Here is a 144,179-nt window from a genome sequence, read left to right as displayed (position 1 = left end):
ATAGTCTCATGATTTAGACATTAATACATATGTAATGAACGATATCTTTGAATGATATTCCTATGCCATTGCTAAATTGGCAAGGTTGCTGTAAGTGGAAAATATATGAAATGCGTCGGAGAAAAGGAACAAGATCAAACAAGAAGCGGATAATGCTTACTTTAAAAGTTTATGCTTTTCTTGGTTAAGGTTCCACCACTCTTGATTTAGAAATTTCTGTACTTAATACTTTTTTAAATAATCTGATATTTTTAAAGCGAATGCCTTTTTTGTGATAAAGTTTACATATTTTACGATTGTGATGTAATCATTTGTAAATTTGTAAACTATAACATCGTTGCTAGATGAATTAAATTGATGAAATTCAATCCACTCCAAACCACACTGAGTCAATTCATTTTGAGTGGGTACAGTCTGTATAAAAAAAGTAATTAGTGGGTTTCGAGCCACTAAAGTAATGATCCTCATACGACTTCTTGGCTCAGGACATGATTTCCAATTCGATGCTTTTGTAGAATGCTGTTTACAAATCCCTTCAAGTCAACACAAATAATACCTGAGTCCACATGACATCCACGGCCAAATACTACTGTTATTTGTTTAGTCCCGTCTATACTTTACTCCTGTACGGTTTCCCAATCGAGGTTAAGTTTCTCAGCATATTTGCTCACGGATGTATCTTTGTGAAGGAAGACTCTCAAAACAAATCCCTCAATGAAAATGGAAAGTGGTCCTTTTTGCTAAAAGAAACATTTGCATAAAGGTAATCAGAGAATCTGCAGGTGAATCGAAATGGTAGTGGCTCTTTATTTACAAATTACAACAAGGAAATTACCCTCTCTAAATGAAATGATTTTTCAAAGTATTTATTTTTTAAATTTTAGTTTACGGTCCACCATTCCATTCGTAATGATTTGTATCAGTGGCGTACCTAGGATTTTCCACAGGGGGGGCAAAACCGTCCGCCAAAAAATTTGACAAGCAAAAAAAAAAGGTCTTCAATCACAAATGAAGGATTTCGTACCAGAAAAAAAAATTGACAAGCAAAAAAAAAAAAAAAAAAAAAAAAAGAGCTTCAAGCTCGTCAGGGGGGCAATAAAGGTCTTCAAGCTCGTCAGGGGGGCAAAAAAGGTCTTTCAAGCTCGTCGGGGGGGGGGGGGGCAAGGATACGTCCTTTGCATGGGTTGTGGCTCGTCAGGGGGGGGGCAGACTGCCCCCTCTGCCCCCCCCCCCCCGTAGGTACGCTAGTGATTTGTATGTCTGAATGGTAGCCTTCTCCAGTTTGAAAATACAACAACAACAATAACAACAAAGATTTTTTTTACGAGGAACATGTTTTTTTTCTTTCCCTTTTTCGGGACATCTCTCATTTTACGTTTAATATACAGCGATGATTCACGCTTGAATGGGGGTAATAAAGAAAACGCGGCCTGATAGATAATGACCCCAAATTTCTCAATGAGAATATTCATGTAGCAAAGATTTATTAGGATGAATCTATTCAATGTAAAAAAAAATGGGGAAAGGCATGGATGTGCTTTGTTGATGTAGAATATGGGATGGAATGAACGAGTCGTCTTGGCTAAATGATGACGTCACTCACGATTATACAGATGATAATACCGACATGGATTTTATGGAATAATTTATGTAAAGCCAAGGGCGGTGTTCGGATACTGTCGGGTGTATGATTTATATCATTTTGTTTTCTCTTAAGGAATCTGCCCTGTTAGGTTTCCGCCTAAGCCGTTCCTTTCACTCTCGAACTTTCAAACAACACACCCACACACGCACTCCCTCACACACCCATCCTGGCAACCTGTTTATCTTTCAAGTAGGATATTTTCTTCTCTAATTCTAGGTAGTGCTGTTACCGAGTGAAACATCATCAAACGATTTTCAGAGTCAAGAAAGGTAGATATTCTTAGATTTTTTCGGTAGTTTCCAACTGAATCAAAACGATTGAAAAAAATATGGAAAATAAATAGCCATTTCATTAGTATAGAGATGTAAAATGTGAAATTTTATATTTTTTTGGGAAGGGTTTTTCCCCTCTAGGCACTTGATATATACGGTTAAACGGTTGTCAAATAGGTAATGTTTATGAGTTTGAACGGCGTTTAAACGTTTCGAATCAGACCTTCGTGTATATATCGGTATTTGCCTTTTCTCCATTTCTTTTCTGAATGTTCCTCTCTCGTTCACACACACACTCTCTCTAAAAAAAAAACACATGTACAAAATTTCACGCACACTCCACATATGCTATAGAGACATTGCCCTTGTAAACAGCCATCCCTTGTTCATAGCTTGTAAGAAAAAGGTATATTGTCCATTCGTAGTCTTGATATGCATACAGGCCGAGTTACATCGTCATGCCAGTGACCTGAGAAAAATCGAAGCAGGTCTTCGATTTGTTTTGTGGATATTTACCTCATGGTTAAGGACAGGTGGATTCGAACTGCATATTATGAGAAGTATGACCTCAACAATTTTCCCGCTATAGCAAACAACATATTGAACTAATTCAATATAGCATAATATAAAGTTGAAATATAATATAAGTTGAAAAGAAAACTACCCCTGTATATTGATATTAAGTTTTTGTTTAAAAGGTCATCATTATTGATAATGGTGACTTTTTTTTCCTGATTTAATTTTCTGTATATCTTCAATGATTTTATGGCCTCAAGTAAAATCAAAATCTTCAGTAATATACATCCTTTTGTTTAATGACATTAATTACAATTTTATAAATGTATTACTTTTATAAACGTGTGCTTCTATACGCACATAATCCACGCGTGTTGCCTTACTATCGTATTTTCGTGAATGTATTTTATGAGGCAGCCTGCAGGTCAGTCGTCATCCAGTTTGTACACGTTTCTTGATCAATCTCCTAATCGAGGGAGATACGACCGTCATCGTTTAATATGTAGCGTCAACGAAGCATGGAGGATGATAACACGCAAGCATATTGATGGATGAATGATGATGCCGATAATGATGATGATGATGATGACGATGATGATGATGATGATGACGGTAATGAGTGCATCAAAGACTCGAGCGTCCGGATTTGAATCGCCCTTGGACTTTAAAATTCTTCCCTTTTAAAGTAATTTTTGTAGAAAAGGGCTTAACAATGATGCCAATCTAAATATTGCAGCTCCATTCATGTTCAGACTTTGATATTAGCTTAAATTTGGATATCCAAGTTCTCAATTGTATCGATAAAGTGATATGATTAATGGTTTATTTGTTGTAACGTAGTAAAACAAAAGCAGAGTGAATTACCATGAAATACCGAACTAAAGAGTGAATATTTTAATATCAAAATATCCTAAATGAATGTGAGAGGGAATGTAGAGACTTTGGGGATGTAAACGTTTTGAAAGGACTCAATGGCACATTAAAAAATAGCGTTATTCGTGTTCAATTGTTTAGACATTTTTTAAGGGTATAGGAAAGATACTAGTATATTGTACTGTCCTTGAATAGTGTGCAGAAAAAATATATCCATATTTATTTGCTCAACCCTGGGCACACCTGTCCGCTAAAACGATGGTAAAATATGATTATGATTGCGAGAAATTTGTCTCTCCCATTCCATGGTTCTTTGTACTTTAATGAAGGTCACATTCAGCTGTGATAACCATGGATATACAAAGGAATAGATATTGATTTTAGTCAAAGAACACTCGGCGAGGCGCCATTATGTTGGGTGTGAAATAAAAAAAGCCGTGGAATATGTCACCGTTGCCATGGATTGGAGTCGTTGCGTGGTTTTAGCTAGAGATTTGTTAGGGGTATTATTGCTCATAGTTTCTGTACTTCTAAACAGTGTTTAGACAGTTTAGACATTTTCTTTCGCATGATTATAGGAGCTTGGAATTTCTCTATAGTGATTTTTTGTCCAGATTTCTGATGTTATTTACATAAAGACATATAAAAACATAATGGTGGATAGCATTATTTATAAATCACTGGGGAGTTAAGAATATAGTAGAGACCTTTAAGTATAGTATCGTGAGCGCAGAAGAAAAATAATGAGCAACCCGCATTGAATGCGTGTCATGTTTGGCATTGGGCCTACTGCCTTTTAATCTCTAGAATAAAACTGGGCACAATACAATACAGTAAAATCTCATACCAAAACCGCATGCATAATTAATAGAATAGAAATATATATTTTTCATATTGCATCGTGCCCTTGGCCTTTAAAGCAATATTTGCATTGCGTTGTCTGCGATAGTGATCAAAAGGGTTTTTCTAGTGTATGGAAAACATCCCTTTTGTGTAGGGATGAAGGAATCGACTGCGTTTGCCTGTTGATTATTAGAAGAGCATTACTTCTCTGTGAAATGATACGAATCAACGCTGTAAGATTTCAGTTGAATTAAATCATGCTAAAATTCCCGGGGAAACTATAGAAATGATAAGATACACTAGCAATACATCATGAATATTAAGTGAATCCTTTCAACTGAAATCTACAATCTCGAATCAATGTGGATTAGGGTGGGATTACGACCGATCCCAAACCGTAAACATGTTTGACATTACACTCACAATTCACACAAGCACAAGAAACTAAGGTGTGCCATTGGTTGTGGTTTTAATCTCATACATAATACATTATGTGAATAGGCTTCATAATCTTGACGATTACGACATGAATAACTTGGTTGTAGGATGATTTTATACTAACATAATTTGAATACATAATATTACGATTCTTAAATCTGTAGATCTCCATCCTAAGTTCAATTCAATTCAATTCAATTCAAGTTCAATGTTATAACTTCATAAAATGGGTATACCACTTAAAGAGGACGGCTTCAGCATAACTACTTGGAAGGACCCGGGTATATTTTATCCGATAATTCAATCACAATTTACTAAAGCGTCCGCCCCGCGTCCGCACATATATATCCCTACCCGGGGTGCATAATGACGCCAACAATATTATTCTCTCTCTGCATAGGGTGCCCACCTCTACAGACGAGGAAACATTCAAAGGGCACAACATTAATAAACACTGCCCGAACAAAATCCCTCTCCACATGATAGGGTGTGAACCTATATGGACGAGGAAACAATCAAGGGCACAACATGAAATAAATGGGCATAATTAAGACGCAATGGCCAATACATCCGATCTCAAATAATTGAAAACAATACACCTTCCTACTGAGCTTTACATGCTGAAGCCGGCCAAAGTTACGTAAGATAGGCACAGGGGCTCAAAAATTGTACAATTTACCTAACGAAAGATGTGCAATGTATGTTCAGATAGAACAGACATACCAACATCATAAACCAACTGCTGAAATCATTCTAGCAATATATATATAAGTTTACATTAAGTGTATAAGTTTACATGATATAACTATATCCGTGGGATCGATGGTCCCCTTGAACTTGAACACGTACCCTAAATGACCGGGCAGGGGCAATATAAATGCACCCCCTGCTCGAGTGCAAAGTGCTGCGAACCTCAGGTAAGGGTGAAAACCTCCATGGTCGAAGGAGGAGAAAAGCCCCTTACTGCCAAGCAAAGCTTCGACAACTAAACAATACTAACACAGTCTGAGGCACCAGCAAATTGCACAGGCATGATAGCTTATTTGAATGTTCTCCATGGGTACTCAATTTGAGGGCGTAGCGCCCTTAAGACTAAAAATAAATCTACAGACAATATCAATTTTCCGCCAATTCACTACCGGACCCGTGATTATGTAATTTAATTATGATAACATATGACAGGTGGTCTAAGAGGGGAGGAGGAGGGAATTAAAATTGGGATGATTCACACATAACAAGTGTTCTCAACGAAACCACAACTCAAAATGATTATATTCTCTCGGTATACTCATGCTGAATGCAAGTAAAGGCTTCTTTCCCACGCCTCTGATGCGCGGTAACTTCCCGAGGAATTCTGTTTTGTAAACATCGCGGCAGTACAAACAGGCGGCCACTTTATATGGAGCGCCGCCATGTGAGCGGTTTCGTTTGATCTAGGTGACCGCAAGTACCACAGCCGCAATAAGAACTGCCGCTCCGCGCAACTACCGCGCGACGAATTGTGCAAATTGCGACTGTAAATCATTTGAGCGATTAAACACCGCTAAAATTTATTACACTCACAATTCACACAAGCACAAGAAACTAAGGTGTGCCATTGGTTGTGGTTTTAATCTCATACATAATACATTATGTGAATAGGCTTCATAATCTTGACGATTACGACATGAATAACTTGGTTGTAGGATGATTTTATACTAACATAATTTGAATACATAATATTACGATTCTTAAATCTGTAGATCTCCATCCTAAGTTCAATTCAATTCAATTCAATTCAAGTTCAATGTTATAACTTCATAAAATGGGTATACCACTTAAAGAGGACGGCTTCAGCATAACTACTTGGAAGGACCCGGGTATATTTTATCCGATAATTCAATCACAATTTACTAAAGCGTCCGCCCCGCGTCCGCACATATATATCCCTACCCGGGGTGCATAATGACGCCAACAATATTATTCTCTCTCTGCATAGGGTGCCCACCTCTACAGACGAGGAAACATTCAAAGGGCACAACATTAATAAACACTGCCCGAACAAAATCCCTCTCCACATGATAGGGTGTGAACCTATATGGACGAGGAAACAATCAAGGGCACAACATGAAATAAATGGGCATAATTAAGACGCAATGGCCAATACATCCGATCTCAAATAATTGAAAACAATACACCTTCCTACTGAGCTTTACATGCTGAAGCCGGCCAAAGTTACGTAAGATAGGCACAGGGGCTCAAAAATTGTACAATTTACCGCCACACGGGCAATGCCCGCCGCCACTGTGCATATCGCTTCGTCACTCACGTATTATTGTCTGCGAATCCCGTGAAGCTCGTTATTTCCCAAGCCAGATGAAATGGGCTTCAGTATGTTTCTACCATATATATACAGAATGAAAGAAAGGAATAAACCTTTCGTGTATTGAAGACGAATACCTGGTTGAGACGCAGTAAGACAAGCCTAAGGATCTACCAACTAACATCTTAGCTGGATACAAACAACATTCATTATGTGTGCGAGAGAAAATTCGCATAACTGAATAAACAGATCCAACAAAATATCATGATGAAAGTGGGAAGAATTATTCATAGTTCCTTCACTAGCATTGAGAGAAAGAAAAGAAAATAAGTATATTTAATCTATGTATGTTTTTATAATAAATGATAAAAATATATAACAATCAAATAACGACACATGTAGCATTAAGAAAAACAACTAAACCAGAATAACCCTTAAACGTTGATTAAATAATAACGTCCATAAGGACATTACGTACGTAGGCTAATTGGCTTAACCATGCAGGCGTATCGTATGCTTAATTACGACAATTTCAACTCTTTAAAAGTAACTTTACATTGTAACATAAGGAATTAGAAGTACCGTTTTTTTTTTTTTTTTTTTTTTTTTTTTTTTTTTTTTTTATAGTCGCATCTCATTCTACGGTTTTTAAACAAAACTATAGCTCAATGTTCAACCCTTGGCATCGATATTAGAAACAAAACTAATCAATAATAAACGTAAATATTACGAATGGTAAAAATAATAAAGGCCAAGAGCCTATACAAGGATGTCCCGGAAACGATACGCTTAGCTTTCCAACCCAATTTGGGGAAAAGGCTAGCAATATTCAGCTTAACTGCCACTGTGTCGTTCCGACGTGTCCAATAATAATCCGGACCTTCCGCTGGAGAACGCGAACGATAATTTGCGACGTAAGTTGATTTTGGAAAAAGACTTTAGGGCCCGTCGTCGTGGTCGTAAAACTCTGACCTTTCCTGAGGTGTGCGAAAGGTGGCAAATATCCGTCTAAAAGGGCGTCAGTAGCTGAAAGATCTACCCAAACCATGGATTTAGTTCACTCAGTTATAGATCGTTGCATAGAAACATAACAAAGTGTAGTTGTTGAACCTTCTGAGCTGCAGCATGGTATCGAACCACCATTTCCAATCGATGAGGGTCTTTTGACAATTAAGGGACAGCCCCTTATATCGATAGTATCGCCAAGGTATATGCCAGAGCTTGGGAAGGGGCGATGATCCGTCAAATATACGCCGTGGGTGTTACTTAATATCATTCTTCTTACATTGCTGCACCTCGTTCGTCCTCAGGTCATTGAAATAGGCCGTTTTCGCCATCGACAAACCGCCCAATCACTGGCATGGCAGCTGGCAAACCTTCAACTCGATGGACCATTCCGCTGAACCGGGCAACCACCTCAGCCTGCATAATGTGCTCTTCTCCGCTTGCCGGGTATGTTTCATTGAATCCCGGTGAATCAGACAGTAAAGGCTGCAAAAATAAAAAGAAGCTTTTGGCAGAATCTTGCATCCATTACAGGAACACGTAAATCCTAATCACCACAGACATATCGCAATGCATAAAATTTGAGTAATGAATATCTGCCTCCATTGAAAAAGACTTAATGTACAACTTACAAGTTGTGTTTTCCCAATATTCTGAGATAGTAATCCTGTAAATATTCATACTAGCCTATTCGGAATATGAAATCATCCAGAAGAAGCAATAATTGAAAGATTTCCCGTATTAGCAAAACAAACGTGCCCGAAGGGACCTCTTGAGCTACGTACTGTCAACTCACCAAAATGAATGAAAACAATTTACAGCCATTTCACTACTTTCCACTTTTCAATAGAGGGCGCTATTTATTAAGCTAATTTTCACCGATGCGTAAGAAAAACATTAGAATAATGGGGGATGATACCATAAGCAAACCCTGAAAATATGAGACCAAATTGAATGAAAAAGAGGAATTAAGTATGGCAAGTTTGTATTTTGCAACTTTTCAATAGAAGGCGCTATTCATTAAGGTGATGGTCACTGATGCGAAAAACCCGTTTGAAATGTGAGGGATGATACCCTAGGCAAACCCTGATAATACGAGACCAAAATAATTAACAACAAGTTATGGCTATTTTACTATTTTCAACTTTTCAATAGAGGGCACTCTTTTTAAAGATAATGGTCACTGATGCGTAACAAACCAGTGAATTATGAAGGATGTAGTCATAATTAGTAAGCTCTAAAAATATGAGACCAAAATGGATGCAAACGAGGAAGTTATGGCAAGTTCACATTTGCCCTTTTTCAATAGAGGGTGCTATTTAGTAAGGTATTGGTCACTGATGCGTAAAAACCGTTCGATTTATGATGGATGATACCATAGGCAAACTCTGCAAATATGAGACCGGAATAATTGAAAACAAGGAAGTTATGGCCACTTTAGTATTTTCGACTTTTAAATCGAGGGTGCTAGATCTTAACTTAATGATCACTGATGCGTGCTAGAATGTTGAGAGATGGCATGATTAGTAAACCCTGAAAATATAAAACGAAGATGCAAACAAACTTAAGGAAGTTATGGCCATTTTACAAATTTAATATTTAGCATCTTTATAAATATGAATTTTTTGAACGTATGCTATATTCGATTTGAATTTCGGTGAAGAAGACGGCATTTTGAAGGGCAAGTCATATTTTATTTTTTATTTTTTATTTTTTTTTGAAAGAGCAACTCGACAGCAGTTATTAGAAGTCTGAAGTATGCAGGATAATCTATACATTTTCAGACAACGGACTGAGGCGCTGCTCTGGGCGGCGGTATATCGGCGGTCAACCTAAAATATATGAAAATACATGTAGATCCAACTCAATACCATACTCACAGGATGCTTGCATATCCTAGCCTTGGTCTCTCGTGGATCTACCAAGGAACCATGGTCTACTGCATTCGAGGGTCCGTTAAAGATCAACTCCGTCAGTCAAGCTCATTAACGACTAAAAACCCTCTAGTCATGAACATCACTTGGACAAAAGAAGTTACATTTTCAGGTCTAATTGCCAACCGACTGCAATTGTATGAACTCCACGCACAAACTGCAATCAAGTTCTGCGGCCCCGACTTTTTCCACGAATACCGACTCGCCACCTTCATTCCTTTATAACCACATGGAGCATGCCAAATATTTCCTATAGTATCTGGCCAGTATTGTTTGTTGTTAGGTAGGAATCTTTTGTCTATAATCTGCGAGGCAAAACTAATGAAGAAGAAGAATGAACATATCTCATCCTTGCGGCATCAACTGTAGCTTTAAAGTAGGATGCTCTCCACCTCGATATCCTTGCTTAGTCGGTCACCAGTTCGTATAAATCCACCAAGTACATCATAAATACGAGAAATTTGGATTTCTCCTTGGTTTCCACTAAACAGCTCAAATCAGGCTCCCCAACGAGAATTGCTGAAACCAGATCATTTACGAAATTTCAACTTGAGACCCAGAAGCAGGTTAAACCGCGATGTAACATATGCAAAAGGTTTGAAATTCAATTTGATTTGAATCGAAGCAGGGGCCGCTGCGATACTATTAATCCTATCGCTGTTGATATTAGTTCCAATATCGAGTCCTAGATGGAATTAAAATTGGGATGATTCACACATAACAAGTGTTCTCAACGAAACCACAACTCAAAATGATTATATTCTCTCGGTATACTCATGCTGAATGCAAGTAAAGGCTTCTTTCCCACGCCTCTGATGCGCGGTAACTTCCCGAGGAATTCTGTTTTGTAAACATCGCGGCAGTACAAACAGGCGGCCACTTTATATGGAGCGCCGCCATGTGAGCGGTTTCGTTTGATCTAGGTGACCGCAAGTACCACAGCCGCAATAAGAACTGCCGCTCCGCGCAACTACCGCGCGACGAATTGTGCAAATTGCGACTGTAAATCATTTGAGCGATTAAACACCGCTAAAATTTATTGTTTCTCATCACGGATTTACATGGATTTATTCCTTGATCCTTATTATGTACCGACCTCAACTGTCATAATTATTATCAATACAGTTCTTGTAATGATGGGTAATAAGGATTCACAATGCTCATCAGGCAATAAGTAATGGAAGGAGCGGAAAGGATGTGTATGTTTATATTTAAATATTTTTTTAAAACTAGAATTAGACTTCACTTTAAAGGTAATTTCTTGAAATGTGTGGAACCCACAAATGTACCACTTATTCCCCCCATCACCTGAATTTCACCCCTGCACTCATAGTCCCAATATACTTCATTCTCTATCTATCATCTTCCTTTTCTACTTGAACACTAACTAATTTATGTTTATGTTTTATGTGGCGATCCTTTCTGGCGGGTTTATACCCCTATCATAAAGCATGAATATTTGGTGGCAAAGGCATCCCGCGAACCGTCCAATCATTACACGTGTGAAACACTACAGCCTTCATTAGCCAGGGACCAATTAGGAAACTCCACCTTATCGATTGAATATGTGGGGGAACAATTAAAATCATGCTTCACTTGTGTGGAATATTGGTTTTACATTGCGGAGAAAACGACAATATGAGATATAGATATATCATAACGAACGAAATAGTGTAACTCTGGAATAGGCGTATGTATGACATTGCATGGGCGCACTCCCTCCAAGGTTTTGTTAAAAAAAAAAGTGTTATGCAAAGAATGAATGAAAACGAGGGGAAATTAACATTGGATAAAAAAATTAAACAAAATGGTTTGTGGTGAATGCTCCATGAGACAAAACAGTGATACATGAATACAATTGAAATAAGATGAAAGGAAGAAAATTGAAAAGGAGGGAGAAGGCTTCAATGTACATGGACTAAGGACAGGGGTTGCAACAAAACAAAGCAATCAGTAAGATATTATAATAAAGTATACAAAAAAAGGCCCTCTCCTCTACACTAACATATTCTAGCAATTTTTTTTTTCCAAATCAGTCATAGCGGTAAATATGATGAATAAAACATTTCTTTTTAACAAGAGAAAGGTTGAATTTGAGGAAAACCTGATCGAGACTTGAATGTGTGTTACGGCGTTTTTTGGTCAATATGGTCTTGGATAGATCAGTATGGTTATATCGTATAAAACCCATTTTTCAGTGAAGCGTCTCCAAAATTGACTTATCCTGTGATCATGTGCGGAAAAGCATATCGCAATATATGACGTCAAAAGGTTAAATCTCTTTAATTAGCGTCCAGCCCTAATCTTGGACAGTCGGCAGGAATAAAAACATCTGTCTGATATTGGCCCTTCGTCAGCAAAGAGATATGTTCCATCTGGGGTATGCCTGGCGTCTTCCGAATGAAAGTGGGGATGGGGTCGCGAAAATATTTCAATTCGAAAGTATGTACGGTGAGGTTGGACCGCATTTGCCGAGATTTTTTTTTTCAATAAGAGAATATCCATAAAAGTAATTCAGAATGTGTTTAGGTATATATCTTTCAGGTGTTTTACGGGGCGGGGGAGAGGACGGCGGCTCGCCAATATGACATGCCTGGTCTTACATGATTGGATAATGGAGAAGGCACACAACGCCAGGTTAATAAAGCAGTTTTGATGACCGATTGCCAAATGTTTCGGTTATACTTCCTTACACTTCTTTATTAAGTCGTCATAGTTGACTTACAAGCATGACATGTAGATGATGCTTTATATATCTGTTTGATGAATAAAGACTAAACAGAGTTATGTTGGATGATTTAATGAATTGGATAAACTGACTTACTTTGTGTGTACAATGATAGGGCTATAAGGTGGTGTTAATTCGTGTACGGTACTACATTTCATAAAAAAATATTCACGTCAACTAAACCATCAGATCACGCTGTCAGCATTTATTCGTTTGGCATGTATTAATGCACATTAAATGAAAGGAGTAGAAATTCATGCAGTGTTTGTTTGCATACTCTCGGATTTAAGTAGAAAATGCGTACTCTGTTGACATGAAGATTAACTGAAATGGTATTAGCTAAACTACATTTAAACTTAAAGCATGTAACAGTTAATGACGGCGGAATCTTCCCAGATGGTTCATTGACTGAAATTAAGTGACCATGAGCTTGATGAATGATCACGATAATAATTTTCTCGACAAACCACGCATTATCGGATTGGTATTGAACCCTCATGCAGTGTGTTGGATCTATCTGGCTTAGATGTGGACTTGTTATATAATAGTTTTACTTTCTCTCTTTTAACCCCTGTCCGAAGCTTATAGACCCATGGTACCTTCATGAACGAATCACTTACGAACGTGAGAAACACAAGTAACTCAGACAAGCATAACATGTTACACAAAGAGGGTGCGCATTTGCATGGCACATGGGCCGCGGAAACGGGGGGGGGGGGGGGGGCGCGGGGGCATTTTTTTCGAAAACCGTATACAAAAACGTAAATATGACCATCTGATTATTGTTTTTTCATGGTCAGCCCCCCATGCACTTTCAAAACCATTCCGCGTCCCCTGTGGCAGCCGCAGAAATGAATATTTTATGCTGATTTCTAAAGTGGCCCTCTGTCATGTTTTTTATCAAGTCAAGATTTTGGCTTGTGAGTTGAGTTGTTACTGCTTGATTCATATGGATATCATTTCACTCATAATATGATATCATAATCATCATTATTAAACAATAATTCTTTAAACTTTGATTTTTGTGTGATTTCTTCAATGAAAAGTGCAATTATTGCAATAAGTCATGAATTCTGACTGTGCTCTCGCACTAGTTTTTCAAAGATTTGTTTTTCTTCCAAAGCCAATTAAATTATTATAATGCAATCCCAATTTAAACGGTTAGAATTTTGCTTTACCAAATGGTATCATGCAAAAGCAAGCAACATTTGCTTTTATTGTTGAAACTTCAAAACACCTTTAGAATCGTCCAGACAGTGTTTCTATTTGCCTTGTATAAAGGAACCCATGAGGGACTATTGAACGGCTTCATTGTGATGCCAGCAGACGGTACGCACACCACCTTGCTATCGATTACCAATGATCGTGAGGACGATCAATTGTTTCGATGTTGACTCAAAACCAGCGTGACATGAATTTAGCCTCAGTTCAGGCAACGACGACTTTTGAAATGTTTCATTATTTGGAACACATTTCTAAATTGTGGCTAGATGTCTTGGCATGGGTATTGTCATATCACCTTATTAGCTGCTTATTTAATTCTGTGTGTGTAGCATATGAAGTAAGGGCATTCGGGGAGGAAATTCAAAGTGTTGAATTACATTTATTAAATGAAGGAAATAACGACTTGAAATGAGAATCAGTCTAAGTAATTATCGACTCGATGGTCTCCTAGAAGTGCATGAACTTTAAAAAGGTCGCGTTGGTTAGAGGAAAATGGAGTTTCTCGAGTAATGTCCAGTAATATCAAGAGCCCTCATTTGATGTCAATATTTTCTTAATTGATTTGAATTTTTAAGTACCATTAAGTCTCCATATTGACATGATCTCGGAAGTGTCCTACAATTCATATTTTCTTGTATCCTAATTGGACCGAATGCGCTCTAAAAGAAGAGTTTTAATGCATAAAGTGGTACCGCAGAAATACTATCTTTGTGTTAATGATCAGACAAAAGCTCATAATAAGATTCATGCAACCGGACTGTGAAAATAGAAAGTGAATAAGTTTCAGAACATGTATTTGGAAGGCCAAAATTTACTTATCCATATGTGAAGGCTCCAAATTCAAATATGACTTTTGCATGTGAAGTCCTTTTTCTCGGCAGAACTAATGCTACATGGCGTTTGAGATATATGATCAAGGATAGGGTTAAGTGATGTGGGTGTGGGTTAAGGGTTTTGCTCGGGTGAGGTTCAACAGAAAGTGCGGATACTTAAGGGTTGAATGAAAATCGAATTATCTTAGAGTCCAGCAATGGCGGATTCTGATGACTTGCTGAAGGGCATGGCATTGGCTATCAAATGACAACTGGGCGGGAGGGGGAAAGCATTGAAGTTTGTTGCATGGTGCTTTACCGCCCGGGAGACAACTTGTCCCCATTTGCCCCCTGGATGCGCCCATGTGAGTACACCATTAATAAAGCGATCCCTAGGCGGCTGGCCTCTGCGCCCCTTGCAGGCGTGTGTGGAATGCCATGGCACGTCTCTTGCCCCTATTTGGATGTAACCAACTCTCCCTCTCTCTGTCTCATGCCCAGAGCTGTCACACTCAATGTGCTCTCCTCTTTAGTCTCTTTCTCCATGTCTTTATCTCTCTCTTTCCTTTCGTCCTTGCCCCTCTCTTTTTATCTTTCTCTGTCTCTTTCTCTCTATCAATATCCAGATGTATTTATCCATCCGTCTGTACAAAATAAAAATATACGTATCATTTACTTCTCACCGTCAAAAATTCTATATCTTTACCCCTCCCCTCCCCCTAACTCTCTCGCCCTTTCTCTTCATTTATCTCTCATGTCTGTCTCTGATCCATTTCTATTCTTATAACAAAACTTTCTTCTTCCTCTTTGATATATTTTTCCCCTGCAAACGACCCATTTTTCTCACAGTTCTGTTATGTCTTCGTAGGCGTTGCTGTCTAGCCATCAAAAACAGTTTATATGCATTACTATTTTCTAATTTATTCCACACAGACCTGTTTATGAATAGAGGAAGAGATGTTAATACTGTTTTCAGAGTATATACGAGTTCTTTAACTTCTCATTTGGATCTAAAAAAAGAGGGAAGCTTTAAAACTTCCCAATTTTATCGTTCTCAATCACAAGATCTCACCAGGTGAGGAACCACTCATGCACTTCACTGAAGATCATGCAACCACTAATCCAATAGACAATGATTTCATTAATTGTATTCTTTTCCATATTTTCCAGACAGTACCTATATATTGTTTCCAACCTGTGACGATATCAATCAAAGCATTGCTACTGAAATTATTGAAAATAGTCGCGACCGATTGTTATCTCGCAATCAGGTCGGGTTAGAAGACACCAGAGACAGAAATAGAGACTCTCTTATTATGTTGTCGAGTCGCTACCCTAACATGTCAAGCGACTGTTTCATGTGTTGTAATAAAGTGACATGAAAGTTTCTACTCCAGTGATTTTTCATTCGACTATAAGCCGATTTTGCCAAGCCCTTATAGCAAGCCTTACTTCCGCAGTTGGCACCACACGACACAGCTGCATGCACACATTCAATAACGCGCATGGGACTTTGGGCTCTTTTCTCAGTATTTTGTAGATCCTTGGGTGGGGGTACTTTACAAACTAAACTGGTTTGTTCATCACATGGGCTGTTAGAGAAGTAAACCAATTAAGTCCTTTTCGTTTGGGATGATTTTCCTGTGGTTGGCTGAAGATTTAATGACTATTATGGAAAAGCATCGGTGCAAAACCTGATAAGAATGGGTTAGAATGACTTTGTACACGCTCTATATGTTTTATAATACCTACAGAAAAAGCATACCAGTTCCTGATATGATCCCAATAATATATTTGTAAAATTCTATGAAAGTACTGACAGAGCTATGATACAGTTTGACATACATAATTGGTGGAATTCCGGTCCACCGTCTAAGTCGCCTTCGACACACAGTCCTGTCGGTTAGGCCCAAGTATTTAGCATGATCAGTAGCTATTATTATGTCCCATCTAATTTGTGAATTAAATTATTTCACTTTTACTTTCCTGTTGTAGGCCTACTTACTGAAAATATGTCATTTAACATGGTCGCGTATGTGCTAATCTGTAGACCCTAGCCGTAGACGGAGTATTGGCGATATCTGATGTAAGGAAGTTAGGTATTTTATGAAAGGTAGCTTTTGGTAACTGCCAAAAGAAATTTTAGAACAAATGCTTTTTTTCATATCCGTGGTAACAGAGTCGGACTAAAAAGGGGAGCCCACCATTACCATTATTACCTTTGCTAAGTCGATTATGGAAAGAAAAGCCATTCTGGTGGGTGTTTCATAAAGCTGTTCGTAAGTTAAGAGCGACTTTAAGAACGACTGGTGATCCTTTCTTGTGGAAAATGGCTTATTCATTGGCGATGGTTAAACGCATAAGAAAGGTTAACCAGTCGTTCTTAAAGTCGCTCTTAACTTACGAACAGCTTTATGAAACCGCCCCCAGGTCTTTAAGTCGCCTTGCTATTTGAAAAACTTTGATGACAGCTTATATAACTCCGACCTTCATTATTTGAACCATTAGTTATGAATCCAGGGACACCTGATTGTTTGACAACCTATTTAGGTTTAAGCCCGTCTTACACTATGCGATTCGTTGCGATCCGAATTTCAAATTAATTTTGATAATATTTGATATGGATAATCCAACTTATAAAATATTACGGATCAGAGTTCAGAATAGTGGTAGGACTACTGAAATCGAAATTCAGTCCAGTTAGAGCCTCCCTGAATGAATAAAAACAGATTCAATTAGAAATCGTAATGACGTCATCATCAGCTGCGACTTAAGCCGATTTGGACTTTATTCCGACCATAGGGCTTGTCGCAAAGTAAAAATATGATTTCATTTTTCCTAACAATATGCCAAACTTTAAATGAAATAATTTTACATCTTGGAACTTTCATATTTAATGCAAATTGCGATTTCTTGAAAAATCAGGTCGTACCTGATCACATATTGTGAGACAGGCTTTATAGATCTTCCGATATGCGCATTATATTGCTGGACATTAATTTCTAGACGTGTAATAATTCATTTCGAGTAACTTGTGTAAGCTATTAAGATGGTGCAATTTGATTGAGAGCATATTTTTTTACACATAATTAAATGGCATTAAAACGAACAACATGTTTTGTGAAACAGGACCCTGTCCCTGTACCAACCAATGACGACTGGAACTCACCAATGATTCTTAACATCGTTTTCGAGCTTCTCTGCTCATGTTCTTCTACATGACAATTCTACATGACCGTCATGTATGGGAGCACGTGGTTCCATGCAATGTATGATGGGAAAAGAGATGATAACGCTTCAATGCTTGAGCTGGCTCCCATTTCAGAGTTGAACAAACTTTACAAAGGACCCACTCATTTTGAAGCTTCTGTCTACCTTAATCGATAATCACTCGAGTTCATCGGGAAAGGTTAAAGGAGACCGTAGTTTACTCTGCATTGGCTATTGGGAAAGCCATGTCCTAAATGAAGTCAGTGAATCTCGTTTCGTTATGTGACACATTCTAGGTTAACAATGACTATTCCACAACTATTTGCATCTATACTAAATGCTGAAACATACTACTTGATTATTTATTTAAAAAGAAATCTGAAAAGGGAGCAGAATCTGGTCTTTGACGAAGTCTTATAGTTATAAGAGTACCAGATCCTACAGATGTAGAAAAAAAAGAGTAACAATCTGACACAACCTTAGTGAATATACAATAATTCCCGTAAGATGAAATCTTACAATCAAAATCTTGTAGCCTTCTTCTGAATTGTGTCGATTTGGCATTTCCGAGTTGAGGTAGGTTCGAGTCTCAAGGCCTACATACGCCCTTTATTTGACGTATTTCGACTCAAAATACTCTATATTTAGATCTGTTTGGAGTAGACGATAGATGGAGTGACATGAATGTCGGATAAACATACAGTATTTTGATCACTGTATGTTTATCTCTGATTGATATCACACCTATATGGAAAGCGAAAGTGATAAAGCCCGATATCTAAGTTAGATGGTAACTTATCGATTCTATTACATAACCACGCCCGTTTACATTCATAAACCATCTCTTTCTCTCTTTCACCATTTTACTCTCTCTTTCTCTCTCATACTAGTTTTTTAACACACTCGCACACACACACACACCTTCCTATAGACCCATACACAACAATAATAAAAGCAGGAACAACACAAACATGCATGTCTCTTTGATTCTCCAGATATTATTCATGCCTCGCCTATTATATGAAGTGAACATTACTTGCAATTATAATTTTCATGACTGTGGAATTTTGTGCGATAAATATCCAAGGGTGAATTTAATTTCGGATCTCGGGAAACCTAGAAATGAAGTGGAACAGACGGTATATTAATCCACCTTCTTTCCAAACAGCCTCCCATCGTTAAGCTCTGTCTAATTCACTTGTTTACCTCGATGAAGAAAGGAATTATGGTGTTAAAATCGGGCATAATCCGATAAACGACATTAAAAGGGGGTTATCACATTGTGGCTCGAAAAATGGCGGAAAATATGTTCCATCTTCTCCATTGCTGATCTGTCTACATAATTTCACCTTTTCGCAAAGTGTGGTGTTAATTTTTCCGTCACGAGTTTGTGTATAGGGTACCGGATTCGGAATTGGAGGCCGGCCCCTTAACCCCAATCATTGCTAAACCTGGCTATTGATTGCTTTATAAGTACCATTATGTTTATTGCTTTTCCAGTTCATCTATCTAATTATTGTATTGACTTTCCTTGTAGTCAATGTGGGCTCAATGCAGTTGAATTAAGCCTGGCAGCAATTAAAAAAGAGAGTCAATTTTCATCACCCAATTTTGAAAGGTTGTTGTTGCCTGCAAGTGGAAACCATGCGTGGAATCGTTATATTGGAATACAATGATGGTATTGAACTAGTACTAGACTGCTAGCAGTCCATTTCATCCACTTCACATATTGATTGAAATACATAATAGCTTGATCAACATGACCCAAACCCAGTCCCACCGCTTTGTTTTCATGTTTGTCACATGCCTCCGGTCAATTGATTTTGAGGCAAAGAGATTAATAGATTAATACTGCTTTGCTTTTTGTCTTCTTTGCTGCTTTTACATGGCTAATATATATTGGGCTGATTCAAGTTGAAACACGTTTTAAATTTATAACTATAACACTTGAAAATAACTTTTACCTTAGCTCTACATTTACCTTCGTTTTCAGTCTGCTTTGGCCCACTCCTGTGGGCTTTCTAAAGGGAATTTTGAATTCTAAGTAATATTTATTGTAAAATACGTAACACCTTTTAGTATAGATTTTCATCTTATGCCACGTGTTGGTCTAAGATATTAATCTGTACCTCGTTAGTATTTTGTGCTCCATATCGTTCAGCGCCGCTCAAAATAAACTGATGATAAGCCAGGCCTGTTTTATAGTCAATTTGAAATGCTTTTGCTCATTTTCATTTAAACATCATCAACGATGAACCCACCAGTTCAACTGCAACGATAAAAGAAAACCTCTAAACTTAACCGATCTTCAAAATGTAAATACAAACATGTATGATGTATTCCAGATCTGTGTGAGTGGACTTGAAGGTTTGTAAACATGCTTGGCAGTAAAACCATGGGATTGGAAGCCAATTATGAGAACAAACCAGTCACGTGACTTACCATTTCAATGGGGAATGGTATTGCAAAATTGAGATAATACACCATGGATTATGACTCATGCGTGTCACGCTGTATGGCGAACAATGTCAATGGTATGTTGCTATTTTCACATGCATATTGACGCTGGTATAATGTATTTCTGTTTCTTAGCCATACATGAAAACATGAATAGTATAGATTCTTTTCATTCGAAAATGCTATTTAGATAGAATAATTCGCTTAGAAATAGAGGAGGGTTGGGTTGTTTCTTTTGATATTATTAGCCTAAGACATGCACCGAAGAAGAATATATTAACTCCGCAAAAAAGCCTTATGTTGTCGAAACCAAAATTAGATTCATATTTCGTAGGTCTTTAAGAAGCGATAATACGAATAGGTTCAATACAATTCATTATACACGAAATATTCACGAGCATCCAATAAAATAAAATAAAACTGTTTATTTCTTTAGACTGACATTCATGTATCAATACATTTAAATTGGCTCTGGATAGGGCATTTAAACATGTTAAATGTTTAGGGTCTTCTCTCAATTGGTGTTTTTTTCCTACACCTGTTAAAAAAATTCCATAACGCAAACAATCATTATGCGAATTGTACAACACCAGAGGCTATATTCATTCTTATTTGATGAGTAAGGAAGTTAAGGTTCATCGGACTTGTAATTCAGAAATCAGTTCGATGTCCCTTCAACTTGAAGGTAAAAGGGGGTCAAATCAAACCTTGCACTGTATATTATTGTTTACGTCATTGCCTAGATGGATAGATCTGATGAGCTTTACCTGGAAAAGAGGACAGATTCTCTTTTGGATCACTCGGAGGATGAGAAGAGTAGAGGGTTAATGATGGATATCTTGATATGGATTACGCATTACTAATCGCAATTTAAGGAAAGTTTGATATATATTTTAGTAATAAAGCAGTATTGATAGCGTGTGTTACATTAGCTAGAGTCTTTGTAATCAGCTTGGTCTGTCTGAAGTGTTCTTCTGGTTACAAATTGGTATAAAAATTTCGACAGTTCTGAAGCAGTCTCTCTGTCAGTCGATACCCGGGGTAAATAATGGCCGTGATGTAGTTAGATGGGATGGGACATGAATTCCCTCACTGGCTTCAAATGGACGTGAACATTTTAAATGTAAAGATGAAATCTGGAATATAATTTATACTTTTATGTAGACATGGTATATGTATAATTGGGAAGGGTTTCTTTGTAACCACGGAAACGGGGTTGAAGGAACGCATCACTTGGGTGACCAAGGGAGCGAAAAATAGACGAGCTTGACCTGCTACTGCCAAGTAGGATGACACAAGAATGCTTTAATGATGAGAGGAAAGTGAGCGTTGCGGTGGGGATTGAGAAGAGATAGGTTCATCCAGATTGGTCGAAATGGAGAGTTGAGGATGGAGTTTGTTTACATGATAGGTCCCAGGTCGGGGAGGCATCATCTAGGTCAACATGCTGTCTTGGGTGATGGTGGGCATTCTGGGAGATAGTGAGATGGAAGATGGTGAGTGCCGATCGATGCTTGAGTTTGCGCGCGTGCGACAGGTGCCGACTCGAACAGGAATACACGTTCGAACTGAATAAAATGGCATCAGTGATGTTATAATGTGTTTTTAATAAGAAACGATCAGGAGCACTTAAAAGGTAGATGTACAATACACTACAATAAATAGTTAGAAAGTAGAAACTAGGAAGGCGGAGTTTCTCGGAACATGAAACAGAATACTTGTGGTAGAAGGGGATATGACCTACATTCTTGTAAAAAAAAATAGATAAAACTTAATAAAATGAACGGGTAGGCAGCATATCTCGGCATAGTTTTGTTAATCCTCAGGTTTCATGTGCACAGTACCCAGGTATCACACACAAAAAACGAGAACTATTTTCCATGAGTAAAATTGTTTTTTACATAAAGAATTAAGTGCAAAAATTCGTAACGTATGTGTTTTTACTCGAGAATCTGGGTTTCTGTTACACCTGATCTTTTTTTCAAGGACATTACTTATTAACTACTTTTCTTGAGTATCCCTGTCAGTGAAAGTATGTAAAACAATCCGTACAAATGAGTTTTTCTTCAAGTTTGTAAGGTATGATAGCAGAACGGGTGAAAAAACTCACAGCCAGGTAAAGCGATAATCTGACGATTAACTGCGCTGAGAAAATGAGTAGTATATGACTCTTGTATGTGAGTTTTGGGGTGTTGAGATCATGCATCCAAGTAATTTTACTCGGATCTCGCGTTAATTGCTTGCGCGCACACGTGATACCGGCCAAATGTGCAGAGCATGAAGACTTTTCTGGTAAGTTCTACATGTCTTTTTATTTATTTTCCCCCTTTTCTTCTATAATTACTTTTCTTGACAATAATAGCTTAGACCTACATGTATGGGGCAAACATAAATGCTATTTATGGTGACAACAGGGTGCATTGATCTACATTCTCATCCATCCGAGGCTCACGCCTCTCGGTTTGGGTAACCACACACCAGCCTGTTGTTGCGCCGCTACCCCGGGGCCAGAAGGGAGTGAAGGCCAGTGTGCCGCTACGATTGCTGGAGTCATTTATGAGGAGGGCAAATAAGTGACATCGTCCATGATTTATGTAATCATGGACGATGTCACTTATTTGCAACAACAACAACAGGCTGGTGTGTGGTTACCCAAACCGAGAGGCGTGAGCCTCGGATGGATGAGAATGTAGATCAATGCACCCTGTTGTCACCATAAATAGCATTTATGTTTGCCCCATAGGTCTAAGCTATTATTGTCAAGAAAAGTAATTATAGAAGAAAAGGGGGAAAATAAATAAAAAGACATGTAGAACTTACCAGAAAAGTCTTCATGCTCTGCACATTTGGCCGGTATCACGTGTGCGCGCAAGCAATTAACGCGAGATCCGAGTAAAATTACTTGGATGCATGATCTCAACACCCCAAAACTCACATACAAGAGTCATATACTACTCATTTTCTCAGCGCAGTTAATCGTCAGATTATCGCTAAAACTAATCAAGTGTGTAATATGCTCACATACTCAAAAAGTCAGTAAATATACTTTAAACATACTCATTACACTGGGTTAAGTTACTCATTAGATTGAGTTATTCAAATTTACTCACTTGATGTGTCACTATAGTGTCAAATGAAATATACTCGACAAGATGAGTTTTCAAAGTACCTTCATTGAGTGAAAGTACTCATCAAAGTATGTCGCTATAGTGTCAAAATTATTTTGACATTTGAGTACGATTACTAACACATGCAAGTTTCTGTTTTTTGTGTGCATAATCAGTTGTATATGAATAAAAGAAAAAAATACAACTGTGAAGGCATGGTGTAGTATTTGAGATCTGTTGTCATCATGATTATACATGCCTGTACTGGGGTGAATCGTAATCTTTTGACGTTTCCAAACGGTAAACTGGGACACTCTTGACAAATGGATGGAAGGGACAGTTCTTGCTGCGGATATCGGAAAAGTAGTCTGTTTAGATTTGTCAAGAGCCCTCGTATACTAAATGATGCGGTCGGGATTGAGAATGCTTATTAGCAGCAGAAGAATGGAGCAAAGAGTCGAATGAGTGAGAGTTTTGCTTGAGATGTTGAAGAGGCCCGAGGACTTTTATACTCGTAGGACTGACATTGGCATGCGGCGATCTGATAGCTTTCTAAGAGTACATTAACTACAAAAATCACATTATGAACAGTCACTACATTTAACTTCTTAAATCAAGCCATATATTTGAATTCTAAAATATCACTTCGTCTCTGTACTTGTCATGCTTGTGATATTGCAAACACTGTTCAAAATCAGAATATTGATCATAAAGGTATTCAATCTAGCCAAACTATGAAACATAATGTTATGTCTTTTTTTTCTTAAAATAAAAGTGATCATAACAACGATTATAATGCCAAATTTGCATATTGTACCCCTCCCAGTCTTTACCATACATTGTTGCCAGTATTACCTACTGGCATATTTACAAATACAGTCAATAATATCCATGCTCTACAATGGCGACAGGCAACTGTCATTTGGATAGAGAAAAATACACGAATCCTTGTCAATACTCTTGTAAATAAACAAAGTGAATCCTGAATATTCACATTCTCTCGTCTTTTATGTGTTCGTCTTTGTTTACCCACCTATTTGTCATGGCTGTAACAAGTATCAAAGATACTCTTTGTATGCCTCTTGGCTGTTTAGAAAGCCCTGACTTAATTAACCCATTAAATCTAGTTTGACATGGACGTGTTGGACATGACTATTCAGCCTAGAGTTCCCGATTTAACGATACAAGTTCTTAAAATAGCATTTCGCCTTAGGAATGCATATACGCTTGTCTTCATGAAAGCAATGCCGTCCTTATTGTCTAATGTGCCTAAAAGGTTTCGTTCATATGCGCTGTACTGTACAGCGCATATGAACATAATTATTTTCTATATCGAATTTCATTAATATTTCATTATTAGAGATATTATATATTGTAATGCATACATTTTAATCGCAAATATGCTCAGGGGGGGGGGGGCTATGTTTGGATTTCGTTTTCGTAGTGTGGCTTTGGAATATTTGAAGTTATTTCAGTTAAAATTTGTCTGAAGCTGTATTTTTCGACAAATGAATAAAACCATGTTATACCATGCAATCCATAGAGTAATTAATTTCTTAGAATATGTTAAAAACTAGAAATGCCTCTACTGTGGATCAGTATCGTTTGGTGTGGCAATCACATTGGCATATATATACCATAACACAATGTGATTTTTTTCCTAATAAACCATTTTTTAAATTTGTCTTGTCTTTGCAGGCATTGCTGGTCATCTGAATCCATTGACATGCATTGTTCGTTATTTATCAACACCTCTGTTGTTACCATCAACACCTTTATAAATTTCCGATTCCCGATCCGGTATACAAAACAGAGCAAATTTGAACAGATATCAAATTAATGGAATTAATAACAGGCGTTTATCAATAAACACTGAAAGCAAATATTATTGGACTTCTCGACACAAGTGTAAATAGGCCTTCACCTTATTCAAATTTAAATTGATATGATTCGTTGATGACTGTCCCAAGGTTAGTAAATGTTGAGAAAATACATCATTTTTTGTAATCAAATATCGAACAAATCTCTGTAATTATTGAATCATCAAGGTTGATGGTCATAGATAGATTTATGAACTATTGACTTCAAGAGTATGCTTGATAACTTCTCCATAAAAGAGAAGCATGCTCCGTGATTCCTAGCAGGCTGTTCATACAAGGTGACCTCAACTCAAGTGGACTTCAATGAAAAAAGCAGTGTTTTATTTTCTGTCAATACCGTTTCCCTTCATTTTCTTTCTGATTTTTGCCTTTTATTGTTTTGGGGTTTTTACTTACATTTTTTCAGCACTTGAATAAGTAGTAATAAAATAATATTTGTATTACATTACAAATATAATAATACATTCCTGCGGCTTTGATGTACATTTTCAATCTGACTGTATAATTCAATTTTGTATAAAAAAATGTAAATAAAATGGATAGACATTGAACTGCTTAGAGCGTCAACAAGTCTCGATTATACATTGAGCATTGTTATAGTATGCAATATAATCTTTCATGTTCATGAGATTGTTATAACAAATATGTTTCGTCGACTTGTCGGAATTTGTTCGACATCTTTACTTTTTTTATTATGATTAATATGAATGACTTTAAATAGTCCATAGGAGTGGGCAAGCTTTCTCAATGAATAGGTTGATCAAAGCTTAAAAATGTCATCTTTTGATCATCCTCAGCCGATGAACTTTTCCTGCACGACTATGTTGAAGCGTCGTCTGCAATGATAAATCTATCTGTGTCTTGCAAAATATTGCATCACTTTTCAGAATGATTTTGACACCTTTATGGTGATGAAAACAAACGGGATACGGATTTATTTCCTTCAACCTTACTCCTTGCTTATACCAAATCACGACCAGCTACACAGCTGTCAGACCTAACCTGCCATGGCTATTGCATGATGACGTCATCCCCAGGGATATGTCACAAGTAGGCGACAAAGAACGTAAAAATCACGTCGCCTTGTTGAATTTGCTAACACCTTCTACGACCATGCAGCCAGTCTTTGACAACACACAAAATGAACTTGAAAGAATGAAGATTTAACCTGATTGCTGTCTAGACGGGTTTATTGTTCAGATGATATTCTTCAGCATGACTGAAATCATAACCATAACCGTGACATAAGTCATTTATTACAAAAAAATAAACCCAAGTCTACCTTTATGCCTATAATTTTCTAAAATTAACCTTTGAGATATTTTTCTTGATTTTATGATTGTGTAATAAATTGGGAATTGCATAGAGATATACAAGGCGCATAATTTTCTTCAAGACACTTTCATTATTTTGTTTTAACTCACATAGCCCTTCTTCCAGATAAGGAAATATTTTCACTGTTCTTTGTGTAGCTATGAATCTCTCCACCCCCCAAAAAAAAATAAGTCAAAGACGGTTGAGCTTATACAGTACGTTTGTTTTCATAATCCTGCCTTTCGATAATCTTCCGTTGATCAGCCCTTTTACATGTTATTTGCACTATTACCATTTTTGTTTCACTTTCGACTCCCTAAACCTTAGCGTTAAAGGTTGGAAAGTATTTGGTGAGTTCTAAGTCCAGATCTACGCTAGATTTCAAAGTACGCCAGGCACGTTGATTCGGAGGCAAATCCGCTTTGATCCACATCAATTTAAACCCTAAGCCAAGGCCAAGCCTGCCATCATGCTATCCTTCTGGCAACGTTACGTCGTACATCATCGACGGGTGTGTAATAGACATACCAAATGTTTCGTCGGTCCTTGCTTTTGTTGTTGTCGGCAAACGATGTAGATAGATCTGGAAAAATTCCAGTGAATTATTTAACTTGACCAGGCAAGGAAACAATTATTGCATTGGTAATGTGCGTGACATCTTGCTTTCATTTGACTATTTGACATGGCTCAGAATGGGGCTGCTCTTCTGGCAGTAAAATGTCGAGTATTTTTCACTGAAATAAGGTTCTGAAACCCTTCCGTTTGTTTTGATGAAAGAAGACACCCCCCCAAAAAAAAACGTTCATAAGATACAAATTTGCGAGGCCCTAGTGAAAGTGGGCGTGTGGTAGAATGTGGTTGTATAACTTTTTTTTTTCAAACACGTATCGTAAGCATGGTTATTGTATATTCGTTCCCTTCCGAGGGGGGCGTGTCCCTTCATCTTCAGTTGAAGTCCCCTCTCATACTTTACTCTGATAAGCATCTAATAAGTCTTCCCATACCTTCTCTGATAAGCGTCTATTAAGTGTCGACACTGGTTAAAAATTGTTTAAAATAGTTACAAGGTTTTTGTGAGATTACCTTTGAATTAGGGATGACTATATTAAACAGCAAATATCCATTTCACATGGAGTTACAACTTATTGGCGATTCCCAGTCCACTGACCAAATACCTGTTTGATACGGTCTAACACATCCAAAGACATTGTTGAATACAGTTCACTCACGGGTCAGTCCACCTGTATTTGGCATAATTTGTGATTTTTGCCGATGTTTGGGAGGGGTAGCTATTCATGCTTCCTATGTTACATAAGAACCATTTGACTAGTTGTAAGTACCTGGGCTTCATCGAACCTGGGTGAATATTGCAGTATTATCTATTTGACACAACATTTATTCTCGTCAAAACAGAGTGATTTTATTCCAGGGCTTCTATCGGTAATCCAATTCAATCAGAAAATCATCAGAGCAACATTATCATATCTGTAGTAGGTGTATGCGGGTTTAGGGGAGGTTTAATGTCCACACTTTAAATGCAGATCCACATGCGACTAGAAATAGGGGGTGGGGTTATGTCCCTTATGGCCCTTTGTGATTTCTCCCGATATGACAGTCACATATGGGCCTCTATCCCATGACATCCATGAGCTTACTTTGATGAAATGATGATCCTGGGCTCCAAGATGGCGGGGCTCCTAGACACTCTATCCTCCCCCTTAGCCTCCAGATAAGCCACTCTTCATGTCACTCGCACATGTTCATGTTGCAAGTCGTATTGTAATTGACCATCTTCAATCTGCTCGTCACTCGCCGTGACGGTGGACAACTTGGCAGGGTCGAGGCCGAGCGTCTCTGCGGGGGCTGAGTCTCAAGTTTCGTAGACTTCGTTTCGCTTGAACTTATATTCCCATAAAAAATGCACTTTGCATTACGACTTGGAGTGCTCCGTTGAGATAATTTTGGTAATTACCTTTCTTAAGTTATATCAGCGTGCTGTTATTTTCTCCTCCATGAAATTTTACACCAACTTGATACAGTTTTGTATTTAACACTACTTTATTCACTACACATCTTTTCGTATTGTGTCAAAGTGATTCTTTAGTTAAAAGGAATGACTTAGAAAAAGTATCCTCGTACTTCAACATGTCAATTTGCAATATATTTCGATTATGGGGGGGGGGGGTATCAGATCGCGTACATCTAGAATATTAATTGTCTTTCAAGTGTGAGGAATCATTGAATTTTGACCAGACATTGACACGCGCATGTTAAGTTTGATTATCCATACATGTTAGGTAGCGAAAACCTTCAAGAAGTCTACTGTGTCTCATCTTCACATTCAAACCCCTGTAAAGATGAAAAAGATGAAGAGCAAAAAATGTTACATGAGATAATTAAAACAGAGGCTTCCTACCAGGTGCGGTGGTGGGGACGATCAAGGGTAGTATGACTAATGACGAAGGTGATTAATGAGAACACATTTTGACAGCGGATAATTAATTGCAAACAAACTCTCAAGCCTCAATTTGGCCACGTAAGGTGCAGCCATGTTTTTTTTACTTCTTGTTTTATTTGGTTATGTTTTACCGATTAGCTAAAACTTTTAATATTCATAACAGAAAAACCATGAGTTTGTTAGCTTCAGTGCCATCAGTCCATCCGGGGAATGGTGTTCGAAATTTCCCTTTTTATGATTTTATAAAGGGCTTAATCATGTTCTCATCTTTTGTTTGAATGATTCATCTGGTGCCTGGGTAAAATATTCAAGGTTATGAGCATGGTTATGAGACAGTCAATTGATGAAGTTCAAATGTGTCTTTTGTTGAGCATGTTGCTTCCAGGCATTCGATAGCCCCCGGCACTGCATGACGTAAAGCGACGAACAAAACATCAGCTAGGCATCGATTGAAACACGCCAAATCATCAAGCTTTTTTTCATACTTTCTGATTTGTAAAAGTCTTATTTCAAAAGAAGAGGCTTTTGATTTTCATAACATGACTATATTTAGGAACCACGACAAAGGAAGACATAAAAATAAGTCAAGCGAAGGAGAGGGGTGGAAATACTTGAGGAGATCACCACGCAAGGCTACGCATGAATTGTTTCATTTTAAGTAAAAGGTGGATCTCTTTTTGTCATTGGGTCTTGCAAAGACAGTGTTTTTAAGGCGTAACTCGTCTTTTCCGATAGATCACGCTAGTAATGCACTTTTTAGAATTAAGTTTTATAGCATTTATTCTTGGAAGGAGCACTTCTTCACGTAAAACCTTTGTAAAATAGTTTCACTGGCCAATCTGATACCGGCCATATTGGTAACGATCTCAAAATGAGTTCGAACAGAATCCAATTAAATTACCACCAAAGTGTTTGCATGTTTACATTAATGTACCAGATCTAGATGTATGATAATATTTTTCTTACTATTAACCTTGATTTAAAGACTTTCTCATGAAGTTATTGTTTGCTGCAACTACTGTATTTTACCTTTAAGGTAGAAAAACTTGTTGACCCCATGGAGGGACCTTGGAGTATCGATGATTCTTTTTTCTTTTTGGCGTCCCTGGTGCGAAGGTGGATATTCTTTATGGCAATTGCGAAATATACAGGACTTGGGAGGGGGAATAGGTAGAATGGGTGGAGGTTTATAAAGATGTGTCCTATAAAGGAACAACGCTTGGCCTTTTTTTTTTAGATCCGCAACTTTTCATTGGCATCTATTGATACTCCCCATCTCTTCCTCTGTTCATGCGTCTGTATTTGTCAATGTCCTGTCTCTTGTGAATACTGTCAAACCAGGGAAGTATAACACTTCCCTGGTCAAACGATGACTATCAAGTGGACAATAATCCCGGACAATGATATTGTAGCATGATCCTATAAATCATGTGAATATTCGTTATCCTTTATTTTTCCCCACCTTCACGGAGATTCTTTCCTCGTCGTCATTACCTCTGCCGTGTCTGGTAGGTCTATATTTTGTTGTAATCTGTCTTCTGAAGACTCTATTGGAGTGATCCCTTATTATTCAATCATATGACTTTGCTTTTTTAAAGCATATCTACAAATCATCTCTATATCACTATGTTTGTCCGTGTCTCGTATATAAAAGTATCTCTCCCTCTTTCTCTCTCTCTTCTACACTCTTATTTTCTTTTCCCATCGGTCTCTGTCTGCCTATCACTCCTCGAAGGTTCCCCTGTCAGTTATCGTATCTATTTCTCTTTTTCTCTCTCACGGTAACGCGAGCTGTGTTTGTTTGAGTGACCTTTCGCGGCCATTTGTTCGGAGATGTTGTGTAAACCTGCGGGAGATGTGATATTACAACATTCCGTTACGGTGTCACGCCGGTCGTTTGTATGACAAGTGTGGTCACCCCCCCCCCCCCCCACACATACACACACGCACAACTACACGCACACTCATCTCTCCACCATCATCATAATGATATTACAACATTCCGTTACGGTGTCACGCCGGTCGTTTGCATGACAAGTGTGGTCACCCCCCCACACACACACACACGCACACACACTCATCTCAACCATCATCATAATGGTATCACTTATTCCCCTTGTTTACCTTTCATTATACTTTTGTATATATTTTGTTTCTCAACTTTTAATTCCTAAGGTCTGTATTTTTTGTGATTTCAAGTAACCTTGATCAGTAATGTTGATGAAAACTAATTTCGGAACGAATGCAAAATTTGCTAACTTTTTAACCCTTTAATTAAAAATATGACAAAATTTCATTCCTACACGTGAATATATGGCAATCTCTTTGCTTGCTACATTCGTGGTTTTTTTCGTCAAAAAGGTCGATTTAAAGCGAAAGTTTGGGTACGTTATAAATTTGGTAGTCTGGATCGATTTGTAAGTTTTACATGCATTGTGATTTTGTACAGCTTGGACCTAAAGCAACATTGTTAATATGTCTATTTTTTATTTCAATATGTGGTCAGATCAAGAAAGGTACTGAATGTTTGAAAACCACATTATTTAAAACAATATTGAGGTAAAATGGTTTATGCAAATAAATATTCTTACTGAATAAACTATGTTTTCCCATGGGTTTCAGCGTAACGATAGCAATTTTAAAATCGTGTTCATTATACAAAATAGGTGATTACCAGCTCATATGCCTCGCCCATTCGTAGTGGTTGACCACCAAAGCTGGTAAACTGACAGGACGGGCATCACTTCCACCATTACCAGCATGACTTCCACCACAACCAAAACAAATAACCAACCAAATCCAGTCCATTTTCTTATTTGCGCTGAATACTACTATCACTTCACTCTAAAGAAAATATTGGGTAAATGTGCTCCATGAGGGTAATTATGTGTCCAACAAACATTGGGCATATTTTATTTATCCAGCGTAATGAAAATTTTTCCCATTCTAAAGTAATTGCTGCTTATTTTTTTAACCTTACTGGACAATATATGCTTCCCGCATTGGGTAAAATACTACCCAAAATTGGTTGGACACGTAATTACCCTCGTGGAGGTAAAAAAATACAAATATTTTTTTTAGTGTTTACAAACAAATATATAGAATGCTATTTACAATATTTGTAGATTCATATACTTAAATGTTTAGGAGCTAACTTATTTTGGTGATAGATGACTGATATTGGAATTCGGGCTACCATACAGCCTATCTCTCTGTAGCCGACACCCTTGCTACCCCTCCTAATGAAAAGACTCATTTCTAAAAATGATCATCAGTATTACACCCACACCCTCACCCACGCCTCACCCACCACTCCCTCTTTGGGAGATGAAAATGAAGACATTGCACGGGCGACCTAAATACTAATGGGCGCGTCCTTCACTAGGGTGTACTTTAAATCCCCTTGACTTTGGCAAATCTATAGACATATATAGCAAAAAAAAAATCGGCTCTTCAAGGGGGTAAAGGACCGAGGAGGTGGGCCGGTAACCCCAATTAGGATGTCATACCCCGTGAGGTATGGACAGGGAAGAGGGAAAATAAGGAAAGAAAAATATTTCTAATACCATAAAGACAACACCGTTGATCTTGACCTTTTCACGGGTGGAAAGCTCGGTGAAATTGACAAAGTCCAAGGGGGGCTTGGGCTAAGGCTACGTAGAAATAATCTAAATCCTCCCATCCCCTGCACATATTTCATGCACATGACTTAAGCCATGCAAGCTGATTTGTATTGCTCTAATTTATCTCACACAATCAACATTAATAACGGCATTTATCTTTATTGTTTCATAAATCCATTAAAAAAATCAGAAAATTCTGCCAGTTCCACGGGACATTACTTCTTTATAATTGATAAATGAAGCTAACTGGCGGGGGTTAGTGTAAACGATGGGTGTTTCATCGAGTGAGAAATGATGGCCAAAATTCATTATCCAATATGGGACATCGTTACTCGACACTTAAGTTATTATACTATCAGAAAGTTTAATTCACCTTTGATGTGCCGTGCAGCAATGTCACAATGCAGTATCATCATGCCTCCAGTATATTATCATCACAAAAGAACACCCGTGATCTTGTACGTGTTCGAGCATTTCTATAGGGAAGTGCATTTTATTTTCTTTGATCAGGCAGAATTTTGGTGGCGTTGGAGAGAAATTGCGTATTAATAATTATTGTACAGGTTAATCGCGGGTGTGTTTTGTTATTTTCTTAATGCGGCGCCATTTTAAACGCCGAAGCATTCGGCGTTGGACTCATATAGAAGAATGTACGCCTTCATTGTTACGAATGTACGCCCATTGTTTGGTGTAAAATGAGAAAATGTGATATCGATCACAGTGGCACAATGAATATAATTATGGTAATGAAGTTCACTGCTAATAACATATGATTACATGCTTGCGTATGAGTTGTGGGTTTACAGAGTATTTTGTACACATGCACTAATGCATGGTGCAGAGAAAGCAACATGTGTGCTGTGTGATGAAGCGTTATGAAATTATTTGGTGAGAATTTCCATAAGAGCGCGTCTGATGTAATCATACTGTTGATATATGTATAACGAGACCTTCGTAGATAAAACTTATCTATTTGTAGATAGATGTACATCTATTGATTTTGAAGAATATATGCACATAGTTTCTGCGCTATACAAATCAGTATATCATTATTAAAATAGGTACATTATTCTACTTTGATAAATCTACTGCATATGAAAACTGTTCATTGATACATAGCATCAGGGCAAGAGCATAATATGTTATGTCTTTCCTTAATCTCTACAAGATAATATCCATGTTCCACTTCAATCCTATCATTATTTTCTACCTATACATTTATATTGTGACATGGTAATGAAATTGCCAGAATGTTTTGTACTTTTTGCAGAACATCGGTGTTCAATAAAATCAAACAAAGGCCTGCATGATCAAACTTCGCATTCCTCCACGAAATAGTATAACATGAAACAAACGAAAGAAAAAGATAATAATAATCACATTAATAATTATATGCGCTTGAGTGTTGCATACTAGTAAAACAGACAACAGTTTGAGCCATCAGCTTATACTAGCTCTTGTTCATTTCAGAAAGCTAAACCCGAATTCCAATCATACACAAGTGCATCCGTCAGAGGTCAGTTTTCGATATTACTGCTTTCCGCCCAACCCACTAATTTAAAAACTGGACGTGCCTTGTTACGTTCTTTTTTTCAATTTGGGGGAGAGCCATGAAATATATTTTCGCTTCAACTTTCATCTAAAGATGGGTCAGCCCGCCAACACAAGAGAGGGATATGTGAACAAATCCCTGTGGTTTTCACAGGCTGATCAGCAGATTTACATCAAGAAAAAAAAAACTTAGCGAACCATTTATAAAGCATATCACGAGAAGAACCAACATATATTTATTAAATCTGTATACTTAAAATATATGGGAAAAAATCATATTTGTATATATAAAGGGTAACTCTGGCATTATTACACAATAATTCAAAATTATTTGCATGTAATAACGTCATTACACAGCTTAACATGATGTAAACTAAGTACCTCAGGGTATAACGTTTGGATGCATATCATGTACACATTATCAGCAAACATCTTTGCGCAATGGAGTTAAAATTCATAAAACCGTCGAAGATAGTACATTGTAGTTTAGTAATGTGGTAGTATGGTAGTGCAAATCGCCAAACAGAGCTCGAAAAAAAAATTCCGCAGACAATTCGAGTTTCTGTTTGCTTGGATGAAGATTTGTCCATGTAATCTACTTTAAAATCCATTATTATTTTAATGCCTGGTAAAGTATTTTTCGGATTGATGATAACAAAAATTGGTGTTAAAGGTAAATGCTAGTTTTGGTAACGATATCAAAATGAGTTCGTACAGAATCCAATGAAATGACCACCAAAGTGTCTGTTTGTATAAATAAAACGCATGTGCCAAAGGATTCTGGAAGAAATTGTGTAATTGCTGAGAAATCAGCAAATAAGCACAGGATTCGGGTAGAGCGTCGGGCCCGACGCTCAAAGCAATAATTATACACTGTCCCACGTGCGCTTATCTGTGTTGGGGAAATTCAGTCTGAACATTTTTCAGCGTAGATTTCAAGATTTCACAAAGTTCAGTTTATGTAACTGTACCAGATCTAGATCCTCGATGATATACTGACAATTAAGCCTGGTTTTACAGACTTTCTCATGAAATCAGTGTTTACTGCAACTACTGGAATTTCTCTTTAACCATCTTATTATACTGGCAGTATTCAGAATTTTTAAATTAAATACCAAATTGCTGATTGTAATCCATGCAAGTTTGCGAGGCGAACCTGTCAACGTCATCCCGGTGGCTTTATATTTGATTTCAAAGTGCATGATTTTCGATGTATAATATAGCAACGACCATCTGCTCTGGCGAATAGTGAATTGATAGAGGGGTATACCCTACGGCAATGTATATATGCTTTATTGGATTAGAGGATGATGACATTCGAGTATGATATCGGAGGTGGCGTTGTCATGGAAACAGGGGTGCATTAAATTGAGCACAGGAATAATAGCAATTAAATGTCTTTTGTTGGATTGGAGGAGTATATATCACAGTAAAGAGTTGGTTCAACTTCTCCTTTAAATCTTAATTGTTTTAGTTCTTGCTTATCATCGCATTATCAAGTGCATCATTATTACGGTGAGCATTGCATTGTTTCAGGTTGTTTCCTTTAAAATCATAGTATGGATTCAGGAGTATTCAAAGGTATGTGATCTTTTCCCTGACTAAACTGGTTATTTATTAATTAGTTTATTTGTTTTCGTTGCATGTTTTGGCGTCATATTGTGATCTTTTTTAACTAAAGACAATAATTTCACGTTAATTTCACACACTTTCTGAAATAATGACATGAAAGGCAAGTCACTTTAGCCAGGCAGTAGTCAATGAATTTCAAGGTCGATTCTGAATATTTGTAATATTTATAATGTACAAGAGACTAGGAATAGGCTAAGGAAAATGATGTCATTTAATATTGTTAGAGTCCCCGGAACACACGCAGCATGCAGCTGTTTCACAAACCTTCCCGGAGCGATAGATGTCCTTTTCTTATTCCTCTCATCCTCCATCTCTCTCTTTCGTTAAAATCTCATCAATTCCACCAAGTATGATTCCTCCTCTCCTCCTCGTTAGCATAATTTGATGAGCATATGTTTCACTGGCCGATTCACGTTTCCTTATTTGATACGAGCCCTCTACTGGATGAATTTGAGGGCATTTATTAATTCAGACACTGTTTCTTCTTCCAAAGAAGCATCTTGTCTTTTTTCTTTATCCTCATCGGTTTAAGGGATATGATTTACTACTGATTAATATGTTGTACATATCGTTATTTCTGTGTGTGGATGTGTGATGAAGGTCTGTGCGAAGGTGTGCGTGTGTGTCATAGCGTTTGAACGTGTGTGCATTGCAATCATTATAACAAGGCATATCATGGATGCGAAATAGATTTGAAATCTTCTGCAAGAATCATTCCGAAGATAAATTCTAGTCAGAAAATTATACTCCCCAAATTGTTATTTAATAACTTTTATCGAATGAGCATTAGCTCCCGATGTTATCATATTATAAACTACACCTATATCAATAAAATATCGACATTTGATTCAATGCTATCTGTAATAACCAAACTATATATTTTATTATTGCATTGACCTTGTCATTCTGATCAAATGGAAATACCCTAACAAAGTTAATACCTCATTTTTCAGTAAATAAAGTCTCGACAGATGGTACTTTATCAAATACATCTGTATTCATCTTGGGATCTTTAGAAATGTCAAATAACATAGAATGAGTCGTTAATTTTTTAAATGTGCGGAGCAATGCTATTTGTATTTGTAAATGGAATACATGTTTATTTTCATAGTAACACCACAGAGAGGATTTATTTCAAATCTATATTGCCATTCTTTTGATATGCTTTTGAAAGGGAATCTGTATCAACCTTCATTTCGCTTATGGAGTAGGAGGGCATATTGCATGCGTTCTTACTATTGTGCAATTATATTATGTCTCTCATCAATACAAGGTTTACGATACTTTGTGTCAGACTCTACGTCCTAGTTGCTCATCTTTCACATTCTGCATGTAGTAGTAGTCTTGTTGGCAATGTTGTACATAACCGTTTTTGAAAAATAAGTTGTAAAATAAATACGTAAGTACTGCATGAAATGGCGCCTCGTTTCATTTTTTTTCAAACCGTAATGATGACCGATCGTCTTTGGATTATGTGCGTCTCATCTCTTAGCAGTTATTCAGACTTGAATAATTTCCAAAAAAAAAAAAAAGTCTTCTTTCCAATGCTATAATCCTGCTTCCCTCCACGGTTTGAGATAAGCCACGTGGATCGCGTCCCGCGGAGAGAAGGCGTTATTATTGTCGCATATCAACACAACCGTGACCGCTCTCCACGCTCAAAGGAAAACCATGAAGGTGATAGAAAAATATCATTGTGACGATGCACTGATTTTAATAGATCATTATGGTGTAGCAAGATATTGAATAGATCAGGATACCATTAGATTTTTTTCCGTGTTTGGTCGACATGACTGGGAGAGCAAGCACAAAGCCATATCATGATTGATATAACGCATGTAAAACGTGATCAGAGATGCCCTTGCACTTGTGGAGATGGAGTGAAGGTGTAGATTCAGTGCGCATTGACTGTCACGAAGCCATAACTATTGACGCTCATGTATTTGCGTGAGGAACGTGAAATAGTAATTGTCTCTGATTGGAGTCTGGTTTGAGGAAACCCCTTTTCTGTGTATTTATTTGCATCAAGTAGTGGGTAAGTTGCGTAATTGCACACTGTAATAGTTTAATCTCAATTGCTTTGTTGGTATTGACCTTGATGCTTTTGCTCCTCGTACTGTATCTGCCTATTTCATTATCACAAAGACTCATTAATATACTAGAAGTGAGTGCTCGTGCCAATAATACTTCACAATATCTTGTAAGCTAATTTTATATTCAAAATGTGTAGGGAAATATGATTTACTGAATGTATGTAGTATGTATGAAATCCTGATAGATTAATGGTAAGAAGTTATAAGAATGTGGCGGTAGGAAATGGGGGAAATATGACCAGGCGAACCCAACAACAAATCAAGGCATCATCGAATTGCATTCTAATGAAAAATTGGTATTCAAATTAAATATTAAATCTGTGCGTAAGAGCTTAGAATATAGAATCTGTATGTACACAGATGTCACCTTCAAAATATACCAGAAAATAAGCGTATTGCAAAACAAAGGCAATTTTGTTTTGACGTGTATTAATGAGCATCAATTTACGTCACTGGATTATATGCCTACGCTGAGTCATGAGTATGATTACCTTGTCTCCAAAAAAGTGTACATTATTTCCCAAGCATGCTCGCCACATCAGTTGGTTACCATGGTAATGGAATGGTTTTCCCTTTTTAACCATCTGGATGATGGATGCGATTTTCAGCCGTTCCTTTGACAAATCCAAATAAACATATACTTGACAGTCCTGAAATTAATCGTGGTTGCTTTTGTTTTCTTTCCAGATGACATTTGGAAGGATAAGTGAGGATGAATTTTTTTTTATCTTAAACGTTTTTATTGTGATGACTTTGACTGAAAATTCCCACGTAGTGTGTTACATTGCTAATTTTGCTGAGATGTGGTGTGGTAATCAGGAGCTTGGCAAATAATACCCACTACCATGACTGTGTAATAGCCCATTAATATCGGGTGATTCCTGCCTTCTGCTCATTTGCAATAACAGAAAAGAAAAATAATAATTCTACAGCTATGCTCACTTACTACTGGAATATCCTTTAAATAAAATAATCATTAATATTTTTATAGATATTGTTATTAAAATGAATAACAATATTTTTCTCCATCCAGATTGATTTTCGTGAGTACTGAAGGTTTTACGAAGCTAGAGTTAATAGACTGCTTGAACCACAATCATGACATTGAATATATGAAGCAGTTGCCTTTTAAGGAATTTATAAAAATAAATATATTTTACCTTTTGTAGATTTAAAGTATATATGTATCATTTTGATTACTTCAGTTTGCAAACGATATCACATGTAATCAAAAGCATATCTTATAAGAATCGGCTGGGTCTTCTAAAAACTGATATTATGAGTTTCAGATCTGGTTAAAAATCTGCCATTTTAAATTAAGATTTGGATGAAGACAACCTTGTCTGAAAATCAAGGTTTCGTTAAACGTTTAGCTTGAACTTAAAAAAAAATCTATATTCTATTTTCTTAAAAGGATCATGCAGTCTCTAAGGAGGAAAATATCGCTGATCAAGTAGATACAGTGAATCACCATTTCAAAGCAAACAAAAACTGCCATGTTGAAGCTCAAAGTATTATGTAAATAATATCTTGAAAATAAAAGGAGGAAGAAACCCATGTCCCACGCGCTGTGTTCCCAGTTTGTGGTACGAGGATTTACGCATGTTACCACAAGGCAACCGCGAAGGCTTTTTACAGATATGTGTCTTTCAAACATTCATTTTGCAAGGATAGACGAATGTTATGATTGTGAAATTAGATTAAGAATACGTGTCTAAAGTCATAGTCGAATTAATTTAGCTCAAATGGTAAACATTATACATGGTCGAAAGTTAATCGAAAATGAAAATGCATTAATCCATAAGCAAAACAGACAGAAAGCAGCGCCACAGTAATAAGAGCAATATAACGTGGAAACGGTGTGTGCAGCTCAGTGTCTACACTTTTGGCGTTTCCCGTGCATTTTGGCCACACCAGCTTGTATCCATTCTATGTCCTTTTCAGTGCCACACTATGTCACTGTTGTGAAAGCTGACGTATCTGTACATTGAATCCCTGCTGACACAGTGTGGATAAATTATACACAGCCACCATTTCCAAGCCATTAGGCTACTCATCATTTTGTACACTATATACTGCGGACTGTTCCCAACTTCTTTTCTCTTGCTTCTATTGTTTTGTTTGCTGGTATTTAATTGATGAGCATTGATGTATTTTCTCTTAATACTTTCAGAAATGATAATCAGGGGCCCGTAACACAGAGGTTAGTAATGATCGTAGAACATTCTTTTACGATTAATTGCATTGACTATAATGTACAATCAATCGTAAAAATCAAGCGTACGATTAATCGCTAACCTTTGTGTTACGGGACCAAGATTATCTTTATAATGCAAACCGTGTACGCTTAATTGTCGTCATTTTTTTTATTTAAGAATCTCAAAATCAGCTTTAAAACATGGCGGCTGTGTGTTAACTGACAAATTAACCACCATCACGCTGTTCATATATACCTGGTGATCAGACTAGTTAGCAGAGTGTGGGTATCTGGTGTTGAAAACAATTTATTTCACTGTAATAGGTGAGCCGTTTTAATTAGACACGGTACTTCCCTTGTATGGTGATCGCTGATACGCGCCGTTGGACGAATTATAACACCGAATTTGCCTGGAGTAGCAGGTCGTTTCTTTTCACAGTGTAGTACGTGTCTTTTCAATGAAACACACTGGCATACCGCAGTTCAACATTGTGACATTATTCAGCGTACCGCTATGGCACCTTCATTAGTGCCTATTCATCAAACAGTCGCACAAAATGGGCTAATGTTGTCATTATATAATTTGGTGTGGATTGTTTTGTCTAGTACATAAGAACGAATTCAAATAAATATAAGACAGAAAATTCCGTAGTCGAGTAGGTTTGCTTCTTCCTCGTGGAAAATGCAGTATCATAATTTGGTGAAGTTCATTTTAGCAAATTTAAAACTTTGCAAGTAGATTTTTTAAATGTAAAATGATAGAAAAGATTTAATTAGTAAGAGTCCTCGTTTGCAGTAATTCATTAAATCGCTAAATGCTAGCCCCGTTTTGAAGTCTGATCTGATCGTCATGCAATTTACTCACATGAAATCTAAGGATCCATTTTAGTTCGCTTGGTGAAATTATTGTGAAATTTATCACGCTATTCATATCATATGACTCTTTACGCTTTGCTTTGTAGGTTAACAGATTCCGTTGCAATTCCATTCGGAGCATGGTTCTTATTTTTACACTGTTAAATTCAGTTCTAGGGTTTGTCACGGGGGAGCGATAATTTTTCACACGAGGACGTGAAATTTCAACATCTTTTTACATATTATCCAAATAAGTACTGAGAGTTTGAAATATGGCTAACATTGTTATAAGGGGAGGGTGGTTTAAAATCATTTTATCAAAGTTTAATCAAGTTCTCTCAGTCATGGGAGAATGATAAAAAGCCAAAAATTTGCGATTTCATTAAAAAAAAATGAAATTACCTTAGAAGTTATTTGGCGGAAGGATGGTAAACACGAGAACACTTCTCTGTCGTCTTGAAAGTAGCAGATATACATATTCATAATATTCGAATTAAGTATGAATGCCATCAAATTGAGAATTACAGAGTGGACACTTTGCTTACTTTGTACAAGTAGTTATTTAACCTGCGTGTTTAAGTGTGAACTCATCACTGTAGTAACTATGTAACAGTTTACAATGTGTATTTAATCAAATAAAGTTCGAAGTTTCTTTGACCACAGAGTGATATATTATACACACCAGTGTTATATCAAAATTTTGAATATGACTGAATAGTAAATGATCAAAAACAACATTGTGCTTTGATAACATTACCTTTCAATCTTTCCTAGTAGAATTTATTCCCACTGTTAAACTTCCCTTGGTTGTATGAAAAAGATGGAAACTTCGTATAACAAATGTGTTTTGTAATGGTGAATGGATGATGGACCTCAAAATGATTATAGAAACAATGAGCTCCAATTTTCAGAGTGAAGGATTGTTCGTTCTGTCACGAGCATCAATCTACGCTTCAACATGTTTATGCTTGTAAACATACCTCTCAGATTCATAGCATCCAAGTCTATTCTCATCACTTAATGGTCTTACGCCAAATAAATTGGATTTGTATGCATCGACCTAATTAACTTAGGAAGATAAACTTTTATTCATTTTGCTCGTATTCTAATTCGATTCGTCTCCCCTTTACGACCAAACATCTTAATGTGATGTGCACACATGCTAATGTATATATTAAAAGGTTCCAACACTTAAATGATAGAAAAACATGGAATATATTTAATAGGATGGGTCTAACATCAATTACCAGATAGGTCCTCCTATCAAATATATTGAATTTGAAAAGCAGACCGTGTTTCCTTTAATGAAGAAGGAGTGTCACAGGGACTTATGAAAGTAATACTGGCATTAGACGAGGTTCTAAGCCTACCACACACTGTGGTAAACGTGATGTATACTGTGGCTTACAATGGATTTGATATAGTTCGTATAGATGTTGAGACAGTGACAGGAATATACTCAGAATTATTCTCAGTTTCCATGTCATTTGAAATTCTCGCACTCATAAATATCGTGTAATACTTCCGGTTACGTGAGTCTCGAACCACTTTAAAGTGTATATAGCGTATTGGTTAGCAATTGTGTAACACTTGTTTGATAATGTCTATAATGGTATGAATTTTGTTTAACTGTTTATGCGTGGAAAGGGGATCAATAACAATTTTATTAAGATTGGTGATATATTGCCATTAATTTGGCCCCCAAGATAATAATGAAAAAATTAAAGAACACAAAATAATGCACAGGTAGATTAGAAATAGAAAGAAAGGGGTGGGCGAGACTGGAATAAAGAGATGTGGAGGATGGAGACAGAGCGATCAAATTTTATTAGAACAGACAGATCTAATTTCAAATGATTCTTAGAATATTCATAAAAGATGATCAAGATAGCAAAATAACATGCAGACATATTATATTTTTCTTCAAATCGGCTTAGCTCCACTTGAGTTATTGAGTGAAAGTTATTTCAGTGTTTTGTAACCTATAGCCTATTGTGGCCCATTCATGCATAAGACCATTTTCGCCGAATTTTCACGATCATCTTCTTTAACCATTCTGAGTATGTCATTTATCTTTAATTTTACGGTCTAGAGAGTAATGATTTTATTAGATCTATATAAAAAAAAAGTTTGTATATGCCACCGAAATATAACCCCTTTTTTTGGAATTTAGGCTAAATTTGTTTCGTCGCATGGAAGTTCTGTATCGATTTACATCACACTGACAGGATCTGTGGAGACATGGGCATGATGGAAGTGACATAATTCTGAATTTTTGTCTTTAAAGAGAGGGAGATAACAATTCTTAAAACATTAAAATGGATTCCTGCATAACTGCATTGTTTTTATTTAGAAATAAATTGCGATCAAATATAAAGTATACACAGATCTATTCATATCATAAGAGCCGCACCGAGAAACTAACTTAACTTAATAAACTAAATGATCTTAATAAGATTATTATTTGGAAAATATGTTGGCAATACACTTCCGGAAATCTATCATAGAAATTATTTCGCAATATCCGATATCAATCCCTAGTGATTTGTCCCAAATCGGTCAAATATTTTATCAGGATTTTCAACAATAGGCAGAATACTAGTGTTTTTTTTTTATGCAAGGTGAATAAATCGTTCGCATATTTCTGTTCTGGTTATGGTTTTACACAATCACCATGTCAAACATTCGTGATTACTAAAATGTTTATTCTATGTCGTGAATTCCAGAAGTAATTAAGAAAACCCCGCAAACAATAAGTGCAGATCAAGCACGAATTTCTAATTAATGTTTTTTTTTCAATCTGAGAAAATATGATTAATACAATAGGTAGTATAGCAGTAAGTATTGATTGAATTAATCCCAACTTATAATTTAAGAGAATCTGTTGCCATTTTTTCATTTATTTTAAATTTTGCAATGAAATGAAAATATGAAGAGAAAATGTTAAAAATATTTTTCAATAAAATTAGAAGAAAAAAAATGGAAGTAAGAACTCTTTTTATTATTTTTCTTATTCTTATTCTTCTTATTATCAAAATTATTATTATTATTATCATCATTTTTTTATTGTAATTACTTCATAATTATCGTTTTTACTATTATTACACCAATCACCCTTCCACATATCAAAGTGATTAATAGAGTGGAATTCCAGCCAACCTACCGCTCTGTGATCAATGGAATAAAACAAAAGCTTAGAATGAATATTACATCAACAAGTTTGAAAAAGAGGAACCCAATTTGTATGAAGTTTAAAAAGAGTAAGGTTTCGAATAGTAAGTTTGGCTGGAAATGTTATCAGGTGTTTATTCTTCATTACTGTTGATGGTAGGAAGAGATCATAATGCGCATTTTATTGGTTGGATATTGTTTGCATATAACGTACTTAAAAAGTACAAGTAAATATTGATCGTGTGATTTAACTTTCATGTAGTTGACTCATACGGTTATCGTGGTGAATGCCGTGTACTTAAAAAATCATTGCACTTACTTTTCTCCGATTTGTTTTCAGGAGGAGCTGGTTCTCTATAAAGTTCATTCATTTTCATTTAAATGTGAAAAAGGTTACGTAAAAATGTCGCCCAAAAGATTTTTGTCTAGTATCCTACTTTCTTAACTTGTTTGACTCTACGTTTCTGGCATAAGTCTCGACAATTATATATAATCCAGAGGAGCACTGTACTATATAGATCTGGTTGTAGTTTGAACGTGATCGAATAATCATGATAATAGAAGACTGCCAAGAATTTCATCATTTTTTTATTGTTGTTATTACCGCAATTGTTGTTCATACCTGTTGGAATTTCTTTTGAGTCGAATCGAATACTTTGGCATGGTATTTTGGGTTTTCAAAAAGAATATGGTCAGGTTACGTATAGAATCGAAAGGTAAGGGACCAAAGATAAACTAACTTACGCCAAATTTAATCCAAATTACACCAAAAGTTACAAAACTGCGTTAAGATTTCAATCATTCAGTGACTTCTACATACTTTTTGTTTGTAAACACGCAAAGTCAACTCTGTCATTTGGTTTTCAATTTGGAAGAAAAAGTTGACAAAGTGAAGATATGTTTGGAATGTGGATTTTTTGAGTAAAATATACCTTTTCTATGACTTTAAGTACATGACAGTATAATGCTAGAGAATGGGGATTAACTTTGTGGTATGGAAGACTTTCATCCCCGACCAGTGGATAATAGGGAGGTTTGGAACATCGGAACGGGGGCAGTTTAATCATTTGTCTAGGTGTAGAGTCAAAAGAGAGAAAAAAAATACTCAAAAGTTCTCAGCCTTTTCAACCCGATGCGTGGAGCGTGAAGATGAATAAGAAAACACTGGGACTTCAGCGAGTTTGAGAGCTGGATCTAAATAACTATGGATATGCCTCGGCGGATCGGAATAAAGCCAGGAGTCCTGTCACTTTTGTATTGTTGTGTTGGCATTCGCCTAAATTTCTCCACGGCGATCTACACGCAAAAGTGAGAAAGTTCTAGTTTACGAGCTTGCTTTCGATCTGGTTATCATCGAACCCGTGGTCGTGTCACCGATTGAAAGTTTTCTTCCGTAACGTTATCCAGTTCGTATTGGTGATCGAATGATATCTTTTCCGGATAATTGTGACGTCTTTTGGTGAGTGTCTAGTCTAGACTTTTCTGTGCAAGTAATCTGTCGAAGGGGTTATTTGCGGAAGAGATTGTGAAACTCTTATGTACAAAGATGTATACATTCATGTTGTTAAACGTCGTGTGTGTTTGTGTGTGTGTGTGTATGTTTCGACAATGGTTCAGATGTTGGTTGTTTTGTTTTAATCAAATGTGCGTTTCAGATATTTTAAGAACTCTTACTCGTAGTGAAAATTTATTCTCCTTTTTGAAAAAAGATATTTCAGAGGATCATTAACCTTCATTTATACTAAGTAGTTAACCATTGTGATTTGTGTAATTGTATGTATCAAAATGATGACAATGAAGATATTTTTGCGACTCATCCGAATGATCTCGAAATAATTGTGTGTGTGTCCCTTTTTAATTCAGTTCTAAAGAATTGTTAAGGAACATCGAAGTGTAAGGGGGTGTGGTTTGGATGATGTAATGACAGAAAAGCTATTAAGAAATTGTCAAAACATAAAACCAAAACCGTTTGAGTTTACGACTACTGCAAAAGTTCGCTGTGGATATAAGAACATAGTCAAATATCACTTACCAAAAAGGATTGGAATGTTTTCAGATCTTCAGCAGATCTGGCCTTTACCTAATTATTTAAATTAATAATGAGTCGTATTAGATTGCATTTAACGTGGAGTTTACATGATAAAAAAAATAGCAAGTGAAGGAGAGGGAGGGGTACCAACATTGGGGAGGGGAGAGGTAGAGAGTAAAAGATGTAGGAAAATAACGCACCCAAACACAAAGTAGGAGAGGGGCAGTAAAAGGGGGTGGTGAGTTCACTGAAAATATTCGTCTATCTAATTGGTGTGTAGACATAAGAAAATGGATGTTAGTTACGAAAGGAATACAACCGAGAAATAAATAAGTGGAACACCAGTAAGAATTCTTAATAGAGCCCGAAATCACTTGTTTTTCTATAAATTTTGAATACAACAGAGACTAAATGATGGCTTATATCTGACATTTCTGAAAATGTACTGGGGTGGGAGGGTCAAGAATATGCTAACAACTCGATGTAGGAATGATGATGAACTCGCACCCCAACATGAGATTGAAAATTAACTCTTTTAGCAATAGGATAGTTCATTATTTCAGATTTAGTTACATTGGAGCAAAATCTTTTATTTTTGGATTAAGTTTGTATAAGCACAAGGGTTTCCACAACACAATAGACTAGAAGCGAAAAACCACTTGTTTTGGCTGAGTAGTTTTGTACAGGAAGTTTAATAGGATAAGCTTTTGTCAAATGATTAGAAAAAAGTGGAAACACGTAGTAAAAGAAATATATATCAATGCGGAATTGTATTTCATAGGAAGATTAATTTCTGTAGGTGTGTGTGTGTGTGTGTATGGTGTACTGTAACCATGTTTAATAAAGGTTCAGAATATCATCAGTATTCTAGTTTTCAATTTGGATAAACTCGCACAAGAACTTCAGCAGTACATTTATTTCAAATGTAAGCTAATAAAATGAAATTTTGTTTTGGGGCAATGTGTTCTTTTTCGGTGCAATATTAATTTAAAATGCACCAAGGACCTCGTTAGATCTATTCTCGAATGTCAGATTTTAAAGAATCATTTCCTCATGAGAATATATCGAAAATATGAGAAGCAATGAGGCATGGACGGTGACTAATCATTGTTAGCTATTTTAAATTGACTCGTGCGTAATAGATTAATACCTCCACCCCACTCGTCAATGCTCGTAACCATGGCTTTTGTTCAAAATATTAATTGTATTTGCAATACGGATACCAGACGAAATCGAAGTTATTCAACCAAAACAATATCAAGTTGAAACTATTTTCCCCTTTTGTTACACAAAGTGATATAATCTTGGATTCAATTTGTAAAATGCTGAACTCTGTGATTTTTAATGGAAATCATTTCCTTTATTAAAACATCATGAACTTAAATGATGTTGATATTTGTCTAAGTGTGAATGTGTTGCTCTATTAAGAATCATGCATATAATTGCTATGTAATTCTTTAACATCATTTCTTTGGGCACTTCATTTGTTCATTTATACCCCTCCTCTTTCATTTACCACCCCTTCGTCATTTCTTTGTCTGTTTCTATCTATTTCTATATCTGTCTCTTTCCGTCAATGTCCTTCACTCATCCATTCCTTCCTCCATCTTTCTAACACTCCATGATTTCTATCACACCTCTTCCATGCATGTTTCTCAACATAATAAAGAGCCTGTTTTGCTTCCACACTCAGTTTTTCAAATAAACCAGTCCATTTTGAAAGCTTTCCGTGATACTATTCTAAAAAGAATAAGGGATTTTGTAATGACTGAAGCGTGATTATGATTATGCGCAATGGAACATTTATCCTGAGCATTATGTCAATAAACTACTTGTATTAATTGCCTCTTCAATAATCCATGTACTGCCATTATAATCGAGGGTTTGGAAAAGGAAAAACACAGTGAGTAAATAAGGGAGTGGAGTTAGACCTACTGTGAAATCGTGTATTCACTATTCTGGGCTTGTAGTGAAATAGATTGAATAGAGTTAACAACAAAGTTTGTAAGAAAAAAATCATGTAAAATGTTATGTAAATCCTAATTATGACCTTGTTGAAGGTAAACTCCAGTCGAGAAGATAAGTTCCCGGTTATTACAATAAAATCGACACTTTGCGTTGTTGTGTTTCATGAAATTACGCGGATATAATGTTAAAAGTCCCGCAACGTCCTTTGTCTTCCTCCAACTTCAAGAAACTTTCTCCATTTTGTCTTCTATCATCAACTTTGAATAGTATTCAAATGAGAAAATGATTGATGGTGAAACGATTCTTTTTATGAGTGAATATCATTCTTATATTACCCTTCATATTCATTTTATCATTTGGCCTTGTTTTGTCTGACTTTCTACGATTTGCTGTCTCGTTACGCTTTGTCATGAAAACACACTTCGTGCACTTCTGCTTGTACACATATGGCGTGTAATCGGCTCATGGTAATGACTGTAGCACGTTGTCACGTGATCACGAAGCTGCAAGGTCACACTCATAGCATCTCTGAAAAATGTGAGCAAAAGTATGGCTGAATCGGGAGCATCAGGCGTATTTGCATTTGATAAAAATTTAGAAATATAAAGGAATTTTGTGTTTTTGTCTGGAGTCTTGACGAAAGAAAATCGCTATCAAATCGAAGGACTGTGTCCGATAATACGCTGTCGGGAGAGAAGATTTCGTCGAATGGCGAAGGTCGTCTTTTGATGAGAAGCTCCAGAGGAGATTTAAGTCCATTCATGAGCTTCTCTTAAAATGTTATTTGCTTGCTTACATAAGTGTTGTCTCTTGGAATGGGATGCAATGCGTATGATTTGAGGCAGTGTGTCCCAGCTTGGCGAACAGCTATTGAAAGTAAATGGGAGAGATGGATACAATTATTACCAATACTTAACATATTTCGTCTTTACAGTTAGCAAATATTGTTAAAGAACATAACTTTCCGATTATAATTTCGAGATGAATATTATCTATTGAATTATTATCAAATATCTGAGGATGTGAAGATTAAGCGGTTTTGAAAGATGGTTTATTTCGTAATGTGAATGATCTTTTTTTTTAATTGTCTTAAATGTGATACAACGCTGTGTAAATGATCCCATACTGTTATCTGAATATACTCATAGAGCGAAAAGTGTGTATTCTATTTCTATGTTGTTGCATTACAGGGAGTTCGTTAGCTATTAAAAGTGTGTAGTTTCATTTAAGCTCATATCTATTTTAATTCTATTTAGGATGATGTTATGGTGATTAATTAAGGAAAGTAAGACATATGCGTGTCCGTAATAATGCTTGTCACTAAGTGCATTGGTTAAACGGTATTGTAAACGTCACCTCGCAATGAGGTCTAGAAATAGTAGGATGAAATTTGAAATCATTGGAGGTACATAGAATCTAAATATTTACATTTGTGTGTTTGTCAGGATTGGGGAGATCGATTCCATGTTTAGGATTTAAAGTAAAAACAAAGCTTCTGCAAAGTGTGTATCGTATATCCAACTTCCAAGGACAAAATGAGATTGGGTAATGGCGAAAACATTGTACCACCAGTGAGTTGTTTTCACTTTGATATCAAGAGGAATACGCAACTTTTATTTATTTTATTTTTTTCAATTTCATGGAGCTACGATACCCTTATGATCATTTCCATTCTCATTCATATGTGAGGTGTGTGTGACTATCACAACGTACATCTCGCCACTCTTAACTCTCTCTTCACATTTTACACAGTATTGTAATGGTTAAGAAGGGTACCTGAATGTTGGTTGGGTAAAACATGGTTGGTACGTGATAATTTACCCATACACATTTTCATATTTTACCCGACAAACATCCACGTTTCTTTTAGCCAACTTGTGTGTATATAATGCACATTTTTTTTTTAAGCAGTGCTTCCACCAAGTTTATTGCTATCAGTGTCTCAATACTCACAAAATGTTTATCACAATACAATGCATATGTATAATGTTTAATAATGAGAATGGGCAACTTTGTCTTTGAGAGTTGGGAGTCATGTTTTGATATTTGAAGCAATGTTGTGTCTCAGTATACTCTGGGTGAAACTGAAAGGTTTTCTTTAGCAGTTGTTTTCTCCACGCCATGATCTATCATATCTCCTACTGTTTCATATTAGAGTTTCCGTTCCTTTATTTTTGTTTCAGGAGGGAGGGGAGGAGGGGTGGTGGGCATCGAAAAAGAAAACATGAGAAAAAACAGCTCATGTAGTGAGCTTGGGGAACAGATTCGTCACCCTGACATTGTTTCCGTGACCCCGAATACAACTTTCACTTCCAGACCGTTTGTAGGTAGCATTCATTGTAAATAAAATGCCACGCCTATCTCTAGAATATTTCCCATAGTTGATAATAATTGTCTAAAGAAATATCGATTCGATAAGTTTCATTTAACAATAAAGGCAAATGCTAACTACGGAGGGTTATGTCAAAAGGAAGAAAGAAAAAATGGAAGAAATGGAAACATGTTCCCTATTATACGTCTTATAAACAAATGTTTTCATTTGATTGTCTGAGGGGTTTGTAAGAAGGGCATGACCATATTATTTAAATATGTTGTATAGGCATTTTGGGTGTTTAATTAAAAGCACTAGGGGTAAGATTCGGTTTTTATCGAGAGGTGTTGTTCTTTTAATCGATATGCAACCCAACAAGTAGGTATACGATAGTGGTAAGATAACTTATTAAAAAGGGGGGAAAAAATGTGTAATCAGCTCGCCCACGCCAAGATTTTGAGGAAACAGTTTGGCAATAGCCTCATGGCAGGAAATGGTAGCAAAGTAAACTTACCTTCTAACCCCACGCTCCGAACCAAATCATATGAAATCAAATATTTGAGGATAGCAAAATGAAATAAATATGTGGTCGTAAAAAAACCTTGCTTATATACCACGGCCTATTGACACAGGGATTCAAGAGGACCACCAATGGAACATGGGTATGTTTATATGGACAAATGGATAGTCATGATAGTTGAAGTTGGAAAAATCTTGTAAACACCACATTGGAATGTTATTATTATTTTTTTCAATTCTAAAAGTATTCAAAATTATTAAAATGAGCACAAATATTTTCTAAACCGCTTACGTACATGAATGAAGAGTTTTTAAGATGGCCATTCTTTAGATCGCCGTTTTCAGTCGGTGAACGTTCGGCAAATCGGCACGTCTCTCCGATTAAGGTGGGCTTACTGACAAATCGGTCTCTTGTGACACGAGATACCTTCGAATTGATTTGGGTTTGAGGCAGTAAAGTGGGTGGATTCCCCATCTCCATGAGAACAAATAACATGAATGGAAGTAGCTCCTCGTGTAGGTAATATGAAATACGGAATAGAAATAGACCTGAATATCTGACCGTGAGCTATTGCCGATATACCACTTTCCAATAGGTTGAGGGAAAGTGTTCGTATCTTTGTCCCGGATCTTTGTATTTATGGGTCTCTCCACTGCCACTCTCTCATCTCCTGTCATATATATATATATATATATATATATATATATATATATATATATATACATACATATATTTATACATATACATATATACATATCCATATATATATATATAATTTTATATATATATATATATATATATATATATATATATATATATATATATATATATATATATATATATATATCTTTCTGCAGACGTTATTTTTTCATCATGCCGCTGGAGCCGTGTACCCTGCATCAGTGTCTAATCTAGTATAAGTTCTGTTGCTCAAACAATCATTATGATCAATATCAAACAGTAAATAACGAATTTTGTTAGCTTTATTGGTCTGCGATATCTAAGATACAAGTCTCTTGATGGTAACTGACAATGCTAACCGTAAAAAAGGGAAAAAGTGAGGGGCGGAAGAGTCTGACACACCCACACATTTATGATAAATTAACATCACATCACTATGAAATATCATCACACGTATTGGAAACACATTTCCATCTCAATTTCAGCTCAGCAACACGGCTCATTTCAACTGCAGATCTTCTGACAAACCAGTCCATGTTCGTGATCAAATAACGACATAATTCGAACAAAGCAAGATGACCTCTAACCCCGGAGTGTTTGCCCATGATTCTTGCTCCTCCATTTCTGTAGTCCCGATCATTGCAATTTAATGCGAGGTGCTTCGAGCAACTAACAAGAAGGCCATTTTCAATATGGTATAAGCCACAGATTGGTGTAATTCACACGTGTAAATTTTCCGCTAGAGCTGTGTAATGCATGTTTCATTCATCTTAACATATTTCCATGCCCTTTACTTTTCAAAATGTAAGAAAATCGAAAAAATGGGATAAATCATGAAAGTGTTGGTTCGATTATCAAATTTGTAGATAAGATTAGTTTAAATTACAAGAGATAACGGTCAACGCGGTGCTGCATCCGCCTATTAAACGAGCTGTAATTTTACAAAGTTGTTAGACGTTTGTAAATATTTATTCAGTATATCACGATGTTGACACGGTTTAGGGCCTCTTGGGGTCCATGTAAAATTTTGTTTTAACGATAGGAAATGATGTCATTTGTGAACAACGAGACCAATCGAGATCGGCAGCCATGTCATATTGGTATATCGGTGCATAAACGGTGTTAAAACTGTTTGATAACGTTTTTGGGACGTTGTGCTGATGCCGATACTTTTGGAGATGCATGAATGGTGATGCGGAGAGGTGCGTGATGGTGAAGAAAAAATGTGGAAATGCTGATGAGACATTGTGTGGATGTTATGATGTGAAGACGTTGCATGCATGGTTATGTAGACAATGTGGGGATGATGTGAACATGTTTGGGAATTAGGAGACCAGTACTAGTGCCAGCATAGCTCCATGTTCAATTATGTTAGAACTGCAAACCAACTATCCATGTGTTGAAAAGTGGTATACCCAAACATCAGTATCTTTACTTCTCCAACCCCACCCAGTCTCCTCTTCCCTCTCTCCTTCTTTCCATCCATCTCTCCCTGTTGCGATCCCACGCTGTACTCGGGTTCCACCCGTTACCATGGTAAAGAATCGATGAATAGTTCTCTGGAGCTAGGTCATTGCCGCGCGCTGTGCACACAGATTTCTCTCTCCTCTTTTCATCACAAAACCATTTGACCTGGTAGTCCAGTCAATGAATAGTAAGGTAAGAATGCAATGTACGATGATTTAGAGTCGTATGGAGCCCCTTTCCAAACTTTAATAAATTGCCTTGAAAGGTTGAATATTCTTTTCGTAATCCCAACATGTTGATGACCATAGTCCTACAACGTAACTTCACGGGCAAAAATATGAAATAGATTTTTATTAACTGTACAGATTGATTATTTCTTTCATAAGTTCAAAAAGTCTTAAATACTGTTAAAGTGCGTATTTATTGCTGTATTTGAAAGGCTTGTTGTTACTTCGTGGACCTGTATTATTATAGCCTTACGTTCTCTGGTAATAATCGCGCTCAAGAGTGTTAATAGATTCTTGCACAAGGCTACAGTTTGCTTTCTTATGATGATTCTTTCATTATTATCATTCATTGTACCAATGGTGTCTCGTCTGGCATGGCCATTAAAAGACGTACAGTCTCATGTGTCCACAACTCCGAGGTGGGTTTTGTTCTATTAAGTAAACAAAGGCAAGTCATCGCAGCTTTTCTTGTCTCTCTTCTTTAGTTTGCCTCTATTCTCTCACTCTTTCATTCGTGTTGGATGGTGTTTGATTTAGTGTCGGGCTTCAAGTTTAGTACATAAGGAAGTGCTGTGGGTGTATAGCGTGTGCTTCATGTCTCTGCTCGGATAGTAGGCTTCCAGAGTTCCAGGGGATAGTGTGTCAGGATGTTCCATGAGAATGTCGGTTAATTGAAGATGTTTTGCTCTTTTGATCGCTCTCGATGCTGATGTCGTTTTTGATGGACGTCGAATCAAGTACTTAGTGGTGAGGATGTTGAGTAATCTCGCCGATTGTTATTTTTTTACAGCTTTTATTTGATCATGTACATGATGCAACATTTGGAATGCATCGATAAAAATCTTGCGAATTATTTCATTTCGATTTGTGGTAGTATTTGAATATATAGTTCTGATTAATAGTTACAGTCATTTAGATACATTTTAATCTGATTTTTATTGCCCTCGCTATTGAATAGCAGTTGACTACAGCGAGGTCGCCCGCTCCGCACCAATCATTCTTCATTGAAAATACATTGTCAAAAGCCCCTTCGAAAAAAAAAGAGTTGGTACGAAGGGTATTGTCTGCGCATAAAAGTCTATGGTTTGTGAATACAAGCAAAGCCTCTCCCCGCACACCCCCGCATTCAATCCTTATCCCGTTTTCTTCTCTGCATTGAAATCCTACAGGTCTTCAAGGGCTGTGAAAACACAGCGTCGTCCATCCACTCCTGATCGCACTCGAGCCCGTGAATCTTCGTCAACCTAATCGAGACTTCACCCAGTGCTTGGACACTAAACTGAACCAGCATCAACGTGTGACAAAACAACTGCTAACCAGACGAGTAACTCGACAAACTATACATGCTGTAATTAGTTTGGATCACTCGAGCGAGCAGCATGGGGAATAAAGCCTCGGCAAGTTTTTCGGTCGAGGCATCGGCGTCAGCCTCTGTGGATGCCGATGTGGCGGCGGGGGAGCCTGCTAAGAAGAAGAGAAAGCTAAGTTTCAATCGTGTTCTTCGGAACTCATTTCGTCGATCGGGCCGGGAACGACGAAGTAAGCAACGAGGAGGACGAGGAGCCGAAGCGGGCGCACATGTCAGTGTGGAAGCCGAGAAGCCCAACATCGACATGGATATCGACACATCAGCTGGTGCCGGGGCTGGAGTGGGCGTGGGCGTCGGACTGGGAGCAGGATTGAGCGCAGAAGGAGGTAAATAATATCCTATTTTCATCACCATTCCTTAGTATAATTTATCCGGGGATTACTGAGGTCCACCACAATGGCTTATAGGGTGTATAGATAAAGGAGAAGGGGGGGGGGGTAAATGTAACCACTGAAGGTCCTATGCATGATGAGTCTGGACTTAGACACAATCAAACTTTCAATTCACGTTGTGCTTCACAAGACTCGCTTCGCTTCACACAAGCAGAAAAAAGAGTCGATTTGAAGAGAAATGAAAATGGGTGCTTTGTGTAATTAGTGCTGGGGCGACCTATAGTTGAGCAGTTAAAAGGAATGTCGCGGTTTAGCGAGGATCACAATACCGAGGGATAAGCCCATCCCATCTTGTGCAATATGAGTGGGGGCTCGCAAAGCCACTTTTCCGATGATACCAACATTTTGGAAACCATTATGCAGTGCTGCCGGGGATCTTTAACATCTTCTATTCGCTTAGGTACGTAAACAAATTTCACCAAACTGTTTATTAGTTTAAAAGTTTGGTACAACTTTTTGCGCGCACACATTATCAGCGGAAGTTATGTTGTGAATACATTGTGGGCATATTAAGGCAAAATCATTATTATATTTTTACTAAGTATTTTTAAAGAACTTTTGTGAATGCTATATACCACACTATGTAGCACGTGAGGAGCAAGGTGGGAGGGGGCATATTCCTGGCGGATATAATCAAAGATACCACTCTTGGACCATCACTGGAAAACTTTGTATATATATGTCGTAGAAACTTAATGTCGATGGCTTCCAATCTCAAGTATCGTAAAGCACCACAATGGCGTCCATTTTTGGCCTTGGGTTGTGCATACACAGTGAAAAGCGATGTTGTTTTCTATTCCCCCACTCTATTATACTTTTTTGGCAATACTCAAAAGACTTCATCTATTCTTTGCGGTTTGTGAAGAATAGTTGCCTTTCATACCCACTGAGCACGCAGGACACTTCCATTTGTGGGGTGTATGTATGTACCCAAAATTGCAACAGAAATGGGTTTGCCTTGTTTGTTCAAAAATTTGCAGACATTTTGATAATCAGATATACCCTATTATCAGATAAAATCTTGGGTTATGTTAAGTAAATGTTTACTCAAAGAAACACTGACTTCCGTAGGCGGAGTTGGAAGGATTCCGACAGCAATACTTTCGAACTCCCTTCATTATGAATGGTACGGTCCATTGACACGCCCTGCCTGCTACTACTTGTTGAATGTTTGCTTGTGTAGTATGAATGCACAGCGTGATCGAAGGGGTTATGGATTAGGTTGGCCTCGCTCCACGCGGTCCAAAAGAGAATTAAATTCTATTTTTTCACTAAAGCTAACTTGTTTTCCTATACGTAGAAAAAAAAAACACGAAAATTTTAAAGATTCGTGAAAGTACGTCCTCGGCATGAATCTATTTAGTTTCTCTCCAAGTATCTTGACGTTACGTGTCTGGGTTGGCATAAGATGCATTATAACGCACCCAGGGGGCGTGGAGGGTTTCCAGTCAAGTTGCTCTAAACTTTTGCTGAAGATAGATGATGAAGTCAAAGGCAAAACAAATCGAGAGCTCGGGATTCATGAAAAAAGAAAACTTCCTATCAAGTAACTTTCCCATGGAACATGTTGTTTTAGTCTGAATGAAAAGCTCAGAAGTTAAACCAAAAAGCCTGCTTATCCTATCCACAGGGCATGATCAATCGTGTTCTGTGCTTGGGTGGTACACATCGCTTTTCATTCCGTTATTGTCCATCAATAATCATAGAGTGTGAACATTATATTTATTGGCATTCCATACGCGAAATAATGATTTATAGTATTCTAAATGTAAACCCCCTCTATTATGAATGATGAATGAATGATCATTTATTCACCGCCAACAGCGTTATTATGGCCACATTCTGCACACCTAAAGTGCTTTCACGTTAAATCTGCTAATTATTTTGTTTTACAACATTGAAGGGGTTAAGTTATAGGCAGCAGTACATGCCTAATTAATAGTGTTATGTACTTCCACACTTCTCTGTCAGTCTTTGGTTAACTGGCTTATGTCATTCTAGTGCGATATGAACCGAAATGAAATTATTACTGATCACGCTGATGCATAAAATTGGATGATTGTAGGCCCATAGGTTCTGTATTTTATAAAGGCCTACTTTCATTAAATTTCCCACATTACCTCCATTCGGTGTCATTTCAAATATGTGAGGGCGACATAAGCCAAAATGCATGGCAATGTGTGGTCTATATCACTCTAAATTACAGGGATTTAAAACAAGTCCACATGGACTGTAGTTAGGGACCAATCGAATTCCGGATTTAGTTTGAATCCTTAAGATTCATTTTTAAATCTCGAAAGATTTAAATTTAAATAATTTGAGATTTAAATTTAAGTCGTTAGGATTAAAACTAAATTCAGAAATCGATTGGTCCCTAGCTACAGTCCATCTGGACTTATTTTAAATCCCTGTAATTTAGAGTATAGTACGCGATTATTGGAGCCAACTGACCAACCCTATCATAATGTAATATTATGTAATATAATAGATAATGAAATTGGAAAAGGAGTAACCGATTTGAAAGTCAAGGTGGCCAATTAAAAAGTTTTTTTTGAGACTGAAAAAAACATTATGATCGCTGAAACGGCACAATCCTAGGCCCCGATCCTAGCATGGCATACTATTATATCAATAATCGCCACCCTGAAGGCACTGCTTGGAACAAGTTACCAAACACTTTTCTGTTCCCAAAGAGTTCATCAATTTTTCAAAACTTGGGGACTTTGCAATATGATTATAATCATATAAAATCCTTGTTTCGTTCACCACTGTACTTCAAAATTTTACTTCTTCGGAAGTAGTCTTTAGGCGCAAATAGCAATGTGCAAGCTGTATAAAATTTATTGATCACATATCACCACCAAATAGTTGAAAGGCTCAGAGGATTGGGTGTACAAGACCACACAAAAATGATACAAATACAAATTTTCTGACTGAACATTATTTTTCGGAGAGTGTTGGCCAAGTGATTACTCCTATACAAACAGTGTTTCCATGGTGATTTCCTACCCAAAAGACACTTGAAAAGTTATTTCTCACCTTTAACTGGAATATCTATTTCTGTCACGTCTGGTAACAAGTTTCAATTCGGGAGGAATTCTGAGGTCGGAGTTTGGGGTCAGACAGATGAGTTAGGAGACATCCTTCGACACTTCATCTTGCCGTCCTTCTTGGGCTGGCTCTGTGACCTATGACCTCAGATTTGTTCAGATGTAGGAGGGTGGGAAACAACAACTCCCTGGTTTTATTTAGGAGCGCCCCTCTCCATGCATGCTAGAGTAAGAAAGTTTGTTTTGGTCTGCCAATGCGCTTTAGGGATGAATAAAAACTCTTCTCTTGCTATCTTTTGATCTTCCACTAGTATTATCAATTATAATCGAATTCCAATTTGACAATGGTATAAGAATTTCGTGTAAAATTTATGAAATTAAAAGGTTATTCAACTTATTCAAAAAATACGAGTGAACGAACTATTTCATTCAAAGCGTTAAACCAGGACCGATCAAAAGCAGGCTCGAATGGCATATTCCCTCTCAATATTCATAACCAAAATAAGCCTAGACATCAATATCCAAGTGTGAAATTTAGTATAAATTGGATCTTTGTATGTCCCCTTTGTCGATAGTAGTACTGCTACGTCATTAAATGGATGGTCCGGGCTGAAAGTATTTATAGCTTAATAAATAGAGTAGAATTCATTGAGCAAAATGCCGAAAATTTCATCAAAATCGGATAACAAATAACAAAGTTATTGAATTTTAAAGTTTAGCAATATTTTGTGAAAACAGTCGTCATGAATATTCATTAGGTGGGCTGATGATGTCACATCCCCACTTGTTCTTTTGTATTTTATTATATGGAATAAGGTTTATTCAAATTTTTTCCTCCAAGAACTAGAAAAATTGGATTGACAACTGATTTAGTGCATTAAATATTTATTGCTGCAACTTATTTCATTACAAGGGAGACATATTATTCACACAAGTATGAAATAATGAAAAAAATACGATTTGATGTAATAACATAAGAAAACGGAAAGTGGGGATGTGACATCATCAGCCCACCTAATGAATATTCATGACGACTGTTTTCACAAAATATTGCTGAATTATAAACTTCAATAACTTTATTATTTTTTTATTCGATTTTGATGAAATTGTCGGCATTTTGCTCAGTGAATTCTACTCTATGTAATAAGATATGAATATTTTCAGCCCGGACCATCCCTTTAAGATTTCTTTCTTAATGAAAACCAGGTAATTTGATGTGAAGAAAAAGCATTACCACCCCTTCCTTCCACTTACCTTTGCCTGCCTGGCGATCAGTCTCAAATTGGCATCTTCACACACACTTGACCCAAGGCAAGAACATTTAGCTCCCGAATCTTGTTTTCCTATACGACCTTGCATGACCGTGTCACTGGAACAATAGTGGGTCAAAACTGGCTTGCTTGGTGGTTTCCGAATTCCTTTGGAAAAGAGAGGGAAAGAGGTGGGATAAAAAGGGGAGAGAAAATAGAATTGCCGGAGGCGATAAGTTCAATTTGAGAGCGTGCTAACTACACCATTTTGAGGACAAGTTACACGCGAGTGACAGCAATCTCCCTCACCACTCCAGTACGACCCGTCAGACACGTCGTAAATCTTTATTTGCATTGTCCTTTTCATTTATGATAGATGCTGTAGATTTCTATTCACAATGGACCTTCGTTATCTTTATGAAATAATTACATCATAAATGAGAATTAAACAGTGGTGAGAACTGGTGTCTACAGACTATGAGCTTAATAGAGATTAGTAAGGTTTTCCTGATTTTGAATTCCGAGAATTCGTCCATAAATTATTTCCCCAGTTTCCAATGGAATTACTGAATGAAGAAGATAACCTAATGTTGTGAACCTATATATGTGTACAGTAGGCCTCTAGTCCAATAACCTTACATCCACGGGTGAACATTCCCTGTTCGCCTCCCGAAGGTTCTACAACGATCTACCTTGCGGGGATGGTCCATTTCGTCATGCCATGACATGTATCCTAATACTATAGTTATGACTTGCCAGCTGTCCTTATTTGACCTTTGTACTCGAGACAATCGCCCACCGAAGGATTATCATCCAGCAGCTCGCCAAGCCCCTTGCTCTCCCTCTCTTTCCCCTCTCTATCTCCTGATTACGAGGTATCCATTTCATCAGCCGACCTTCGATGCCTCTGGGTGTTGCGTTCGCGGTAACCATTACGTAATAGAGGATGTCCTCACATGACCTCTCCAGACACTGATGGTGTCCTCAAGTGACCCAATAGAGTGGAGACGATGCCCTTTTAACGCGTTTGCTATTCTATAAGCTTCTTGTTATTTGTTGATCGTTTGACGATTTTTACGTAGGTTGACCTTGGTTAATTGGGATTGTTGTGTAGAGGATAACCATTGTAGAGTTGAGAATATTCCAATAGTTTCTCGTTGACTTTGTAAAAATATTCCTCGAGATATCCTTGAAGAGTAGAGAACTACTACTATTACCACCACCACCACTACTATTACTACTACTACTACTACTACTACTAATAATAATAATAGCACTAGTACTACTATTACTACTACTACTCAGGGGCGACACGCCGACACCATGGTATTTCGGTAGATAAGGCAACGACCTAATAATGGTGACTTCATTTTTTTCTTAATTCAGTAAAAGGGGCATTTTTTTCATTGTATTCTAAATTCTAATTTTACTTTCTGCACAATCAAGACCAATTTCTTTTCGAAGGAAGCTTCTTTAACTATCTTTATCATGCCCATTCAGGGTGTATTAGTGTTTCTAGTCTTTTAAAGGCTGGAAATATTTATATATGAATAAATGAAGTAAAATTCACCGAGCAAAATGCTGAAAATTTCATCAAAATCGGAAAAAAAATAACGAAGTTATTGAATTTTAAAGTTGAGAAATATTTTGTGAGAATAGTTTCATGCACGTCGTCATGAATATTCATTAGATGGGCTGATGATGTCACACCCAACTTCCCCTTTTCTTATGTTATTACACGATATCGCGATTGTTTCATTTTTTCGTACATGTGTGAATAAAGTGTTTCCTTTATAATGTACTTAATTGCCGCAATGGATATCTAATGCACTTTATCAGTTGCCAATCCATTTTTTTCAAGTTCTTGGTAGAAAAAATTGAATAAATATAATTTCACACAATAAAAAAAAAGAAACCAGTGGCCTGGGGATATGACATCATCAATTTGCTCATTGAATATTCATGAAGACATGCCTAGAACTGTTTCATCGGAATTATGCAAATCTTTACTTTGTTATTCCTTAAATCATATTATTTTCAGCCTGGAGAATCCCTTTAAGAATCATCCTGATTAAACGATATTCAAAATAAAGGTAGATCTTGCAAATTCTGTTTTGAAGACACATTGGGATTTATACATAGGATGTAGAGAATAAAGTACACAAATTTATTTCATACAATGGTTGGAATAGACCTAGGTATCAACTTATAGTTGGCCAGGTAAGGTCTTAGTAAAATCTGATTTGATATTGCAAATTTCAAATTAAAAATGAATTGTCTATATAATTTCGTTTCGGAAAAGAGAAAGAGCACCCTCTGTATGTCTACGGTAGATTGCGAACGCAAAAACAAATCGGTGTTTGTGAATTTACATCTTTATTACCGACTAACATTGTGATAAGCCAACGGAAATTCCACCAAAGATTCTTCACATTTGACATAGAACTACTGATATTTGACCAAGATTGTTTGATTAGTTATTATCTCCCCCTATCTTGTTCTAGGTGTATTCCTAGGCTCAGCTCCTTAAGGTTTAATTTGTATGGCATTCCACTCTGTTGTTCACATCTCGTTTTATCGCGAAGTCGAGATTGCAAGGGTAAACGAACCAACCTTACGAATATTAGGATTGCTTGTGTCAACGAAATAATTCCGATTTTATTGTATTTTATGTCATCAAGTTTGTTAAATCTTTATCAGTCCTTTTTATTTTACCAGCCCGCCTCTCAAAACTAACTTGACTTAGACTTACGGCGATACTAACTGGCCTTCTTGCGTTTCTTTTCGAGAGAGGAGGGTGGGATGGCTAGAGAGGCCCACAAAATTATCTCGTGTATATTTAGATTTGTTTTCAAAAATATTGTATTTATTTAGAAATACAACCGCCTTAAATTTTCGTTGATATCTAATTGATTTATGATATTTTCTTGCAAGATTTAGAACAGTATCGTGGGGAAATACTTTTTATCTGTTTGGCTTTCCTCGCTGGCAACTTTCATTAAAAGTTTTTTCGTCTATTTGAAGAAAGTAAAAAAATACAAATAAAAGAAAATAAAAACCAGCTCTTTATTTTCAATATTTAACCGCCCTTTCTGGCCCTGTATTTCAAAACTATGTTTTTACTTTATTTTTTGTTATTCTCATGGGTAGTCATGGTACCTTTGATTCTTCTTGATATTTAAATATATATCTTTATTCATTAATTGACAGTCACAGGAGATAAAACAGGAAATGTCGTTTCTAGCCTCATTTGGACTTGAGTTAACCTGTTGGTGTTAGCGATGATGATGGTTTTCCATGTTTGTAGGCTTATGTGCACTAACTTGCGGGGGCGACTGCCCCCTAAATGATCACAAAATCTATATGTTTTCCCTGTTGGGTTTACAGAATGAATATGATAATTTTCAACGTAATTTGGTTAGAATTGGGATGAATATCTGGCTAGTGTGATATTTTTTAGAAGCCACATATCTCACAACATAAAAAGTGATCGAGGGGGGGGGGTGGATGCTCGCTTGCTCCGATAGGCCCGTCCAATATTCTCTTTTTGTATCAATATGCCTTTGCTTTTTACTGTTGGCCTTGCTGTAGAGATAAAATGACGTTATATGTGTTTACGCCCATTTCTGACGGCGTTTTAACTAGTTTGTGAAATTTAGAATAGTTTTCTTTTATTCGCCCTCAGCATACTCAGATCTTACGTCTTCATTTTCCACATTAAATCTTTTCATTCAGTGAATTCTCATTCTAAATCCTTCAATTATATTTACTCGAAGTGCGCATCCTACTCCCATTTTTAGCCACTCACGGTCGATGATACGATACATTTAATTCTTTAGAATACTTAGAATTGCATTCTAACTGTAAAGCTCTATACTCTTGGTTTTATTGTCCTATATTGCCAAGAAATAAAAAAAAAACAGTCTAGAATGTGAAATATTTGAGCGAGTAAAATATTTGAAAATGTCAATTCTCGGAAGCTGTAAACTACTGAATGGTGGAGGCTTCTTCCATTTCTGCAAGATGATCATCTATATACTTGCCCATTTATTCAGTCCATTGGCTAAGCCGTTTTGGGCAAGACGTTGGATCAATACGCCACGGGATATTCCGTTTCAGAGAATTCGAGTTAAAAAAAAATTGCGTAATGTGCTCCCACTCGCCGAGTCGTGATGCCCGACAACGCGTAAGATAGGGCACGCCTTTTATCCCCACGATCAATACCACTCATGAAATCATTGTTAGATCTCTGACCACGGAGTCCCTGCGAAAAACAGGATTGCCATTTTTTCATTATTTTCTGATTTCCCCAATCAATAGTCTGACCAGCGAACACAATGGCTACGAGAAAAAGGGTCACCAGCCATTGCTGCAGATGACAAGACTCCACGTGTTCAAGTAAACCAATTCCATAAACTGGTACAGCTGCGCTGCAAGGGATGATATCGTTTTCCCTTGGAAAGTTTGTTTAATCCATATGATTTACGTTACTTTGCACTCACAACAGAAATATTAAAATATTTATATATATTTATGATCGCATCCATTTCGTTAATTGATTTACTATATACGATAAGGTTATCTGTTACTGATGCATGTTGGGTAATTTTAAATTGAAATTGAAGGTTATGATGCACAGTTAGAATGGAATGGTATGGCATGGTCGGGGGGGAAGGACACCCCCCCCCCCCCCACCTGCGGTGCGTATACGGTCATTTTGGTAATTGGGTTGATTAATTCCTGGTCGTATGACGCCTCTTGAATGTGTATTTGAGTAGTTAGTTATTCATGGTCTCGGGTGATATTGAAACATCTTGTCTGTGAGAACATACTATGAATTAACATATATATGTCCTGAGGATGCACCCGATGGTCAGACTCTCTGTATGGAGGACTCCGGCTTCGACAAGTTCATGTCTTAAGTTGAAATCTCTTTGTCCTACATGCATGGTGACAATAGTAAAGCTTATTATTAGGTCACCTTTTAAATTCAGATGTAAACACAGCTGTCGTGACCAAACACCTTTCATACGCAGTCAAGAAACTACGGAGACGGAAAAAAGATGAGAAAATTCAAATTGTGTCAACAATTTTGATATAAATCGCTGAAATGTGCAATTCAAGTGTCTCCTCTATACGCGATTAATTAGCCGGTTGTGTCTCCAGCGTTACCAGGTTAACATTTTTGAACGCAGTTTGTGACCATTACCAAATATGGTTTAACGCTTCGCAGGGGGCATTGGAGGTGACCGAAGCGAGTGATGTGTCTCACCAGGGAAGTTTTGGACCCTGGTAATTTTTTGACTGCCCCGAAGCATATGTCAGCCTTCAGGTTCAATGCCTGGGCTGTCATGATATCTGTTGTGATTATTCATAATCTAATACAGTATATTCTTATTGATACAAAAGCCATGTTAGAGAGTTGGAGGGGATCTTCAGTCTCAATCTTGGTTCTTGTGATGTTGTGCCGCTGAAGCCACTATCCGACATGTCGAGTAGTGGCTTCAGCATCCATTACCATGATTTAGCAATAAGATAGACAATAATGGGGACCTATGTTACATGCCCGCAATGTTAAGGATTAATTGTATGAAAGGGAGGGTGCTCAAGTTCATGTTTGGATTCAGGGACGATATTAAAGTTGGAATTCGCAAAAATCCTCAATATGTAATCGAATAATTTCACCATTTCATAAGCGATGTCACTTTTTCATCTGGCTGTATATAAAACCCTTTGTCAAGAACACGCCCATCGTTTATTTAAGGTCTTCTAACATGTCTAAGGCTTGATATGAGATATTGGGTGTTGTATTGCTATAAGGATGTTGGGATCGTTGATAGCATGGATCCTCCTAGTAGGATCCATGTTGATAGGTATGGGGTGGGGTAATAATAAAAAGTTGTCCTTCACGATAGTCACCAGAAGAAAGTGACTCCCATTTGACCCGTGTGTAGTATCAGATGGTTGAGTTATGGTGGGTCTGAAAAAAAGTATTTGGTTCCACACGATGTAGAGGTCTCTTTTCAATGTCGTTCATATAAAAATCTATGGTGCGTACTGCAGCAATATGGAGAAATATTTGGACGAGGCCCAAAGAAGGGGTTCGGTAAACACAGAAGTAAAGTTTGTTAAAGAGTTTCCGAAGTTCAAGTATACTGTATGAGACTGTCCTAATGTTGTTTCATTTTTTTCGAATCAGAAAAGGTCGTCGTAAATATAACTTTTATTTTGCTAGAGTGAGTGAACCATTGGTTCTTCCCCAATATGTTTTGCTACCAAATATGAATGAGAATCTAAGGAAAAATACCAAAGATAAATATCTTTTGAAAAGCGAAAGTGTTTTTCACTCTGGTGCATCTTGTTTTCTCGTGATGCTTCTTTTTTTTTTACGAAACAGCAAGTAATGAAACTACCCACTCAAATTTCTACGATTAATTTGCTTTCACAATTCACAAAGGATTCATCGAACTGAACTATTGAACTGTTTATTTCTTAGTAATGTGGGGGTTCCAACTCATATATTTCAACAAGAAGGAATTTTTTTTTTCTTCAATTCGCCATTTCAATTGTTCCTGTCATCAAATTTCGATCCCTTTTGAAAACTATACTTTTCCTCAGCATCACCTATCATTTTATTCAAATCTTTATATAACGTACTTCAGCAGTTAGGTATACAACTATGATGAATCGTGAATAAACAACTTCTGGTTAGAATGAGAGCGCACTGTGTCGTGAAAAGTGCTAAAAACACCCGAAAGAAAGAATAAAATGCGGAGATAATCTGGAGCCCTTTTTCTAAGCCACAAAACCCTGGAATGCAAAGCATTCTTATTTGTGTTGTAAAAAGGCGAGAGAGAAGGGGGGGGGGGGTTGACAATATGCACCTTCCACACTTGAATAAGTTCAACTCAATTTAGTATCTTTTAGTGCTTGACGGTCCATTATTATTATGCGCAGTAGCCACAAAGAACAGAGAATGGTTCTTTATTGTAGGAGCGCACTGTGCAGGTCTGCTCATTCGATGTGAGTTGGCCGTTGCGTGAAAACGCCCATGAGTACCACAGGGTTCGGGCGTGGATCTTTAAGAGCGTGTGGAGAGGGGTGTTCCAGTGTGCTACCACCATAAACATCCCGTTTCTCGCGTCACTCTATCACAAAACGTGAATTCATAACCTGGATGATACCATCAACTCCATCACTGAGACGTAGCTCTCATCGTCTGGAATATTCTTTCTTGCATTCTCTGATATTTAAATAATCATCCGAACGATTGTCTTTGGATTTAATGGCATTTACAAAAATAGAGGAGATAAAGGATTTATCGAATTTGGAGTATTGAAACAGGCAAGTTTGTTATCATTCTTAAATATGAAATTTTGACAGATGCGTAGTAATACCATGGACCTATAATAGGTCCATTGTAGTTTGTGAAATGTATCTCTGATTGCTTGGTATGAGCTCTTGTAGTACTTTCCCTTGTCTACTGTAGCCTGGTCTTGGAATAATTCGACGGGGAGCTGAGCCCAGGGAACAAAGCACAGTGGTCTTGAATTGACAAAGCAATACGCTTACCGAGATTTAAGGCCTCTTTTGGGGTTCGATATATGCAAAGCTTGGAAGTTGGAATACAATAAACAGATTCGCAGTGTTGAGTTGGGCCACGGAGGTTTAGTCGTAACAGGACGCTTTGTGTTCATTTACTCATTATTAGCAGAACAGATGCTACGTGGAGGACGCTTAGAGATGGGGTCAGCTTATCGAGCTGAAAAAATGAACACAGCCCAAAAGAGGGGAAAATTTTGAAATAATCATAACAGATTTTTCGTTTCAAAAACTTAAATTTGGCAAAAGATGTTAAGTACATTTTTCAGTGATGTAGTACATGTCTCATCTCTTATCTAAGCAGGTCAATGCACTTTATACTAGAAAATGGCGTTCCTCTTTTCTTTACGGATCGTGGTACCTAATTAAGTGATGCTGTCCCTGAGCTGAGCGCTGTTAATTCAACTCCATTCATAGCGATGACTTTTTGAACTCTCGTGTAGTCATAGAAATAATAATTATAATCCAGCAATTCTTTTCTCCCAATGAGTATTGACAGTCCTCTTATCTCTTAACTAATCAGCTGTCATTTTACGAAAGCCAACTTTCCCAAACATTACGACTATTTCAGAGTGTACTTTACATTCCTGTCCCATTTTTAAATGTCAAAGATTATTGATTCCGAGTTGATTGGCTGGTGTTCTTGTATTCTACGTTCAGCAAGTACCGTATGAAAACACTGTAAGTGTCTTGGTAAATATCGAGCCCAAATATAGGCAGACTTTCATCAAATCGTGAGATTTATGGTTGAATAAATGAAGTTTGCTTCCAAGGGTTAGCCCAGCTCTCGTTGACAAAGATATTGGAGTACCAAAGTAACCTATACAGGCATACGTTGGTATAATTCTTCATTCTTGTGTTTATAGCCTGTTGCTTTAGTTTGGTAAAGCATTTCGTTAAGTACTAGCAGACTATATAGTTGCAGCTACTTTGTGCACGTTGCTCTTTTATAGTTGTACGCCTGCAATGCAGCAGTTAATGAAACCTGTGTTATCTCATGTCATCGATAATTAAGATGGGAAGTGATTTTTGCTAATATTTGAACTCACGCTTGGAATGTTAAGTTGAAGATAAAAATGGGTCAACTCTTGAGTTGGCTTCCCGATTTATGGGAGGAAGATGGTGCGTATCTATACACATAACTTTATCTTTATTTACCTTTATTTTTTCATCCCCTCCTTACAAAGAGGCGGCTATCGTCTGTTGTATTCCTTGTTCAATGTAGGAGTGTTCCAAAGCATTTGTAAATGTCATATATAAGAAGTTAGTGGATCGGCTGAAATGTTGGTCACATGAAAATTCCAAAATGTTGGAAGTAATGAACATGCGTAATCTATCAACCCATGCCCAACGACAGTCAAGTGGACAGATACGACTACTCTTGACATGGTTCGTTTTTATTTTACATTCGTCCATGACATGACCGATACTTCTCCACCTGCCATTTTGTATTTTAGGGGGTTTAAGTCCCAATTCAGGGAGCGAGTGTGCTTTTGAGCAGTACATTCTCATGAAAGAGTTTCATTGTCGAGAGGCAAGACACTTTGTTTTTGTATTCGGTTGTACTAATTGTGTATCGCTTTACGTGTTGGTTGCAGTTTAACATTAGCCTATATATCTGGAAAAATATCGTTTCTGTAGTTTGGGATTATCCCGGGAATATCCGCCACATCATTATTTTTCTTCTATAAATAGGCTTAATTAAAGAAGGTGCAATAGTGTGCGCGAGGGTGTGATGTGTATGAAGCGTTATGTGGTTGAACCATGGAGCTATTAAAATCCTAGATGAAATGTTGTAGACAATGTCAACATTACAAACATAATTAATAAGCCATGCGTTATTAATTTTCCATGCAAAATGTCTTTGTACTACAACTAAAACTACATATATGTGGGTGTGTGTGTGTGTATGTGTGTGTGTGTGTGTGTAAATATGTATATATATGGATTATGGATTGACGGACACTAGAATGAGGAAGATCTATCTATTTATCAAATTTAGTGACTCATAATGGAAGAGTTTAGCAAATCAATGTATTGTATGTTCAAGGACTGTAGGCGGTCTTTCAAAATCTTGGTAAATAGCTCTGTTCCGGGCTCTTTAATATGATTGAATTTACTTGACAAATATTAGTGTTATCATCACCACACGTGACGTTTTGACAATTTTTGTTATTTGACTGTTCTTTGTTTTAAACATATTTGTATTGATGTAATGAACAATAGCGAGGAACAATGTCAAATATTGTTTGTAACGTTTGTTTGTAACGTTATGCTGCCGATGAACAAATATTGGCTTATTGGAATTGGAAATTTTGGTCCTTTTCTGATAGATAAACAAATTTAATTATCAATTTGATGTTTGATGGGTTTAGACAATGTAATTTTGTTTATTGGATTATGATTAGTGGTATATTTGTAATACGTGATTCACAGTTTTACTATCTAAAGATTTGTTCACGGAATTTTCACTTAGAATGCAAATAAGTTGGTTATCAAAGCTGCGCGATTGAATATGAAAATTAATATTCTCTGTTGTGGTAACTTCGCTTTTCTAAGCGCTTCAAGGACCAATGGAAAGCTAAAAAGGGGTTAAGATCTTCAAATTCGTATTCAAGTAAAACCTCATAACCTGGCAAGCCTCCCTTGTAAAAACAATTTATTATTTATGTAACTGAACGGTTCGGACTATTGCCCCCCTTCATTGTCCTACCTTCATATGTGCTATCTACCCGAACAGTGAATGATAATTACGATAATATAAAAACATGAAATAATAACGATGTATAAAATAAGCTTAGTAATGATAATGGTTAGTCGATAGATTAGTGATGTTTTTAATTATTTTTAATAAAAACTTTTTATTAAGAATAATGTAATGATGGTGATGATGATTGATGATGATGATGTTGATAATGATGGTGGTGATGATGATGATGATGGTGATGATAATGATGGTGGTGGTGATGATAAAGCTATTTCTCAGCGTCTCTGTCACAATATACAGGTCAAAATTAGCTTTCTTGTAAATTATGTTCATAACTTCAGAAAGAGAGGGATATGAATAAGGGCTATTCCACGGTTACTCACGTTACATTTGGAGACACCTTGACTCATACTTGGAGCTGTAACTCCATTATTATTGATAGGAACTAAACATCTCTTTATCACAACATAGTACGCAGTCTGACTATCCTTTGTATAAAAACAAAACTTGGGAAATTTCATTATGCTCCTGCAAATCTTTGAAATGTGTCGGTTACTCATGTTACATGATTTGGACATGCATAAAATGAAAAGTGGACATAAGTGAAAAGTGTCCTCATGCAAGGCTTTTATAAAAGTTGATTATATCCATTTCAAAGAAGTATATTAGGGAGACAAATTTGTATATAATTAAAAAAATAAAGAACACATGGTTTTTACTAGGGGTGCAGATAAAGTGGTTACTCATGTTACGGTTCAGATGGGCTATATGTACAAAGACACATTGAGCTCATGTCCACCAACCTATGGAATTGCCCATAAGGGATTTCCCCTTCAAGCTTTAAGTTTTACTAATTGCTTACTCCTATTTCTGCAGGTGCCGGAGCAAGTGCAGGTGGTGGAGCCGCAGTAAAAGGAAAGGCGCCACTAGCAGTAGACGAATTCGCACAGGCTCAACCAGACCTTGATACAGACGCAAGTAAGTATCATGGACCAGGCCCCCTTTTCATGGAGATGTTGGTCAAACTTTGAGCCCAAAGTTTATTCCAGAGATTTCTTTTTAGAAATAATGATGTGCTTTTCAACGTTTGATAAAAAAAAAATGGGCGAAATAACCCCATGCAGCCCTGAAAATTTTCTCATATTAACATTAAGAAATACTGAGATTTGCATTTCAGTCGCTTGTAAAGCAATAAATGGGTAAATTTAGATACGAATATAGAACATATTTTAGCCTATATATGCAGGTTTCACATGGCTTTTGATTAAGTTGCAATTTTCACTTTGTATTATTAGGCCTTATAAAACTTGTATTTCTTTGACCTTAACTTTGAAACCTTATTTTTCATGTGACTTCTGCTTTATGTGCTTTAAGCCTCGCATACATTTTTTTTATTAAATTCGATCGGATACATAATTATTCTTGATGCTTGATAATCGTGTTTAAGTTACATGAAATATAAATTTCTTCTATCGGGTGATGAAGAGACCATACCATAGTCAAATTTCATCGACCTGAAATAACCTTTGACCTTAATATTTGTGACCTGAAACTCATGCCAAATATTATCAGTGAGTCTTGATTACCAATATGTCCATGTTTCATGAATTGGAATCTTATACAGACAAGTTATCTTTGTGTGTGTTAACGACGCTAATGCCGCCGCACGCCGTCGGAAAAACGACAACGTTATGTCTAGCTTCTGCTACAAAGCCAAACCAAAAATATAGTTTTTTCTCCTGATCAGATTTAATTTATTTCTATTTCTATGGCCTTAACCAGTTGCCACCACGTGATTTCTCTTTGCAAAATACCAAGTGTAAATTAGAACCAACCAGTCCAACATTCTTATTCACAATCGGAAGAAGAGCGAATTTGCATGAAGCAAACATCGCACAACACAAACATTGAAACCTTTTTATAAAAAGCTCTCAGCTTGCTTAAAAGTTGTACTCCGGGTTTTCAGCTGGATACAAGCTGATACCTCATAATTTCTTAATTTGATCAATCTGTGTATCTATTCTTGGGTTTTAATTATTTTTATCCTTCAAATATTTTTGTGCAATCATGAATATAAGTAATATGTACCGATGACTGATGAATTAGAAAAAAGGGAAATAAGGAAGCATCTTCATTAGCAAGCTATGTACATGTTATGAATATTGTAAAAAAAAAAGTGGCAATGAATTTAACCTTTCCCTGTACATTTTTAACAAATCTTCTCGATCCAATGTTGCTTCTTGTGTCGGGAATATGGAATAAAGGTTTTAGTCAAAGAGGAGTATCACAGTGATTTTGGAAGCAAAAAAAATCGTACTTTAATTCTCAACCACGTACATGTATTAATAACACTCTTTAAAACACTCCCAGGGCTTGATATTTCGCTATTCAAGTTTTTTTTTGCCTTTGAAGTGCATTCGTGCAAGATAAATAAGCTCATATTTTATCAATTCAGATCAGTATGTATGTAAATACCCAAGTTTGCAGAAGGCCATACCCCTCCAATCTTTGTTTGCGCTTTGAATTTTCACAGGCATTGAGCCATTTACAGACATAACATTTATGTTGACCCTTTCATCGCTTTTTGTCTCATTTTTTTCGAATCCTCTTTTACTTTGAAACTCAAAGAGTAAATGATAACTTCGTGAAGCAATTGACGTACCGGTATTCATAATTCATATTCACAGTTCATGTTAGCCTTTATTTGTCTCTTCCATGTCAATGTTCAGAAAATGTTTGTCTGGACGGTCAAGCCAAGTGAGGAGTTCCAAATTATTATGCTCAATTTAAACAAATATAAAGTAAATCGGTTAACATTAAATCAGTTATAATGGTTATCTGGGAGTAGATTGTTAGTTAAGATATTCTCAAATACTATTCGAAAGGCGAGATTTATTTTGGACATTAATACTTGGTGTAAACACAACGCCGTATATCATGTTGCGTTATCCTTAAAAGTCAAGTCTACCCCAGAAAATTGTTGATTTGAATTGATAGAGAAAAACCAAACAAGCATAACGCTGAAAATTTCATCAAAATCGGATGTAAAATAAGAGAGTTATGACATCTTAAACTCAGTGGTATGCAAATGAGAGAGTCGATGATGTCACTCACTATTTCTTTTGTTAATTTTTTGAACTATACAATATTTCAATTTTTACAGATTTGACAAAAAGGACCAACTTAACTAATCTGGGAGGAATAACATTTTTCATATTTCAGATAATAAAATACAAAAAAATAGTGAGTGGGTGATGTCATCAGTATGCTCATTTGCATACCGACCAGCATGTGCAAATAACTGTTCTGTGAAATTAAGCGAAACTTCAAAATGTCATACATTTCTTATTTTACACCGATTTTGATGAAATTGTCAGTGTTTTGCTCGTTGGATTTTTCTCCATTTATTCATATCAACATTTTGTTGAGGTGGACTTGTCCTTTAAATTCGGGGTTTCGGGGTCAAGTAAATCATTAAAGAAAATGTTCACAAGGAGTTCGATTTCGTTGCATGGCTTGGCTTAGCAGGAGTTGCATAAAACGTGCATATCCAAAATTCCAAACAAAAACGATCGCGGGTCTGAGTCAACCAAAGTCAACATTCGAATTTTCAAGGAAAAAAATAATATTACACCATGATTTTAAAAGTTTGATAAAAGTTGTTCATAAAGAGGCGCATCCAATATATGCACGTTCCTTCTCTTCCAGATCAAGAAGTTAAAATCACGGAATATTCTATGCAAGGGCTGCTAGGGTGTTTTGAAAAGGGGCGGGAGCAAGACGATTTAAATGTGAAGCTATTTTTTTCTCAATTGAATATCATGGGAACTATTACGGAGTCTTTATTGTGCCGTCGACTTGACTATACTTGATCTAACCATGTGACATGGTGAGATACATCATCTTGCCGAGTCGATATGGTGAGATACGTTATCTTGCCAAGTCAACTTTGTAAAAAGTTATTCAACATGGCGATATGCCATGTTGAAATATGTATGTCAACATGGTGAGATATTCTATCTTGCCAAGTCGACTTATTTCGCTATGCGGACATAACTTTTTATAAGTCGACTTCGCAAAGTAAATGTGTCTCGTCATGTTGACATTAATTTTTTTATTAGTTGACTTGGCAAGATAACGTATCTCGCCATGTCGACATAATTAGGTTGTTAATTCGAAAAGGCAATATAAAATATCTCGTCATTTCGACATAAAATAATTTGGCAAGATAAAGTATCTTGCCAAATCGTCATTGTTGACGGCACTTTAAAGGCTCTGTATACTATGGAGTCGCATCATGCAGTCTTTTCTTTTGATACTCTTTCTTTATTCTCCCTCCCCTTATTTCTATTTTCATAGTGGTTGTCGCCCCTGGATTTATGTCAATAATCTGATAAGACTTAACTAAAAAAAATATTGCTATTTCACAGAATTTTGAAAAAATAAGGTCAAAGTTTATTCAGATAAAGTTAGATGACAAGAAACATTTTGCAAAATGTTGTTATTAAAGTTCAATTAGGCGATTTGAAAAATACACTGGGTTCAAAATTATGTTTTCAATTTCATAAAATGTTTACATTTCATGATAAATAAATATTACCTAAATGCACCCGAGTCAAAGTCAAGGTCAAAGGTAAATTTAGGTGATAACACATACTCTGCAAGATGTTCTTGAAGTTTAAAGATATTTCAAAGTTTAATGAATCTTTAAATGAACATAGTTTAGGCAATATCTATTAGGCCTTTGAATAATGAATGGTCAAAGTTGATTTAAGTAATTTTGAGTCAATGAAATAATAAATTTGTGATTTTGATATTCAAACAGGATTTTGTTATATGCTCAAATGGGGCAGAAGCAAAATTTGACCTTAATTTTCTTTACAAAATGGTTCATTAAAACTGTCTCCTTATTAAAACAATTACCAGTCCATAACACTCAAGTTGACTTTTTGAAATTGCATTATTTTGTATGATTATGAATGATGTTGTATAGTGTATGTATGTTAACATATTCGATATTATATTTGTAAATGTTAACATATTCTACATTGTATATGTAAATCTTCAGGTGCCGGGATGTCTGTAGGAGGGTCAGTGGGCGGTGATCTACCATCAGCTTCTGTTGGATTCGGCTTACCATCAGCATCACTCTCTGTCGGGGTGAGTGTGCACATACCAAGATATCTGATAATTTGAATCTGAAAGAATATCCCAATTGTTGGTTTCACCTGTCTGTAAATTGTGGAAAATATCTGGTATTTCCCAGTGTGAAAGCAAATACTAACAAATTAAGTGGTACCTAGTAGAACCCACAGAAAATTACATTTGCAGGGGTTTCCCCAATGTTATATGTAAACGAATATTTTGAGAAGTTTTAATATATGGAAAGAAGTATTTTAAACCTCTTTTACAGGAATGCAAAAGGTATTTTGCAGGTTGATTACTATAAGAACTTTATATTTTTTCAGGCAGACGTGAATCAATTGTTGGGTGCATTCAATTAAACATATGCTGTAATCACAAATCAAAACACAAACACAAAATGGAGAGTATCTTATCTGACTGTTTTCTCTTTTAAAAAATCACTGTCCTTGGGCGTATTCAAACCACCTCAAATCAGGAAATTTATCCTGATCTAACCCAATCAGAAAATACCAGACATTTTTGCCTTGTGAAAGATTCCCACTTGATAGTAGGTGCTTGCCGAATTCACAAGAACATTCACAGAGATTTTACCAAATTCGTAGGTATTTTGTCAGTGTGAAAGCAAATTATGAGAACTTTCGCAACCCAGCAAGGAGTTTGGTGTGAGCATTGTGACTTTGTCTAATCAAACCATGCAGCACATGTTTGTAACTTTGAGAACTTATCCTGAAAGGGTCTGCTTCATGCTGGTGTTATCTGGTATTTTAAAATCTGAACAAGGAAATAAAGGTCAACCTTAGAATACATGTAAATGCAATACACATCTTGTTTATGTTTGCACAAAAAATATGATGGGCAAAAATCATGATTGTAGGGTTTAAAAAAAAATTAAATGCAACCAATTATTGTTTAAAATTTACAGGTATCTTTCCTGATGTTTGGATGAGAATAACCCTCATATGAATAAAAACATTTAAAATACTATTTTAATTACTACCCAATTTATCATCTAATTGTTCTTGCAACTTCAGAATATGTAAGTTTTGCTTACTAGTTGAATGTATAAGCGCATGTATTTAATTTTATATGCTGGCTTCCCCCTTAATATTTTTCAAATAATGAAGAAAATTGAGGAAAAAAAGGTAAAAATGAGGGAAAAAAGGGAAGAAAGCAAAATTGTAACAATAGTCTTTCTATGATACAGTTAAGAAAAATATGACATCACCTTAAGGTTATCTCCTCCCCCCCCCCCCCGCATCAAAATATCCCAAGCTCGTGGGAACAAATTTGTATGTGAGCAATCCTGTAAACATCACCACCTTATTCTATACTCATGACAAAATCATGCACCTTTTCTTGACATTCATTATAGTGATTCTTTTTTAATGTTGATTTAATGTTTTCATTTTCTTTCTTTCTTCCAATGTATACCAGGGGAGTGGTAATGCTGGTGCCGATGCTTCAGCAGGAGCTGGTGTTGGTCTAAGCGGAGACGCTCCGTCAGCCAAAGTTGACCTGGGAGGAGCAGGAGATGTAGATATGGATGTTGGAGGAAGAGGCGATGCCAGTCTAAACGTCGATGCACCACACATTCATGCTGGCAAAAAAGGGAAGGGCTCATTACCAAGAGGAGTCTTCAAAAAGAAAGGAGGTGCAGCAGCCAAAGGAGACATCAGTGGGGATGCTTCTTTACCAGATGCAGATGTTTCACTGAACCTTGGAGCCAAATCAAAACGACGGAAGAGGAAGAGGCCAGGTTTTTTTGCAAAATTGGGATTCGGTGGTGATTCATCATCGTCGTCCAGTGACTCGTCTGATGATGAGGGTGAAGGAAACATAAAACTAAAAGGACCCAAATTTGGAGGAGGAATTTCTGGTGATGCCAAAATGGATGCTGATTTACCGCAAGGTGGTGCCTCTGCTGGACTTGATATTGATGCTCCAAGTGGAAATATTGGTGCATCATTACCATCCGGTGATGCATCATTGGAAGTCAAACCAGAAGTGGATGCTTCAGTCAAAATGGGAAAACCAAAAAAATCAAAGAAAGGATTTGGATTTGGATTCTCCTTGCCATCACCCAAGTCCAGTGGATCAGGCAATGCAAACATTGGTGGTGGGGTGAAGGGAGAAGTTCCAAGTGGTGATGTATCCATAGGTGGAGGACCAGACATTGGAGGAGGAATCGGTGGTGGTATTGGGGGTGATGTCGGTGTTGATGTAAATGGATCAGATGCAAATGTAGGCCTTGAGGGAGATGCTGATGTAGATAGAAAAGGAAAGGGAATTAAGTTTGGTTTCAAAATGCCATCATTCGGTGGAAAGGTGAAGAGTCCAAAGGCAGATGTAAAAGCTGGTTTACCATCGGGAGATTTGGATATGAAAGGAGATTTGCCATCTGGAGATATTGGAGGGGGAATTGGAGGAGGACTCAAAGTTGATGCTGATCTACCATCTGCAGGCATAAACATTGGAGGTGATGGGCCATCAGCTGGTGTTAATGTAGGAGGAGATATTGATACTCCTAAAGGTGGATTAGGACTTGGAGGGGGAGGAGGCATAGATATCAATGCTCCTAAAGTAGGCATCAAAGCAGGTGGTGATGCCAATCTTACATCAGGGGGAGTCGGTGTGAACATACCATCTGGAGGAATTGATGCTCCTAAAGGAAGCTTTGGTCTTGGAGGCATTGATGCAGGTGGGAGCATTGGTGGTGGAGTTGATGTACCTTCAGCAGACCTCAAGGCTGGTGGAGATGTAAAGATGCCAGAAGGAAGCATGGGACTTGGTGGAAGAGGGGATATTGGAGGTAAATTACCATCTGCTGGTGTCAACATTGGAGGTATTGGAGGTGGTTTAGGTGGCGGAATGGACATGCCATCTGGAGACCTCAAGGCTGGTGGAGATGTAAAGTTGCCTGAAGGAAGCATAGGACTTGGTGGAGGAGGGGATATTGGAGGTAAATTACCATCTGCTGGTGTCAACATTGGAGGAGGTTTTGGAGGTGGTTTAGGTGGCGGAATGGACATGCCATCTGGAGACCTCAAGGCTGGTGGAGACGTAAAGATGCCTGAAGGGAGCATGGGACTTGGTGGAGGAGGGGATATTGGAGGTAAATTACCATCTGCAGGTGTCAACATTGGAGGAGGTATTGGAGGTGGTTTAGGTGGTGGAATGGTCATGCCATCTGGAGACCTCAAGGCTGGTGGAGATGTAAAGATGCCCAAAGGGAGCATGGGATTTGGTGGAGGAGGGGATATTGGAGGTAAATTACCATCTGCAGGTGTCAACATTGGAGGAGGTATTGGAGGTGGTTTTGGTGGCGGAATGGACATGCCATCTGGAGACCTCAAGGCTGGTGGAGACGTAAAGATGCCCGAAGGGAGCATAGGACTTGGTGGAGGAGGGGAAATTGGAGGTGAATTACCATCTGCTGGTATCAAAATTGGAGGAGGTATTGGAGGTGGTCTAGGTGGCGGAATGGACATGCCATCTGGAGACCTCAAGACTGGTGGAGATGTGAAGATGCCCAAAGGAAGCCTAGGACTTGGTGGAGGAGGGGATATTGGAGGTAAATTACCATCTGGAGGAGTAAAGATAGGTGGAGATACAGACATTCCATCAGGAGGCATTGGTATAAAAGGAAGCCTTGGAGGAGCTGGAGATGTAGGTGCTGATTTACCCTCTGGTGGTATAGAAATGAAAGGAGACGTAGATGGTCCTTCCTTGCCATCAGGTGGGATCGGAATCGGAGGCAAGGTTGATGCTCCAGATGCGGACTTTGATATGGATCTTGGAGTAAAACCAAAGAAGAGAAAAAAGAAAGGTGGGTTTAGTTTCAAGTTCCCTAAATTTGACTTCAACTTTGGCGGTGGAGGAGATGCTAAAATGGAGGCTGATTCTGATCTCAAGGCTGGAGCTGATGTTGACATTGATACCCCAAAGCTTAAGGGAGATGTCGATGCAGGAGGGAAAAAGAAGGGAAAGTTTGGATTCGGCTTCAAAGGACCCAAGTTTGGAGGTGATGGTGGAGCTGGGGTTGATGCAGATCTTGATGTTGCCAAGCCTGAAGTTGATGTTAATGTAAAAACTGCCAAACCAAAGGTCGGTGGAGACATTGACCTGCCATCTGGAGGAGTTGGATTAAATATTGGAGGAGGAATTGATGGTGGAGTTGATGGTGACTTTAAAGCACCTTCTGGGGGAATAGGAGGTGGTCTTCAAGGGGGAGCTGGTATTGGTGTCAAGGGTCCAGATCTTGATATTGCCACTCCCGAAGCTGATATCAACATCAAATCTGCGAAACCTGACATCAATATGGGAGGAAGTGCAAAATTGCCATCAGGAGGAGTAGGAATCGATGTTGGAGGTGGCATCGGTGGAGGAATAGGAGGTGGTACTGGAGAAATAGACATTGATGCCAAAGGTCCAGATGTTGACATAAAAGGACCAAAAGTTGAAGGTGATATTTCTGACCCCGACCTAGATATAGATGGACCAGACCTTAACATCAGTGGAAGTGGAAAGAAAAAAAGTAAAGGGTTTGGATTTGGACTGAAAATGCCAAAGTTTAATGCACCTAACTTCAGTTTTGGTGGTGGTGGCAAAGGTGATATTGATGTGGGTGGAAATGTGAATGTTGACAAACCTGAAGCTGATATCGACATTAAGACTGAAAAGCCCGACATTGGAGGAGGAATTGGTGGAGGGTTGAATATTGATGCCAGTGGAGATGCAGATCTTCCATCAGGAGGAGTTGGCTTAGATGTCAGTGGTGGGGCAAAAGGTGGCATTGATGCTGACCTACCAAAAGGAGAGATAGATGGACCTGATGTTAGTGTGAAGGGTCCAAAAGTAAAAGGACGAGGCAGTGGAAAGAAAAAGCACAAAGGTTCATTTGGATTTGGCATTAAAATGCCCAAATTCCATGGGTTCGGAGGTCATGGTAAAGGGGACGTTGATGTCAATGCAGGTGTTGATATTGATGCACCTGAAATAGATGCCAAACTAAAAGCCGAGGGACCAGATATTGGAGGTGGACTGGATGGAGGAGCAGGAATTGGAGGAGGAGTTGAAGGTGGGATAAATGTTGATGGCAAAGGCCCAGATGCTGATCTTTCGATTGGAGGTGCTGGTGCTGGTGTTGAGGGACCAACAGTTGAAGGTGATATCTCGAGTCCAGACCTAGATGTAAGTGGACCTGATCTTGACATCAGTGGAAAGAAGAAGGGCAAAGGCGGATTTGGATTCGGCTTGAAAATGCCCAAAATTCATGGACCAAATTTCGGATTTGGAGGCAAAGGTGATATTGATGTAGATGCAGATGTCGATGTCCCCAAACCTGAAGCTGATATCAAAGTGAAGACTGGCAAGCCTGATATTGGAGGAGTAGACCTACCTTCCGGAGAAGCTGGATTAGATGTTGGAGGAGGAATTGGCGGAGGACTTAACATTGATGGTGACGGACCTGATGTTGACATTAAAGGGCCAAAAGTTGAAGGTGACATCTCGGGTCCAGACCTCGATGTAAATGGACCTGATCTCGACATTGATGGAAAGAAGGGTAAAGGTGGATTTGGCTTTGGATTGAAAATGCCCAAATTTGGATTTGGAGGTGATGGCAAAGGTGATATTGATGTTGATGCAGATGTCGATGTCCCCAAACCTGAAACTAATATAAAAGTGAAGACTGGCAAGCCAGATATTGAAGGAGGAGTAGATCTGCCTTCTGGAGGAGCTGGATTAGATGTTGGAGGAGGAATTGGTGGAAAGATCGGAGGGGGACTTAGTATTGATGGCGATGGACCTGATGTTGACATTAAAGGGCCAAAAGTTGAAGGTGAAATCTCGGGTCCAGACCTCGATGTAAGTGGACCTGATCTCGACATTGATGGAAAGGAGGGCAAAGGTGGATTTGGCTTTGGATTGAAAATGCCCAAATTCGGATTTGGGGGTGATGGCAAAGGTGATATTGATGTAGATGCTGATGTCAACGTTGTCAAACCTGAAGCTGATATCAAAGTGAAGACTGGCAAGCCTGATATTGGAGGAGGAGTAGACCTGCCTTCTGGAGAAGCTGGATTAGATGTTGGAGGTGGAATTGGAGGAGGAATTGGCGGAGGACTAAACATTGGCGGGGAAGGTCCTGAAGTCGACATGAAAGGGCCAAAATTTGAAGGTGACATATCGGGCCCAGACCTTGATGTAAGTGGACCTGATCTTGACATTGGTGGAAAGAAGAAGGGTAAAGGCGGATTTGGCTTTGGATTGAAAATGCCTAAATTCGGATTTGGAGGTGATGGCAAAGGTGATATTGATGTAGATGCAGATGTTGATGTTGCCAAACCAGAAGCCGATATCAAAGTGAAGACTGGTAAGCCTCACATTGGAGGAGTAGATCTGCCTTCCGGACAAGCTGGATTAGATGTTGGAGGAGGAATTGGAGGAGGGATTGGCGGAGGACTTAACATTGATGGTGACGGACCTGATGTTGATATTAAAGGGCCAAAAGTTGAAGGTGACATCTCGGGTCCAGACCTCGATGTAAGTGGACCTGATCTTGACATTGGTGGAAAGAAGAAGGGTAAAGGCGGATTTGGCTTTGGGTTGAAAATGCCTAAATTCGGATTTGGAGGTGATGGCAAAGGTGATATTGATGTAGATGCAGATGTCGATGTCCCCAAACCTGAAGCTGATATCAAAGTGAAGACTGGCAAGCCTGATATTGGAGGAGGAGTAGACCTGCCTTCTGGAGAAGCTGGATTTGATGTTGGAGGTGGAATTGGTGGAGGCCTTAACATTGATGGGGATGGTCCTGATGTTGATTTTAAAGGACCAAAAGTTGAAGGTGACATTTCGGGTCCAGACCTAGATGTAAGTGGACATGATCTTGATATTGGTGGAAAGAAGAAGGGCAAAGGTGGATTTGGATTTGGATTAAAAATGCCCAAATTGCATGGACCTAATTTCGGATTTTCAGGCAAAGGCAAAGGAGATCTTGATATAGATGGAGATGTTGAAATAAAGAAACCTGATGCTGAATTCAGTGGAGATGTAGACATTCCATCTGGAGGAGTTGGCTTAAATGTCAGTGGTGGAGCAGGAATCGATGTTGATAATGACCTTCCTAAAGGAGATGTTTCTTTTGATGGACCTGATGCTGACCTAAAAAGTCCCAAATTCAAAGGCAGGGGCAGTGGAAAGAAGAAAAACAAAAAACACAAAGGTTCATTTGGATTTGGCATAAAAATGCCCAAATTCCATGGGTTTGGAGGTCATGGTAAAGGGGATGTTGACCTCAATGCAGGTGTTGATATTGATGCACCTGAAATAGATGCCAAACTAAAAGCAGAGGGACCAGATATTGGAGGTGGACTGGATGGAGGAGCAGGAATTGGAGGAGGACTTGAAGGCGGGATAAATATTGATGGCAAAGGCCCAGATGCTGATCTTTCAATAGGAGGCGCTGGTGCTGGTGTTGATGTCGAGGGGCCAAAAGTTGAAGGTGACATGTCAAGTCCAGACCTCGATGTTAGTGGACCTGATCTTGACATCAGTGGAAAGAAGAAGGGCAAGGGTGGATTTGGATTTGGATTGAAAATGCCCAAAATTCATGGACCTAATTTCGGATTTGGAGGCAAAGGTGATATTGATGCAGATGTCGATGTCGCCAAACCCGAAGCTGATATCAAAGTGAAGACTGGCAAGCCTGATATTGGAGGAGGAGTAGACCTGCCTTCTGGAGAAGCTGGATTTGATGTTGGAGGAGGAATTGGCGGAGGCCTTGACATTGATGGGGAAGGACCTGATGTCGATATTAAAGGGCCAAAAGTTGAAGGCGACATCTCGGGTCCAGACCTCGATATAAGTGGACCTGATCTTGACATTGGTGGAAAGAAGAAGGGTAAAGGTGGATTTGGCTTTGGATTGAAAATGCCCAAATTTCATGGGCCTAATTTCGGATTTGGAGGCAAAGGTGATATTGATATAGATGCAGATGTCGATGTCGCAAAACCAGAAGCTGATATCAAAGTGAAGACTGGCAAGCCCAACATTGGAGGAGGAGTAGATCTGCCTTCCGGAGAAGCTGGATTAGATGTTGGAGGAGGAATTGGCGGAGGACTTAACATTGATGGTGACGGACCTGATGTTGACATTAAAGGGCCAAAAGTTGAAGGTGACATCTCGGGTCCAGACCTCGATGTAAGTGGACCTGATCTTGACATTGATGGAAAGAAGAAGGGTAAAGGTGGATTTGGCTTTGGATTGAAAATGCCCAAATTCGGATTTGGAGGTGATGGCAAAGGCGATATTGATGTAGATGCAGATGTCGATGTCCCCAAACCTGAAGCTGATATCAAAGTAAAGACTGGCAAACCTGACATTGGAGGAGGAGTAGATCTGCCTTCTGGAGAAGCTGGATTAGATGTTGGAGGTGGCATTGGAGGAGGAATTGGCGGAGGAATTGGCGGAGGACTTAACATTGACGGAGAAGGTCCTGATTTTGATATTAAAGGGCCAAAAGTTGAAGGTGACATCTCAGGTCCAGACCTTGATGTAAGTGGACCTGATCTTGACATTGATGGAAAGAAGAAGGGTAAAGGTGGATTTGGATTTGGATTGAAAATGCCCAAAATTCATGGACCTAATTTTGGATTTGGAGGCAAAGGTGATATTGATGTAGATGCAGATGTCGATGTTGCCAAACCTGAAGCTGATATCAAAGTGAAGGCTGGCAAGCCAGATATTGGAGGAGGAATTGACCTGCCTTCTGGAGAAGCTGAGTTAGATGTTGGAGGTGGAATTGGAGGTGGAATTGGTGGAGGCCTTAACATTGATGGGGATGGTCCTGATGTCAATATTAAAGGACCAAAAGTTGAAGGTGACATCTCAGGTCCAGACCTAGATGTCAGTGGACCTGATCTTGACATCGGTGGAAAGAAGAAAGGTAAAGGTGGATTTGGCTTTGGATTGAAAATGCCCAAATTCGGATTTGGAGGTGATGGCAAAGGCGATATTGATGTAGATGCAGATGTCGATGTCCCCAAACCTGAAGCTGATATCAAAGTAAAGACTGGCAAACCTGACATTGGAGGAGGAGTAGATCTGCCTTCTGGAGAAGCTGGATTAGATGTTGGAGGTGGCATTGGAGGAGGAATTGGCGGAGGACTTAACATTGGCGGAGAAGGTCCTGATTTTGATATTAAAGGGCCCGAGGTTGAAGGTGACATCTCGAGTCCAGACCTCGATGTTAGTGGACCTGATCTTGACATTGGTGGAAAGAAGAAGGGTAAAGGTGGATTTGGATTTGGGTTGAAAATGCCCAAAATTCATGGACCTAATTTTGGATTTGGAGGCAAAGGTGATATTGATGTAGATGCAGATGTGGATGTCCCCAAACCTGAAGCTGATATCAAAGTGAAGACTGGCAAGCCCAACATTGGAGGAGGAGTAGATCTGCCTTCCGGAGAAGCTGGATTAGATGTTGGAGGAGGAATTGGCGGAGGACTTAACATTGATGGGGATGGTCCTGATGTCAATATTAAAGGACCAAAAGTTGAAGGTGACATCTCAGGTCCAGACCTAGATGTCAGTGGACCTGATCTTGACATCGGTGGAAAGAAGAAAGGTAAAGGTGGATTTGGCTTTGGATTGAAAATGCCCAAATTCGGATTTGGAGGTGATGGCAAAGGCGATATTGATGTAGATGCAGATGTCGATGTCCCCAAACCTGAAGCTGATATCAAAATAAAGACTGGCAAGCCTGATATTGGAGGAGGAGTAGACCTGCCTTCTGGAGAAGCTGGATTTGATGTTGGAGGAGGAATTGGCGGAGGCCTTGACATTGATGGGGAAGGACCTGATGTCGATATTAAAGGGCCAAAAGTTGAAGGCGACATCTCGGGTCCAGACCTCGATGTTAGTGGACCTGATCTTGACATTGGTGGAAAGAAGAAGGGTAAAGGTGGATTTGGCTTTGGATTGAAAATGCCCAAATTTCATGGACCTAATTTCGGATTTGGAGGCAAAGGTGATATTGATGTAGATGCAGATGTCGATGTCGCTAAACCAGAAGCTGATATCAAAGTGAAGACTGGCAAGCCCAACATTGGAGGAGGAGTAGATCTGCCTTCCGGAGAAGCTGGATTAGATGTTGGAGGAGGAATTGGCGGAGGACTTAACATTGATGGTAACGGACCTGATGTTGATATTAAAATGCCAAAAGTTGAAGGTGACATCTCGGGCCCAGACCTAGATGTAAGTGGACCTGATCTTGACATCGATGGCAAAAAGAAAGGTAAAGGTGGATTTGGATTCGGAATAAAAATGCCCAAAATTCATGGACCTAATTTCGGAATTGGAGGCAAAGGCGATCTTGATGTAGATGCAGATGTTGATGTGGTGAAACCTGAAGGTGATATCAAAGTAAAGACTGGCAAACCTGATATTGGAGGAGGCTTTGACTTGCCTTCTGGAGAAGCTGGACTTGGAGGAACAGTAGCAGTAGGAAATGTTGATAATGAAGGCCCTAATGCTAACCTTGATGTAGATATTAAAGGACCAAAAGTAAAGAAAGGAAGCAAAGGAAAGGGAAAATTCAAGCTTGGAAGTTTCAAGTTTGGGTCTAAAGAACCAGATGCAGACCTTGCAGGAAAAGTTGATGTTAAGTCTCCAGATCTTGATCTGTCAGGTGGAAAAATTGAAGGCCCTGATGCTTCCCTTAACGGTGCCAGCCTTGACGTAGATGCTCCTGATGCTGGGTTTAGCCTTGGTGGAAAGAAAGGAAAGTACAAAATATCTGGAGGAGGAAAGAAAGATAAAGGCTATGGGATAGGTGGCAAGTTCAAGGCCGGAGGAGATGCTGATTTACCAAGTGGTGGTGCCTCACTTGATGCCCCAGAAGGGAAACTAGGTGGTGATATCAATGCTGATGTTAAAGGAGATATTGATGTAAATGCACCAGATGTCAATATTGGAGCAGGTGTAAAGGGGAAGAAGAAGAAAAGAAAGAGCAAAAAGTTTGGATTTGGTGGTTTCAAGCTTGGATTTGGAGGTGGTGGTGATCACACATCTTCATCATCATCTGATTCAAGTTCAGATGAAGATGGTGATGGACATGGAGGTTTTGGATTTGGATTCAAAGGTCCAAAGCTTGGTGGAGATGCCGGTAGTGACTTAAATGTAAGAGGGCCTAATGTGAATATTGGTGTAAATGGAGAATTACCAGATGTTAAAACTGATATCAATGGGGGTGGAGGAATAGATGGAGCTTTGGAACTTGATAAACCCGATCTCAATGCAAGTGGTGGCATTTCCGTGAGTGGCCCGGATATTGATGCAAAGTTGAAAGCAGACAAACCAGACCTATCAGGTGATGTAGATGGTGGAATCAAAGGTGGCATTGGTGGGGGTATTGACGTTGAGGGACCTGATGCAGGAATAGGAGTCAAGGGCGGTCTAGGAGGAGATGGTGGAATCAAGCTAGGTGGCGATTTGGATGGAAAAGGGACACTGGAAGGAGGCATTGGACTACCATCTGGAAAAGCATCATTAAGTGGTCCAGACATAGATGCGAGTGGAAAGGGCATTGATATTACTAAACCAGACTTGGATGTGACTGCAGGCATTGGTGGTGGAATAGAAGGTGGCATTGGAGGAGATGGTGGAATTGGTCTCAATGTCAAGAAACCTGACCTTGATGTCTCTGGAGGAATGGGAATTGACATCAAAGGTCCAGATGTTTCCTTCGGAGGTGGTGGAGATGCAGACTTGTCAGGAGATCTGAGTGTGAGTTCCCCAGAGGGCAAAGTCAATCTTGATGGTAAAGGGAAGAAAAAGAGCAAAAAAAAGGGTGGTTTCTTTGGTCTGAATCTGGGCTTTGGAGGATCTGATTCTGATGATGACAAGAAAGATATCAAGCTTGGTGGTGGCATTGGAGCAGACATTGATGCAAAAGGACCTGTAATAAAAGGTGGAAGTGATCTAAGTGGTGGATTAGATGGCAAGGTTAGTCTTGGTGGAGGTGGCATTACCATTGGTTCTGCTGATGTAGATGCTGGCCTTGATGTAGTCAAGCCTGAAGCAGATATTAATATAAAAGCATCCAAGCCAGAGGCTAACATCGGTGCAGACATTGGTGTTGGTGATATAAAAGGTGCGAATATTGACCTTGAAGGGCCTAAAGGAGACATTGGAGGCGACTTTAATATTGGTGGCAAGAAGAAAGGTTCGGGCAAAAAGGGAAAAGGGGGATTTCACTTTGGCAAGGTGAAATTAGGAGGTGGAACCAAAGGACATGTGAATGGAGATGCTGACCTTGATGCCCCAGAAATCTCGGCGGGTATAGGGGGAGATGCCAATATAAGTGGAGATGCCAGTTCACCCGATGTGGATCTTAAAGGTCCAGACATAGATTCACCATCAGGTGGCTTTGGCATTGGCTTTGGAAAGAAAGACAAGAAAGGAGGCTCTGGAAAGAAGGACAAAAAGGGAAAATTCAAGATCGGTGGTAAATTAGGATTTGGAGGCTCAGGAGGTGCAGATATAGATGCAGAAGCACCAAAGGGAGATATCAATCTACCATCTAGTGGCATTGGTGATGCAGACATATCTGTGAAACCTCAGGTTGACATAGACATCAAATCTGCTAAACCAGAAATCAATGTACCAGATGCTTCTGTTGATGTCAAAGGTCCTGAAATTGATGCCCCATCTGGTGGATTCGGATTTGGATTTGGCAAGAAAGGAAAAAAAGGCTCTGGAAAGAAAGATAAAAGTGGAAAGTTCAAGATTGGAGGAAAACTTGGATTTGGAGGGTCAGGAGGAGCTGATGCAGATATCAAAGCACCCGAAGCTGATGTAAAGCTTCCATCAGGAGGGATTGATGCTAATGGAGACGTGGATATTTCTGTTAAACCTGAAATAGATGCCAACATCAAGTCCAGTAAGCCAGGTGGAGGTATCGGATTTGGGGGTGGAATGAACATCGGAGGAGGTGATCTTGATGTCAATGTTGACAAGCCTAAACTTGATATTGGAGGTGGAATTGGTGCTGGGACAAATGGAGAAGTAGATGTCAATGTAGCTGGAGGTGGACTAGATATTGATAAGCCAGATCTGAAAATGGGAATTGGAAGTGGAATCAACATTGATGCTGAAGCCAACGAACCAGATATTAGTCTCGGAGGAGGTGGAGGTGGCTTTGGCATTGGAGGAGATGTTGCTATTGATAAGCCAGATATTGATATTGGGGGAAGTGGTAAACTAGGTGGAGATGTCAGTGCTGGAGATGGGTTAGATGCAAAAATTGATATTGACAGGCCAGACATTGGAGCAAAGAAAGATAAGAAAGGAAGATTCGGATTTGGTTTTGGCTTTGGCAAATCTAAGAAGGATGGTTCCAGCAGTTCTAGCAGTTCCTCAAGCAGCAGTTCTGATTCCAGTGACTCGGAAGAAAAAGAATCCAAAAAGAAGAAAAAGAAGAAGGGTAAAAAAGGATTTGGATTTGGCTTTGGCTTTGGAGGAGGAGGAAAGGGAGATGCTAAAGTAGACATTCCAAAACCCAAGATTGATGTGGAAGGTGGAGGAGCCAAATCAGACACTAAACTTGGAGGAGGAATTGGAATAGGAGGATCCCTTGGTGGGGGAGGAGTAGACATAGATGCTAATGTTGGAAAACCAGAGATCAGCCTTGGAGGAGGACTTGGAGGTCTGGGTGGAGGAGTAGATGCTGGTGTTGGAAAACCAGACATCAACCTAAGAGGAGGAGGTGCACTGGGAGGAGGAATTTCTGTTGATAAACCAGATGTTAGCATTGGAGGAGGCGGTGACCTGGGTGGAGATGCTGATATTAGCCTTGGAGGAGGCCTAAGTGGAGGACTAGATATAGATGCTAATGCTGAAAAACCAGAAATTGGCTCATCAGGAGGAGGATTCGGCATTGGCGGAGGAGGAATAAATGTTGAGGCTAATGTTGATAAACCAGACTTCAGCATGGGCGGAGGAGGACTGAGTGGAAGCCTTGGAGGAGGTCTTGGTGGATCAGGAGGAGTAGACGTAGATGCCAATGTTGACAAACCAGATTTCAGTATGGGAGGAGGAGCAGACCTAGATGCTAGTGTTGGAAAACCAGACATTAGCCTTGGAGGAGTCCTAAGTGGAGGACTAGATATAGATGCTAATGCTGAAAAACCAGAAATTGGCTCATCAGGAGGAGGATTCGGCATTGGCGGAGGAGGAATAAATGTTGAGGCTAATGTTGATAAACCAGACTTCAGCATGGGCGGAGGAGGACTGAGTGGAAGCCTTGGAGGAGGTCTTGGTGGATCAGGAGGAGTAGACGTAGATGCTAATGTTGGAAAACCAGACATCAACCTTGGAGGAGGATTTGGAGGTCTGGGTGGAGGAGTAGATGCTGGTGTTGGAAAACCAGACATCAACCTAAGAGGAGGAGGTGAACTGGGAGGAGGAATTTCTGTTGATAAACCAGATGTTAGCATTGGAGGAGGCGGTGACCTGGGTGGAGATGCTGATGCTGATAAAAAAGGAAAATTTGGTTTTGGATTTGGCTTTGGCAAATCTAAGGATGGTTCCAGCAGTTCTAGCAGTTCAGATTCCAGCGACTCAGAAGGAAAGAAAAAATCTAAAAAGGAGAAGAAAAAGAAGGGTAAAGGATTTGGTTTTGGTTTTGGCTTTGGAGGAGGAGATGCTAAAGTAGACATTCCAAAACCTGATGCTGATGTAGGAGGTAAAATTGGAATCGGAGGAGATATGGGTGGAGATGGAAGTCTAGATATTAGTTCTAATGTTGACAAACCAGATTTCAGTATGGGAGGAGGAGCAGACCTAGATGCTAGTGTTGGAAAACCAGACATTAGCCTTGGAGGAGGCCTAAGTGGAGGACTAGATATAGATGCTAATGCTGAAAAACCAGAAATTGGCTCATCAGGAGGAGGATTTGGCATTGGCGGAGGAGGAATAAATGTTGAGGCTAATGTTGATAAACCAGACTTCAGCATGGGCGGAGGAGGACTGAGTGGAAGCCTTGGAGGAGGTCTTGGTGGATCAGGAGGAGTAGACGTAGATGCCAATGTTGACAAACCAGATTTCAGTATGGGAGGAGGAGCAGACCTAGATGCTAGTGTTGGAAAACCAGACCTTAGCCTTGGAGGAGGCCTAAGTGGAGGACTAGATATAGATGCTAATGCTGAAAAACCAGAAATTGGCTCATCAGGAGGAGGATTCGGCATTGGCGGAGGAGGAATAAATGTTGAGGCTAATGTTGATAAACCAGACTTCAGCATGGGCGGAGGAGGACTGAGTGGAAGCCTTGGAGGAGGTCTTGGTGGATCAGGAGGAGTAGACGTAGATGCTAATGTTGGAAAACCAGACATCAACCTTGGAGGAGGATTTGGAGGTCTGGGTGGAGGAGTAGATGCTGGTGTTGGAAAACCAGACATCAACCTAAGAGGAGGAGGTGAACTGGGAGGAGGAATTTCTGTTAATAAACCAGATGTTAGCATTGGAGGAGGCGGTGACCTGGGTGGAGATGCTGATGCTGATGCTGATAAAAAAGGAAAATTTGGTTTTGGATTTGGCTTTGGCAAATCTAAGGATGGTTCCAGCAGTTCTAGCAGTTCAGATTCCAGCGACTCAGAAGGAAAGAAAAAATCTAAAAAGGAGAAGAAAAAGAAGGGTAAAGGATTTGGTTTTGGTTTTGGCTTTGGAGGAGGAGATGCTGAAGTAGACATTCCAAAACCTGATGCTGATGTAGGAGGTAAAATTGGAATCGGAGGAGATATGGGTGGAGATGGAAGTCTAGATATTAGTTCTAATGTTGACAAACCAGATTTCAGTATGGGAGGAGGAGCAGACCTAGATGCTAGTGTTGGAAAACCAGACATTAGCCTTGGAGGAGGCCTAAGTGGAGGACTAGATATAGATGCTAATGCTGAAAAACCAGAAATTGGCTCATCAGGAGGAGGATTCGGCATTGGCGGAGGAGGAATAAATGTTGAGGCTAATGTTGATAAACCAGACTTCAGCATGGGCGGAGGAGGACTGAGTGGAAGCCTTGGAGGAGGTCTTGGTGGATCAGGAGGAGTAGACGTAGATGCCAATGTTGACAAACCAGATTTCAGTATGGGAGGAGGAGCAGACCTAGATGCTAGTGTTGGAAAACCAGACCTTAGCCTTGGAGGAGGCCTAAGTGGAGGACTAGATATAGATGCTAATGCTGAAAAACCAGAAATTGGCTCATCAGGAGGAGGATTCGGCATTGGCGGAGGAGGAATAAATGTTGAGGCTAATGTTGATAAACCAGACTTCAGCATGGGCGGAGGAGGACTGAGTGGAAGCCTTGGAGGAGGTCTTGGTGGATCAGGAGGAGTAGACGTAGATGCTAATGTTGGAAAACCAGACATCAACCTTGGAGGAGAATTTGGAGGTCTGGGTGGAGGAGTAGATGCTGGTGTTGGAAAACCAGACATCAACCTAAGAGGAGGAGGTGAACTGGGAGGAGGAATTTCTGTTGATAAACCAGATGTTAGCATTGGAGGAGGCGGTGACCTGGGTGGAGATGCTGATGCTGATGCTGATAAAAAAGGAAAATTTGGTTTTGGATTTGGCTTTGGCAAATCTAAGGATGGTTCCAGCAGTTCTAGCAGTTCAGATTCCAGCGACTCAGAAGGAAAGAAAAAATCTAAAAAGGAGAAGAAAAAGAAGGGTAAAGGATTTGGTTTTGGTTTTGGCTTTGGAGGAGGAGATGCTGAAGTAGATATTCCAAAACCTGATGCTGATGTAGGAGGTAAAATTGGAATCGGAGGAGATATGGGTGGAGATGGAAGTCTAGATATTAGTTCTAATGTTGACAAACCAGATTTCAGTATGGGAGGAGGAGCAGACCTAGATGCTAGTGTTGGAAAACCAGACGTTAGCCTTGGAGGAGGCCTAAGTGGAGGACTAGATATAGATGCTAATGCTGAAAAACCAGAAATTGGCTCATCAGGAGGAGGATTCGGCATTGGCGGAGGAGGAATAAATGTTGAGGCTAATGTTGATAAACCAGACTTCAGCATGGGCGGAGGAGGACTGAGTGGTAGCCTTGGAGGAGGTCTTGGTGGATCAGGAGGAGTAGACGTAGATGCCAATGTTGACAAGCCAGACATCAGTATTGATGGCCAAGGGGGCATTGGGGGAGAATCTAATATGCACATGGGAGGATTTGGAGGTGGAATCGGAGGTATTGGCAGTGGCAGCCTCGGCATCGGTGGTGTTGATGCAGAAGGAAAGGGTGATGTGAAGTTAGGCCTAGGTGGAGACGTTAGTACTGAGGGTGATTTATCTTCCAACATTCCTTCTGCATCCATTGGTGGTGATGGCACTGTGGGCGCAGATATCTCGGCAGGTGGTGATGCAGGTGCTGGTATCAATGTAGATATGCCTGGGGGTGGCGTTAGCATTGGAGGTAGCCTTGGTGTAGGTGGGGGAAAGAAAGAAAAGAAAAAGAAGAAGAAAGCCAAGAAAGAGAAAAAATCTGGATTCAGTTTACTTGGAGCCATTGGGATAGGTAATGAATCTTCATCATCTTCAAGTTCTTCCTCCGATTCAGAAGGTTTTTTCTCAAAAGTCAAGGAAGCAATTGGACTTGATTCAGATTCAGATAAAGATGATAAAGAAGAAAACCCAAACTCAAATAATAACAATAGCAATATCCTAAATGTTAACAACAACAATTCAGATGATGTTGAAGTACAAGAGAATCACAATAATAATGCAAATGATGATGAGGTACCAGGAGCTGCAGGAACGAGTTCGCCTCATTGGAAGTCTGGAGGAAAACATAAAGATTCTAGTGACAAAGCAAAGAGAAGAGGTCTTGGCAAATTATTTGGAGGCAAGAGGAAGCCGCGTGATGTCATGCTGGAAATTCCGGCTGAAGCTGCAGAAGGGAGACCCAGCGACGAACAGCGCAAGCCTCTATCGGAACTTCAAAGCAGGACAGATGCCGCACCATCCCAACAAGTCACAGTACCCTCACAGTACTCTAGGGCAGAATTTCTTCCAAGGTCACCAGAAGCAGCAGCAGAAACAGTAGAAGTACCAAAGAGCAGAAACAAGAAGAGGAGAGCCCCTTTACCTCCAGCAGAAAGACCAGCTTCATTATCTCATGATTCCATCTCAGAATGTTCTTGGCCATCAACTACATCACTTGAGCCTGTGCCAGTAACAGCATCGAAATCGACAACGTCTCCAGCCTCAGTGCCACAGGACAAGATTCCTAGGATAGAGATGCCAGCAACAGAAAAAGTCACGGTAAGTTCCACTGTTGGTGAAGTTTCATGTGAGCACCCTCAGTCTGCACAACCCTCCCCTTTGAATGCGAGTGCACGTGTGTTGTCTGTCAAACCTCTACCTGATTTTTGTCCCTCTTCATCATCATCAACTGCTCTGCCAGTTGGTGTTGATGAAGAAGATAGCATTCATCATGAAAATATGCATGAAATTTATGAAGTTGTGAAGAGCATGCCACTCCCATATGGTGCACCACCCCCTAAACCCAAACGTGTTAGTGCTTCTGCTGCTGAAACTGACCAATCCGAAGAGCCTGTCTCTGCAGAAGCTTATGTGCCTATTAACCAACCTGTTGAGGTGCACCAACCAACGCCTCATAACATGACTTTAGGACTGGATGTTATTACTGGAGAAGATGAACCAGATGTTATTTTACCAACTGGAGATTCTCCAAAAAAAAAAGTGGAATCAGAGAAATGGCAATCAGAAACATCTGGTGACTCCCTTCTTGGAGAAATCCTGCGAGAATATTCTACAGGTAATATTCCATCGAGTAACATCTCTGGAGATTTATCAGATGATTCGCGGACTATGAAAGCCTCGAGAGAAACTGGAACAGTGGTTAGCAAAACTATGGAGGTCGCATCTATCAAAAGAGAGGTCAAAGAAACCAAACCAAACGAAAATGTTACAAATAGGACTGAAAATACTAGACAGGATGCTTCTTTTCCAGTAGAAGTGCTTGACATTGATGGTCAAAGTGCATTGCAACAGGAAGAAGACCTGCCTTATGTTCGGAGAAAGTCAATCTCGCTGAAAGATATTGATAAGAGAAGTGGATCTGGCACATCTCTTGCCCTTGACATGGCTAAAGGTGCTGCGATACTGAAACGTGACAGGTCTGTCGATAATCGGAGAATGCTGCGGGAAGGATTGTCTCATTTAATGGGGGCTCCCATTGATACAGGTAATCACAGACAGGATACTGAGATGGGCAACTCGGTTGAAAGTGAGGAGATGAATGATAAAACAGAATTTGAGAATACACGGACTGAACACAAAAGTGGAATATTGTTTGAAGCTAGCTTGCACATGGAAGAGGAAACTGATCACAATGTATCAGAGGATGTCACTGAAAATATAGAAAATAAAAAAGAAAATGATGAAGACAAGCTCCAAGCAATGGTGGAACAAGATACACTAGACGATTCTGAGTTCATGCATGCCATGTCTGAAAGAGGGCACTCGCCTATATCTGCAAAACAAGATGAAACTACTGAACCAGACATTCTGTCAGGGAAAGTAGACATGGTTCAATCAACAATACAAGACGGAAATAAAAGCACCACACCAAACATTCACACAAGGAAAGAGTGCAGAATATCACCCGACATACAACAAGACACGGACCGTGAGCAAAGGCATGTCCTGTTGACTGGAGCTAATGAAATAGTTTCAGATTTCACAATTACAAGTAAAGACAATACAATTGACAGAGGAAAAAATATTGAGATAGCAGGCAGCTCTCCTGAGACACCACCCTCAGCAAAAGAAAAGCAGAGTGGATGGGATGTTCTGAAGAGTAGAAACAATAGGGGAACACATACCCAAGAACACAGTAGCACAGGGAAACCTCTCACACAGGACCAAAAAGAACTGGCTAAGCTTGCAAGTCGCAGTATGGTCAGAAGCACACTTAATATGTTCGGACAAGATAAAATGCAGCCCGAATCAGAAAACTTAAGTAGAGCATCAAAAAGGTTGCCGAAAGTAAGGCCTGACCAAACTCATGTGGCTTTGAAGGATAAAGTTGAAGAGAAACCCAGACAACTGACAAGTTCAACCATGCCTGCAGGTTCAGATGTCGCCAGTCCATGGAGGGATGTACTTAAAAAGAAGACTTCATTTGATGCCAAGAAATCTTACAATGACCCAATCAAAACTGATGAAGCTAAATCTGAGGTGTGGTGGAAAGATTCGTTGATGAAGCGGAAAAGCAATGAGAAAACAGATGACAATAAGATTTCCAGTTCAGTTCCACAAACTAAAAAAAAGCAAGAAACAGATGAAAAAGTATCTGTACCATGGAAAGATGTCAAGCTGAAAACTACCAAGGTTAAAACTGCATCTGAGAGTAAAATGAAAGATGCAAACACTGATAACACAAAAGCAAACTCGTCTACTAATGTACCCTGGAAAGAGGCATTGAAAAAGAAAAAAACTGAAGCAGAAGAAAAAAGTAAAGCCTATGAGTCCAGACCCAGAAAGGTTGAGGATGAGCATGAAGAAGAACATTTTAACTTGATTATGCAGGCAAGGAAAAATATCAGACGATTGTCCAGAAATCCTGTTGATACTGACATTAGTATCACCCAGGTAGCCAGTGGAGTAATTATCCCAAAATCTGCTTCTTCACCAAATGGTGTGAGTGCTATTTCTGAAACTACAGATCAGGATACTACAGTAGGAACAGAAGACAATGGGATGATCACAGTTGAGACAGGGCAACCGACTGAAGTTGTTTCAGATTTCACAGATAACCAGAAAAGTCAATTGCATAAGACACAAATGACAGAGGAAGAACTACTAGACACTGTTGAAATTTTGTCTGATCAGTCAACAGATGATACAAAGGAAATGTTACAAAATATGAGACAAAAGTCTAGTGGGTCAGATGAAGACAAGATTAAATCAGATGACACTAATCACTTGACTCGTTTCAGGGAAATTCACCAGCGAACCCAAAGTATTCTTAATGTGATAAAAGCTCAGAACTCCTTAGTTGATGCAAGGACGAGTTCAATCCACGTTCAAACAAAATCTGCTCCAAACCTTAGAGATGACTCCACTATAACTTTGAGGGACTCGGAGGCTAAGGCAAGACTGCGGGAAAAGAGACGCAAAGCAAGATCTAGTCCCAATATTGACTTTGATTGGACTGCTGTCCGTAACATGATTAATGAAAGTGATTGTGCAGGGGAGGACACTGATACCACATTAACAGATGCTTCAACAATAGATGTTCCTTGGAATATGTCCCCGAGTCTGGCAAATCAAGCAAGGATGATAAGAAAACAGAAGAAACGGTCATATGTAGCTAAGAGAGGTCTCTTCCCACTAAGCTCTACTGATGATTTTTCAGACAAGGATAGTTCATCTGAAAATGACATGTCTGATGTGTCGACAACAACTGTGATTCCAAGAATGGATTCTGGTTTCTCTGATATATCTTCATCTGTTGAACCTGATGCTATCATTTCAAGTAATAAACCTTTGTGGAAGCACGGTCATGCAAGTACAGCAAGCCTGGAAGATAAACTGTTTGGGCGTGTCAATGTGAAAAGCAAAGCATTCTTACCTGATAGTAGGGTCAGTAGAACTTCATCCTTGAAGGAATCATCAGGGTTATCAAGCTCTATGACGAACCTCTCTACTCAGCCCTCGGCAAGTGATGAGTCCCTTCCAGATGATGTCAAAGAATTCATGGCTATGGAAAAGATGGACCTTCAGAAGTTACTTCTGCAGCAACAGCAGGAAATGAGGCTCCTTAGACAACAGATGCAGGCAGTACAACTGCAGGCAGTGCAGACATCCACGAATCTAACCACTGCTACCTCAAGTGTACCATCCCAACAATCCTCAGTCCCTGGGCAACCCCCTGTGGCAGGCTTACCTTACATGTTCACCCACCCTAGCATGGTCATTGCCCCTACTACCTCAAGCATGGTCCCACCTGTCCAACAACCCATGTTCTATGTTCACCCCCGTATGCCCCCTCAGAGTGTGCAACTTTCTGGAATGTACCCTGTTAGCAATTATCAGCCATTTCCTACTGTACCTTTCCCAATGCAGGGCCACCCCATGACCCAAGCTATGCCAGGAGGAATCCAACCTGTACCAGTCCAACCGGTCACAACTGCATCATCAGGGACACCCGAGCAGAGGCTAAGTGAATGAGGAAAACCGGCATCAACCACTCACTTGCTGGATGTCCTAAACCAACAAGACTGTACAGCAACATAGTCAGTTATACCATGTACAGCTGTTCAATATTTAAAAAATATGTAAGTTTATTTGTCTATATAATTTTGTTTACAAATGTTGAAACATTCAGTTGCTATTTCAGTTGTACTAGAACATATTATTTTTTAAATGATTAATAACGTTATTTTCTTGAAAAGTCTAACAAATGGGTAATTGAATTTAACCTTTTCTTATAAGTGCATAAAGGTCTTTTGAAAATTGGAAAACAATGGTAGTTTGGGGCATTATTTTAACAAAAAAGGACCAATAATAAATGTCAAAATTGTACAAGTAACACTTATGGATTTTAGATTGCGAAGCTTCAAATTATCAGATACTATTTAAAGTGATATTCACTCTGGTTTTTTTTTATCAAACAAAATTACAATCATCCAATTTCTCTTATGATGGATCCATAAGGTTGGTACAAAATTCATTGAATTGTGAACAATTTGTATGCTCCCTTTGTAATGCCAATAAAGTTATGTGAGTTTTTATTGAAAGATGTCATTCATTCAAAATAAATCATATATTGAAAGCTTATATTTTCAATTACCCACTTTTATACAAGGAATGCTAGATAATGGAGTAAATACTTGATTTGATGCCTTCACGCCCCTTTCCCAGTGAAAGGATTGCTTTTCCTGTAAACGTTGGCCGAAAGCCTTGTGTAACAATCCCTTAAATAAAGAGAACTATCGCTTCACCTTGGACCTCCGACACATTTTTTAGTTATGTGACCAGATGTGTTGTGGTCATCGGTGGAGGGGGAAGGGCAAAGAGAATTCCATCTCACATTACAGATTTACTTTCATCACCTTTATTGAAAAGTCTTTCAAAATCCATTCATCCCCCTAATTTTTCTTCTGGACAATTTTTCTTCTTCAATATTTGTAAACAATTCCACATGAGAGTGAACACTGGGTAAGGGGTGTGGATTTTATCCCTTTCTAATAAAAGCTGTTTAAGAACCTTGCTTTTGGACTGCATTGAGTCATCTTTTATTACTATCAAATTTATTCATTTTTCATTTCATTTTCATGTTGGAGACTTATTTGTCTGATTTCATCGCAAAATTATTAGTTTTGATGTATGATATCACATTTTTGTACACATGTAAATGTTGAACCAGTTTTCTGATCCAAATGAATGTTTGATAAAAAAGAGTGCCTTATACAAGTTACCTGCACATTTGTTTATCTATGTTTAAGACACAGGGTTAGAATTATTATTTTACTTTTATGCAGAATTAAAGAACCTTACGGAGAATTGAAATTCCTATTTCATAAATCAATTCCAGAGAAAAGTTAAATATAAAGATGCATCCATTTTTGTGATGGTGCTCTTTATTTTTCATATCCGCATAGTTTATATTTATTTATTTTCATTACATATGACAAAGAGGCATGACAAGAATTGAAGAAGAAAGAAAAACGGAAGTGGTGTATTTTCACCAAATGTGAATTCTAAAAAAAAATGAATCACTACCTGAATTAAAATGTGTAGTTGATCATGACAGATAAAAAAGTGATAATGCATGATGCTGTTTCTGTGTTGATTATTTTGGTAACTTTACCCGACATAGAGTTATCAAAATATCTGCACAGGTATGCAGCCGTTAAAGCACTCTGCATGGATATAGATGAGAAAAAACAAAACAAAAAACTGTCATGTTAGAGATATTATATTTTGAAAAAGCCTCTCAAATGTAGAATTTGATTAACAATTAGTATTTGCATTATTTACAGAATGAAATTTAATCTAGTAATTGATTCAATTTAGCACATTTGCATAACTTATAAATATATATGTATTATGATGGAGTGAAGAGGAAAAAATTGTATAGCTGTCACTGACATTTGTAATGTTTTTGTTGAAATTGTGAAGTCTGCTTCATGATTGTTGATAGTGTTTAGCTTCTAGGAACGGATCATTGAGCTTAATCCCGGCCTAGCATTTTGGTCCATTCCTATAGCAAGATATTGTGAAGTACAGAAGGCAATTAAAAAGAGTCTATTGAATGACCTGAACAAAAATGAATGTTAACAAATGGATTTACAAAAATGGCTATATTTTTATTGTAAATAATTCTTGTACTGACATGTATGGCTATAATATAACACTCCCAGTATAATCTTGAATTTGAAAAATTTATCCCAATTTTGTATCTTTCATAATATGTGTAATTTTGACTGTTCTATGAGAAGAAAAAAATTACCTTGAACGCATGTTTGACTTTTAAAAACGACTTCACAATATTGCTTGTTTGTATTGCATGACATAAATAATAGGCATAACCAGTTTAGTTATTAAGCAATAATATTCATTAAGAGCAAGTATTCAATGTAAAGAGACTCTTAATTACACTGGGTATGATCTAATTGTGCCTTACACATGCGCCCTTTTCTCCATTATTCAATTCACTTTCTTTGTCTTTGAGGAGACATTTTGCAGTTTAGTTTGAAACAAAAAAAAAAGGGAGAAAATGTCATTGTGGTTAAATTAATTTTGTATGTTGAAACCCGATTATGTTTACTTGTGAATATTGTTTAGATGAATTGGAAGATGCTATGCTCGTATGTTATCTTGGTTTTTTTTCCATCAATAAAACTGAGTTACCTGAAGAAGTCAAATAAAAATTTAACGTTTAACGAGAATGATTTGTCACATACAGACAGCCTTGCCGAAGTAGAATCTACTGTAAAAAATAAATACTGCTAATTTCGTGCAAACACAGTATGAGCCAATGTGGCTTATGCAATATTTCCGCTTTTATGAATTGGCTTGGGCAAGGTTGGCTGTTCAGTCCTAGTCTTGGCTAAATGGGTTTATTCAGAGTTGCCAACAACTTAGAGAATATTAATGATATGTGTTACGTAACTGAGTGACTGTTAAAATGTTTTGTCTCGCCAAAAAAAAAATTGGTACAGGCGTTTGATTATTCAGTGTAATTTCTTATCTAATAAATATTCTGTAACAGTTGGCATCTCTGGTTCATACAATCTTGATGTGTCAGAGCAACATTCCCCCCCCCCCCCATCAAAGGAACCATTTTTATGCAGGCTTGAATAAAACAGTTTGCCTTTACAGTGAAGCCATTAGTATGACAGAGGTGGGAAAGGATTGGAGTGAGGATAAGAGTATTCAAACAGAGTTGATTGATTGTGAGAGGGAAATGGGAGAAAAGAATGGAACCGGGGGGGGGGGGGGGTGTTTCACAAGGGTTCAAGTGTTAGCAAAAATCACACCTAAATTCCCTGTTGCATTTGGTATATATAATGCATTAACACATTGGTCAGAGGCCCACACACCATAAAGTTTAGCGATTGATCGTACAGTTGATAACATTGATTACATTCGCCACAATCTTTAAAAAAAAAAAATCAGCTTTATGATGAAACTAAGCTTTGTATTACAGGCCCAGATTATGCTCATGGGATCCTATACGTTAAATAACAATGTGCACATTGGGAAGAAGCACAATTTTATTCAACTTACATCTTTGTGAAACGCCTCTCATGAGAGATGGTGCTGGTTTAAGAGAAGATTTTCGACAAAAAAATGAGGGAGTGACAGATAGTTGGAAGAAAGGAAATTTGAGTTGGAAGTAAACAGAAGAGAAGGAAAATATTTTGTGCAAGTTGAATCTATGGAGACAAATTAAAGTTGTACTACTCTTTGGAGTTTAGAAAATGAAACTTATCATTTGGAAGAGTAAAAAATAATTTCCTGCTTTAGTAAACGAAACAGAACCATGAATATTAATTTTGTCATTGGTAGAGAAATAAGATGTATTTGTAATGTTATTGAACTGCTAAGAGCAATTCTTTTCACTTGTTGCAAATAATTGTTCATGTCTGAATTCATGTCTGAATATGTTTGAAATACAATCTCTTGGGTTAATTTTCACACAAACTTGACAAATTAGGATATACTTTCAGAATTCTGGCTATTCAGAACACGTACAATAACATCACAAATGAATGAAATCACTCAATAACCTCTAATCTCTGTCTCTCCCCCTCGATATCTCTCCCTCCCTCTCTCCCATCTGTTGCCCCACCCCAGCTGCTTTCACCTCTCCCTCACTTATCTCCAACTCCTGTCTCCCCTCTCATCTGGCTCTTTCCATCTTCTCAATATTCATATTCACATATCTTCCCCTCTACCTATTTTCAGCACCCAACTCTCATTCTGTCTCTCTCCCTCCCCAATAGTCTGAATGCCCCTTTCTCAAATCCTCTTTCCCTTTCTCTCTTTCCAATTCCTTCACCTTATTCTCCCACTCTCCATCTTGCCCCCTCCCTCAATAGCCTGATTATGCCCCCTTTCCCTCTCAAATCCCCCCTCTCCATTTCTTCACAGTATCTCGCTTTCTATCTCTCTCTCCCCTCAATTACTTAGCTGATTAAAGCCCACTTTCCATTTCAAATACCCCCTCTTTCTATCCCCCTCCATTACTTCACCCTACTCTAATTCTCCATCTCTTGACTTTCTCCTTAAAGGGGAAGTTCACCCTGAACGAAAGTTTTTTGCAAAAATAACAGAAAAAATTATAAAAAATATAGGTGAAGGATAATTTGAGGAAATCCGTTAAATATTAAGAAAGTTATTAAAATTTTAAGTTTTGGATATGTGACATAAATGTGCAGCTGCCCCATATGTTATGTGAAAGAAAATGCATGAATTTCATTTTTGAATGGTTCCTGATGACTTATTTTTGTTTTCTTTTCATGATCAGGTGTGAAATGATTATCTGTTGATATACCGAAGGTACAGTGAAAACCATTTTCAATTTCTGAGAAAATGACACTTGATTTTTTTACCATTCGCCATGTAGGAATGCTGCTTGCAAATGACGTCACAAATCAAATAATTGAAATTCTAATAACTTTAATTCTTTGATGGATTTTCTCAAACTTTTCGACAATATATTTTACTATTTTTACTGCTATTTTCACAATTTTTTTTCAGCTTGAACTTCCCCTTAAAATAGCCTCATAGTGACCCTAGTCTGCAGGCACAGACCCTGATTGGAACTTTGATCAATAAGTGTGCCTCCACGCAAAGACTAGCACATACAAAACTTGCTGTTCCAGCCCAGCAGACTATAGTGACCCCACCCCCTGCCTTCCATCTAAAACCCCCTCTCTCCATTTCTTCACCCTAATCTCTCCCTCTCCACCTCTCTCTCCCTAAATAGCCTTAAAGTGCCCCCTCTTTTATCTCAAATCCTCTCTCAAATTACTTCACCCTCCTCTCTCCCTCTCCATCTTGCTCCCTCCCTCATTAGCCTGACAGAGTCCCCCTTCCCTCTCTCTCCATTCCTTCATCCTTCTCTCTCCCTCTCCATTTATTCCCTTTCCTCTCTAGCCTAATAATGCCCACCCCTTCTTTCCCTCTCACACCCCCCTCTCTCTCCCCCTCATTCAAATCCTCATTCTCTCCTTGTTTTCTTTCTCATCTCCATATGTATTATTCTGATAGCCATGATTTAGTTAAACCATGAACCTGGGTGAACTATAAAAGGACTGTGGGTTAACTCAGAATGCACTTATATACAATGCCAGTCATTGTTGTTATCTTATTCACCAGTTATAAATTATTCTTATCCTGCTGCAAAAAGTTGACAAAAATTTATTGAATTGTGAAATGGGAAGAATATAAAAATAGAAAAATATAATGAATTGGTACATTATAAGTGCCACAAATATGAAAGAAATTTTATGAAGCCAGCATTCCATACAAGTGTGCTTTATCTGACAAGTCTGTTACCATATAGTATTAGTAACTGTGCTTCTTGGCAAATCAAAATCAAGGAAAATTGTCTGATATGACAACTTGAAAAAAATAAAATAAAACGCTCAACGCTCTCCTCTTTTCCCCCAATCTTTCTTGATCACCCTCCTCTCTCCCATTTTCTCTCTAATCCCTCTCTCTCTCTCTCTTTGCACCTCTCTCGCGCATATTCAAGATTATGACAGCAGTGCCCTTTTCCTCTCTCTCTCCCATCGTTATCTTTTCAACCTCACTCTTGCACTTCCTTCTTATTTGATTCCCTTCATCTCAAAAGATTGTCTTTCTGCTACTTTTCTTTTCTTTCTCTATCTGTCTCCCACTCTCTTAACCTCCCTGTGCCCTCTGTACCTCCCATCCATCTACACCCCCCTCTCTCTCTCCCCCTCTCTCTCTATACACTGTAGTATCATTTTCCATTTTCTTTCTTGGTTATAATCCATACATTAACTGACCCCTCCCCTCCCCCTCAGAGTCTACCATATTACTTCTCATATATATACATGTGGAGCGTTGTGGCCCAGTGGATTAGTCTTCGGACTTTGAAACAGAGGGTCGTGGGTTCAAATCCCAGCCATGGCGTAATTTTCGACAAGAAACTGATCCACAATGAGCTGCACTCAACCTAGGTGAAGTAAATGGGTACCGGTAGGAAGTAATTCCTTAAAAAGCTGTGTGCGCTATGAACGCCTAGCTTAGCCGGGTAATATAGGAGCGCCTTGAGCACCTAAGGTGGATATGTGCGCAATATAAATACCCTATATTATTATTATTATGTATCTCGTCTCCATATCTTATTGCTTTTATCTTATTTTGCCATCTCTCTCTCTCTCTTTCTCTCCCTCTATAAATGCCCTTTATAAAGATATAAATCAAAGATTATTTGTATTAAACAAATAAGATAATTTATATTGAGTTAATGTACTGTGTGTCTCAGAAAAGTGAACCCAAATTTAATCCCAGAGAAAATATAAACTCATTGGCCCATATTCTGAACTCTGGTTTAAATTAAACACTGGTTTAAAGTTGTGGTTTAACTATGGAGAGCCAATTGGAGCACAAATCCCTTACAGTACACATTCAATTTATTAACTCACATGGCACCCAAATTGTTCATAATTGTCTGGGAATGATAACAAATATTTTCTTCATTATGAAAGCAAAATGAAGCAAAACAGTAAACATAATAAATATACAATATAAACAGAATTTTTAAATTTTTGGCTCTCCATGATGTTAGCACAGAGTTATAGACCGTGGTCTAAGTTAAATCTTACTTCAGAATATGGGCTATGTCAACAAAAATCATATCTCATAAATGAATATGCTATTGGCATTCAAATGCTTCTACTTGACAAGGTTTCTAGGACTCCGCATTACTGACCACCACTGTTTTGAATATTGCACATAGTTCACTTTCATGCTAAACACAGTGCACAATATGAACAATGAAAAATAAAGTTAATAGAACATCGAAACATATGTATACATGTACGTATATATATATATATATATATATATATATATATATATCCAAACATGTTTAGTAAAGTCAATTAAACCAGAGAGCAAATACATAATTCCATTATCACACTTGTAATTTGCCTATTAGCATGTAGTGAAACTGAACCACCTGTTATTTTGCAATACCATAGGAACAATGGTGTACAGTGATTTTTTTGACATAGAACTTCAGCCTATTCATGAATCTTTGGAATACTAGTAAGTCAACCTTTCAAGTGATATAAGTTTCATAATCATTAATTGGATAATTCTTCCCAAAACAATCATCTTGATTCATGTACATTCTGTGTAATAGCATAACTACTTGTGGCCAACACTAATAGCATTTTGCTCATCGGTTATTATTTTCCAATAACAATCTTATAATTCTCTCTCAAAAATCTCTGTAAAACAAACAAAACACCATTTCATTAAGAAATAATTTTCTTTTACTGTGAAACCTTTAATAATCATATATTCAGTCTATACATAAAGATAAGATGTATCAATATATACAAGCATTGCAAGGGCAGTTAGAATTGTCTTTATTGACAATGAGTAGACAAAAATGGAAGAAAATCTAGAATCTGTAGCTCTAAACCATCTTCTTTCTGAATTGAGACAAAAACTAAAGTCAGAAATGTTGTGTTGTAGAGATATCTAACCTTGGAAATCAAATGGTTTGTGTGAGAGCAGGAAAATAACAATATGATGGTGAAAGTGTGACTCAGACATACAATAAGAAAATAATGGAATTTGAATAATTATGAGATCACTAAATTTATGTGAATCTTAAATTGGCAATCCTGATCAGTACCACTTTTGCAAAGTGGCACATTTTACTCATGTATTTGTATTGGAACAAATGTAGAATTTGCTCCCACCCTAAATAACAAGGGCATCAATCATTCAAAACATTTGAATTTCCCACCGGTGTAGATTTGAGCAACAACCTATCATTCAGGGAAGGGGAAATTTATAGCACAACCACCCCCCTACACATCTTCACTATAGGAAATCCCGACAGACCTATACATTTTTATTGTTTCATTTTGTTCAAACTTTTACCACTCTTCCATTTTTTTCTTCAAATTTCTTATTAACCAATGGCTATACGATTTGATTTGCTTTTCATTCTATGATTTGGTCAAGAAAAAAATTGTGATAATTTTCAGAAACAAATGCTAACAAGACATATTTGCATATCAAGGTTTCAGTTACAACCTACAATGAATATGAAGAAGGTTGTCATTACAATGCATAAAATACAGGTAAGTTACAAATCAAGCTTAGATGGTGATTAAAAAAAAATGCAATGAAACACATGACAATACTAGGTCTTAAAATTCAATTTCAAATTCACATTTGCTTGATAATCTATTTCTTGCAAGATAAAGTATGAATTGGTTTGCCATAGTGTAGTGAAAATCGATCTACATGAAATTCTACAAGTAAAAAAAAAACTTTCATGAATAAGCATGAATTTTGTGATAAGGTTTAAAGCTGTAGACTTTTCCTAATATCAAGCATAGAAAAAGATGGAACACATGTGGCATCTATACCTGATCCATTATCATCCACTAGAAATGAAAATATTCCCTCCCATTGGAGTTGTTCTTTCAGTTTATTCTTAACTAAATATATAAATCATTTTTTTTAAATAGAGCATAAATGGAGTCACACACATAAGTATTCAACACAATAGAAATAATAAATAAATAAAGGCTATCAAAACTCTTGACTGTTTGTTTTTACAAACTGAAAATGAAGATATAGTATAGAACAATATAACTCACACTGTGATGATAAACATCTAAGTGACACACAATATGAGTGTGAACAATACTTTCTTTTTCTTATTAAACAGTATATTATACTCTGCATACATTTTCTGCAAATAAAATTAATGATCTTTTTGTCCTAATTATGATAAAATCACTTATAAACATATCATTTTTTACATTAAGTATAAAAACTGCAAAATTTCAATAGCTTTTTTTATGATTTAACTTATTAAGTACCCTTTCTATTATGAATTTATTCCAAAAATTGTACATGTAGTCTGGCTCCATGTAATAAATAAATTAAGAACAATCCTGTGAATAAACAAGAGTCTTCTGTTGATATACTAGCTATAAGATTTTTAAATGGTGATACAATTATCATCATATCTCCATGAACAATTATGTGTACAATATACGAGGCAAAGTATTACAAAATTGAAAAAAATTAACACTACCATTGAAAAAACAAAATCACATTCATGATTAAATAAGCACTTTACAGATATATCAATACCAACGCATTGCATAGTGGCTTGATAGAAAACTTTCTCCACTCCTACGGAAGCATACAAAGAAGCCCCTCCAATATGTAATAAATACTCATAGATTTTCTATACCATACGTCATGAGAGTATGGCAATAATGCTTGACACCAAACAATACAATCAACACAACAATTAATTTGATCATCTGTGAGGAGTAGCTAAAAACAGATATTGTATACATACATGTATATATATATATATATATATACAGTGCGTCCCACAAAAAACGAAACCGAGATTTATCATAACTTAATCATAAATACAATAGACAAATGACCTACCATTTTAAAGCTCAGAATCTCCTCTCTCATTTGAAATTACTTAGATTATTTCTCATTCACGCATGAGTGAGCAAAAACAATTTGAAGAGGGGATACCAAAAAGTCATTTGGCGGGCTGTATCTGGGTTTCAAAAAGAAAACCACATTTTTAAAAAGTTCAATATCTGCTCTTTAATTTGATACCTCAATTACAGAAAATGGTCAAAAAATAACAAAGCTCTGGTTATTTGAAATCAGGCTTGAATTTCAATAATTTCATAAAATGAAGAGGTTTTACTGGCTAGCGTTCAAACTCACTCGACGCTCCGTTTTGTTGACGATCAGTCATGCATTAAGTCTTTTGTTAACCATGCGATAGCTTCTGTGGGTAACCGGTGAAAACACGTTATTTAATGAAATTATGGAAATACAAGCATTGTTTCGAGGGACCATAATTTTTTTACTTGTTGACCATTTTTTGTGATTAAGGTATCAAATAAAAGAGCAGATATTGAACTTTTAGGCATGAGATTTTCTTTTTGAAATTCAGATACCCCCCGCCAAATGAGTTTTTGGTATCCTTTCTTCAAATTGTTTTTGCTCACTCATGCGTGAATGAGGAATAATCTAAGTGATATCAGCTAAAAGAGGAGATTTTGAGCTTTAAAATGGTAGGTCAATTGTCTATTGTATTTGTGAATAAATTATGATAAATCATTGTTTAATCTCGGTTTCGTTTTTTCTGGGACGCACTGTATATATCTCTCAAATAAACAATAGATATCCATTGCCATCCCTTTATCAGATATAGAGAAAAATAGCATGAGTTGCATTAAAAAACTGGGAAAATACCTACATGTATATACAATCATATAAATCTTTAAAAATGGTTTTCCATTGTGAAATGACATAATCTGTTATATTATATGAAAGATAATTTTACAGTCGACTACTTTTAAATATTTAAAGTAGACACCCGGGCCCCATCTTACAAAGATTTGCGATTGATCCGATCAACCACAACTATGGAAAGCCAGCAACATCAACATATAACATGCTTGTTTGTTCAAAATATTTTCTAGACATGCTGTTTATTCATACATTCATTGTTTTCTTCAAAAATGAGGGTGCTTTGCTTTATTTACAAGAGACATTGTGCAAATTTCTTGTAGAAAAAAAATATGACACTGATGGAATTCCATACATTTGAGGTAAATCGGATCAATCGTAACTCTTCATAAGAAGGGGCCCTGAAGACTCAAAAGTATTTCATCGCTTCTAACTATATATGTGCCTTAAATGTAGCTATACAATATTGCACCAACATATTCAACAACTCATTAATAGCTTACTACATTTAAAGTGACTGTTTAAACATTTTCTACATACATTTAAATTTTGTGGAATAGATCTTTATATTCTGGACATCTAAATATTGGTTGAACCATTGAAGAACATCCAAATGATTTTGGTCAGATCAAAGACTACTACAATGATTCATAATAAAAATTCCTACTATGAATTAATAATTCCAACTGTGGGCAAGAAGAGTGCAATAGCATCCCAACTCACTTTGGGTGCTCTCATTTTCAATTCAATTCAATTCAATTTATTTATTTGACATCCTTTAAAAACATATGTACAAGTATACAACAACAAAGGAGTAAAAGAATTTAAATCACAGTATAAGCGATAAAAAATTGTCAAAATATAAAAGAAATGAAAATCAAATGTAGCGGATGTAAGAAGTCAGAAAGGCCATTGACCTGTCAAAGGTCAAAGGTCAATTTTAGTGAGCAAATACTCCTGGACCAACATTCTGAACTCTCTGTGGCATCTTACAAAGCTGATCGTGAATTGCGCACAAATTTACACATGACTTGTGACTGACCTGTTCATGGGGGCAAAATGTGAGACCCCTTTTTTACCTCTTATAACACAGTGGGAGTGAATTTTCTATAGCACTTTAATATCATATCCTGACATTTTTTAAATTTTCATTCATATGCTTATGCTTGTTAACAACAAGAATTTTAATTTACAAAGATCAGGGCCTCGTCTTACAAAGTATTGCAAGTGATCTGATCAACCACAACTACGAAAAGCCAGCAACGTCGATATCCAAATGCATATTTTATACATATGATGTATTAATACATTCATTGTTTTCTTGAAAATTCAGTGTACTTCTCTTTGTTTACAAGGAACATTGTGCAAAATTCCTGGAGAACAAAAATTATGGCATTGATGGATTTCAATAAAGTTGAGGTTGATCAGATCAACTGCAATACTTTGTAAGATGGGGCCCAATATCAAATGGGAATACAAATGGTTGAGAATCTGACTTGGCACCCCATGAACATGTCAACAGTCATGCATAAAGCTGAGTTTAATGTACAAACAGCTATATGGAACACATCCCCTGGTTTAACTCAAAGGTTTACATTTATGTTAAACCACACATAGCCAGATGGAACATTAATCTCTACGGAACATAGATATTTGATTTGTAAACATTTTTGGTATTCATATCATATTGGTTGTCTGGGAATGATAAGTGCAATTGTTTTCTCGACCATTATATTAAGAGACTAGGACCCTGTGACACTATAGATTTATGACAAATTGCAATTCAGTACAACTATCATGATTGGTAGATAAGGGATATAATAGACATTGTGTTCACGCAACACAGATACTGATTGACCGATGTCATTTTACAATTTGCAAGCAATCATGTTACAGGGTCCAGAAGTCCAACAAACAAAAAATGAACATTAATTGTACAAAAATTTTTTTTTACTTCTGACAATTTTGGCTACTCAAATTAAACCATGGTATTAATAAAACTGCAGTTCAGCATAAAGGCCATGAAGCCTCTTTTTATGATTGGAAACCCTGTGCAATAAAGTTCTTAATCATCATTGCATCAAGCCGTAAACACGCGAATGATCTCTGAAATCTCCTTCCGGCATATCGGGCAGCAGTCTTGGCGATTTACGAGCGATTTCGCACATTCGTGACAAGTGACGAGATGGTGGCATGGGCACAGGAGGCAGTCACGTTTTCGGTCCATGCAAATTGCGCAGTCGAATTCGTTACTCGTGGCTGAAATGTCAAACCGTGAAAGCAGAATGCTTGTTAGTACAAACCCCATGTAGCATGCATGTGTAAGTACAAAGAAAAGAATAATTTCAAATATTGGATGAGAGCATGTACAAGTATTGAAATCTGGTGTGAAATGTTGTGGTAAACTTCAACAAATTATAAACTCACATTTTTTTTAACAATGAAAAATAATGATAAAAGATGAACAAAAGAACAAATTTTAAACATCAAAACAATTATGCCCTTTAAAGGGTAACACTGCCCTGATACAAATTTTAACAGAAAAAGATTTACAGGAGTGACACGGGTAAATGTTCAAATTAGAGTTTGAATTTTTTATAATAAAACCAAAAACAAACATGCTATGTATGTTGAAACATAGTAAAACAAAGCTCAAACATTTAAAGTCATAGACATATGAGGTGACCAAAGAAAAATTGCAAGAGATAATATCATAGACTGCTGTCTGCATACTAGTACTTAGTAGGGGAGATCGGGGTTAGTTGGAACACGGGGTAAGTTGAAACATTGTAATTTTCATTAACGCCTGTAAAATAAATTTATGCAATACTGCCCTCAATTTATTGCTATTAATAATACAACAGTGTTGTCCCCTACTTCCGATCTACCCTACTTCTGCACACAACTGTGAACCAATTATATTATTAATAATAGTAATAATCCGCTTTTATATAGCACTTAATACATCGGAACGACGTGTCTAAGCGCTTTACAGATATATTATCCCGGTCATCGGATTCAATCAGTTATTCCCGCACACAATGTATGCATATCCTCCACTCCCTGGGGAGTATTCCAGTCAGTCGCCGGTGAGGCGCACACAGTACTGGACAAGCTACAATGACTTTCACATCCTACCGGGTACCCATTTAGCACCTGGGTCGAGAGTGGCAAAGTGTGGATTAACGCCTTGCCAAAGGACGCCAGACCGCAGTGGGATTCGAACACACGACCCTCTGTTTACAAGGTGAGAGTCAGAACCAGAATTGACAAGTCTGATTTGCATTGCAGTTCTCTATCTTAAAAAATATTAAAGCTTTTATGCCAGATCAATTGGGATCACCATCCTATTTCATAAAAATAGCCTTGTTTTCCATGCACCTGAATACTGCTTCATTAGAGATATGAGATTCGTTGACAAAAAAATCTGAAATAGGTCAAACAATTACTTCCATTTAGATTTCACGCACCAGCAATGGCACCATCAAGCACCATCTTGGTTTGCACTACACAATAGCAATATGAGAACATGGACAGTTCTTTCACAGTTCAGCTGCTACCTTTCATTGATGTGGCACTAAATGGCACAAGGTATTATGAAATAGCAGGTCGTTATATTCTGGTAGCTATTTCTAAACCAACATACATGCTCGTGCAGTATCACATTACATGTAGAATTAGAATCTACTCACCACATTCATCATCTTGCATAGGTGTTGTATTGCCATCGTGGCCCAGGCCTGGTACATCATTTTGAGGGAATCCCGCAAGTCCCCTTTGCCTCAAAATCTGCTGCCGACGTGCTGTTTGAACCAAGTAACATGAAACATGACAATTTTACAAAACAGTTTTCAGAATGTAGGTAATATAGAATGTAGCCAACAAGATATGTTGAAATTAGTCACATGTGCCTTCAATATCAATTAATTAATATTTTGTTTACATAAGGATATTCTGTAAGTCTCATTTGCCTTAAAATCCACTGACATCCTGCTGTTTGAACCAAGCAACAAAATATGGAGTCAAGTTTTGAAAACATGACACATTACAGATTCCTAAAAAAAAAATGTAGCCAATGAGATATGCTGAAATGGTGTAATGACACTGTTCACATGTGCCATATTGATTATATTCTTTAAAATGTGTAATTCTTCATATTCTGTAAGTCTCCTTTACTTTAAAATCTGCTACTCCAGCTAATGTGTTATTGGATCAAATAACAAAATACAAAAGGAATTTGAAGGAAAATGCAGAATTAGTTTCACTCAAAAGAGCTAATAATGACACTGATGTAATTAATTATTACGAGAATGAATCCATTAAGAGAGAGCTACAAGTGCACTCTTTATTTCTTTTCTAACAAGCAACAGTGTACAAAATCCAATTACTGATTTTTACATATTTCTGATGCGCGTAAAACCATTGTGTGATGATTATGTAGTTTTATAAGTTGAGGATGTCAAGGTACATACTAAAATTTTTTAGTAAGGCTGATATTACCAATAATGTGCTCTTTGAAACAGAAAGACATAGGCAGGTTTTCATGAATGTTTAATCTCCGACATTTTTCTCTGGATTTTTGCTTATATTCTTAAATATTATTAAAGGGCAAGTCCACCCCACCAAAAAGTTAATTTGAATAAATGAAGAAATTCCAACAAGCAAAACACTGAAAATTTCATCAGAATCAGAGGTAAAATAAGAAAGTTATGACATTTTAAAGTTTCGCTTAATTTCACAAAAACAGTTCTATACACATCCTGGTCGGTATGCAAATTGGCAGACCGATGACGTCACCCACTCACTATTTCTTTTGTATTTTATTATATGAAATATGAAACATTCTAATTTTCTCCTCATTGTCATGTGAAACAAAATTTTATTACTCCCTGGACACCTGGAATTACCATTATTTCAACAGTTTATGGTTAAGTCAAGTTGGTCCTTATTGTCAAATCTGTAAAAATTGAAATATTGTATAATTCAAACAATAAAAAACAAACAAAATAGTGAGTGATGGACATCATCGACTCTCGAATTGCATATCGCTGAGTTGTGCGTTTAACTGTTTTGTGAAAAATAAGCGAAACTTAAAAATGTCATAACTTTCTTATTTTACATCAGATTTTGATGAAATTTGCAGTGTTATGTTTGTTTGATTTTTCTCTATCGATTCAAATAAACAATTTTTTGGGGTGGACTTGGCCTTTAATAACAAAATCCAAACCTACCCAATTTTCTTGAAGCAATCTGGATGGCTGAGAGGATGAGAGGTTCTTTACCTGAACGATAAAAGAGAGTCTTGCCCATCTTCTCCAATAATTGCCTCACTATTAAATAAAAAAACACAAACATCTTGTAGAAAAACATGGTAAAGGCTATTACCGGTAGTTGAAAATGGTCATCTCAAGGGTTGATAATCAGTATAGGTATGTTGCATGAGCAACATACTAAGAATTGCTTAAATCAATTATCATAGGCATTTACTTCGATTGAAGAACATTTTGCTATCTCTTTAAAGCAATGTCTCTTATTTATCAAAACATAAAGAAAACCACATAAAAATGAGACTCATGATTTAGGTTAATGTATTTGTTCACATGATGTACAGTAATTTGATGTTCATTATTACAGTTTCAAATAGATACACTAAACTATCTCTACATTATTAGATGTTGTTCCGTTTGTTTCTATAAAGTTTTCTAAAATGGGGGGGGGGTTATAGCAGCATGCAGATCTCTTATCACCATACATATGAATTATGAATTTTAAGGGGTATTAAGCTATTGCAGAAAGTCATTACCAAGTTATTTATTTATTTATTTTTTGGTGTATGTATAGTTTTCTAAATTGTAATGATAGATTGTATAATTCCTCTTTGTGTGTATATACATGTACTGTATGTAAAACATTCATGGACCAATGAAATAGTCTTGTACTACTGGTTGAGGTAATCTATACTTCACTTAGAAAAAGAGATATTTCCATGACGTATGATAACTTGTTGTTCATAAATTATTATAACAGTTTCTTGAGGATGAACTCACCTTTCTCTACATTATTAGGTGTTGTGTGTCTGGTTGTAGTAATCTCTACTTCAGGAATTGTGTATACAGGATGAAGAAACCTCAGGTTCATAATCCTCTGTTTTGTTTAATAAAGAAGAAATTAAAAAAATACAATCTAACAGATATGGCAATAATCAAAATCATTTTAAATTATTATTTTCATTTGATGAGCAAATACAAGATATTCTTTGAGTGATTTTATACCATCAATGTGTATTTGATATCATAAAAGTTAGGAATGCAACTCATTATATCAGAGTATTCATTGCATAATAAAAATGAGCTACATTCCCAATAGAAACAGACTACGAAGGAAATTCTAAAGCAATTTTAAATTAGCTCTTGTAATAGTCCAACAAGCAATTTTATTTCCTATGTATGCGAGGCATTTGGATTGCAAATGAAAACTGTAGTTTGCACAGTACTCCAAATCCTACAGGAGAGTGAAATTGTTATAATTTGCCATTTGCCACATTGCCCTGGAGACCACTGTAATAATTTAGGGGAATGCCCGATGTCATTCTCTATGATTCCTTTCAGTAGGACTTTATTATAGTTTGTATCTAAAAAAAATGTGTATTTTTGTAAAAACTTATACTGCTAAAGATTCATGGGGATTACATACCTACATGCTTGAATCACTGAAATCAGAGGGGCCAATATTTGTCATTGCTAAATATATCAGACCAGAGGGTAATGACAGTGACTAGCTATATTTATAGGAAGCTATATTTACAGGAAACATAAAAATGATGCATTTAAAAGAATCATTAATTCATCTATGACTCAAAACAACATGATTCTCTTGCAAGCAACACATTAATGGTTGCTCTTAAGGCCAGTGAATATGCAAGTCGATTTGACCCCAGAAACTGACTCTGATTAAATATAAACAAATAGTGCTGGTAGAGCAATACAGTGAGTAGAACAGTGTGACATCATTGAATGAAAAAGGGTTACATGATGGAAACCCCCATAAATACTCTTGTACTTCCACACGCTTTGCACTTTTTATAAAAAAATTGGGTTTGGGTGCTGTTTTAAGTTCATTTTGCAATCTAGAGTCTTTCAGTATGGATAACAGAATATAATTTTTGCATGAATATGGCAATGCACCAGCACGCCAATGCACCTGGCTAATCGCATAACCCATAGGATGTTATTTTCTTCTTGGTTTAAAAGCCTCCTAAATATGGCTTACAGAGTTACCGTGTTTAAAACCATTACACATTCACAATTAGGTTTTGATATGTACCTCTTTACAATTTGCCCGTTCTGCAACTTCATCAATATTACACTGAAGAGAATTACTGCCAATAATAGCATCTGGTTTACACATCTGAGTTAGCCCTGTAAAGAAATAATTGAACACCAAGAATGACATAATTATATTCATAGATTGAATTATTCCGTGTAAAAGAAGTGAAATTTGACCGTTATGATTTTATAGAATGTGTAGAAAGACACAATTTTATTTAAAAAAAAACTGAATTATGAAATGAAAAAATGACTAGAAAATGATAATTAAAGGTATAAAATTTTCATACGCATCTATAGAATATACAACATTCATATTGAAAGAAATGCAAGTAAGTTTTATAAATAAATAAGACAGTAAATTACAGCTTATTGACGGTTTAAAGTAAGATTACATGTACATAAATATGGACTCACTTAAAGCAGTTCAGTATGATAGAATTAAACTGATCATCAGTAAATCTTAGATAAATGCATGTCTATTCATTGAAATTATAGATAAACAACAGATGAATGATAAAAATGAAGTGTAAGATGGAGATATGCAGAAAATTTAATTATGTACGATTGAAATGATTGTAAAGAAATAAGGATTCAAAAGCCAGTATTACAAGGATATATTTATCATATCCATGATGATGCTAATAATTATGTAGTAAACTTAATGTCCAGTCCAGTGACACTACTGGTGAGCCAAGCATGTAAAGAAAAAAAATTCAAACTCAAAATTAATAACTTTCAGACTCAGACATAACAAATAATTAGAAATTTGTAGCACCCATTCCACTTACAAAATCAAAGATGAATGTAGGCCTACATATAAGCCTTTGAAACAATAAGAAGTGAATGAAAATCAAAGGACAAAATGGAAGATCATCAGAAAAGCAGAAGACCAAGACTTACTTTCAAACAATTCTTTCTTGACATCTAAATCTTCAATCACAGCCTCAAAGATGAACTCTGCATCATCTACTGCATCCTCTAATCGGCTCATGCATAATACTTGCCCCTAGAAATCAAATACAGAAAACATTTAAATTTATAATGATTTCTACTGTGCCTCCTTTTTCATACTTCAATAGTTTGCACATTTTCCTAATTTTGAATAATAAAAAAAGTATTCTGAGCCTATTTTCTTGATGTATGAATTAGGCTTGATCTATTCAATATTTCCCTGTAAATGAAAATACTCTCACTACACTACATGTATAAACAACTCTTTTGTAACAAATGATGATGATGATGATGATGATGATGATGATAATGATGATGGTGATATGATGATGATGAAAGATAACAACAAAAAGAATCATCTACAACATAACTATAATCATCATCACCATCATCAACTTTCATGACATTCCAACAATAATCATTATCCAATACCCAATGATCAAATTTTCACTCCAAGATGTTTTTTTTACATTCATCTAATCTAATTTAAAGGGCATGACCATAAGAAATTTTAATCATTACAAAACTATATAGTTCCAGATAAGATAATTGAACCCATCTTTCTACCTAGAAATTCTATTTTAAAGGGTCACTTTGAGATGATATCATATGAAGTTTCAGAATTTCAGGATAAAAAATCATAGCATGACATTCATACTCAAATATGAAAATATAAACCATTGGCAACAAGAATAATCAATATCCAATCTAAACTGAAAATTATGGATATATCCAAAACTAAACTAGTTGCTTTCTGGAACTGGGTTGTCACTAAAGAGTTCAGATATCAAGGAATTTTTTATAATTAGACTATCGCATGATGATTCCATCAAATTGATAATTACCAGAAACTTTGGGTGTGTCATCAGCCCGTCTCTATGTAATTCATCTTTGTCTTGGTCTAAATTCTCCTGAACAACAGAAAGAGCTGATGCATTGACATCAAATATTTTCACCCGATGCCCATGATATGCCATGCATCCTGTGATGGAAATGAAATGAAAAATACATTGGCTCTATTTCTAACAAGTTACATCACTAACTCATTTCAGAAAAATCTTAAAATTCTTGTGAAGTTTCACTCCCATGATAGATCGACTGAGAGGAATCCACAACCTAAGTTAATGCATGCTAAAACCAAAACACTAGATGAAAGTAGGCCTACAATCTTTATCTTTATTCCTACTGATTTAATTTTTAAAAGCGATGATACTCTGAGAGTTACCCATGGGAAGTAGGCACTCATGGGGTCATTAAAAACACACCGAATCAAGCGTGGGTAAAAACTACATTTCAACAAACTTTACTTGGACAAAAATGATTTGCATGAAACCTTACCCTAACCCTAATTCACTTTGGGTCGCTGTCGCAAAAGGAACTCTTCCCGCTTGGGAAACTACTAGATTTGTTCAAGGCTTGTGGGTTTTTTAATTTTTTGTTAAATTTTTCACTGCTAAAAAAATATTCCTCTTTCTTTTCTGCTTTCATTAAAGGACAAGTTTTCATGAAATTACCACCTGATATTACTCCGTTTACCCAATATTACCCAATTAATGTGGGCTCATTAAAAAAAATATATTAGTGTCATTAAGGTCATTGAAGCACATTTTTACAACCATATCATCTTATATTATCCTAGAATCCTACATCCTAATCCTATCCTACACCTATCCACCGGGTCCTGTCATTGACTTCTATATACTGAGCGAGTTTACAACACTTGACAAATTAAGGTTAACAATTATTTAACCCTAAAACATTTTTCTAAAATTAAATGTCATGATTATGAATAATATGATATATAAACTACATATTTTTCTGAAACTTTTCTGGGTGGAATCATTGCATAAACATATCAATTATTACAGCTATATTAGCTAAAATTTTGGCCATTTATTGTAGTAATGAATATTCATGAGTAACTAATATTGCCAGCATTTTCATATTACTCCATTTACCCAATATTAATGGGTTCTGCGTGGGTTGGAGGTCTCGTTTCCATCTGGGTTCCATGTGGGCCCATATGGGACCCAGATATCCCAGATAAGAACCATATGTGATCCAGATACTTTGCTGTCTGGGAATGGAAGCGTTTCAACATTACCCATTACCCCTTATCAACCTGTTGCAACTCGGTAAAATGTCGGTTTCATCAGGGTGATAACAGTAATTTTTTTGGAATTGAAGATTTCCCTGGGATAGTTGTAAGATTATTACTAAAGTTTACACAAGGTTACAACCAATGGAATCCATTTAACATTACCCATATTGCCTTTCATCACCATGTTGTAATTCAGTATAATGTCGGTTTCATAGGGGTAGGCCTGTAACAGTATTTTTTTTTGGAAAATTTTGTTATAAATTTTGTTATAACCAATCAAGCCATTCATCATTACCATATTACCCCTCATCACCCAGTTGTAACTCGGTAAGATATGGGTTTCATCGGGGTGATAACAGTTATTTTTTGGATTAAAAATTGTTGTTGGGATTGCTGTAAGATTACTGTTATTACTAAAGTTTGCAATGTTATTACCAATCAAAGTCATTCAACATTACCCTTATTACCCATCATCACCCTGTTGTAACTCGGTAAAATGTAGGTTTTGTGCAGGGTGAAAACAGTAATTTTTTGGACTTGAAAATGTTGTTGCGATTGCTGTAAGATTACTGTTATTACTAAAGTTTGCAATGTTATAACCAATCAAGCCATTCATCATTACCATATCACCCTTCATCACCCAGTTGTAACTCGGTAAGATATGGGTTTCATCGGGGTGATAACAGTTATTTTTTGGATTAAAATTTTTTGTTGGGATTGCTGTAAGATTACTGTTATTACTAAAGTTTGCAATGTTATTACCAATCAAAGTCATTCAACATTACCCTTATTACCCATCATCACCCTGTTGTAACTCGGTAAAATGTAGGTTTTGTGCAGGGTGAAAACAGTAATTTTTTGGACTTGAAAATTTTGTTGCAATTGCTGTAAGATTACTGTTATTACTAAAGTTTGCAATGTTATAACCAATCAAAGTCATTCAACATTACCCATATTACCCCTCATCACCCTGTTGTAACTCTAGTACAATGTAGGTTTTGTGCAGGGTGATAACAATCATTTTTTGGACTTGAAAATGTTGTTGCGATTGCTGTAAGATTACTGTTATTACTAAAGTTTGCAATGTTATAACCAATCAAAGTCATTCAACATTACCCATATTACCCATCATCACCCTGTTGTAACTCTAGTAAAATGTAGGTTTTGTGCAGAGTGATAACAATAATTTTTTGGACTTGAAAATTTGTTGCAATTGCTGTAAGATTACTGTTTTATTACTAAAGTTTGCAATGTTATAACCAATCAAAGTCATTCAACATTAGGCTACCCTTATTACCCCTCATCACCCTGTTGTAACTGGATAAAATGTTGGTTTCATCAGGGTGATAACAGTAATTTTTTGGACTTTTTGGACTTTTTTCGCTGAGATTGCTGTAAGATTACTGTTTTATTACTAAAGTTTGCAATGTTATAACCAATCAAAGTCATTCAACATTACCCTTATTACCCATCATCACCCTGTTGTAACTAGGCAACTGTCGGTTTCATCAGGGTGATAACAGTAACAGGTAGCAACAGGAATTATAATTACGGTAATAGCATGGTAATAACGGTAATATTTGGTGTTACTCAAATTTCCGGGTGATATTACCGGAAATATCCGGTAAAATTGGTAATCGGTAACACATTGCCAAGTGGGAAAGTAAAAATCTCGGGGGCTAAAATTCCAGTTGTTTTTGCAGTATACGCACACGAATGGGACGCAATCCCTGGCTCCGTTAGTGAATGATTTTTACTCTCTAGGAGCCTCCTGGCTAGGCTTCGCCAGAGATCCTAGAGTCACTCCATCTTCGTCGCTCGTTATGGGCGATGGCAGGGGCAGGGCCGGGTGGGTCGTAACCCAGGGAGCTCGTCTGTGTAATACTAGGCAGACATATACTCTCCAAAATGGGGTAGAATGGGGTCGCAATAGCACTCCATATAATGGGGAAAAATAAATTATGCACTTACCTCGATTATATGGATGAAGGTCTATCGTGACACAGAATCCTGACATCGAGGCACAAACTGGACCCTCAAAAAAAAGAAAAAGTTCTGTCTCGTTCGTTCTCCTTCTGTCAAAATTGAAAACAAAATCGCTCATCGATATCAAGAACGAACGCGACAGAGGTCTAACTTTTTTTTTTTTTATTGAATGAGGTGAGGGTCCAGTTTGTGCCTCAATGTTAGGATTCTGTGTCATGATAGACCTTCGTCCATATAATCGAGGTAAGTGCATAATTTATATTTTCCCCTTTTATTTGGAGTGCAGTAAGACTTCCATATGCACCCCCACTAAAAATTGAAAATAAAAACATGGATAAGGTTGAGAATATATCTAGCTCTCAATATAGAACATTTATGATGGAGGAGTGGAAATACAGCAAAATATGGCTTTATTCCGTCAAATTTCGAACAGGATCAGGATCTAGTGCGTGTTATATTATTGTCCATAGACATCAGTTTATTTAGTCAGTAAAACTAAAAGGTCTGTTAGTCTAGACAAGTCAAAATATCGGCTGATAATCGTTAAAATACCCCTTCCGGTATCAGTGCTTCTCGCTAGCATAGGCTAGCAGGAAGAGGTCTTGACTGCAGATAAAACGAAGCTGAGTTTGAGACGAGTCCCAACTAAGGTAAGCAACAGTGAAAAAATGATAGAGAAAAATCTGAAGTGAACGAACTGGAAGTCTCAACAACAATCTTTTGTTATTTTTGGTGGGGTGTGCGGAAAGAGTTCCATATGATTGATATACACCCCCACCAAAAATAACAAAAGATTGTTGAGACTTCCAGACTTCTAATTCCGGTTCGTTCACCTCAGATTTTCTATCATGTCTATTACCGGGGGTGCATATGGAACTCTTTCCTGGAGTGCTATTGTGACCCCATTCTACCTCATTTTGGAGAGTATATGTCTGCCTAGTCAGTTTAAGACCGTAACACACGTACGAGTCCTGGGATCCGGGGGCCTGTTGCATGACGAGATGAGCGATACGTAGGAACGTCCTAGGACCATTCTTCCGAGATAGGAAGATTGGCGACAAATCAGCGCTTTCCGTTTCACGAAGGCAATTTTGTCTTTCAAGTCCGCGACATCGTTTGATATCGATAGTATCGGAAAAATATTTAGTCTTCATCGTCACCTGAACCTTTTATTTCGGAATGACGACTTTTCATAAAATCATATATTTCAATAAAAGGGGATCAAATGTTTTATTTATTACTGATTGTAGAATTGATGTATGGAGCGTACTTTATGAGGTAAAAAGAGAAAAAACTTTCAAGATTCACAAACATAACTGGATAAAATCGAAATTTTCATTATTTCCCTCATTTAGAACACGGTGTCCTTTTAGAGACACCTTTCATTGATATTTCAACGAAAGAGACCCTTGTCCGACATAAAAATTGATTTAACTAAGTAATTTCGACATTTTATTAGTTCAATATACTGATTTTTTTATAAAAATCATATATAATGATGATTTTGCAAATTATGCGTTAATATGTTATCTGTTGAGGTAAAAATAGGGTTTGAATGGAGTAAACAAAATCAACAGTGTCTGATTGTATGAGACTAAAAAGGAAAATATGAGAGGCTGCCTGTGAAAAATCGAATTTATTTATTTTATTTGTCAGATATAACGCAAGAAATACAAATGTGAGTGTTTAGAGTATAAACATACCTCAGTTGCATGATGAGTAACTGAAGACAAGGAAAATATGAAAATTGCTGCAAACATGTCCAAGTGGATAAAGTAGTGCTTTGCAATAACAATTAAAACATAGAAACATAGAAACATAGAAAAAGGTGTGTAATCCGCAATGAAAAAAATACTATTTACAGAAATAATGATGCTAAATATTACAATGATCATAAACGTTGGTCATCTTTACAGTTAATTACTTAATTTATGGAAGCTTATATAAGAATATAAGGTTTAAGAATAATATAAAAAATATATATGTTCAACATTTCAAAGTTGAGGAGTATAGAGACTACATTATTGCTTTAACATTACATAGGGGCCGAAAGGGGCCTACCCTACGATTTAAAATGCGCCTCTTCGTATGGACTTTCCATAATCTTTTCTTTAATGAACTAGCTTATCTTCATTTGTAATAATTTTGATGTATTCGTAAGCTATTAATTATAGGCCTAATCTGTATCTTAAATTCAATTAGCTATTTTGTTACTGCAGATTTTTTGTTTTGTTTCACTGTTTCACATCTCAAGTTAGCCCAAATCCGACAATTAATATTTATTGATTAAAATTATCTCAGCAAAAAAAATAATTATAATGAAAATGAAAATGAAATAAAAATAAATTACCATGTTTAACATTTTAGTTTTGTATCGTTCTTTTTTTTTTTGATGAACGTTATATACACGTTTTTTACCTTACATAATTTCTTTTAAAGAAATTTGTTTTCATGTTGTTTAATTATCTATAATGAGAAAGCATGAGGGGTCAGAGAGATATAGTGCCGCCCATTTCAATATTTCAAAAAAAAATTAATGGAAATGGTGTGGGGATAAGACGGAGAATAAAAGAAAACATATTTAAAAGCCTACATTACCCTCGGACATACCAATGCCCAGAGAAGTTAAAATAAAATGACATCTGTTTTTGGTCGTTCTTACGTAGAATGGTTCTACGAAAGACCCTTTCATGCAACAGGCCCCGGCTCGCTTCGCCTTCGCGGGCCGCAGCTCCCTCGCCCTCGACCTCGGTTAGGTGGGCCGTGGACGTACTATTACTAACCTCGCAATACGGTACGGTACGTGTGAGTAGCCAGGCGGCTTCTAGAGAGTAAAAATCATTTACTAACGTAAGGTCACTCTCATACGAAGCCAGGCCTTCTATCTCATAGAGCCACACAAACGAAGCCAAAACCTGAAACTTTCACCCCCAAGATTTCTACTTTCCTTCTAAAAGATCTAGACCTAAATCATGTACATGGGATAAAACTTCATTTCCGACATTTCTACGCTCTCGTTGTTATTTTTAAACAAGAATTCATAAAAAAAAATGAAAAAATATTGTGAAAAGACGGAAGAGACTTGCCCGATGTTTACGCCGCCATCTTGTTTCTTATTGTACTTCCCCATCGTTACGATTTTTTTTTTTATGAATTCTTGTTTAAAATAAAAATAACGAGAGCGTAGAAATGTCGGAAACGAAGTTTTATCCCATGTACAATTTTTTTAGGTCTAGGGCCTAGATCTTTTATTTTTTTAGAAGGAAAGTAGAAATCTCGGGGTGAAACTTTTCAGGTTTTGGCTTCGTTTGTGTGGCTCTATGAGATAGAAGGCCTGGCTTCGTATGAGAGTGACCTTACGTTAGTAAATGATTTTTACTCTCTAGGGAGTCTAGAACTAAGATTAAGTCTAAAGAAGCCGCCTGGCTACGACCTACGTATGAGTGGCCGTGTCCACTTGTTCACTGCAACCACCCTGCCTGTTGGGAATCTACAGGTTGGACTATGGCATGCCAATGCTGTACAGAGCACACACTTTGAAAAATGATTAAAATATCACTTTTGTGACCAAAATTACTAATTTCCATAGGCCTACAGTTGCAATTTATTTTTCATTAGTAACTCGGGAATAATTTTTGTATCTACTAGAGCGCTCAAAAACTTGAATTTTGGGCATATTTTTGTGTATGCCCTCTATTGGTGGAAAATAACATGGCAAGAAAATTTTCATTTTTTAATCTCTGTTTTTAATTAAGAAAAAAAATAATTTAAAGAATCAAATTTACTTAAGGGCCAAGTTGTATGACGAATAGGTGTAATGAAAACTGTCAGTGTAAAAAAATCAAGCATTTGTCCCAAAGAAAAAGAGAAAATTAGCCAAACATTGCCATCCTTATTTTGCCACACATGGAGATATTATAACTGAGAACAAGGTTATATCATAACCTTGTTCATTGAATGAGTGGCCGTGTCGTTCATGTCGTTGTGCGTGTGTTGCTGGGCTTTTCTTCTAAGACAGTTCTAGTTCTTGAGCCTGAGCCAGGCCAGAGGAACTATGTCAACCAATAACACATTTTAATACTTACCGGCAATTTTAGTACCCATTAGGCCGCAGCCAAGTACAGCAATTTTCACCATAGTTCAAATTTCCGAGAGTATTGTGCAGTTACTGTTTGCGATTACGAATTTCCTTGTTTGTTTGCATTTGTACGCTGTGGTAATTTAGCCATCAATTTATTTTCAAATATATATTTTTTAACTTTGCTCGGAATAAAATGACATTAAATTATTTTTTAAATATAATATTCAACTAATAAATATATTATTATGTGGTCTTTTACGATTATTTTAAATATTTTTGATACTTATTTTTATTTTTGAAAACTACTAGTAATGTTACTCATAATATTGTCGTCTGCTGCTCAATCACATTCAAACAAATTAGCAACAAATTATAACCATTATATTTGTTCATACATAGAATTGTACGGTATGACATTATTCATATAAAATACTGAAGATTTGATGAAATTTATATGAATTCATTAATCTTTTCTTTTTTAATAATCCTTTTTGGTACTGGAGCTGTGCGCGAGCAGACGAGCAGACGATACGAGGAAGCTGGCGCGATATCGATATCGCCCGAAAATTGCCAGTTAGACTAAATAGTTAGTTGACAGATGTGGTGTTAATTTTTCTTCTTCTTATCTGTGTCTGTGAGGCCTTCGATCATTTTTTATTGATAGTTCAAGCGATTTGTACTAGTCTTTGAAAATATAAACATGTCTTTGAACAAAATTGGAAGGTCTGAAGATTGTGAAAGTACCGCAAAACAACGATGGAAACTTCTTGGAAAGGTAGGCCTCAAAATTCAAATCATTTTGATTTGATCACTTGTTCACTGCAACCATCCTGCCTGTGGCCGGCTGTGGGGAATCTACAGGTAGCACACACTTTAAAAAATCAGTAAAATATCACTTTTGTGACCAAAATTACTTATTTCCATACAGTTGCAATTTATTTTTCATTAGTAAACTTGGAATAATTTTTGTATTCACTAGAGCGCTCAAAAACTTGAATTTTGGGCATATTTTGTGTACGCCCTCTATTGGTGGAAAGTATGATGGGGTGTCCAAACTTCGCGCACTTTTCAAAAATACTCATCAGGTTTAATTTTTTTCACAAAATATTCATAAATTATACAAAACCAATTCAAGAAATAGTTACCACATTGACGGCAAGATCGTAAACTATAAAATCATGGACGAAAATGTAAAGTAGGTCAAGGGAATTCGCCGGTATCGCGATCTCAAAATTCTATTCCGATCGGCGAATGCGCGCTGTGCTGGAAAACGTTCAGAAAAAGTGTGACCTAACTTCGCGGACCAAAGTTTTTGTGGACATTTAAACAAAAACTCAAGCTCAAAAAGCGAAATATTTATATCAGATTGATGGCAAAATGCTATAGAATTGGTTAGTACCACATTTAACTCACATTTTTTATGATTTCTGCTTGCAAAATGGTGATATCGTGATGCTTGTTGAGAATATCAGATTTCTTCAAAACGGGCGCTAACGGTGACAAATTTGCCGATCTTTTGCCAATATTTTCATGAATACTGAACTCATCCTAAAGAAACTTACACCAAAGGGTAATTTTAGGTCGCTTTTCAATTTCACGTTGATGATGTCAGATTTTAAGGATATTGGCTATTTTTTAAGATAATGACCGTCCACGAAGTATGGACACGCGCGAAGTTTGGACTCACTGCCATAATATGGCAAGAAAATTTTAATTTTTTTATCTCTATTTTTAATTAATAAAAAAATAATTTAAAGAATCAAATTTACTTAAGGGCCAAGTTGTATTACGAATAGGTGTAATGGAAACTGTCAGTGTAAAAAAATCAAGCATTTGTCCCCCAAAAAAAGAGAAAATAAGCCAAACATTGCCACCCTTATTTTGCCACACATGGAGATATAACTGAGAACAAGGTTAGGCCTATATCTATAAACCCAGCCCCAGGGGCTTACTGTGTATTTGACCATACTCACGGGACTAGCGTGATTTATAAATCACGCTAGTCCCGTGAGTATGGTCAAATACACGGTAAGCCCCTGGGCTCCCTGGCCTGGGTTAGGTTATATCATAACCTTGTTCATTGAATGAGTGGATTTGATAATGATTGATACCGGTATGGTCAAGAAGCTCGACTGTGCCGGCGCGGCCGGCCGTGCTGCGAAATTATTTTCCCCACCGCAGTTGTTCCGGACATCAATACAATTGATATGAATATTCGTGACTTTCGTCTTTGGAATAACTTAAAGACTACGCAAACCACGCGTTGAATTGTCTTTACAAAGTTGTGGGCGTTTGGATTGAATTGAATAACTTTAATTTATTGTCCATAAACATGATTGATAAAGCCTTTTTTTAAAGGAAATTCTTTTTGAAATTTTGTGCATCGTATTATCAGCACATTCTGTCATTATTTTAACGAGTAACATGTCATGGGCGGCCAAATTCGCTATCGTGCCCAAGCGCCATATCTCATTAACTGCTCAGCCCACTGAAAATTTATCACTAACTTTAGACGTGCGTGCGACTGGTGTCACGCATGACCGCACAATATTGCAATAACATTAACAAAGCTCAATCAGCGCCGGATATCGGCGTTACAGTTACACTCAGGTCTCAGGTCTCAGCTGAATGCGAGAGAGGGGCGGGGATTAGGGGTGGGCCAGGGCCTTGAAGAGGCACTAAAAATATGATTCATATGAAATTGGCGGAATATCAATAAAATACTAGTATGGTTGGAAGTACCCCTTATCGACCACCTAATCTTCTAAGCATCGTATCTGCGAAAATATTCATCAATTTTACCCAGTTTTCGTCTCATTTGTGCAGATAATTGGGCAGATCAGATTCCCATGTTTCACTCGGCGACTCCGATTTAATCCGCGTATATATCAACAAATACGACGATTTTACATTTGCTCATTTGCACCCGTCTTTTGAAACCGACCACCCGCGATACACTGACTAAGTTTACGGCCGATTCTTGTCGCGGTGGCGAAATATTTTTACTCTTCCAAATCAGTTCTATGATGTCAACATGCTAAATGATCGTCTCACTACTTCCACTGCGAGCTCCGGCACATGATTCGACGATTGACGACGGGTATTTGTTCCAAAGCCGTTTCCTATCGGATTTCTTGGTTTTTCAGCGGGGTTTGGGTTTAGTCAATACAATTTTGATTAATTCTACTAAATTTTTACTTTTTGTTGCTTCACTATTTTCTCGTAAAATCGATTCATACCGTTTCTATGGACACTGCGCCTACTCTCCCGCGCGTATCGTTTGTAATACGCAATAATTTTAACACGCGCAAGGTGGTCGGTTTCAAAAGAGGTGGTCGATATGTGGTACTCTCACCATATGACCCTCTAAGTCTAATGTTATATACCTATGTGCATCATATTTTTGTTCTCATTTTGCCTTTTTGTTTTCTCTGTAGGCCTATAACTTAGAATTCCTCACTCATTCATTTATTCCATCCAGTTTATTCATCATACTGTGCATTTCATTAGACATTAGACTAGCATGACTAGTCTAGAACTATACTGTTAACCTAATTTTTTTCTGTCCTCGATGGGGATCGAAGTTTCAGCATCGCCATCGTATAGTCAGCACGCCACATGAGAAGAGCGGACAGCCAAAAGTGGTTTAGCGCTCAAGTCATACGGAGGTTTCCCTGGCGGCAGTCATCAGGGGAATCAACGTTCAATGATTTAATTCATTAGAAAAATATATATTTGGGGATCCAGGGGCTAGATAATGGTAGCAGTCTAATTCCAAACAGGATTTTGTTAATTTTTCATTTCGTTTATATCACTATGATGGAAGGGGAATTAATAGTTTAACCACTCAATTTTTTTCGTTTAAATAATGATAAGTAACGTTAGGAAGCAGGGTAAAAGTTATATCTGCCAAAATATTGGAAAAATTCACATTTATTATCAATTAAATACCTTCCCAAAGTATTTACTTTCTCAAGATTGTTTAAGAAGTCATTTATAAACGATGAAGAAAAAATTATCTGTTTATTTTTGGCTAGAAAAGACTCGGCTTCTTGAAAAGAAACCAAGTATCAATGCACATACAAATGCACACATGGGACTGTAAAGTACTCACCTCTGTGTTTTTGTGTGTATTAATTCATTTGGATGTCGATCTTTTTGAGTCAAAAGAGGGGTCATAATTCCTCTTTTTAATGCTTGTAGATAATCAGGGTAGGGAGATTGGGGATAGTTGGAACATTTTTGACAAAAATGGGTGTAAAATCCAAATAGAATTTATTTGAGAAACAATCAATATATCAGCTTAAAGCAGTGCTTCTCAACCTTTTTTTACTCAAGGACCACTTTGACTCTCAGATTTTTTTCGAGGCCCACCTACCAAACTTTTTTTTAAAAGGATATGACTACTTGTCTCGACAATTATAAAGAGCATGTTAGTGCGTACGGTAACTTTATGATCTTCTGCTGCAGTGGCGTAATGAGCCAAAAAATTGAGGGGGCTTTATATGGCATATTGCGTACAATTGATAAAATGTTGCGAACGAGCATGGTGAGCATGCAAAAATTTCGACATTTTTATTACAAAAATCCAGGTTTGTGATAGATTTTGACACCAAAAAAATTATATCGTATTTCACCCTTATCCCTTTTCTTTTCTTTCCATTTCTTTTTTTTCTTGGTCATGAAATATCTGTACCCAAGTGTTCTGCTGTGAATTAAATCCAGCCCTTTTCTCTCCAAACACTCTTGGCTTTCCTGCACTCTTCAGATGTTTTATGTTTAGGTGTCTCTGAAGCTCTGACGGTTTAAGCGCCTTATTTGACAATAACTTCAGCACATTCGACACACATTGCTTTTGGTTTTACATCACTGCGCAGTAATGATCGAAATTTAATGTATTCATGGTCATATTTTTCTTACAGCTACCTTCCGAGACTTTTCAACATTAGATTTGTTTCCTCCCTCACCCTTTCGCTTTTAAACACGGTCCATTTTGATGAAAGTATGTTTCGTGAAATTTGAACATAGAGCTCTCAACCACTTTCGAAGCAATCAGTTTGAGAAATAAATGCATTTGCAAAGGTCCGGTGAATGGGTGATAATTATTAAACTACATACACAATATGCATGCAAATCAAAGTTAGATCGATAGTGACCATCATTACAATGTGTATGTATATCACAACATGCTACATGTACCTATAGGCGTGCCTTTAGCATTGTTTAAACCACGGAAACCGATCAAACATACCATTTTCGGACACTAAATAGAACATGTTAAATACCATAATTTCCCCCTATTTTTTTTTCTTCTCTGGAACTTCTCGCGGCTCACCTGAGAGAGCTTCGCAGCCCACCAGTTGAGAAGCGCTGGCTTAAAGCATATATCTAAGGGCTTCAAATGTAGTAATGTACCCAATAAAATTTTTAACTCTATGATGGTTACTGAAAAAATCCACCTTGAACAAGACCATCGCAAGCGTTCCAACTTACCCCCATATACGGGGTAGGTTGGAACATGGTATGGGGTAAGTTGGAACACTGCATGGTCAATTAAAAATTACACCAAAACTACTTTCAAATATTACATGGTTTTAGCCTATTTGCTCTTTTAATACAAGTTCAAAATATTAAAGGTGTGTATTCTGATTTGTTGAACTTTATGTTTTCTATTTAAACAGCCACTCATGCAATCCGGCTGTGTAGTAGAATTCCGCGTATTTTTGTGGGTTTGATTTTACATGCAATTCAAGTGTATCAGCAATTTCATGTACATGTACTTCTGAATCAAATACATTTGTATTTTTTAATTAATTAATTTTGCAAATAAGCATATTAAATTTGCCTAAATTTTTTTTGTGTGTATGTTTTTGCCTTAAAGGTCAAGTCCACCCCGGAAAAATGTTGATTTGAATAAATAGAGAAAAATCAAACTAGCATAACACTGAAAATTTCATCAAAATTGGATGTGAAATAAGAAAGATATGGCATTTTAAAGTTTTGCTTATTTTTCACAAATAGTGATATGCATAACTCAGTGACATGCAAATGAGTCAGTCGATGATGTCCATCACTCACTATTTCTTTTGTTTTTTTATTGTTTGAATTATACAATATTTCATTTTTACAGATTTGACAACACGGACCAACTTGACTGAACCATATAGCATTAAACAATGCTATAAATTCTACATACATGTTCAGAGAGGAATTACTAGTAATCATTGTTTCACTTGACAGTGAGGAGAAAATTATACAAATAAAATAAAAAAAGAGATAGTGAGTGGATGACGTCATCAGTCTCCTCAGTTGCATACCGACCAGGATGTGCATATAACTGTTTTGAGAATTGAAGCGAAACTTTAAAATGTCATAACTTTCTTATTTTACATCCAATTTTGATGAAATTTTCAGTGTTGTGCTTGTTGGATTTTTCTCTTTTTATTCAAATCAACTTTTTGTTGGGGTGGACTTGTCCTTTAACTCAACTTATTTATCTAGTAGAATGCTCATTTTTGGTGAGAGTATCAATTGTTACATTAATAACAAAAATCTACAAAAAATTGCAAAAAATATAATTTTTTAATGTACTTTTTGTTTTTTGAATTTGTATTTCTTTGTTTTTTATTGTTTTTTTTTTATGAACTTTGTCGAGAACCCTTTTGCAATCATAAATAGCTTAAAATAAATCCATTTGGACCAACAAAAGTAAAAATAATCCTATATTTATGATTTTTGGTTGAAAAACACAATTTGCATTGACCTTGTACATGGAATCACGTTTTTGAGCAATTTTGGGTCTGACATGCATGTACAATATGTTGTGTAATTTCGAAATCGCGCACCTGGGCATCGCAAATTGGGTCTCAGCGAGTGGTGCGGTCAAAAAATTTCTGGCGATGGCGTAGTGACGAAATTTGTCCAGGGGGGCTCAAATTGACCCACCCCCCCCCCCGTTCGATAAGGGTTAATGATATTGCATTAGGGCCATTTAGGGGCCTACAATAGACTCTAAATGCGCACTTATACCTAACTGAGAAACATAACAAGCATGGCTTACAAGACATGTTCAAAAGAGTGTGAAATACTGTACATATATATTTTTTCTCATATCCATTGTTTTTATTCATGATAATGATTGGGGTAAGTTGGAACATGTTCCTTCAATTTTGTTTCAACTAACCCCAGAGGCCCATTTCAAAATAACCTTACAGCACAAATTAGGGACTTCACTATGGCTTATTAATAACCTTATTTTGTAGCTTGGTACAAGTGTTTATTATACCCCTAAACTGGCCAACTTGATCTATAAACTTCTCTGAGATAATAAAAAATTTCTGAAAGAGAAAAAAATTTACTCAGAAGGTGAAAAAACAAAAATTCCTTTCTAACTTTACCAGGCTTGTTGCACATGTGTTGTCTGTAATATGGTGGATGGCTGTTGATAATGGCAATGAATTGGGTGGCAGTATTGCATAAATTTATTTAAAGGCATTAAAAGAAAATTACAATGTTTCAACTTACCCCGCATTCCAACTAACCCCAATCTCCCCTACACCAGATTTTAGCAATATGGATTGTAGAAGGGTGGTTCATTAAATGTTACTTTGACTTAGATTTTCAAAGTTCCTTAAAAGATTTCTTAGCAACAATATTTGGTATCGCAGATCACTGAGTCTTTAGGCTGCTAGCTGCAGTGGCTTTAAGCTCAGGGAATAATTTTCCTGGTATTGCATCGCAATTTGCTCCATATTTTTTAAAGACTGCTACGCATAAAGTCTTTTGTAGGCCTATAGCATAATTTTACATAGGACTGTACATTACTTTAGTTGAGAGCTTATCTCTTATGACCAAAAATGCTATTCAAATTTGTAAAGCAAAATTATTCCCTGAAGCTCATGCCGACCGGCTGATAGCAGTGCTATAGCGGTATGTGTACGTACTGTCATGAATATGCAAACTTTGTGTGTGTGTAGATCAGGGAAAAGAACGCATGACGAACTGGCTTGCAATTTGAACTGTAGAAAGTTCATAAATGCAAGCAAAATCAGGAAAAAATTGCACTACCGGTACTTTACAAATTATTGGTTGCCCGAGGTAAATTTTTGGTGGCCGCTAATGCCGAACCTTGCAATTAGGCTATTGTATCGGCAACACTCATTCTAGGGCGCAACAAAACCGCTTGCCCGGGCAAGTGAAAATGACGTGTGGGCAAGCATTTCTCAAAGTCAATTGCCAGATCGGGCAAGTGGTTGTTTTTAAAATGAAAACAATATTACAGTAAATTTTAAGAATTTTTCGATAAATTGCAATTATCGGCCAATTATCTCTCATACAAAATGTCATACCAGTCAAAAAACAGTGGAAACATGTCAAATCAGCGCCAATTTACCGACAATTTATCGCCAACGGTTCCGTTGGATGGGGGCTGCCATCTTACTTTCTAAACTATACTGTGCGCATGAGCTACTAATCGACGAAGGAGCTAGCTGGGGAAACCCCTCTCTCGCCCTCTTAGCGCATGCTCTAATACAGCCATTCTCAATTACTTTTTTTGAAGCGCCACATTTCATGTTGAGAATCTGCAATGCTCCACTGTCCATTGCGCAAACCAGCAATGTATCAGCGGAGGGGGTTCAGAGGCCCCTGGTGGGGGTCGAGGGGGCAGAGCCCCCAGACGTTTTGGAATATGAGGCCTTTTAAATTGCCCAGAGGGGCTCTAATTAATATCAACAGAAGAAATACAAATGCCAATAAACTACACAATATCAATATTAAAAGAAAAATGACCAGTGAATTTTTCACAACATACCAATGATACCACTAGTTCAGACTGTTCTGCCCCAGATATATTGGCTGAAGCAAGTGGCGTAATGAGTAAAAAAAAAAAATGAGGGGGCTAGATATGGCAGCTGAAGCAAAAATATTGAACTTTGCAATACAAATATCTATATTTTGACATAATATTAAGAAAATAATACAATATTCCACTCTTTCCCTTTCCTTTTCTTTCCCTTTCTCCTTTTTTTTCTTGGCCATGAAACATTTGCCCCCCCCCCCCAATCGCCACCCCCATCTGTACGCCAGTGGTTGAAGCTACGTTCCCCGATTTTGCAAGGGCTGAAAATTAGGCGTTGCACTGCACTAACGCCCCAACTGCCCCTCTCTCTCTATAACTCACGTGCAGTATCATTCATTCAGTTCATGTTAAGCAAGAGTGCATGCAGGCAATCACGGCAGACGATGCATCTGAGCATACATTTATTTCACTTTTACAACATCGGATTTTAATCGGCTTCGGAAACAAAGTTTCTGCTTGTTATGTCCCAAATTCATAATCTTTTATGATCAGGGTGTTCTTTGAATATCATATCATTTGATGTTTAACTCTTAACCAAAACGTATACTCTGGAAATGCAAAATTTCTCTCCGTTGAAATAGAAATCCTACAAACAGGGTTTTCAAATCACTTGTGCGGCACAAAAACTTTGTACAGCGTAGAATAAATAAAAAGGAGAACACCATCGATCCTCCATAATAGGGGTTATCGAGTGCTAAATTTGACAAAATTTGAGGAAATCAATTAGCAATTAAGTGTCAAGTAAAGAGTTTTTGTTTTCTCTCTGTATTAAAATGATCACCAAAACCTTATTGCCAGGTTACTGGTAGATACATTTTTTCTCCCTTATTTTTCCTTTATTTTTTATACCGGCTCCCAAGCGCCACTCCGCAAGGCTCGGTGCGCCACAAGTGGCGTGCGCGCCACCTATTGAGAACCCCTGCTCTAATACATCGGTGCTACAGTACATGTACGTACGTACACGAGCGATTGCGAGCCAGCCGACTCTCGAGCTAGATCGCGCTGAATGCATGCAAGCTTCGGACTGACTGACTCGGCCAGGACTCCGCTTCAACTTCAAACCAAATAAACAATGAGTCGTCTGACTAAAATAGGCGACTGACGACTCAAATAGACGACTTTTGTCATGCGATCGGCGACCAGAACAACTTGAACAAGAGTAAAGAAAAAGAGATGCCGAGGCCAGCACCAGTAAATCAAGTTCAACCAGAACAGAAAAGAATAATTAAGAGCAAAAGAATTTTTGAAAAAATCGGGCAAGCTAATTTTTTTATCACTTGCCCAACAGGGCAAGTGATGTAATTTTTTTTTGTAGAGGCCTGCTCATTCAATGAACAAGGTTATTATTAGACCAAAAGATTCAGTCTCTGTATTCGGTTGTTCCGTTGAACTACGTTGGCTTCTCTCACAAATACATAGACTTAAGTATTTGGAGGCCCGTAGGTAAAGACAAAGTATTAGCAGTAATGTTAGCTCTAACATTCTGCGGAAACTCAATTTTTGATCGTTTTTTTTTTTGTACATAAAATATCACTTTTAAAAAAAGAAAGTAGTCTACAGTTAGTACAGTGTACATCCAACTTGACTAGAAATTATATAAAATTAAGAAATTTCGTACCTTAGACCGCAGTTATTGCTAGGCCAGAGTCATATTGATTATTTTGTAAACCGATGATCGACAGCTTTAATTCGATCAAACATCAATGCAGTGAATTTTGAAGACGGGGAAAATCAAGTCAATTTTGTTGCTCCGTCGATGCATGCACTAGCACTGCGACGATATGCGCTGAAAGGGCTAAGCGTTGCACAAGCAGATGACAGAGCAAAGATCGTTTGTATTTTCCATGATCACAAAAAAGAGGACCAATACAGAATTTTTCCCAAAATATCTAAAACAATGATATTTGCAGATGACAACAAATAAAATAATATGAAAGACATGAATTACGCAGAGTCGATCCAAACGATTCTCGGTCAACTGCATTCACAGTCCAGATTCGTACTCACACACACTACAGCCCCGTACGCAGCCTAGCCCCTTACACTCACTCTCCTGAAACAACAGGTGTGCTTACCGGCCAACAAGTGCTATACTAGCGGAGAGCATGTAATTTGCCTGAGATGTAGTTGGATCCAAAATGAGCTCCAAATTGATGGGAATAAAAATCATACGTAATTTTCTCTGGATGGTCATTTAAATTGGTATTCTATGCTGATTGTAACAGTTGTGAGGAAAGTTTGTGGAATATGAATTTTGACGATGTTCGAGAATTAATCCTGAAATGATTGATAATGATAATCTTTTTTTAATTTTTAACGTTAAACACAACACAAGTGCAGAGCACCAACGATCAAAATGGATATGAATGACTCGAATCGAGCTCTGAATTTATATGAGTGATTATTGTATGTAAATTTTTGTTTAATTATTACTATTTAATAAGATTCTATGCCCATACTAATAAAGTGTTGTCAATGTCAGCAAAGTTATGTTATGTTCATGTGGAAGTATTTATACCATCTCTGTCGATGTCTCTGAGAAAAGAAGCACAATGCGCATGCATGATTGATGACATATTTTCCATTCATGAATTCAGAGCTATAAACCGAGTTGGGCACAAGTTACTAGCTTCAAACTGATGGAAATAAATATCAAACATAATTTTCTCTGCTTTATCATGTAAAATGGTATTCTATAGTGATATTATTATGATAGTGAGAAGGGTTTCTGCAAAGACGATGTTCGAGAATCACTCCTGACATAGTTTTTTGAGACAAGTGCAGCTCATCCCTCGATCACGAATTTGCGATGTCCGTCATTATGAAAGCGAAATACAAATGTTTTACATCAAGTTCATATAAATGATTATATGAAAATTATTGTTAAGATATTACGATTAAATAATGTAGATATTTAATAATACTAAATAGGTTCATTATTGCGGATTGAAATAATCGCTAGAGGGTATTCATTTGTCTCGCAATCTACTATGGTCAACAAGGAAATTCGTGATCACTCTCGCAAAAAGTGTTCACTGGCTTTCTAGGAAATTCGTGATCACTCTCGCAAAAAGTGTTCACTAGCTTACAAGTTCACGAGCTTTCGAGTGCCGCTGCAACTCTTTATCAAGTGACGAAAATTATCTGATGACGTATTCTATTTATACTAATCTCCGGGACCGTACGCACGAACGCGAGAACAATAGGTGGGCATTGATCCGTTGCGTCGGATGCGGTACGGCCGGTAATCCGTGTATGCAAATAAGCCGGGGGTATATGCAAATACGCCGTGGGTCGGCAATATGCAAATTAGACAAAATTGGCGGGCTCGCTAGTTTCCCGTGGGCGGGGGCTGACTAGCTGAGCGGTCCCTCGTTCGGGGCCGGGAACGATCGGGTCGGCGTGCACTGCCAGGTAAGGGGGTATTGTGCTGTCGGATGGTTCGCATCCAGAAGTCGGGGATGTCGATCCCGCTGTCTCTGTTGAAGTTGTTAGGACAAAGACGTATACTAATAGCCTCCTTAATCCTGCGTGTATACCAATGTCTCTCTTTGGCAATGCATTGTACACCCTCCCAATCTGGGTGGTGTTGCTTCTCCCAAGCATGTTCTGCCACCGCGGATGTGTCGGTTCGCTGTAACCGAACATCGCGCTTGTGTTCAGAAATGCGTTCAACTATCGGTCGGGCTGTTTCTCCGATGTAAGACCCGTCACATCCCTGGCAAGGAATGTTGTATACTACGCCATCACGTCTGTGATCAGGGACAGGGTCTTTGGGGTGTACAAGCTGTTTGCGTAAGGTGGTGTCCGAGCGGAAAACCGTTCGGATACCGTGACCTTCTAATCGGCGTTTAAGTTGTTGTGAGAGGCCATCTATGTATGGCAAGACTGTGCAAGTCTTGAAAACCTTCTGATCCCTTGGTGGTTGTTTTTTCTTGAAAGTGTTCTTGATAAAAGGGCGTGGGTAGCCGTTGCTGTACAAGGCGCCACGTATGTGTGCTCTTTCTTTCGGGAGTTCAGGTGGGTGAGTTATGATACGTGCTGCTCTGTCGAACAGGCATTTAACGAGACCCTTCTTGACCGATTTGTCGTGATGAGAATCATATGGTATGTATTGGTCTGTATGAGTGAGCTTGCGGTAGACAGAGGTGGAAAGTTTCCCGCCCTCGTGTCTTTGGACTAGCGTGTCAAGGAATGCTAATTTCCCTCCTTGCTCAGTCTCCAGAGTGAACTGGATGGACGGTTGCTGGCTATTCATGTATGAGAGTAGGCTGTCTGTTTCGGATCTATTTACGATTATGAAAGTGTCATCGACGTATCTCTTCCACACCCGAGGGTGGCATGTGGAAGGACACTTGGGCAAAGCGTTCTGTTCAAAACCTTCCATATATAGGTTAGCCACAACCGCTGAGACTGGGCTACCCATTGCTGCTCCTTCTGTTTGCTCATAGAAAGAGCCTCTGTACAGAAAATATGTGGACCTGAGGACGAACTCCAGGAGTTCGGCTATTTGTTCGGGCATAAGTGTGGTACGTCCACATATTTTCTGTACAGAGGCTCTTTCTATGAGCAAACAGAAGGAGCAGCAATGGGTAGCCCAGTCTCAGCGGTTGTGGCTAACCTATATATGGAAGGTTTTGAACAGAACGCTTTGCCCAAGTGTCCTTCCACATGCCACCCTCGGGTGTGGAAGAGATACGTCGATGACACTTTCATAATCGTAAATAGATCCGAAACAGACAGCCTACTCTCATACATGAATAGCCAGCAACCGTCCATCCAGTTCCATGAATGAATTGATCATGCATAAATTACAGGTATCTCAGCAAGAAGCGAACAGACGAGTAAAACTGGAACTAGGATCAAAGTAAACTTCAAATTAATGGCGAATAGGCATCATAATTACACAATAGGTTTCATTTTGGGGAATGTAAGTAAGTAGTAGTTAGGATTTGTTAAAGTATACATCCGAAGAATCAAAAGTATTTTATAATGACTTATTGTGGTCATCATTGTAAAGGGGAAGTATTACTAATCAGATATATAACTTCACTTTTCAAAATAGTGATCAGAGTTTGCAGAAATCAGCTCTCAAAAATGATTTATTTTCATGCCATATTTCTGCCTTCCACCGGTCCTCTTGCGAGCTCCAGCTGAGTGACGTCACACAATGAGCAGTGAGCAGCTGAGCTGACAGCAGCCCATTGGAGACGATCTTTCCAAATAGCGTTTTTTGCTCTTAGAATTGTTTATTGCTCTTAATATTGGTCTTGTTATATAGATAAAAGTTTGAATTTACTGAACAGTGAAAAAAAGTGCACATTTAACGCATTTTGGTAACCGATATTTAGCTTAGAATTTTTTTTTTTTTCAAGAAATATATGTGAATAAACAAAGCATATTTTCACGTAGAAATCACACTTGCGTCACATTAATATTATAATCAATATAAAGCATAGACATTCTTCTTTATGACTGAACAAAAATTATGAAATTTCATTAAGTAGCAAAGTCAGGAACCACAAAAAAAACACGGCAATATCCATCGCGAAATGACTGAAATTGCAGTTGAATTGCCGAAGCATTATTAGGCAACAGCGGCGAGCGGACTTTATTTCATATATCTTTAAAATATCTTTCCGGTAGGGCAATGGTCTGTGGCCAAATGCGTTGGCCATTGTTTTGTCATGTGCGAGGACCCTGGTTCGAAACTCTGATTTTTTTTTCTGGGCATTTTTTTTTAAATTCCTTCCCCGTCCCTACCCATCTTTTTTTCTCTTTTTATTTTCTTGTGAAATTCTATTCAGACCTGTATTTATCAAATCTTGCTTCTTAATTGCTGCTTTTGATTTTCAAGTTCTTGATTAGATTATTTCTACTCTTATTTGGGATGGGAGGGGTAGAGTTAAAAGTCAAGTCCACATCAACTAAAAATTATTTGAATAGAGTAATTTTCCTTGTTGTTTTTACTCAAAACAGTCATACACAAAACAATGATATGCAAATTAGAGTTGTCACTCACATCACATTGGTTTCTATTTTTTGTGGCATTTTGTTTTTTATTCTTTGCAGATTTGACGATAGGAAACTCTTTATCTGATCACAATAGGTTATATTTACGGAACTGTTAAAATAGTAATTATATAAATTTGAATCAAAGTTTTTATGAAATTTCCTGCAATATCTTATTTTTCTTTAAATTCAAATGAATTTTTGATTGCGTGGACTTCTCCTTTACTCTTAATGTAGGGAATGCATAGCAAAATTTATCCAGACACAAAATTGTCTTAGAATATGCAAATCAGTAATTGGACACATGTTCACTTTTCTTTCATCCAGGCCACTTCCTCACATCCACCAGGCTTTCAGTCTTATAACAAAAATGATGAAACATCACACAACAGCACACAACATTCACAGTGCTTCACAATAAATATTTCACTTCTGTTCATACATGCAATAAATATTGTGGAAAACAAATAAAAGGCGTACCCATATTCAAATACCATTTAAAAGGACAAATATATTATACCTTTCGAGAAAAATCAGCACGTTAAATATCTGATAACAAAACATAATTATGGGGCACTGCAAGAAACTTATGTTCAATTGCAAATCAAGCGTAAGTCTTAAATTCAAATTCAAGCGTAATAAGGTCGAGTTGCAATCGCAATTCAACTACATGTTTAATCAAAGGACTTACCCTTGATTTGGGACGTGTGATTGAGTATAACATTTCTCGCAAAATGCCCTAGTAACATTAAAATTGTTCTTTCGTTTTAAATTGTGTGTTATTATTTTTGACAAGCTGTATTCCTGTCCAAGTCAAATTTCTTAGTTCTCTCCAAAACTGTGCTCAAAATTGTTTCCAAGATTGATAAAGAAAATTTTTCTTTTGTATCATTATCAGTCCACAACTTGCAAACCGTAGGTCCTGGAAAGAGTGAAGAAAAAAATGGCTATATCCAAATCATAGTAAAAGGACATGATGGAATCTCCCAGATTGAGTTAGCAAGCAGAGACCAGAAGTCACAAGAGTCAGCAAGTGTGCAGATCTGTCTGTAGAAGAGAGAAAAAAAGAAATAGTTTAAATAATAAAATCAAAGTATGAATTTAATTATCGTGATGATTGATGACGTGCGGTGGCATGTAATTCCCGGTCAACAACAAATGATAGTAGGTTAAGACACCTGAAAAGTTCCACTCAGAACACTGGTGCTCTACCTCAAGTGATGTTTATGTAGGCCCCACTCCACTTCACTACCGCTACACTACCGTACATGTACGCCACACCTACCCGGGTAGGTGTGTAGCGTAGTGTAGGCTGTAGCAGTAGTGAAGTGGAGACTACACGAACATCACTTGAGGTACGGTGCTCTCTGAGTCTCTGTGTCATTACAAAGATTGCATTTATCTTCATTGTTGAAGGCATTACGCATGCATATATGCAGCAACACTCTAATCAGAAAGAAACACCAGACTCTAATTTTGGCCCACCCAAGGGTTCATTACATGCCGCCGCGCACAGAAAATTCAAGCCATAGAAGTCGTGTGTTGTGGACCCAAGAAGTGAGATCCCAGCACGCGCGACCCACTAGTTAGAAATCCACCGCCAAACGCGGTTCGTGGTGCGAGGTTAGTATACTAATACTAACCTCGCAATACATGTGAGTGATTTTGGCCAGGAATCAGGGTAATCACTGCTGAAAATTTGTCTGGCTTCATGACATCGGCATCATGGTGATATAATTCTGTGTATAATAAAAACTTAAACATTCCTCTGAAACAGCAGATTTTCAGCCATGGTCCATACCAGTGCTCCTAAATAATTTAATCGCCTGCCTGAGTCCTGACCAGTTTTAGAAATCTGAAGAAAAAATCTGCTGGAATTGTGCAAAAACATTATTTCTAAAATAAAGACTTTTTAATTTTAATAGTATACGCCAAAATGCATGATTCTAAACTTATATCAGATCTGTATCTGTCATCTGACCTGAATGCATCGTCAGAACAAGTACAGTTTCCAAACATGCTTACCTTGACTTTTGACTGGATCAAACAGCGTAACCTGCAACATGCATCTGGAGCAAGTGAATGGGACCGTGCAGCTTGGAGTTTTTCAATAGTTAGTAGAGCAACACAACGAAGACTGTCGAGTGGACAAAATCGATCTTTCCAGTTCACAATTCAATAAAAAACGGGCAAAATAACACAGTTCTGGTTCCCTTATAGTCTGAAGTTGTCGAAAACAGAATTCGGATATCACAATACATGAAGAAAACGGTAAATTCGAAGAAAAATAGAGACCAGGAAGGTGAATCAGCTATCAGTGTACTGCTGGCTTGCACAGAGCTAGAGAGCGGCTGAGTGAGTTAATCATCATGTGACGTCATTATTCTCGACTGTATTTGATCGCGTTATTGTCTGTCTGGGGGCGGCTGGGGGGCTGAGAAGGGTCTCTAATAATTTCATTTCTTGCATTTCCACGACATCAATAAGACTTTTTAGTGACATATTTGTGTATAAAAAGACAAGACCTTTCCATTCATATATAATTTGTCTATAATCATCACTTTCGTGAATTTTCTTTGGATGTATACTTTAAGTTAGACATTACTGTTTAGTTTGATGATTGTGTGTACCAAACGAAACGGCCGCATTTCTTTCCTTTACACTGTCATTTTTTTTTTTTGATGCACCGATTTTGCAAAATTTGCATCGGCGCTCCATGACATTGATCGAACACTGATTCTAAAATTGATTCGACTCAGGCTTAGTTACCGCTAATTCCTTTCAAATGATGATCAAAAGAATCATCCTCAATCCTTTGACTTTCGTTGGTCATCGTTAATTGCCATCTTGAATGACGTCTTCATCCTTATAGACGTCTTTACCAGTCGCCATATATCGCGATTCGTGCCACTGCGTTGCGCTTGTCTTCATATCACTTATTGTTTTTGTGCATGGGTTCGGAACTCGTCGCTCGCATTGATTGGCCAATGACATTTTCCTCTTTCAATCTCTTACAGGCTCTGATAAACAAAGGATTAAGAAAAAACGTAACCAGTGAGGTGTCTGTACGGAGATTCAGTTCTTACGGATTGTTGACAACCAAAAAAAATATTTTGCTTTCACCATTGTCAGAGGGCACAGAGAACTATTCTTGGTTTCAGTACACCAGTCCATCACACAAAGATTTCTGCATCACAATCAGGTTTGTATGATATTATTTGAGATCTAGTTTGCAAGTTGCTGTTACACTAGGGCTGTCAGCGCAGGCTATCAGCAGGACTCATCTATTGCCCCCACCCATTTGGGATAAGGCAATTTTTTACCTACTTCTTGATATAAATAAAATAACACAACTGGTTCATAATCAAAACAAAAATATCTGAATTGTCAAAATTATTATATTATTCTGGGAATATGGAAACAACACTTCAGGCATCCCTGCATTGAAAGAAAAACAATTCAGTGTGCAACTGTGCATATTTCAGTGTCTAGAATTAATTAGAGACATATTTCTTGTTAACTTGATGCCAGATGACATGGTGAGGAACAACATTTTGTCCATGTACCAGTTGACACATATTTTAATGCCTGATGCATTGTTTTGCCTCACTCGTTTTTCATGTATGAGAGAGAGCCCTGCAATATTGCACACGTGCATGATGAAATGGTGACCAGTTAGAATGTGTAGAATCTTTACATGTGCAGCTTACCAAAGCATAAAACTTAGCAACAAGAGTATTTGATGCTTGTTGAAGGTAAATTTGTTTACTATATCTGGATGAAGATTTAACAGCTCATACTAATCATGATAGTAAACTCACACATTTATGCATTTTGGAGAAAAAAAAATTGACCCCCCCCCATGTGATGCTTGTTTGTATCTCAATATTGTGTTGTAATAATTATAAGAATGTCCTCATTTTATCCAATCCCACATAGCCTTCTCATTAGTTATGACTTTCAGCGTGTTTCTACAGAGAATCGTTAAACGGTATTACCTGCGTAAGTATCCAGAATTCTGGAAAACTTCCCTGTAGAGACAGACGCGATGCGGTTTATTGATAAACCGCATTGTGCAAAATATGGTTTCTCATAACCACCGTCTGGGAGGTGGTTATTGCAGTGTTTATCTGTTTATTTGCGATGCGGAATGTGAGTTAATCGGATTATTCGCTCTGTAGAAAGGGCGATACGTTTTTTTAATTCCGGAAAAGTTAAACCATTTTAACGATTCTCTGTAGAAACACGCCATTTGACTTTGCATTCTTGTCAACGTCAAATTTCAAATATAGTTTGTTTCTTTCTTTTCTTGGAAACTTTGTAGACATCTCAAACAGCAGTTCTCCCCTGAGGAATTGATAGGTTTCAACAATACTGGGAATGTCTGTAAGTATACCACATTGTCTTTATTTCATTACATTATGATACATTCTTTAGAACACTTTAGAAGAACACAACAAGTCATCCATTGTGTAAATCCCCAATGCCTTGTTCAGTTAGAGGATGATGGGAATCCTCACATCAATAAACCTTGTGAGCAACATGAATGACTCATATCTCTTTTTTCATGATTACATGCTTTTCATTTACTTCACAATTTTAACATTATCCTAATTCAATTTTTTGCCTTCAAACTTGATGTTTCAAGCTGGAGAGCCAAAAAAGAAGGGCATAGATCAATTTGATGAAGAGAATATGAGTTATATGTATGCTTTTGCCATCTAACATGAGAGGACTTATTTTCTATGATCTAACATTAAATCCCAGGCCCATTTATCCATAACTATCTTTGTAAAATCTTGAAATCTTAAATTCTTGGAATTTACCTTGAAAAGGTTATTAAAAAACAGGAAAAACATGGGTAAACTGAAGCACTGACATGCATTCTAAATTGTTGATGAATATTGTCACTTGTGCATTATCTGTTCACATTGAACACATTAGTTATATA

At 37.5% G+C, this 144,179-nt stretch overlaps 3 protein-coding genes across 4 annotated transcripts in view; 2 read left to right on the top strand and 1 right to left on the bottom strand.

Moving 5' to 3' along the window:
• The first annotated feature begins 66,344 nt into the window (after positions 1-66,344).
• LOC129265334 (neuroblast differentiation-associated protein AHNAK-like) lies at positions 66,345-99,811 on the top strand. Its single transcript, XM_064102363.1, has 5 exons — positions 66,345-66,748; positions 70,590-70,691; positions 74,782-74,873; positions 76,293-93,170; positions 97,002-99,811. The coding sequence occupies exons 3-5, from the start codon at positions 74,790-74,792 to the stop codon at positions 97,104-97,106; spliced, it is 17,067 nt and encodes a 5,688-aa protein (XP_063958433.1). The 5' UTR covers positions 66,345-66,748; positions 70,590-70,691; positions 74,782-74,789; the 3' UTR covers positions 97,107-99,811.
• An 8,945-nt stretch (positions 99,812-108,756) lies between these two features.
• On the bottom strand, positions 108,757-124,490 carry LOC129265337 (3-hydroxybutyryl-CoA dehydrogenase-like). 2 transcript variants are annotated; one of them, XM_064102362.1, is made up of 8 exons: positions 124,361-124,490; positions 117,034-117,170; positions 116,138-116,243; positions 115,233-115,327; positions 113,957-114,053; positions 113,141-113,239; positions 111,602-111,712; positions 108,757-110,168 (listed from the first exon to the last, which is right to left on the bottom strand). In XM_064102362.1, exons 1-8 carry the CDS (start codon positions 124,410-124,412, stop codon positions 109,990-109,992), a joined length of 876 nt encoding a protein of 291 aa, XP_063958432.1. In that variant the 5' UTR covers positions 124,413-124,490; the 3' UTR covers positions 108,757-109,989. The 2 variants fall into 2 exon arrangements, with proteins under 2 accessions (XP_063958432.1, XP_063958431.1); XM_064102361.1 differs by lacking the exon at positions 124,361-124,490 and adding an exon at positions 120,261-120,358 and having other exon boundaries at positions 109,862-110,168.
• Positions 124,491-139,690: 15,200 nt separating this feature from the next.
• LOC129264651 (calmodulin-lysine N-methyltransferase-like) overlaps positions 139,691-144,179 on the top strand; it is a 20,170-nt gene continuing 15,681 nt past the window's right edge. Inside the window, exons 1-2 of the mRNA XM_054902563.2 lie at positions 139,691-142,430; positions 143,553-143,614. Coding sequence (XP_054758538.2) covers positions 142,180-142,430; positions 143,553-143,614 — 313 coding nt within the window. The 5' untranslated portion in view covers positions 139,691-142,179. The remainder of the gene's footprint in view (positions 142,431-143,552; positions 143,615-144,179) is intronic.

Source organism: Lytechinus pictus, chromosome 7 (genome assembly GCF_037042905.1).
Source record: "Lytechinus pictus isolate F3 Inbred chromosome 7, Lp3.0, whole genome shotgun sequence".
In the NCBI taxonomy this organism is placed as follows: domain Eukaryota; kingdom Metazoa; phylum Echinodermata; class Echinoidea; order Temnopleuroida; family Toxopneustidae; genus Lytechinus; species Lytechinus pictus.
This window is presented reverse-complemented; position numbering and strand designations above follow the sequence as displayed.

Coding starts and splice junctions, on each gene's coding strand:
- LOC129265337 (XM_064102362.1), bottom strand. CDS start 124,412: ATGGTGAAAATTGCTGTACTTGGCTGCGGCCTAATGGGTACTAAAATT. Junction 116,244..117,033: donor TGACACACCCAAAGTTTCTG/GTAATTATCAAT, acceptor TTTGATTTCTAG/GGGCAAGTATTATGCATGAG. Junction 111,713..113,140: donor GATTGCTTCAAGAAAATTGG/GTAGGTTTGGAT, acceptor TGGTTCAAACAG/CACGTCGGCAGCAGATTTTG.
- LOC129265334 (XM_064102363.1), top strand. CDS start 74,790: ATGTCTGTAGGAGGGTCAGTGGGCGGTGATCTACCATCAGCTTCTGTT. Junction 74,874..76,292: donor CAGCATCACTCTCTGTCGGG/GTGAGTGTGCAC, acceptor AATGTATACCAG/GGGAGTGGTAATGCTGGTGC. Junction 93,171..97,001: donor CAGCAACAGAAAAAGTCACG/GTAAGTTCCACT, acceptor TTCCCAATGCAG/GGCCACCCCATGACCCAAGC.